General features: G+C 34.6%; 2 protein-coding genes and 1 long non-coding RNA gene across 12 annotated transcripts; 2 read left to right on the top strand and 1 right to left on the bottom strand.

Moving 5' to 3' along the window:
* Positions 1-9,629: 9,629 nt before the first annotated feature.
* Positions 9,630-50,006, top strand: LOC106050562 (uncharacterized). 8 transcript variants are annotated; one of them, XM_056010046.1, is made up of 24 exons: positions 9,630-9,757; positions 17,833-17,956; positions 21,192-21,373; positions 30,435-30,538; positions 31,030-31,199; positions 32,032-32,179; positions 33,865-34,001; positions 34,520-34,632; positions 34,889-34,997; positions 35,187-35,312; positions 35,467-35,629; positions 35,875-36,020; positions 36,552-36,602; positions 36,790-36,912; positions 37,908-38,035; positions 38,271-38,366; positions 38,505-38,682; positions 40,215-40,325; positions 40,945-41,602; positions 42,347-42,623; positions 45,256-45,378; positions 46,459-46,570; positions 48,321-48,417; positions 48,747-50,006. In XM_056010046.1, the coding sequence occupies exons 2-24, from the start codon at positions 17,932-17,934 to the stop codon at positions 48,922-48,924; spliced, it is 3,555 nt and encodes a 1,184-aa protein (XP_055866021.1). In that variant the 5' UTR covers positions 9,630-9,757; positions 17,833-17,931; the 3' UTR covers positions 48,925-50,006. The 8 variants fall into 8 exon arrangements, with proteins under 8 accessions (XP_055866021.1, XP_013060988.2, XP_013060991.2 ...); XM_013205534.2 differs by lacking the exon at positions 9,630-9,757 and adding an exon at positions 10,496-11,007; XM_013205537.2 differs by lacking the exon at positions 9,630-9,757 and adding an exon at positions 10,496-11,007 and having other exon boundaries at positions 17,862-17,956.
* LOC129922787 (uncharacterized) lies at positions 45,373-50,538 on the bottom strand. Its single transcript, XR_008774646.1, has 4 exons — positions 50,231-50,538; positions 47,628-47,804; positions 47,352-47,473; positions 45,373-46,030 (listed from the first exon to the last, which is right to left on the bottom strand). It is a non-coding gene; the product is annotated as an uncharacterized LOC129922787 (long non-coding RNA).
* A 3,892-nt stretch (positions 50,539-54,430) lies between these two features.
* On the top strand, positions 54,431-94,515 carry LOC106050560 (DNA polymerase epsilon catalytic subunit A-like). 3 transcript variants are annotated; one of them, XM_056010703.1, is made up of 55 exons: positions 54,431-54,537; positions 58,180-58,264; positions 58,356-58,485; positions 59,389-59,469; positions 61,307-61,444; positions 62,751-62,905; positions 63,328-63,402; positions 63,540-63,672; positions 63,756-63,863; positions 64,016-64,126; positions 64,281-64,366; positions 64,553-64,672; positions 65,045-65,105; positions 67,979-68,050; positions 68,260-68,373; positions 68,493-68,705; positions 71,430-71,537; positions 71,676-71,804; positions 71,957-72,059; positions 72,671-72,817; positions 72,926-73,060; positions 73,170-73,329; positions 73,702-73,794; positions 73,922-74,066; positions 74,438-74,638; positions 75,244-75,396; positions 75,519-75,644; positions 76,046-76,237; positions 76,504-76,584; positions 77,435-77,566; positions 77,781-77,996; positions 78,424-78,621; positions 78,924-79,056; positions 79,382-79,478; positions 80,231-80,369; positions 80,543-80,649; positions 80,783-80,911; positions 81,090-81,262; positions 81,490-81,650; positions 82,170-82,345; positions 83,078-83,192; positions 85,745-85,890; positions 86,066-86,155; positions 86,464-86,548; positions 86,893-87,096; positions 87,787-87,888; positions 88,061-88,132; positions 88,513-88,620; positions 88,910-88,995; positions 89,154-89,283; positions 89,417-89,551; positions 89,659-89,741; positions 90,331-90,460; positions 92,451-92,560; positions 92,989-94,515. In XM_056010703.1, the coding sequence occupies exons 2-55, from the start codon at positions 58,206-58,208 to the stop codon at positions 93,041-93,043; spliced, it is 6,741 nt and encodes a 2,246-aa protein (XP_055866678.1). In that variant the 5' UTR covers positions 54,431-54,537; positions 58,180-58,205; the 3' UTR covers positions 93,044-94,515. The 3 variants fall into 3 exon arrangements, with proteins under 3 accessions (XP_055866678.1, XP_055866677.1, XP_055866679.1); XM_056010702.1 differs by lacking the exon at positions 54,431-54,537 and adding an exon at positions 55,958-56,088; XM_056010704.1 differs by lacking the exon at positions 54,431-54,537 and adding an exon at positions 56,097-56,115.
* The last annotated feature ends 6,792 nt before the right edge of the window (positions 94,516-101,307 follow it).

The following is a 101,307-nucleotide window of genomic DNA, read 5'->3' on the forward strand; positions in this document are numbered from 1 at the left end:
CCCTCCAGCGGGGTTTGCAGCTAAAAACCTACTCTTCATTATAAAAAAAGCAAATTACACACTCAAAATTCTATAAGCGTAGCCAAATGGAGTTTTGAGTTTAACCGCCCCTCCAGCTGAGTTTAAATCTAAAACAATACCTCTTCAATATAAAAAATCAAATTATACACTCAGAATTCTATAAGCGTAGCCAAATGGCGTTTTGAGTTTAACCCCCCCCCCCCTTTGAGCGGGGTTTAAAGTTAAAAAATACCTCTTCAATAAAAAAAAAGCAAATTACACACTCAAAATTATATGAGTGTAGCCAATCCAATGGGGGTTTTGAGTTTCAACCCACCTCCTCCAGAGGGCTTTTTTTTTAGTTTAAAACCCCTCAGATGGTTTTGAGTTTCAAATCCCCCTACAGATAGTTTTGAGATTGAAAACCTCTCTCTTCAATATTATCCTAAAGCAAAATAAATTCACCAAAGTCTATGAGCGTAGCTAAGGGGGTTTTGAATTTGTTGAAAAAAAACTCAAGAGATGTTTTATTTTAAAACCCCCCAACAGAGGATTTTGACGATAAAACTTTCCTTTTCGATATAAAATCTAAAGCAAACTACTGTCACCTAATTCCTAGAGCGTAGCCAAAATAAAGGTTACAAATTTCTACCAGTGGCTGGGCTCCATTACTAAAGTGCAGTGAATAGTCATCTGCCGAAATTGAAAAAAGACTAAATGTGGCTCAACAAAGATGTCTAAGACTGATTTAAGGAGTCAGTTATAGAGATCGGGTCTCAATCATGGAAATCCTATGCCGAACAGGGAGTCGACCCCTTAGTAAGTTTGTGACAATGGGTCGCATGAGGTTTGCTCGACCTGTTCTCCGACAAAATGAATTACGCTTAAGAGTTGCGATGACATGTAGGCCATTACGAGGAAAGCGAAAACAGGGAAATCCTAGTATAACTTGGCGAAACACTTTCATGGAGGACCTCAGAGTAGGTGGAAATAGGCTTCAGACATTGCCAGGGACAAAATTTTGTGGAAGCTGCTTGCCGCCCAATGCGCCGAACATAGGTTTTTGAAACAAAACTTTTTAATAGTAGGATAATGCACTGTAGATACCTCAGAATATACATTTTGTTGGCTTTCAATACCGGAAATAGTGCTTGGCGGCGGGGCTCCCCCAGACCCCCTTGCTGGCAATAACGGGAGTCTAAAATTTTTCCATTTAATCCAGGAAGTACCTATTCTAGTGTACAATAAACGTCTTCCGAAAGAATGAAGGGTCAGAATGTAAAAAGATTAATTATGTACACGCACACACAGACACACACACATATATTTATATATCAATTAGGCGGGGGGTGGGGCAGCAAAAAAATCCCTCCAACCCCCCCCCTTACAAAAAAAAATCCTGGCTACGCCCATGATAATATAACATATCCATAAACACGATATAACCTATCCATAAACTCGATATAACCTATTCATAAACTCGATATAACCTATCCATAAACACGATATAACATATCCATAAACTCGATATAACCTATCCATAAACTCGATATAACCTATCCATAAACTCGATATAACCTATCCATAAACTCGATATAACCTATCCATAAACTCGATATAACCTATCCATAAACACGATATAACCTATCCATAAACTCAATATAACCTATCAAAAACTCAATATAACCAATCCATAAACTCATTATAACCTATCCATAAAAACGATATAACCTATTTGTAAACATATAAATATAGAAACTGGTGAATGAGATTTCTATTCGCTCATTTTATTATACTATCTGAATCGATAATGAAAAACACTTATGATGTCATATCGCTATATACTTTAAAAAAATGTGATCTTCCATAAAATGTATAGAGTAAGTTCTCCAGACTACCAAAATTCTGTCTCATAACAAATCAAATATAAAAATAAAACTCGCTTCTATTGAGTGAAATTTCTTTAATTATTTTGCCAAAGTTTCTTTGATGGATTTGCGACTTTAACGCGTCTGCTGTCTTGCATGTTGACAAGAGTGCCATTCGAGCTGGGGTGGGGGGGGGGAGGATAGTAGCGGCGTCACTAGAGGGGTGCGGGCGGTCCGGGGCGCACCGGCTGACATCTACTATGTGTTGACACCAAAGTGGAAAAAATACATTTTGTATGCACTTTTGTAGGAAACCTTTTTTAAACAAGTAAGTGGCTGTAACTAGAAGTAAGTGGCTGTAGCTAGAAGTAAGTGACTGCAGCTAGAAGTAAGTGACTGTAGCTAGAAGTAAGTGGCTGTAGCTAGAAGTAAGTGACTGTAGCTAGAAGTAAGTGGCTGTAGTTAGAAGTAAGTGGCTGTAGCTAGAAGTAAGTGACTGTAGCTAGAAGTAAGTGACTGTAGCTAGAAGTAAGTGACTGTAGCTAGAGTTAAGTGACTGTAGCTAGAAGTAAGTGACTGTAGCTAGAGGTAAGTGACTGTAGCTAGAAGTAAGTGGCTGTAGCTAGAAGTAAGTGACTGTAGCTAGAAATAAGTGACTGTAGCTAGAAGTAAGTGACTGTAGCTAGAAGTAAGTGGCTGTAGCTAGAGGTAAGTGGCTATAGCTAGAAGTAAGTGACTGTAGCTAGAGGTAAGTGGCTATAGCTAGAAGTAAGTGGCTGTAGCTAGAGGTAAGTGGCTATAGCTAGAAGTAAGTGGCTGTAGCTAGAGGTAAGTGACTGTAGCTAGAAGTAAGTGACTGTAGCTAGAAGTAAGTGGCTATAGCTAGAAGTAAGTGGCTATAGCTAGAAGTAAGTGACTGTAGCTAGAAGTAAGTGACTGTAGCTAGAGATCTAAACATATTTATGATCGTTTATAGATTAGTACTTTCGGCACAATTGTATCAAACAGGAGTGTGCAAATTTAAAAAAAAAGAATATCCCAACCATAAACTTTAAACAGGAAACTTTGCACAAAGCTGAATAAAATTTCACTATAATCCATGTAGGATAAGAATTGAAATAATCAGCATTGGAAGACTTACCCACAGGGAGTTCCGAAAAGTACTAGAATTATAACTAGAAGATATATAAACCAACCATCCCGATGGCTGAAATGTAAGTGCATGTTAAGTTCCTTTTAAACAAAGCTCTCCCATTTGTCAAGACAAGCCAGGAAAAAAGGATTTGTCATTTTCCTTTGTTGAAAGGCGAAACTATTTCTAATACTACTAATACTAATAATAAGGCCTCTCTTCGAGTTCAAAGATTAGTGAGGAATGCAGTATTTCCCGTGGGTGTGCAGCCCCAGCTGTGACCTACATATTTGCCTCATCCATCGCAGGCATGACCATTGTCCGCCGGTGGTCGATTTATATTTTCCTTTCGCCGTCTACGCCTGTCATCAGCAGCCGAGTTTCCCTTGGTCTCAATTGTGTATCCCGCGGCCCTTGTAAGTTAGAGAAACTATTTCTAGTGAAATGGTTAAAAGTACAAGACTTATTTAGATTCCTTAATTGTGGAATTTATATAAGTAATTATTAAGACGTCAAGAACCAGTTTTCAATACCATCAGCTCACCATTTAGCGCAGAAACTGATTCAGCTATAGAGGACTCCAAGCTAATTATGACCTGAAAGAGAAGTTCCAGTCATTTCTTCCGCGGGATGCCAGAAGCTGTATTTCCACACCTAAAAACTTTGCTGCTAGACTTTCACATTATTTGGGTACAAATACACATGTGAGCAAGTTCTGTTTGTGGAAACCAAGTGTAATCACAGGTCGATGCTGACTGACTAATTTAGCAGCAGTCACAAGGATAACAACTAGCAAGCTTGTTTCACTGTTCGGGAACGTTATGCACGAGTGTAAACAGTTCAATACCTCATATTATGTATAGCTATGCGTTTGTGGTTAAATGTGATGTAAAAAGACAATAGCAATTTGTTTAAATCGTAAATTTGGTTGTAATTATTCCTCAATTTGGAGTGTGAAAAAGGAAAAGTGAATGTAGGTTATAATACGGTATAAATATGAATTAAATACATCATACACAGTTAAAGTATTTTTCAAAGTTGTAAGTACATACATATATTTATATGCGGTCCCCCGTTCCCAAATGTGTCTTAATGCGCCCTCGATAGAAAAAGGTTGCCCACCCCTGGTATAAAATGATTACTAAAAAGGGGAGGGTGCGAATGTTTTTTTAAGGGCAAAAATCGGTTGTATTGTAATTACTCCATCTTTGAGTGTCCTGTTCATCCACTACAAACGAGAAACCAATGTGTCAGACATTCAATGGAATGACGTATTTACCTTTGAAACATCACTTTGTATTTATTTCGTGCCATTCCTCAGCAACAAAAACAATGAAGTAGAAATGTCACGCCAAGGCAGATCTAGAGTCTGACACTTTCTAACATCAGAATGGACACTATTTTTGTGTGTATACAATGGTATACAATGGTTCTAAAGACGTCTTTTGCGTGAACTGAACAGGCCCTCTACAAGAACACTTGATGAATAAGTCTATCAAACTCAATACAAACTTACACGCTCTTACTGTATCAAATGTCTCTCATAGTTCAGTATCAACCAGTACAAACACTTCATCATTTAATTCTATTTGACTTGCAATCTTCCTACTATGAGAAAAACAAATGCGTTGTAGACGTCAGAATAAAGATTGTTTGAAACGAAAAAATGCAGAAAAACGCTTAGCGCCAAGGACAACTCTGTGAGGGATTCCCCCAGAGCTCGTATCTAACTGGGTGACGAACAAAGCATTTATGGCTGTATTTCATTGTTGAGATAAGATAAGAATTATCACGTTCATTGTCACGTGGCGCAAATCAACGAGAACGGTTTTGATTTCTTTTCGGCACATACATACATATGTGAGCAGGTCAGGCAGGCGCGAGTGGGAGACCTATTCTTACTGCTCAACATTAAAATTTATCAACAGTAGGCAGATGTTTGCGCTACTTTGTGGGCTCAATCTGTGACACCTCAGTCTGCGACCAAGGGGCTAGAGTCGCCTAAGTAACCAGACATAGGCCTACTAACCTAAACTAAATGAAAGCAAAATTACGAAACTTTAGTTACATAAAAAATCAATAATAAAAAATATAATATATACACTAACCACTACAACTGATACTAACCCCCCTGCTACTAAACCTACACTACTACAAACACCAACAAACTAACCAAACCAACTATCTAACACAAACTGATCAAACCAACTATCTAACTAAACCACTACAACTACTACACTAGACCTAGATCTACACAAACACACTACAATAAACTAGTCTAGATCTACAATATTCTACTACTATAACCAACCCATAACTAAAACTAAAACAAGAACACCTTAGCCTTAGTACACTTACTATTAGTATTCACTAAGAACAGAAACAGACTATAACTAAGCCACTAAGGCAACACTACAGAAACAAAATAAATCTAGAGCTACAGCAGAGTAATAGCAGTTATAGCACAGCAGAGTAATAGCAGCATGTATTTCAGCAGTAATAACAGTTATAATCAGCAGTTAAAACAGCAGAATTATATTCAGCAGTAATAATAGCAGGCCGTCCCAGGTACAGAATAATAAGATAATTACACGACAGACAGATCTTCAGCTGTCACCCAGACAGAGATACTGTACTGACGTACACTGGTCAACTGTCCAAGACAGCATGTACACCACTTTTATACTATCCCGCACTAACCCATATAACAATAGGGGGAAGTACAAATAATAAATTTAGCACTAGCCTATAAAAAAAGAATACATAAAAATAGCTCTAGCCCAGGGGTGGGCAAATTACGACCCGCGGGCCACATGCGGCCCGCCGAAATGTTTTATGCGGCCCGAGAAACACTAAATAAATCAAGTATGCCCACACATTACACATATAAAAATGCAAATATATTAAAATAAATTATTGTAAATATCTATAAACATTATTGAAATTTTTTATTCTTATCACTTATAATATTGAAGAGGCTAAAGAAACATTGTCTCCAAAAGTCCTTCTATAAAGCATGAAGTAAACGAAGATTATATTTAATAGCAATATTTCGATAAATTCAGTAAAAGACATAAGCCCAGGCCAGTATTTATTCAATGCTATGAGGAACTGTGTTGAAAGAGTTGGGTTGGCTTGTACAAGATGGCAAGGGTAACAACTGATGGAGCTTTGACTGGAAAAAACATCCTTTTTAATAAAAATAAAGAAAATATCCCAACCATAAACTAGTAACTGGAAAAGTTACACAAAGATACATTAAATTTGTCACAATTGGGGAATGCATAACACATATATAATTCACGCACAGAGCCGTTCATAGGCATAATCAAAGCATGCAGTTGCCAAGGTCCATGAGTATTGGGGGCCCCGCACATTACATACACCCTGCTAGTTAAGAGAAGGAATAGCAAAACATGTACCCAAAGCCATTGTTCGAAGTACACTAAGTCTTTAATAAATTGCTTAATTTTAGTTTTTTTCCCTTTATTTTGTATTTTTTATTTTATTTGGGGCCACCAAATTGACTTCGCCTATGGCCTCCAATTATCCATGGCCGTCCCCGACTGGCAGTTCCGAAAAGTACTTGAAGATTTTGAATTAAAACATTCTGATGTTCGGTAGCACAGTAGCACTCACTGGCCAATCATTAGATTAACATGGAATCTCAAGGAAAAAATTGTAAGGTTCCTTGATAGACATATTTCTAATGAAGAGCTGAAGACAAGACTTCATGTTTATCATCGGAACCATTGCAATTTGTTGTTTGGACATGAAATGTACTTGCATCTTAAATCTTTTCAAACAAAGCTATTCCATTTCTTGAGGCCAGCAAGAGAAATAAAGGCTTTGTCATTTACATTAGCTGAAAGGTGAAATTATTTCTAGTGAAGACATTTGGATTGTGGAATTTTAAAGCAAATTTTAAGACGTCAAGAACTTAAAACCAGTTTTCAATAGCCTCAGCTCACCATTTGATGCAGAAGCTGACTCAGCTCCAGATGACATACCTCCAAGCAAATTATGAACTGATAGAGAAGTTCCAGTCAGTTCTTTCGCGGGAGTTTCATGGGTGCCAGAAGCTGCATCCACACTTTAAAAAACTTAAACTTTCACATTTTATGTAACCACATTCATCTTTGCACAAGCTTTTCTTTTTGTTTGAAAATTATCAAGTGTTAGAACAGGTCGATGCTTATTGAAGTTAATTTTACAGTAGTCACAAGAAAAACAACAACTAGTAAGCTAGTTCCATGGTTCCGGAACATTATGCACGAGAGTAAACAGTTATATACTTCATACATTCTTGTTGATGAAATGTTGGATGTAAATGGACAATAACATAATTAAAAAAAAAATCATTCGTAAAATTAGTATATATATATAATAATATATATATATATATATATATGTGGTGGGTTCAGCACAGAATATGACAACCAAAATGACGAAGCAAGTCAGGAGGCTTATTTCAAGTTTAATGTACACACAAAAAAACCTGCCAAAGGCAAATATACAACATAGTTACTAATGAGCATAAAATAAACATAATTATATGGTCTAAATGAACAGACCAATTTGTAAACACAACATCAGGTATAAATACTAGAAATAAACAAAAAAAAAAGAAATTCTTATAGTGTGAACCAATCATCTCTTTTATAAACACAAGAGAGATATGGAACACCAACAACATTATAAAAATAAATGACATAAAGTAATTTTCAAAAAATAAATAGTTCTATATAAAACTAACATACATTGAAGAGCTTCGATCTTACCTTTTCTTACAAAACTATGACAATTAAATAGAACAAATCTATACACGGTATCTTAACAGCCAGTATCTACAACTGGTTATAGGAATATATTTACAAGAGGGACAATTAATATGGTGAGCCTGACTCACAAACAAAAGATACAATGGGCTTGGCTCAGAAGATATGAGCTCGACTGACAAGAAAAACAAAATAGGAGCTGAGGTCCCCACATTATGTACAGAGTGGGCCTTCCTTCCAAAGGCATCTCAAAACTACAAAACAAAGGTAGTCTGACAATGAGAACAAAACCTGGGTAGCAATATGCTATATAAAAAATAAACAAGAATATATGATATACAAGAAACAGTAAAAATGTGTTTACCTGCAGCCTTGGTCAAAACAATGAACTTAGGACAAACACAGCAGGATCAGACAAGGTGGTATTGGGGTAGGTGCGTAGCAGCAAGTTTCAATGGAGGATGCCAGCAGGAAAAGGAATTCACATCTCAGCTACCGGGGCAGAGGTCAACTTGACCCTTTGCTGACCGGTGCTTGGTCAAGTTCAGCCGACCCGTATATCAGGTCCTCCCCACTATATATATATATATATATATATATGCGGCCCGCCTAGTCCCCAAATTTTATAAATGCGGCCCTCGATTGAAAAAAGTTGCCCACCCCTGCATTCTAGCCAATAAAAATACACACAAAAAATAGCTCTGGGAGCGCAAGCTCACATTCATCCCGCCTTAAAAATTTTGCGTCCTCGCAAAACAAAGTACTAACAAATTACTAAAAATATAATACACACATAGTGTTCATACCTTCCATCAATTGGAAAAAGGTACATTACACAAAATATTAGAGCTTCAATAATATGACAAAAAGTACTTAATAATAATGCATCATATTACATAGAAGTATAGCAGCATAAAAAAATAATTTACGAATACAAGAATCCATAAGGTGAGGAAACAAACTTCATTTCCTCCTCCCTTACATATCTGTATGTACTGCCATCTTCTGACTCGACCATGTACCATCCAGAGGCGTATTTTGTCACGGCAGTAATTATGTAATATGAGGGCTCGTATTGCATGAACTGTCTGCCCTGGCCTCTGACTCTTCGTTCGACTAGAATTCGGCATCCAATGTTCAGAAGATCATTTCTTTTCCTCTGCAACTCATGGGAAAGCATGGTGGATTCAGGTTGAACCGGATGTAACTGTAGGAAAGGATTTGTTTCCCTACCTCCTTCTGCATGATTACTGGAAGTGTCAGGTGAGGCAACTTCTGTATGAATCGACATCATTTCTGCCACTGCGGGTTGGCTTCTGCGAACCAACGAATCAGGTGCAGTGTTGGATCGCCTAGGATTCTGTGGCACCTCAACCAACAATTCTGTTGGCTTGGGGGCAGGTTGCAGTTGTACTGCCTGTGGTTGTTCCACTGAGGCAATCTGAACGTGATTCACTGCTGCAGTGACATTATGGCAAGCTCGGATGAAGTGGTCCTGTCTACCATAATTCGAGCTGTTGCTTCTAGAAGGGTGTGGTTGGTGAGCCCGGTTCCCTGGCTTCTTTCGCTGACCTTGGAACCTGTTCTGCAGCCTGCAATTTCTTGCCAGATGGCCAGGTTTGCCACATGTGTAGCATTTCCTGTTTTTCTTCATTGGCCTCCTCTGGCTAAAGGTGCGCTTTGGTTGCCTACCCGGTTGCGAGGTTATCGGTCCCACATTGCTGCTAATGTGATCGGGTTGATGGTTGTTGCAGTGGGGACAGCTATAGTTCTGTGGCCCCGAAAGTTGTAGGCGCACAATCTGGGCTGCAAGCCCCTCCACTTGGAGAGCGCAGCTAGCTGGCCTTCAATCTTCATCTCACTGCATGTGAGATTGACTTGCGGTGCGACATCCTCGTCATGAATGAATGTTTAACTGTTTACAAGTCCACCTTTTGTATAATGCATCTATATAAAAATAAGAATTTCCAAAGTATAAGGTAAGATTATTTTTTCTAGCAAAAAAAAAAAATAATATGTGTGTGCTTTTTATAGTTCTGTGATGTTCCATTATTCAGTACAGTTTGATTATGTCATCTTTTGATATTATGTTAGTATTTATTTAGGTTTCCTATATAAATACACTAACTGCATGGGTATCGAATTATACATATGGGCAAGCTAGCTGCGGTAATTATTAAGTAGCTCTTACTGTGATCACGATATAGAATCTAAATCTAACATGTGATTTGGCGACATTGCAAAGCTAGTGAGGCCGAAACTAGTCGTTTCGGTTGACTTGTTTCGACATAACTTTCTTGATAGTGTCATGTGATTATCCCCCCTCCCCATTGCCTCAGTTTTCTCATACACCTCCTTCAGTTGGGTGCACGTTAGGTTAGTGTCCTCGTTTAGACCAGTTTTTTTTAAAGCAGTTTTGTATTTGATCACAGTGTGCGTCATTCAGTAAGGTGTGCGTAGGTCAACTCTTTAGGTTACTCTGTAGTAATAGTATATTGTAGAAACTTTAAGGCTACCTAGGGTACTAGCCCAATTTATTAAAAGAACGGGGAGGGCGGGTTAAAATCCCTGTAAAGATTATGATGAGATGAGCGTCTAGTTGAAGTAACTCTTCAGTTTAGTGTCAAACCAATGTCTCCTTCCTGGCCACTGCACTGGGAGAAAACCTTTGATCAGGTGATTCAAGGGTTTAGCTCCGTTGGTGGACAGTTTTGGTAACTGGAAAGAATTCAAATAGAATTCAAATAGACAACCCTGTCATGGAATATCATAAGTGTGTGTGTGCGTGCTTGCGTGTGTGTGTGTGCGCGCATGTTTAATCGGGCATAATAATTACGTGAGCGAGAAATATTTTGGTTCTGAAACATACGTTTGTGGAAACTACAGTATCGTGGAAGAAACAGATTGAGGACCCTTGTTAGTGTGACTGTGTCAGACTGTATTTTGTTCAGTTCTACATTCTCTGGCATGGTGTTATGGCTTATGGATCACAAACTATTCATTACTGTCAAACTTTCTTTATTCAATACCGATCTTCAATGTCATGGGCAACACGTTGACTGGATCGATTCTGTTCATTGACAATCATGGACGTGACCAAATATATTTCCAGTAGTAAATATGGTGGCCGTGTTTACTTTTAAACTCTTATCGATATTTAAAGATGTTCCATCACAAACAGATATGCGTTAGGGTGTGTCAGATTTTGGGAGATCATTAGGCCTACAATGTAAGTGATTTTACGTAGATACTTATGTTTTTTTTTAAAACTATTTAGATTTTAAAAAGTAGAAATCAATGTCAGCACCCCCCCCCAACCTATAGCTATAGATCTAGCCTAGAATAACACTTCATGCATGTTAGTCATGCTTGGTGTCACTTTTAGAAGCTAATTTAACCTTCATAGTTCTAAATATTCGGCCATAAGTATAATTTTAATTCCAATTCTGCTGTTCAAAGCCATGGGCGTAGCCAGGATTTTTTTATCGGCTGGGGGTAAGAAAATGTCCCCCCTTTTTTTTGGTAAATGCAAAGACATTCATTACACACACATTATTTATTTATATTTAAATAATGTTCCTTCCAGCTAGTCCATAGTTTATATAGAGGTAATTCTTGTGTACTCCATATTAAGTTATTTCTGTGTTAGTAGGAAGTAGAATGACGGCATACACACCTCCCTTGCCAGATAAGGTGTTTGGGTCAGCGGTGCAAGTTTCCCCAGTTGGGAGCCCCTGCGGCAAGCGTTTTATTTTATTTTATTTTATTTTTTTTATTTATTCTGAGCTTCTTAGTTTTCTCAGACTGTTACTTGAATGTTCATTCATTAACGTTATAACTGGGAACCTAAGCAATTTGATTTGAAAGGGGCGTGAACCTAAATTCCCCTTCTCCTTGCTTCGCTCATGGACTTTGGTAACTGTCATTTTGTTTTAAGCTTTAAGGTTAAACCTCCTCTACCCTTCCACTGGATTTTGGTGACTTTAGTTTGCTTTAGTTTTCTGAGAATGTTGCTTGATTCTTGTAGATCTACTTTAATTTTGCCTAGTGACATTCATTAATGGCTTGTGTGTGTGGTTGAAACTTAATAACGTTTATGGTTGCGTTCATGGAACTTGTTACTGTAGCTTGCTTTTTTTGTCTTCATGATGTTGCTTGGTTGACTTGTATACTTTATTAATAATGGAGTCCAGTACTTGTAGGAAAACAAGATCAGTGTGTAAAATATTTCCAGAGGAAGGGACAATATTTTATTTCTGAGTTTGAATTTCGAAAACCTACCTGGCCACGCCATGTTGAAAACATATTTCATGTCTAATTTGTAGCTATACAAAACATATTTCATATCTACAGCTCTTCAAAACTTATTCCGTGTCTACAGCTTCTCAAAGCATGTATTGCCTTCAGCTGTTCAAAACATACTTTATGTCTTCAGCTGTTCAAAACATATTCTATGTCTTCAGCTGTTCAAAACATATTCTATGTCTTCAGCTGTTCAAAACATATTCTATGTCTTCAGCTGTTCAAAACATACTTTATGTCTTCAGCTGTTCAAAACATATTCTATGTCTTCAGCTGTTCAAAACATATTCTATGTCTTCAGCTGTTCAAAACATATTCTGTCTTCAGCTGTTCAAAACATACTTTATGTCTTCAGATGTTCAAAACATATTCTGTCTTCAGCTGTTCAAAACATACTTTATGTCTTCAGCTGTTCAAAACATATTCTATGTCTTCAGCTGTTCAAAACATACTTTATGTCTTCAGCTGTTCAAAACATATTCTATCTCTTCAGCTGTTCAAAACATATTCTATGTCTTCAGCTGTTCAAAACATATTCTGTCTTCAGCTGTTCAAAACATACTTTATGTCTTCAGCTGTTCAAAACATATTCTGTCTTCAGCTGTTCAAAACATACTTTATGTCTTCAGCTGTTCAAAACATATTCTATGTCTTCAGCTGTTCAAAACATATTCTATGACTACTACAATGACTACTATGTTCAAATCATATTTCATGTCTACATCTGTTCATGAACATATTACATATCTGCAGCTATTCAAAACACATTTACGTTGAGTGATGGCCATTTCATGTTTGTTTACAAGGCCTATATCAACTCACTCTGTCTGATACAAAGTTTATACACGTTTTTTGTCCCACACCCATTCTCGGGACAAGTTGAAACTTTTCACATCTATTTATGGCGTAGACACTACATGAATCAATAAAAAATTAACCAATTCGTTAATTAATTACTTGTAATTATAATTTTGTTTGATACCAACAAGGGAAATTAATCCTTGCGTATTTACAGATATGTTCAAATATGCTGGGTTTGTTCCCTTAAATAATTGTCTTTATATATAATTTTCTTCATGGCTCAACAGTTTGGACAAGACGCAAAGGAAATTTCACTATTTTATTTCTAAAAGTCGAACCAGTTTCCCACGTAAAAAAGAGGGGGGGGGGGAGATCAAGTAGTATTCACCTGTCACTAAATAGCAGGGCCGGACTTAATTATTGTGACCAAGAAGTCATGGAAAGAGAACAAGTAATCTACTCTGTATTCACCAGTCACTAAATAGCAGGGCCGGATTTAACCATTGAGGGCCCAATGCGAAACGGATTTCAAGTGAAAATTAAGAGTTTGTATTAGAAAATATATTCGTCTTTGTATTTTATTAATTCTTTACTACGCACAAAATTACTACACGAGCCTTGCGTGTAACGAAGTCATACAGTATATCATAAGAATTCTGTTTCCTACATAGATCAAGCACATTAGCAAGAAATACCAAATGTTTCAATGTATCTACGAGAATTGTTGACCTCAAGTAATTCTTCATTAGTTTGAGGCGCGAGAAGCTTCTTTCACTAGATTCCACAATTACGGGTATTGCCTAATGCCGTTTTTTTTTATCGGCGTTGGATTGGCGTTTTCCATATTGAAGACACCCTAAATGACAATTTGTGTCTATATATTTCAGGAGATTTGTATGAGTTTTCTCAAGATTTTAATAATTTCCGGATATTTCCAGGGCTTTTTAATATATTTTGCAATTTCAGAAGACTTCCAGGAGCTCCTGGTAAATCGACAGGAGGCCGCGGGAAATCTGTTATAAGTTATAAAATGGTTTAATTTAATAATTTATACATCTAGAATTAGCGCGGGTCCTATGGAAGTGCGAGGCCCACTGCAATTGCATAGGTTGCAGTGGCCTAAGGCCAGCCCTAAAAAATAGCGGCGTATTCTACTCGCCTGGCGACTAGTTAACGTTATTTTTTCAATACCCATTCTCGGATCAAGTTGAAACTGAAATCAATTATTTATTGCACCTTGAGCCAATTTAAAAGTAACCATTTAGTCAATTGAGTACTGGTAATTAATTATTTTGTTTGATATCAACTACTCAAAAAACTTCTACGTTATTGAGAAAGTGCGGAGTTCTTCCTCATATGGATAGATCCTTTATATTTTGTATGTTTCACATTTTAATTTAAAACATCACAAAGACCTAGACAGGTGCACAATGTCTTTCCTCTACCCGATCAAACTCTTCAGTAAAGGTTGAACTGAAAGTTGTAGGTGTGAACTATAAAAATGAATCGAGTATATTGTTTTACAAGTCTGAAATTATCACAAACAAATACATTTGATCAGTAAATTGCTTGATTATCAAGTTTCCTAATTCACATCACAAAATGATATCAAGGTTACCTCCCTTAGCTTGTTGCTAGACAAGACGTCACGCCTGGTTGACTTGTTACACACGACACTGTTGTGTATAGTCTAGAAATTGCAGCGATCTAATAGTGTGTCAACACAATGTATACGCAGATCAATGGACATAGTTTTATTACCAGCCTTTAGTAATGCATAAAGACAGCATTATTATAGGCCAGAGGTGGGTTAATTACGACGCACGGGCGATATGCGGCCCACGGACTCCTAAAGAAATCAGGTATGCCCACATTCTTCTCTGTAATTTGTCTTTGATAGAATTTAATTCTAATGTTCTTTCTGAAAATATTGATACCTGCCTTTTTACCTGCCTGGGTGGACCACTTCGGGGGCCGATTTTGAGTTTGTGTTCCACACAAACTGTCTTTGTAACCTTGTTTTAAATTATATCTATTTTAAATAACTAAATTAGTTACATTATACTTGCTAATAATGGGTTGGTAGACATATGACGCGACAATTTCTGCGTACTAAGCTGATTAGATTAGAAAAAAAATTATCAAAAAATCAAACAATGCATTAGGGTTTATTAAAAGAAACTTCTATAAATCAAAGAAGAACATAAAACTAAAATGTTATTTAACCTTGGTTAGGCCAATAATAGAATATGCATCCTCTGTTTGGCACCCCTCAACTCAAGAAAACATTAAGAAACTGGAACATACACAAGATAGAGCAGTGAGATTCATTACAGACGAATATTGACATTTGACTAGAGTAACATCTTTATAGTAAGATCACTAAATTTAGAAAGCCTTCAGGATAGAAGACTTAAAAGTAAAGTAGCAATTATGCATAAAACACTGAGCCATAATCTTCAAATACAAAATCTAATAAAATACTCAGAAAGACACAAAGATAAAGGCACATTCCTCACTACATATGCTAGGACAAATTTGTACAAATGCTCTTTCTTCCCTAGTGCTATTAGAGAATGGAATGGGTTGCCTGAGCTAGCCAGGAAAACCAGTGACTTGGCAGAATTTAGGTCATTCGTTAATATGCATGACTAAATGCATGATGTGTAGGACGTAATCATCTTCTTCTTTGAAGTAACATCTGTATTACATAAGATAAGATAAGAATCAAATTATGGTAGTGAAATAGTAATGAGCGAAATGAAGAATTCGTCTGGATATGCAAAAATAATTACGGAGGGAAAGAGTTAATTCAGAAAATCTCAAACAATAAATAACATTAATTGCAGATTTGTATAAGATGGAGGCACATCTATAAATAGATCCAGTATCCGTAGTACAGAATCTGGGAGCATTTAAAATTTCGAAAATTTTATAATGTGTGTATAGTTATTTAGCACAGTAGAACCAAATATTAAATTCATATATAAACAAATGGCATGTTACTGTGAGTTTAGTGTGAACATCCCCGACATACACATAAACTACAAAATGCATAAAGTACTAAGTGCATTTTTCATGTTTAAACCAATGATTACTCCACAAATGTAATACACCCGCCCCTTCTTCAGAAAGAGCCTTTACCGTCTCCACGTCTTTGTTGTCTGAATCCCTCAGTGACGTGAGCACCAGTTCAACTTTAGCTAGTTCTTGTCTCCCCTAAACCGCTAAATTGTAATAGCAGCTTCTTGAGTGTTATTATTATTAGATGAAAATAAATTACTCTAGCCGTCTGGACTAGGCCTCTAACTGCTTAAAACAAGCAAAGAAATTTTAAATCTTCTCAATATAGACATTCACCTCAGGCGTTGGCCCGATTATTCTTTCTTTTTTTTATTCACAGATCCGATGTCTGTTTCAATCGCCTCTTAGGATTTATACATCCGATAACATCAATCAAAGACGAACGTATTTACCTTTTTAAAAACAATAGCCCAGCCTTACGTTCACAGTTCTCGATCTTTTTGTTTCCTAGACTCTAACTTGGACAGGTGTATCCTAGTGTTCAGTGACTTCGGAATCAGTTTGCTTTGGTGTTATAGGCAATTGTTTTATTCGTACGATTGTGTAGTGGAGAGTTATTGGTCTTTATTTGGAGGTTTCTGGGTGTCTTTAAGTTAGTCAATCAGTTCAATTTCTTCATGTCATGATTACTAAGAAGCAGTCAAATCTTAGTTGAAATGAGACATAAGGCAAGCGATTTTATGAGGCCAATGGATTCGACAAAATAAAAGTGTTAGCCTACTTTTGAAATGTGTTTTTGTTAATAAAAGAGTTGAGTCAGGGTAAGTTGAATTGAAAACAAAAAGCAATGGAATTAAAAAAAATAAATAAACGACCTAGTTTGTAGTACATGTCACAAATAGTCTGTTAAAACATCTATCTACAAAATTACTGTTCTATTTGAAATGGTCTATCTTTAGTGACATTTTTTATACTGTCTCTACAACCCACTAATTCGATATTGACTGAAACTTGACTTAGTGTGACGTAAATGAAGGTTCAGGTATAAAATGATCGTACACGTGATCAAGTTTCTTACAACTCAGAAATCTTCTGTCTTAATGAAATGACTTTCTCTGGAATCATCAGAAATGATTTTAAAAATGTGTCTTTTGTATGTTGTTTACGTCGACCAATTAACACTGCCAGATTATTGTAAGATTATTGAAAGATTATTGAAAGATTAATTAACCATGTTTCTTTAGTTGGAAATCCCTTTCTATTTCCCATTTTCTGATAGTAACCTTGACTTTCTAGACGAAACTACATTGAACTTAGTGAAATAATATCTAGTGAAATAATATCTAGTGGAATAATATCTAGTGAAATAATATCTAGTGAAATAATATCTAGTGAAATAATATCTACTCAAATAATATCTAGTGAAATAATATCTGTTTTCATAAACAAGCAACTCTAGTGAGGTCACTGATTGCTATCCTTGGGACGCGCGATTCATTCTGTTGGAGTCCCACAGTACTCAAATCTCATGCGACGCTCGGCCATAACATCGCTCAGTGGTCGAGTGCCTATTGGGGCAAAAGATTTCTATATTCAAAGAAAAAGACTTAAATTTAAAACATCTTGCATGTTTTATAAAGATAATAAGCCGAATTTTTAGCTTTTAAAAAAAAATTGTTGAAACGAGGGATTCTGTTTATATTAAAGAATGCCTACACGCAAAGCCAACTATCTTTCTGTATAATAGTAAGAGACACTTATTGTTGGAGGTCTATTTATCAAGTTCTAAGACTTATGATGCACAAAGTAGGGTTTGAGTTGCAAGGTCTAGTCAATGTGTGTAGGCTATACACAAGCACACAAATATACTAATACATTAGGAGTAAAACGAGGTTGTTGTGAATATTTTCTTTCTTGTAACTTTCAGACACTCAAGAACTTAGGATTATGTTTCAGAGTGACAACAATGGTTTCTTGGACGAGAAAAATACACCATTAGAACTGAAATAAAGTGGTCATAGGACAAATGAGTAATTTTGGGACTATATCAGGTAAGTTAACATTTTAGTATCAAGAAAAGCAATAGGAAAGTTAGCAAAGTAAGTGGTATTACTTCTGAAAGTAATGGGATAAAGATTGGATTATCTCCATACTACGTGTTGTCTGCAGAGTCAAAGCATGGTGCCCATGGGCCTGGGTTCAAGACTAAGACAAACTTAAAGGTTGATTGTAATAAAAAAAAATCGAGTCCTCCTGTATGTATCAGTCCCTTTACAATAAAACATTCAAGGCTGTAACGAGTTCTTACATGATTCTCAATGAAGTCTTAACAATGCGTATAGCTTGTATTTCATCCTATAGTATCTTAAAGTAATAAAAAGCCACTGGTAGTCCACATAGAGCCACCATGGTTGTCAGTTTTGTCTTACCTGCTTCTTATAGGTACAAGCAATGCACTGGTCACACGGGAATCCTAAATGACCTTGGTAAGGATGTGTAAGGTTAATAGGGTAGGCTTAGAGAAATGTGAGCCTCCGGCAGGAACTGATTATTATTATTATTACCTTGTGGTTTGGGAGTGGGGGGTAACTCGTTTCGTTTAAGAAAATAGACTAAAAGTGAAAAAAAAACAACTGCACCATCACTTGATTGTTATAAAATTAAATCGTACCTCTTGATATTTACTTGTTATATAGATGTATATATGTTATATAATCAGAGAGAGAGGGAGAGAGAGTTTATAACCTTTACCGTCGAGTGTTGCAAATTGAAACTAAAGTGCTCCGACAGACACTTAGATGAAAACAAAAATTATTAATTCAAATGCTGAAATGAAAACTTTTTCTCCAAGGAAATCACTGATGCGGTACAAGTTTCAATTGACTTGCAACGAAAATTGTCCAATGTAAATTTACTAATAATCTAACCGACTAGATTTAACATTTGGATATTTGAAAGACTCAAATGTATTTTCAAATGTTTTGTAATATATAGGAAATGTAATTCCAGAGAACTAAGGATGAGTGCAGCAGTTCATGTGACCGTGCAGGCCCATCGTGACCAGCATATGTAGGCACATTTGATGCCGTTAAAGCCGTTATCCACCAGGGGTCTATTTAGGTCTTTTTTTTTTCGATGTCTGCGCCTGTCTTTAGCAAGGGCTTTTCGTTGGATCTCAAATGTGTGTCCCAAGTCCTTCGTGCATTCAATGCATTCAAGAAATGACGGAGAGCCTAGACAGAGAGGCACTCAAAATTTGCCTCCGCATAAACTTGGATAAGACTAAAATTATGCGAGTGGTATATAAGGCAAAGGGTGTCCCCGTCAGACTTGGCGAGTCAAAGCTTGAAGAGCTGGACAAGTTCACGTACCTTGGCAGCATCATAACAAATGATGGAGAGATGCTTACCATGATGTAGCATGCCGAATAGGAAAGGCAGGGAGCATTTTCCAAAGGCTGCAGCCTATTTGGACTAGCCAAGCCATTGGACTCGAGACAAAAATACACCTTCTCAACACAATCGTCATTCCAACTGCTACATATGCATGTGAGACGTGGAAGTCATCTGTCAAAATTGAGAAAAGACTAAATGTCTCTCAACAGAGATGGCTGAGACGGATTTTGGGAGTCAGTTACACAGACCGGATCTCAAACAAGGAAATCCTATGCCGAACTGGGAGTCGAACACTTAGTGAGGTTGTGACTGAGCGTCGCATGAGGTTTGCGGGACATGTTCTACGTCAAAATGAATTACGCACACCAAGAGTTGCGATAACATGGAAGCCAAAACGAGGAAAGCGCAAACAGGGACGTCCTCGTATTACCTGGCGACACACCTTCATGGAGGACCTCAGAACAGTGGACACCAGGTGGGAGGAGGCTTCAGACATTGCCAGTGACAGATCATTATGGAGGCAGCTTGCCGCCCAATGCGTCGAACGGCGCGGGAGGACCTAAGTCTAAGTCCTTCGTGTTGCTCTCCAGCTGTCACTTTTAGAGGCCAGCTGCTGCCAGCTGCTTACTTCTGTGCCAGTAAGGGCGACATGGGATTTGAGTAGATCTTAAAAACGTTTCCGCAGTGCACCTCTTTTACACCGTCCTCTTGTAAGCTCGCCAAAATATCAAATTTTCGCGTTTGGCATGCTAACATCCCCCATACGGAGAGGTATCCGACCCACCTCCACCCCAGCTTCCAACAAAACATGTTTATTTGCAAAGTAAGCTTGCCAGCGAATGCCCGTTATGGAGCGAATGTATCTATAATGGATGCGTTCGGGTAGCTTTAGATGTTCCCTGCAGAGCACCCAGGTCTCAGAGCCATACAAAAATGTGGTGAAAGCCACTGCTCTATAAAAATGATATTTTTTTGTTTGTAAGCGAAAAGACCTTTTCCGCCATACTCTCAATTTGAGGCGCCCAAAACGCTATTTTTATGGACATTGATGCCTCGTTGGACAGTGTTGTCCAGATACGTGAAGTAGTCAGCATTATTTAGAAGGTTGTCCTTCAGTTAGCTATTTTTGGAGCGTAGATCTTTTTTGAAAGACCAAACGAAGCAGCAGAAATTCATTGTCCTGCTCGGTTTGACCAAGAAGAAATCGTCTGCATAAAGAAGTTCAGTAACAAGAATCTTGGACATGTTAGTATTGGAGAGCAATACCGTAACGTTACACGCATTACCGGAAGTACGTTGCTTCATTTTATTTCGCATTTCTAAACAAAGAAAAACAAAATGCAGAAAGTGTTGGAATAAGCACACATGCCTGTTTTGCACCAGTCTGATGCTAGGGGTAATTTAATTTAACTAATGGAGACTTTTTTTTTTTTTGGGGGGGGGGGGTGGGATTGGGAGTTGATAAAAAGGTGATTCTAGAATTCACTGGTGAAAAGTATGTTAGTGTGAGGTAGCATTTTAAAGTGGGCTGTTCTGATTCAACGAAGCTGGTAATGTATTCATGGCCTATACGCATGTTGGGGGGGGGGGGTAGAGCGTTAAAATGCGGGTCATTTTATTGAGACTCAGAATACGATATTCATACATAAAGCTATACATCTAACACAGAGTAGTGATCCTTTATTGACTGTTGAGACACTTGTAAATATGACATACATCTAACAAAGAGAAGCGACGGTGTAATGAGAGACTCATATATAATACATACAACTTTTCCATTTTTCATTACGAGATAATTCTTTAAAAAGATCATTCTATATTTTTTTCTTCAATTAAAAATCATTATGCGTTATTTCTACTCAATGTAAATAGTTTTCTTTGTCACATTCAGCTATAGGAATTATTCTAGTGCACATTGTGATGAGAGATGGTGTCGCTGCAGTGTCCATAGATGTGAGTAACAACGACGTGTACCCTGGGAGTGACGTCACATTCACGTGCACTGTCAACCTCACTTTGGAGTATTACCAGAACACGATCAGTGTGAATTATGATTTGAGCGAGCTTCAAGAGGTAATCTGTGACGTAGTCTGCTTATAAATAGATATTTTAAGGATATTTATTTTCGTTCTGCAATCAAATTTGTAGGAAAGCAAAAAAGTTCCCCTTTTCGCATGTTATTCTAAACCACTCATCAACATTGAACCACGCATCAACAATCAAATTGAACCAGTTATCAACATTGAACCATTCTTCAAGATGTCGCCTTTTTAAAACTTTCATTTGATCATTTAATGTTCAGAGAATGTTTCTATTAGGCCTACTGACCACACATGGTCCGACTGTTTTCATTACTGATATAATCTTGTCAACCTAGATACATACAGATTACACAATACATACAACTTTTCCAGTACAAGAGAAATGAAGAGAAAGGGTTCAGATGGAACTCGGAAGAACAAACTAATTTAGAAATGGTGACTTCGAGTTGAATTCAATGACTAAGATCAGTTGACCCAAAACTTATTCCTGAAGTTCATGATAGTGCTTACAAACTTTTCCAAAAAGAAAATGTTGGCTGGTAGTAGGCCTAAAATTAAAAAAAAACAGTCGTAGAACTAATCACACATTGGTTTACAAACTCACTAAATGAATAATAATAATTATTATACTAATTATAGCTTTTATATAGCGCTACTTTCATGCTTATAGCATGCTCAGAGCGCTATGGTCCAATGTCAATTGTGGACCAGTAGGAGGGAGGGGGTGTCTGGGAGAAGGTTTTCCGTGCTGCCTTTAGGCGCTCAGTAAACACAACTCTGCTCGAGTTTGGTGTTGAACCTCGAGCTCCTTTCATAGGTAGCCAAGCCAAGCCAAGCCAAGCTTAAGCGTAATTAGCCTCTCGACCTTACTTCCCAAATTTAAAAAAATCACATTAACATAAAAAAACAACAGAAAATAGCTTGATGGACTTCTGATCCATGGACTTCTGATGCATGGGCTATTAAATCAAATTTGGTTAAATAGAACTCGATGGTAAGTCAGGATTTATGCGACATTCAGTATACCTTTAGTGACACCTCTTGGAACCTCTAGGACACTTCTTGGACACCTCTAAATGGTTAAGGTTTCCATTTAGAATAAAATCAGAGCGAGATAGTTATCAAAGTACAATACACGAAATGTGTCAATGTATTAAAGGTGGATATGTCATCATAGACATTCTAGTAGCTAGTAGAGATATTGAGCATCATGACCTCATTTTGAAACAAGTCATGCAAAGATCAACGGAGTACATACAATCTAAAGCTGAACTATGACAAGGCAAAACAGAGTATTTTATATGGGCGATATCTTGTCAGAGAAAGGTTTAGAACCAGATCTAGAAAAGAGAAAGTCAGTTATTGTCATGCCAGCTCCTCACAAAAATGAAAGCAGGAGAAGTCTAGGTTCAATTCAGTACATTTATCCCTAAAACGAGTCAAACAGATTTTTCACTACAAAATTTTTTGAAAGATGATGAAGAATTCCAAATGGAATCGTGAACAAAGTTTCCAAGAACGGACACAACTTTGAGAACGTTCGGATATTGGGGGGGGGGGGGGAGGGGAATAATTATTTGTGACGATTTGTTACAGGGTGTCTGTAAATATGTTACGTACCAACAAATATTTCAATGAAATAACACAACTTTTGTAGATCGGTTTTTAATTTGAACTCTTGTCTGTTATGTTCTCATTGCACCTTGAGCCTACATTATGTTTGTTAACAGCGCTTTAGACATTACATTATTATTATTAACAGGTGCAGTGGCCTCTTGTCTTTCGCGGGAGGGCTATACCTTGAATTTTAAAAACAAAAAATAAATGGGAAAAATACCCCGCGCATTAAAAAAAAAAACACTACTGGCTTTCCATCGGCCGCACCATGAATGTGGGGGGGGGGGGGAACTGAATACGTCGTCGAAGCTCCGACATAAGTCTATAGACTTATGGATGCCTTGATGAAAATTGTAATTTTGGAAAATGATAATTCATAAATTAGTCTTTTAAAATTCAAAGTTTCTTGTTTGTTGCTCTGCGGAGGGGGTGGAGTGGCATTTGTTACGATGTTACATAGGAGTGAGCAGGGAGTGAGATAAAAAAATGTGATATTTGGTGTGACCTAATATCTGAAAGTTCTCTTTGTCAAAAGTTTTAGCCTGTTGAACAAGAATGTGAAGAGATTGAATGGTATGCAGATAAAGAGCAGCACTACTCCAGGATAGTTGTGATTACCTCTCACAGACGCAGAAACAAGATATACTCAGATCGAGAAAGAAATACTTTTAAGTGTGTAGATTAGAAGCAACATATTTGGTATGGTAAGGATGTGACAGTTTATAATGATCATAAATCTCTTGAGCATATCTTCAAGAAACTATTGTCTGCACTAAGAGAATACAGAGGATACTTCTGAGGTTACATGATCTGTAAGTCTGTTACAGAAAAGACAAGAAAATGTCTTGCCAGACACTGATGTGAATTTACAGCTAATTCTGTGCATGAGATCTCTGTAGTCATTCCAGGAACAGCGAGACTATACAAGCAAAGAACTTTCAAATGGCGACACTGAAAGAACTATACAGACTGGAAAGAAACTGTGGAGGAAAAATGTGGGAGTCGATCTAAATCTATTACCTTCGAGTGAGAAAATGCTCACACCAGACTTTAAAGAGAGTTTGATGAGAGGAAATGAGCTAAGAAATATCTTCCATTACAAAACGAACTTAATTCTAAGTGTCAAGCAGGATGGAGTGTGCAATGTATTTATTACAAAACGAACTTAATTCTAAGTGTCAAGCAGGATGGAGTGTGCAATGTATTTATTACAAAACGAACTTAATTCTAAGTGTCAAGCAGGATGGAGTGTGCAATGTATTTATTACAAAACGAACTTAATTCTAAGTGTCAAGCAGGATGGAGTGTGCAATGTATTTATTACAAAACGAACTTAATTCTAAGTGTCAAGCAGGATGGAGTGTGCAATGTATTTATTACAAAACGAACTTAATTCTAAGTGTCAAGCAGGATGGAGTGTGCAATGTATTTATTACAAAAATTCATAATTCATTTTTACAACTTTCCATTCCTATTAAATGTCTTGTTCATGGCCAAAATATGCCATATTTGAATATGGGCTTGGTAACTAAGAAGTAGTAAAGGATGGAGTGTGCAATGTATTTATTACATAACGAACTTAATTCTAAGTGTCAAGCAGGATGGAGTGTGCAATGTATTTATTACAAAACGAACTTAATTCTAACTGTAAAGCAGGATGGAGTGTGCAATGTATTTATTACAAAACGAACTTAATTCTAACTGTAAAGCAGGATGGAGTTTGCAATGTATTTATTACAAAACGAACTTAATTCTAAGTGTCAAGCAGGATGGAGTGTGCAATGTATTTATTACAAAGAGAATCTCCATTAATATTCTGTATGTTTGGTTTAGATATAAATAAACTGATATGACAATCTGATCATTAATAAAAATAAACTCCATAGAATCCTAAATGCTGCTGGTAAAGTTATTGCTAAAAAACAAATCCCATTTGGGCAGATGTTTGAGACAAACATCCATAAAAAGCTAAAAAGATTCTAGAATTAAAAAATCACCATATGGTTCAGGATTTTGTGATTTTTACCATCAAAAAAGAGATACAAGACACCGATAGCAAAGACAAATAGACACGAACACTCTTTTGTTCCTTGGCAATCAAGTCATTAAATAGAAACAATTTGATATAAACCTTTCATATGTAAATTATGAGAGAATTAGGTGTGAATGTACATTTTGTTTTTTTATAGTTACAATATTTTGGTTGGTGTAATGCACAAATTCTAAGACAAATTTCCTTACGGACAATAAAGATTATTATCATTATTATTATTATTATGAGTATGACTCTTTTTTTTTAAGAGTCTTAATGTCAATTAAAAACCTGCACTTATCAAAGAAATCACAAAACAAAATATGAGTCGGCCTACATCCATAGACATAAATAAATATAGACTGGAAGTAGGAAGTTATTTTTATTTGGGGGGAGTCAATATGTTTTATGTACTATATCTATGTGAAAAAAAAATGGCGGCGATTGAGATATAAATTCTAGGACTAACATTTCAGCCAATATATACCTTTGATCTTTAGTTTTGAAAAGTACAAAACTGCCCAATTCCCAATATTTTGTCTTTGTTTTATAATCATAGACATAGGCAAATATATATAGGTTTGTGATGTGGATCTACACACTTATCTTTTCCCAAATATTTCCGATAATAATTTGTTCTTTATCGTCCAGTCTATATATATATGTCTATGCCTACATCATAATGAGCTAAACATAGAGTTGAAGCTAGGTGCTGAAACAAATGATACATACATATATTAAACATAAATGAATAACAGCACCAGGGACCAAGTTTTTAAGAGAGAAAGTAGTGAATTAGTGGTAATTTGCATACAGGCGAAATGACTCTGGATCAGAAGAATGTTTTTTTGGACATTCCGATGGTCTAGAGGCTAGTTTCGCTTGGTGCGTTATCGCTAGGCGGTGGTGTCGAATCCAGTGTCACAGGTTCGAGCCTCGGTCGGCGCAGTCCCTTATTTTCGTAGCATTTTAATTCACTACTTTCTCTCTTAAAAACTTGGTCCCTGGTGCTGTTATTCATTTATGTTTAATATATGTATGTATCATTTGTTTCAGCACCTAGCTTCAACTCTATGTTTACATTTACGATTACAGCATTATTGCTCGTACCCACTGAAGCTTCTATATGTAATGTGTTTATGTTGTCCACTTGTCTTTGTGAGAGATAAACAATTAGATAGAGCCATCGTTTGTCTAATACATGCCTAACGGCTGTCTGTGTCGGCTCTATCGAAGTTGTTAGTGAATGGATGCTGCGGGGGTGGGGGAGGGGCTAGCTGGAGCTTGTGACCTTTGACCACTGGTGTGGTAATTTGCATACAGGCGAAATGACTCTGGATCAGAAGAATGTTTTTTTGGACATTCCGATGGTCTAGAGGCTAGTTTCGCTTGGTGCGTTATCGCTAGGCGGTGGTGTCGAATCCAGTGTCACAGGTTCGAGCCTCGGTCGGCGCAGTCCCTTATTTTCGTAGCATTTTAATTCACTACTTTCTCTCTTAAAAACTTGGTCCCTGGTGCTGTTATTCATTTATGTTTAATATATGTATGTATCATTTGTTTCAGCACCTAGCTTCAACTCTATGTTTACATTTACGATTACAGCATTATTGCTCGTACCCACTGAAGCTTCTATATGTAATGTGTTTATGTTGTCCACTTGTCTTTGTGAGAGATAAACAATTAGATAGAGCCATCGTTTGTCTAATACATGCCTAACGGCTGTCTGTGTCGGCTCTATCGAAGTTGTTAGTGAATGGATGCTGCGGGGGTGGGGGAGGGGCTAGCTGGAGCTTGTGACCTTTGACCACTGGTGTGGTAATTTGCATACAGGCGAAATGACTCTGGATCAGAAGAATGTTTTTTTGGACATTCCGATGGTCTAGAGGCTAGTTTCGCTTGGTGCGTTATCGCTAGGCGGTGGTGTCGAATCCAGTGTCACAGGTTCGAGCCTCGGTCGGCGCAGTCCCTTATTTTCGTAGCATTTTAATTCACTACTTTCTCTCTTAAAAACTTGGTCCCTGGTGCTGTTATTCATTTATGTTTAATATATGTATGTATCATTTGTTTCAGCACCTAGCTTCAACTCTATGTTTACATTTACGATTACAGCATTATTGCTCGTACCCACTGAAGCTTCTATATGTAATGTGTTTATGTTGTCCACTTGTCTTTGTGAGAGATAAACAATTAGATAGAGCCATCGTTTGTCTAATACATGCCTAACGGCTGTCTGTGTCGGCTCTATCGAAGTTGTTAGTGAATGGATGCTGCGGGGGTGGGGGAGGGGCTAGCTGGAGCTTGTGACCTTTGACCACTGGTGTGGTAATTTGCATACAGGCGAAATGACTCTGGATCAGAAGAATGTTTTTTTGGACATTCCGATGGTCTAGAGGCTAGTTTCGCTTGGTGCGTTATCGCTAGGCGGTGGTGTCGAATCCAGTGTCACAGGTTCGAGCCTCGGTCGGCGCAGTCCCTTATTTTCGTAGCATTTTAATTCACTACTTTCTCTCTTAAAAACTTGGTCCCTGGTGCTGTTATTCATTTATGTTTAATATATGTATGTATCATTTGTTTCAGCACCTAGCTTCAACTCTATGTTTACATTTACGATTACAGCATTATTGCTCGTACCCACTGAAGCTTCTATATGTAATGTGTTTATGTTGTCCACTTGTCTTTGTGAGAGATAAACAATTAGATAGAGCCATCGTTTGTCTAATACATGCCTAACGGCTGTCTGTGTCGGCTCTATCGAAGTTGTTAGTGAATGGATGCTGCGGGGGTGGGGGAGGGGCTAGCTGGAGCTTGTGACCTTTGACCACTGGTGTGGTAATTTGCATACAGGCGAAATGACTCTGGATCAGAAGAATGTTTTTTTGGACATTCCGATGGTCTAGAGGCTAGTTTCGCTTGGTGCGTTATCGCTAGGCGGTGGTGTCGAATCCAGTGTCACAGGTTCGAGCCTCGGTCGGCGCAGTCCCTTATTTTCGTAGCATTTTAATTCACTACTTTCTCTCTTAAAAACTTGGTCCCTGGTGCTGTTATTCATTTATGTTTAATATATGTATGTATCATTTGTTTCAGCACCTAGCTTCAACTCTATGTTTACATTTACGATTACAGCATTATTGCTCGTACCCACTGAAGCTTCTATATGTAATGTGTTTATGTTGTCCACTTGTCTTTGTGAGAGATAAACAATTAGATAGAGCCATCGTTTGTCTAATACATGCCTAACGGCTGTCTGTGTCGGCTCTATCGAAGTTGTTAGTGAATGGATGCTGCGGGGGTGGGGGAGGGGCTAGCTGGAGCTTGTGACCTTTGACCACTGGTGTGGTAATTTGCATACAGGCGAAATGACTCTGGATCAGAAGAATGTTTTTTTGGACATTCCGATGGTCTAGAGGCTAGTTTCGCTTGGTGCGTTATCGCTAGGCGGTGGTGTCGAATCCAGTGTCACAGGTTCGAGCCTCGGTCGGCGCAGTCCCTTATTTTCGTAGCATTTTAATTCACTACTTTCTCTCTTAAAAACTTGGTCCCTGGTGCTGTTATTCATTTATGTTTAATATATGTATGTATCATTTGTTTCAGCACCTAGCTTCAACTCTATGTTTACATTTACGATTACAGCATTATTGCTCGTACCCACTGAAGCTTCTATATGTAATGTGTTTATGTTGTCCACTTGTCTTTGTGAGAGATAAACAATTAGATAGAGCCATCGTTTGTCTAATACATGCCTAACGGCTGTCTGTGTCGGCTCTATCGAAGTTGTTAGTGAATGGATGCTGCGGGGGTGGGGGAGGGGCTAGCTGGAGCTTGTGACCTTTGACCACTGGTGTGGTAATTTGCATACAGGCGAAATGACTCTGGATCAGAAGAATGTTTTTTTGGACATTCCGATGGTCTAGAGGCTAGTTTCGCTTGGTGCGTTATCGCTAGGCGGTGGTGTCGAATCCAGTGTCACAGGTTCGAGCCTCGGTCGGCGCAGTCCCTTATTTTCGTAGCATTTTAATTCACTACTTTCTCTCTTAAAAACTTGGTCCCTGGTGCTGTTATTCATTTATGTTTAATATATGTATGTATCATTTGTTTCAGCACCTAGCTTCAACTCTATGTTTACATTTACGATTACAGCATTATTGCTCGTACCCACTGAAGCTTCTATATGTAATGTGTTTATGTTGTCCACTTGTCTTTGTGAGAGATAAACAATTAGATAGAGCCATCGTTTGTCTAATACATGCCTAACGGCTGTCTGTGTCGGCTCTATCGAAGTTGTTAGTGAATGGATGCTGCGGGGGTGGGGGAGGGGCTAGCTGGAGCTTGTGACCTTTGACCACTGGTGTGGTAATTTGCATACAGGCGAAATGACTCTGGATCAGAAGAATGTTTTTTTGGACATTCCGATGGTCTAGAGGCTAGTTTCGCTTGGTGCGTTATCGCTAGGCGGTGGTGTCGAATCCAGTGTCACAGGTTCGAGCCTCGGTCGGCGCAGTCCCTTATTTTCGTAGCATTTTAATTCACTACTTTCTCTCTTAAAAACTTGGTCCCTGGTGCTGTTATTCATTTATGTTTAATATATGTATGTATCATAATGAGCTGCAATAAATCTAGAGATTATGTTCTATCCTGTGCATAAGATATGTGTCCACACTACATCATTAAATAAGTTTTTCAGAAGGTTGAGGGAAAAGCTTATGTGGTTGAATATTGTTCCATTTAGTGCACGCTCAAAAAATGTCCACCTGGACAACCCACATACATGACTTCTGAGATTAAACTCCTTCACCATATATATATATGGCTCCTTTTGTCTCGAAAGGCAATGGATGCGCCCAAATGAGTCACTGGTTTTGGCTTAATCTTGAGACGGGGCAGAATCTGGTGTGGCTAATCAAGCCAATTTTTGAACGGCAGACTTTGCCACAATTCGTTTTGCCAATGCTGTGGTAGCTTTTCCTATCCTTTTTGTCAGCACGATGTCTAAGTCTAGGTTACTGACAATTGTTGAACCCAAGTAGATAAATTCCTGCACCACTGAAAGGGTGTGGTTCCCAATTTGTATTATAGGTATTTCTGCGACGTCTTGTGCCAGGATTTCGGTCTTGGAGAGACTTATAGTAAGGCTAAACTCTTGACAAGCAGCTGCTAAGGCGTTCACTAGCTTCTGTAGACCTCCTTTTGAGTGAGATACGAGTGCCGCTTCATAGGCAAACAGCAGCTCCCTTATCAAGATACGACGCCTTTTCGTTTTGGCTTTAAGACGTGCCAGGTTAAAGAGCCTTCCATTTAAATCCCTGGAAGACGGAATATACATCCTTCACCATAGTGACTCACAATTCTCTCAATTCACCAATCCTTTACACTTTTTTTTTCTGTATCTAACTGTTGATATATAATATAGTTATGAATATATATTTTTTTTTCTTTTTCACTACAGAAACCAAGTATACATTTAATTCACCTAATACCAGGAGAAAACAGTCATCAAGCTCCAGTTGATATTGCCACTTTACCTATTGCTGAAGAAAAGGGAATTCAAAGGTCATTGAAAAATCTGTAGCTTTCATAATTCATTTTTACAACTTTCCATTCCTATTAAATGTCTTGCTCATGGCCAAAATATGCCATATTCGAATATGGGCTTGGTAACTAAGAAGTAGTAAAGGATTGCCAAAACAAGTGTCTTGAGTTTAAATCATGGAGGTAGTGCTGAAATTGTTATTCTAACCTAGAATATCCAGAAACTCCATCTAGCTACTCGAGATAGCTGACAATCATTTTGGGTAAAGTAAAAATTGATTGATTATTGATCTGGTTACATAAGGTACTTGTTGACAGTAACTAAATCTTAATTCTCCTTCTCTGTGAAATTCTGCTAACTAACTTTAGGAAAATTTATAATAATAATAAAGTACAAAAAAAACAAGAAATATGAATGGATTCATTTATTTCACAATATAAAATCAATTATCCAGTGATTCTTAAATGTGTTTTTGTATTGAAATTTATTGTAAATTGTTTTCTCTGGACAGGTATGAGAGCGATAGAGTAGTTGGCACAATCATTTCTGAAAATCCTTTCTATGAAGCCAATTTCACTTTAAACAATGTAACTGTGAATGACTTTGGCAACTATCAATGTAGTTTTGTCCAAAGTGACCTGGGCATAGTCAATGGAAACATTGTTTTGTTCAGAGTTAAAGGTAAAACTGTTTTAGCTCTTTGTGTTTGTACATTCAAAGTAGATCACACCAAGTAAACATTATGGAGATCTAGATCCATTTTCTTTATTATCTTGAAGATTTATTAACTATATTTTAGGAAGTAATTTAATATATTGTTATGATTCTCTATAAACCTTTGACAGAACAATAATAATTAATAATTCAATAATTCAAGAACCTGACAACTTGGGCTCCAAATTAATGAGACACTTTAATGAGTGTAATAAATAATGAAAAATAAACAATCAATATTTAGCAGTAGTCAATGTCTGAATATAACAGCTATACACAACTTGTACTTGAATCTCATTCTCTACCTTAACTCTCCTGGTCCGCTCCTGTGTCAGGCTGCCTTGACCCAATCCTGTCAAAACAACACACAGTCCATAGTAAGATAACCATAAGACTGTTGATCTACATTGGGATTGTTTACATCAGTCCTTTAGTACTTTATAAGCACACAGGCCTGTGTCACTTGTGTCAGACTGATCATACACAGGGCTACACTAACCAGCATACAGTTAAGTTACAACAATATCATTGCTATGCATCGATTGTGTAGAGGCCAGTAGCAAGGGTTTGAATGAGTTTGAAGAAGAAATTATACAAAAAATTATGACAATAGACTTAATGTAGTAAGATAATAGAGACAAAAAATCAAAAGGTGTTGATAACTAGTCATCATTGAAATTGGAAAAGTTTTTAAGTTTAAACAACTTTTCTCGGTGTTATTGTTATAATTCTTCCCTTTCGATGTAAAATTCAGACCTGAAATAAAAAAACAAACAACTATTATGTTTTATTTCCTCAGCTCCTCCATTGATAGTAAGAAGGGAGTTGGTCAGAAATCTTCAGCTTCAAGTTCCAGCTAGGCTAGATATAGTGTTTGCATCATTTCCTAAATATTCCAGCCTCAAGTGGACTCTGCCTGATGGAAATTTTACACAAGATTTTCAAATGTAATTTGAGACTTGAATCTTAGCTTGATGATTATCAAAGTTTAGGGAATGAGACTAAAAGTTATGTAAAAGTAAAATATTAGAATTTCTTTTCAGAAATACCTAGCGGGAAATAATTCTGATGGACAAGCCATATTTGTTATGTGTACTTTAAATGTTATAAGAATGGCAGATGAGATAGTGCATAAGTTATTTGTCTAGTAAATGATAAAAGGAAAGGTGTAACAAGTACACATCTTGCGTATTTTGTAAGCAAAGGGACACAAAAATACGCAAGGATGATTTATCATCTGAAATACACATTTCCCCTCTAAAGTAAAAAAAAAAAGTAAAAAAAAAATTAAATAATAAAAAAAACAACAACGGTTCTTGCTAATCGTATATATAGATCAGTGCATCAATGCCTGGTTATGGACTATTCTTATTAAATCTTCAATGACTAATGAGGATTATCTGCCTCAAAAACATTGTTAAAAATTTTGTTATTAGTGATGCGAAATCTTTCATTGCTAACTCTGCAAAGAATGGTCTGTAAAAAGAATTTTTTTTAATTCTTTCAAAATCTGATAAAATATTTTCAGTGTCTTGTAAAGAAATTGCATATAGACAAAACTACTTTATAGAATTAGATGTCACTAATCCAGCTAAGCAAACCATTTAATCTGGTTGAAGTCTAATTTCACTTGTAACAAAAATTCCCATTCTCTTGAATACATTTTCTGTTGCCGCTATTATGGAATGTGGAATACACTATAGGCATTATGATCATAAAATCATTGTCAAGTGACATAAATGGCATCATTCTAACATTTACTAGAAAAGTCTATGACAAATGTAAATATTTTGACAAATATACAAAATATCTTATAAAACTTTATGCTGTGTTAACTTTAGGATTGCTGCATTTCATGTACGTTAGGTGCTTGAATGATTTTAGTCTTTCCTGAGTATATTTGTTTATATTTAGGGAAATATACATTTGCCCTTCAAAATACACATGTTCAGGTTTGGGAATGCACATTTCCATTTTGGCATATATGTATCCCTGCAGCATTGTATCTTTGAGACTTATGTCCATTTCAGTGTGTGAGTGTGAATTCAGTGACATTGTTTTACTCAGAAGTTTAACTGTGCATTCTTTGAGAATGTAAAGTTTTGATATACAGTCATGGAGATCATAATCTTTCTAACATAATGCATCTCAGGTTTATATCAAGCTCATTCAATCTATAGAGTTTTTCTTGTATCTTGTTTTTTACCATCTTATTTTTTTTATCTTAAAAAATTGTTTAGCTGTCATCTGTAAGAATTGTCTAGTTTTTTTTAGTGTTTACTTCCTCTGTAAACATTGTCAGGCTCAACTCTAATAGTAATATTTGTTTAGCTTAACTCTATTAGTTGTTTAGCTCAACTGTAATAGTTGTTTAGCTCAACTCTATTAGTTGTTTAGCTCAGTTATTAGTGAGAAGTGTTAATAAGAACGTTTTCTGATATTTATTAAAAAAAACTATTGATATATATTTAAAATTAACTTTATATAAGTTGCAACCTTTTCATTTTGCTAATTAAATACAGCTCTCTAAGACTTTTCACTTTTATTATAGATATATTTCTTATTTGAAATATAAAAACTGCAAGACTATCTATTAGTTTATATTATAATGTTTTTTGTATTTTTATCACAGTGTTCCAATTGAAGAGGGTCAGTTCCTGTGGATAACCAGTATAGTTATTTTAAAAGTGACATCTGCTCATGCTGGTACATACAGTTGTGAAGTAACCAATGAATTAGGAAGTGATACTATTGAATTGATTGTCAGTGGTATGTACAAATTTTACTTCACACTATCAGTACATTGTGACTTTCTTTCTGCTCATTACAAATGTGATGACAGCTACAACTAATCTTTTTTAAATAACTGCTCTTCAAATATCAAAAGACATTTTTATTACGTTCCTTTTATAGAATTATGATTTAGGAATAATTAACATAAAAGTGTTATTATTCCAGAAGACAAGACTATTTGTTTTTGCACTTCTGGAACTTCACAAAAAACTTCACTTCACAAATGAAGATACAAAATACAAACACATGAATTCAACAATCATTGTTATACATTTCAAAGCAGTTATACAAGTTTGTTCTTTTCAATAATTTTGTTAAAAGTGAACATAAAAAGATTTTTATCAGTTCTTTAAGTTGGTGACATTTCTTCTTTGTAATGGTAAAAAGCATTAAATAAATCAAGACTTAGAAATGTTTGTTGAAATTTGTCAAAATACCTTATAGTAGTCATAAACTATTTTTCTGACTTTTAGTGGGTTTTTTTCTCTTTGCAGTGGGAACTTTTGTACACATTGAAGATGCTGTCAACCAAACTATTGTGTTGAAGACAGGGGAGAGAAAAAATATAGAATGTACTGGTGTAAATTTATCTCCAACAACAAAGAAGGTATGGTTGAATACTTAGAAGTAATCAGATTTACATTTACACCTTTGAGCAAATGGGTCATCATTACAGGTAAAAAAAAATCATTTAAGCTTAAATTTTTGAAAGGTATTATTAAATTAGCATATTAAATAATAATTAACTCATGAAAGCAATGAACGCATGTTTAGATAGTTTACACAAATTGTATATTCCTCATTTATTTATTTTTTTAATATCATGTTGTAGGTTCAATATTTTGTTTTTTATTACTTTGCAGCAAGATTTGTCATTTATTTGGCAATTAAAGGTTGGCTCAGAATTACATGTAATAGCTTTGAATGAGTCTTTAGGAGTTGATGTCAAATCTATATTCAACAACACAGAAGGTATGTCTGTTCAATATTTTAAAGTCATTTCAGCATCTGCAGTAAAAATTAAAAGTCAATGTAATTGAATAAATCTATATATAGTAAATGAAATGATTTTAATTTGTAAAAATTGTGGGCATTTTTAAAGAATATGCCAACACAAATTTTATATAAAAAGTTCAGCAAATTTCTTCTCATTGATTACAGGTATTATTTTAGCTGAGAGTATTTTGACTTTAGGACGTCCTATTTATTCTTGGCGTGGTCAATTGATGTGCATCATGACTGTTGGTAGTGTAAATTATACAGCTTCTGTTAAAATTGATGTTTCAGGTGAGAATCTTTCACTTTGTACATCACATTTTGCTAACAGCTCATACATTTAATCATTTTTGTAAGAAGAGTTTCTCTTTACATATAACCTTTTGTAACATTATTTTTTGTAAGAATATCACTAATGATCTGTCAATAACAATTACAAGTTCAGGTACACCAGAAGTAATTTCCTTCATTCATCGCTACTTTACATCACTGGAGTCCACAGCTATACTTACATGTCAAGTATCTGCTTTGGCACCACCTGACTATAAATGGAGATTTTCAAATAATTCAAGCCCACGGAAATTGTTTGATGTCTTGGATTATCAAAAGTAAGGAATAAATTTAAAACTACCTTTCTTTTTAAAAAACATAACAAAGGTTTAGCTATTGAAATCTAGAAATTGTACAACTTTATATAGTTTTCTTGAAGAATTTTTAGAGCTGGAGAAAAAAAATTCTTTGATTTTTTAGAATATGACTTATCAGAATGAACAGTGTATTAGTTTTTAGACTTCAATAAAGATAATGCAGATAATAAGCCACTATACATTTTGTCAAACATTTCTTTTATTAGAAAATCAGAGTTGCTAACTTTGGATTCTGTCAATGGAAAATATGTAACCAAGTTGTTTCTACTTAATGTGACTTACTCTGATTTTGGTTTCTATGAATGCAGTGCTGAAAATCAGTTTGGTTTCTCTAGAGACATAATAGAACTAGGTAAGTGTTTTAGTGGATATACAGAGACTTTGTATTTGGTATGTACTTGTATGTAAACTAAAAGAAGTCCATGAGCAATAGTATATCAGAACATATTGTTTTATATGTTTCGGATGTTCCTTCAGAGTTGAAGATAGTTTACTTCCTAGTCCAAACCTCCCGCAGGACGACGGGGGATGGGAGCGGGTAGGGTTTGAACCCGGGACCATCGATGAATCTGAACGACAGTCCAGCGTGCAAACCGATCGACCAGGCAGCCATCCTACTACTGTCATTATTTAATTAAATACGTTTGATTCATTTTAAATTTTCTTTTTTATTTCAAGGCCATCTGTATTACTTTATACTAAAGAAAAGAACATTTGCATTTATTTTTACCATCAAGTTTAGAGGCATTTTGATAAGGAAACAGCAATTCAAAATATTTATTGTTTTTTTTTTTACTATGAAAACATCCAGGCATCAATCACATATTTTAGAATACATTTTGCTTCTTTAATGTTTACAAAAGACTAATATTTATTTCTCTAGATCATTGTTTTGCTGGATACGTCCCATCAAGTAATGGACTATCATGTATTGGTAAGTAGCTTTTAAAATCAGTCATGATTTATTGTTTCTTAGTTCTTTCATTTACAGAATGCAATAACAAAATAAATTTTTCTATTAATCCCACACAGAAGAAATGTTTGTTCTTAAGTAACAACTGAATACTTTGTTCTTAGTGGCAGTTTATTATGCTTATTATGTTGTTTTTTATTAACTCTAGATATTGATGAATGCAAGCTTAAAACAGCAATTTGTGATTATGGATGTTTAAATTTAAATGGCAGCTACATATGTTCTTGTCCTGATGGAAGAAGTTTATCATCCGATGGCAAGTCTTGTGATGGTGAATATATTTTATTTAGTATTTTCCAGCATGTTTTGTATACAAGCTGAAGCATTTCATTACATGTATTATATTACTTATGCCTGTTTTATTATCTTTAGTGTGTTGTTAATATGAACATAGACTAAATTTAGAGCAGTAAATTTGTTTAAAGCATTATACTAATCACAATCATCATATTTGTATAAGATAAGATAAGATTAAATCTGAAAAATAATATTTTGCTATAGGTCTCTGTGAAGTTATGCTGATAGTGTACATCTTCTGTTGCAAGAATTATTTGTGTGCATCTTTGTACAAAATAACCAGTTTGAAAAACAAATGCATTAATTAATAAGTCCAAAAAGAATAATCCCATATCTTTAAATTACTTTACATCACATGTAATATAATTTTTAAAGCCAAACTAGTAGTATAAGTTAAACAATGCAACTCATTTAATAAACATGTAAACAGATAGCTTGCTTTCTTTTAAAAAGTATATTCAAGAGACACTAAATATTTCTCACCCTACAGTGCTTACAAATTATTGTGAGTCATAAATATACATTGCAAACCCTATTAAAAAAAAGTTGATAATTAAATGTTCAATTAAAACAAGAAATTTAACAATTTTCACATAGTTTGAGATTTTTAATTTATGACTAAGTTGTTTATATGTCCTTTAAGAGAAGTAACAAAGATGTTAAATGTTAAAACGTTTTGCAAAATTTTAAAAAATATTTTTTTTTCATTAAAAAAAATAAAATGTATAATTTCTTTTGCCAATTTACTAATCAATTTGTTTATGATATAATCAATGTATACTAAAGAATGTATAGGCCTACTATGAGAGGCAGTATAATATAATTGACCAAGGGTCTTAAACATATTAGGTAATTTTTTTTTTTAAATCTTGAATAGAAATAATGTAACTAGAAATATTAATTAGTCTAAAGAAAATTAAAAAGCATCTAAAAAAAAACAACAACCTAAGATTCCATTTTCTGAACTAGCTGTTGATTATGAAACTCTGCAAGCAAGAGTTGGACAAGGTATTGGTCTTGGTGCTGGTTCAGTAGTATGTGTAGTTTTAGTGCTCTTGCTAATCTATTGGTGCTACAGGAGGAGGAAACACAAAAAGGTATATTTAGGACCTACAGATTAAACAGTTAAGTTTAGCTTTATATTTCTTATTATATATAATGTTTATGGTTTGATAACTTGTATGACTTATATGTTGATAAATTTTCTTTTAATTAAGCCTTCTTGTTATCTCATATGGCTGGTTAAATTATGCCTACTAGTCAAAAGTTGCTTGTTGATTTATATCCAGTTTGATAATATTTGAACCTTGTTTCATGTGTTTGTTATTGCAGCATCGTGACAGTTTTATATCAATGGTGCATGAGAAAGCAAAAAGGACAAGATCACTCTTCATGTTAAAAATGTCACTCTCTGACTCTTATATAAAGGTAACAGTTGTCTTATGACTTATTTCATAATTTTTGTTATTATGTAACTTGAAATTCAAATTAATAAATAGTTCTTTGTTCACACTATAAAACAAAATTCTGAAATATTTTTGTTTCAATATTTTGTTTGTTTTGAAGAGCTTAGGTATTGAGAATAAGCAAGACAGTGGGATCAAAGGAGGCAATTTTCCCAGAGAAAGATTAAAATTACTAGATGTAATTGGAGAAGGTGAATTTGGTCGTGTATGTAGAGCTGAAGCATTGAACATTATTGGTACAGGAAAGTGGGAATTGGTAGCTGTGAAAATGTGTAGAGGTAACTTAACTATACCTAATTTATACATCTGTTCTGTGATATATAGCTTACCTATACACCCGATTTCAAAATTATTTTTTTTCTGCCTGGTAATACTCTTGTAGAAAATCTTTTGCTATACACCATTGTTCTATGTATATATATTTTAGGGTGCCCCTGCATCCATCCAACTCTAATGGATACCTAACTTTAGTTGGAGAAAGTAAAGATGGTTGGTCATTGTGCTGGCCACTTGACACCCTGCTTGTTAACCATTGGCCAAAGAAACAGATAACTTTAACATCTTCTGTCCTAGAGATTCCAAGGTGTGAAAGGGAAACTACTATATCTATTACCTGGCTTACAAAATGGAAGAACTCCTCAACACTGTGAAAAGACAAAGCTGAGCTGGTTTGATCATATAGGAAGACATGACTCACTATCAAAATTCATTCTTCAAGGTGGAGGGAGCATGAAGAAAGGGTCATTCAAAAAAAAGTTGGCTGGATAACATAAAAGTCAAATCAACCAAACTTACCTATCTCTTTTCCAAAGGCTGCTGCCTATTTGGACAAGCCAAGCTATTGAACTTGGGACAAAAATACACTTACTTATAAGAATCGTCACCACAATAGCAACATATGCAAGACATGTAAGTCATCAGCCAAAATGAAGAAAAGATTTAATGTGGCTCAAAAAAAATGGCTAAGACAGATTTTAGGAGTCAGTTATAGAGATGGGTGTCAAATGAGGAAATCTTATGCCGAACCACTTTATGAGGTTGGGACAGAGGTAAGGTTTGCTGGACATGTTCTTCAACAAAATGAATTATGCATACCAAGAGTTGTGATGACATGGAGGCCAATGCAAGGAAACTTCAAACAGGGATGCCCTTGTATAACTTTCATGGAGGACCTCTGAACAGTGGACACAAGGTGGGAAGAGGGTTCAGACATTGTCAGCATTAGATCTTTGTGTAGACAGCTTACCGCCCAATGCGCTGAATGGCATTAGAGGATCTAAGTCTAACTATGTCTATCTTAATATCTTGCTAAGAACAGCCACTGACTGTGAAAAGTGGAGGGATTTGGTTATGGGAACTGTCACAGCATCCCTACAATGAAAGTCAATGGACAGATGAGATATGCAACAAAATGGATAAAACATTTTTTCAAATTCTTTTTGATCACCCTTAGCTGATTCGAAATACCCCATAAGTTAAGAGTAAACTAGTCTTGTATAATTTGTTGTAGAGTTATAATATATGGAGTAAGAATGCAGAAGCAGAAGTTTTAGATGAAACATTTCATAACAAAATATCTGTGAATCAACAATTGTAATTACAAAGTATTGACAGACCTTTCAAATCAACACAAAAAAAATTATTTAAAGGCCAAAAAACTTTACATTTTACTGTTAGCTGCTGTTCTAAGTTAATATTTATAAATGATTTTACATAAATTTTTTTTCTATATTTTCATTTGTATTTTATCACATGTTTCCATGTATTCACAAAAAATGTTTCAACAAGATCAATCATTTTTTCTTTTCAGAAAATGCAACCAGTTCAGATAAACTGGAGTTTCTTAGAGAACTGAGTCTTGTTTCTCATATACCCCGCCATTTGAATGTGGTCAATTACTTGGGATGTTGTTCAATAAATGGTCAGTTTTTACTATTTGCAATTGACAAATAAAATATATATAAATATAAATATATATATATAAAAGATATGCCTAACTTTTGTAAGGATATCCTCTGACAACCAGTCAAATTCCTGGCCTTCACATGTGGCTCAGAATATTGGGTACAGTGAAACTGTTATCACTGAAAGGAAAAGGGGCAAAGGCAATTAATAAACTAGGGCCTCAATCATTTAGCTTTGGGCTGGAGGGACTCATTAGCCTATGCTGGCTATCCTCTTAAAAGAAGGAAAACTCTTAATTCAAACCTTTGATGTCTGTAGCTATACCTAAACATGGTAAAGGCTTTAGGATACAACTCTGAGAAAAAATCAGGAGCCCGTAACCCTTAAGCAGCTTGTAGCCCACAGTGTTACAACCTGGCATTGCCTCCAACACTGCTGATCCCAAACTGTGTTAGCACTTGCTGTTCTTTTAGACACATTAGCTGTATGGAGAAGAGACATCATTCCGACCATAGCTAATGGCCAGGCATTCATCTCATTTCTGTGAGATTATCCATAGTCACTTCAAATCTATTTTGTCATTTTATAAAATCTATTTACTATGTAAAAGTAACTATTACTTTCACTATTTGCAGACCCAGTAATGCTTATAATGGAATACATCAATGGTGGTGACCTACAGACATTTCTCAGACAGAAAAGAGCTTCTGTCCCTGATGCTGAAGTCAGTGATCCCATGCTTAGTAACAGCTTATTACTTTCTAAACGACCATCAACAGGCTATAGAAACTCTGCTTTTGTTAAAGATAATCATATGTCCACTGATCATAGTGAATTTAATCCAACTGAAACTATTAATACTTGTTCAGACTTAATGGAGTCAAGGCATCAAAACTTTAATTATTTTACTAATAAACATTCAAAAGTAATTAAGGCTTGCTCATTGAATGAAACGCTTCAAATTGGTGCTGATTCACTTACACATCAAATGCCTGAACAATTATACAGTATTCAGTTAAATTCTGTTAAGGATTCATCCACTTCTTCACAAATACCTAAATCACTTAAACCAAACACAATGTGTAGTCAGGAGTGTCAGATTTGTGAAGAAACTCAAGAAACACTTTACCATAAACCAAACTGTCTTTCATCAACCCATTGTTTCAAAGAAAAGTGTGTTCTAAATAGAAGTATATTAGATAGCTTGAATTTAGAAAATTCATCTAAAGAATTTAAAAAAATAACAAGTCAATCAGCAGACAACAGTCATCTTGTCCTGAGAGTCACTAAAAGGTATGTTTGGTAGATTTGACTTTTAAACTATGATTTTATCCCTTTGGATAACATTGAGCCTAATAAATAAATTTTACTTAAACTGTCTCATGATCCCAAGGCCCAAAATTAAGAGAAGTGGTTTCTCCAAGATGAACATGGAATAAGTTTAAATTTGCATTCCTAGACTGCTTCTATTTTCTCTCACTCATAGAGTAAATTAAGGTAAAAATTGAAAATGAGGCCACCTATAGCTATTTCCCTAACTGCCTAGTGTCATAGAAAATAATATGAAAACATTTTAAGAACATTTTCAGATGCATAGAAAACTAATAATTATTATTTGGATGTTTTGGTTGTCATTTGTACTAAGGAAAAGGCAATATATAGTCATGTATAAGATATTTTAAATATATATTTAGAGAATGTAATATTGATCGATCAGTGAAATTGGATATGGTAAAACTTACCATTTATATGTACTTCAGGGTAAAAATATTTTATAATATGAAAATTAAAGATTTATGCACCAGCATTAATTATTTGGTGATAAAGTATCAGCTGTTATTTGTTAGATGAAGCTGGAATGGCAAGGGTTTCACTCAATTCAATACAACAAAAATCACTAGTAATAATGAATTAAAATAATATTGTTTACACATAACAAATACCTATGGGTTTAGTTCATATAAATTATAGAATAAATATATATATTTATATAACCTAAAATATGTGGTGATTAAAATATTCTCTTTTTTTTAACAGTTGCCCAACCTCAGTTTTAAAAAGTACCTCTAGTGAGAAACCAAAAGTATCACCAAATCGTGCTGCTTATATAACTGCTGACACAATTTCACTTTCTGGTCAAATGGGCAGACATAAACCATTGTCCCGTAAAAGCAGTGGTTTAAGTCAATTTTCAGTGAGTGATGTCTACAGCAGGTTTTCTGCTATAGATGAAGACATGGAAATTAGTTCCAGTGATCTCTTTGCTTTTGCTTTACAGATTGCTAGAGGAATGAGACATCTCATACAAAATAATGTAAGTGTTTTAGTTTTCAGTAGTAAAAAATAATGTGCCATTTTAATAATAAAAGGATAATCAATAAAAAGAATAGCATTTTTATTGCTTTATTTAAAACACTATAGAATGGTTAAAAAAAAAAGAAAGCATATAACAGCAGCTTTGTAGACTTTGTAGCAGTACAAGTGCATGAATCAGTATCTGGCTAATATATAAAGGGGTCTTTTTTATAGAAACATTTACAACTGGATTAGAGTTTTTCTAGAACATATAATGAACATATATTAACTAAATATATTTCAAGGCGCAACTTTAAGTAAGAAAAGCCTAGATTTGAGGCTGTGTTCACATTACTTGGCTTCATCTCTGTTAAAAAGCTCCCTTATACAGATGACCTTTTTAATAGCACTACAGAGAAAGATCCATTGCTCAATAGTAGAGGAAAATAAAATTGAGCCCTTATTGTTACATTTAATGAGATAATGTCACAATGAGTTATTGTTTCCCACAGAATTTGAAACACATTCAAAAGAAGAGCTTACTGATTAACAAAGAACAAACTTAAAGTAGTGGCAACCTCCAATGGCTATTATCAACCACTATAGGATAATTGGAACCTCTGATGGCTATAGATAACTGGATTATTGGTATAATTTGGCACCTTCAATGTATATTGGAAGCTATTACAGGATCATTCAACATTTTTTCTGTCAACTTTAGATATCTGCCATAGTTAGTAGCCAACCTAAAACAGTTGTCTCATCAAAAGCTTGGTCTAGAAATGAGATCTAACTTCGCCTTTTACAATTAGGTAATGCTATGAAGCCTACTACTACAACTTGTCTTTGGGTCAAGATCAGTACAAACTTGTCATTTATAATGATCACTTTATCCACCACTGCCTAAATTATTTAGGCCTAAACATTGCCTAAATCTGTAGGCAATTACTGTATGTTATTACTTACATGTTTTTATTATAATCATCATAAAATAATGATTTTAAAGGTGTTTTTTTTAATCAGACTGCTATATGCCTACTATATCATCAAATCAAGATATAACCTACTACCGGTATACATCAAATTATCATTGATTTATTTCATTCATTCCTAGTTATCAAATATAGAAGTACAAGACTACTAGCAACTGGTTTACCATGGCAGCTGTCCATGGTGCTGTCAGTCATTTTTCAATCTTTTTATATATCTTACTTCAATTTCTAAAAACTAGAAAAATGGCATTAAGTCACTTAAATCATTGGAGTTTAATTGTTAACTGATTACCAGTTTACAGTTAAGACCATACCAGGAAAGATGAATGTCTTAGCATCCTTTAAGCATATTTAAATTGTATAAATATTATAATTTTCAATTTGTTACTATGAAATCCTTTTGATACACTATCAACAATCAAGGGAGATTATAATTGTCAAACAATGCATATTTTACTATGACATATTTTGGTATTGCAACGTATTTTTGCATACAGTAAATGAATTACTGCAATGTGATAGTAGAATATAAATTATATACACATTAAATATATTGTAGGTTACATAAATTATAATGTGTTGTAATATGCATATGCTTGAAGCATGTGTATATTACCCAATATCACAAACATCTTTTGGGTGGGGGAAGGATACCACATGTGTATGTAATATGTTACGCTTGCGAGCACACAATCAGCTGTCTTCCTTATTATTCAGGTCACATGTGCATGGGAAAATCGAATTGATTTTTCTGGACAACCTTGATTTGCATCAGCTATATATAGTTATAGGATTAGGATTAAGTTACACTGCATACATAATGTCTCTCCCTAACAATATCACCCAAAATGCACACACTTTCAGAAATAATTGTCTTCATGGACATTCAGCTCTTCAGACATTGATTTTAGAAGCACTTCTTTTAGCCAGAAAAATTGATTTCCCACCCTTTTGAACAGTCAAGCTTTTCCTTTTGAATGCCCTAAAGTATCCCAGTTCAGACAGATCACTACAATACCCAACTACATGTTTTTTCCACTTATTTTTATTTGTTTTCAAATGATTCAAATGTTGCTCCAGAATTGAACATTATTCCATCTAACCCAAACCTTCCAAAGGATGGCAGGGGATGGCGGAGGTTCAAATCTGGGACCATGTGGATAGTGAGAGATGTATATAGCTTGGTTAATGGAGTTTTTTTTTAGATAAAGAAAGTAGAACATTTGCAAAAAAAAATCTAGTTTTTCCAATTATAAATTTTACCACAAAGAATCATTCCTTGTCCATACAAAATATTCAACACTAAAGAATGTAATGTTTTGGAATTTAGCATCTTTTATTCTTAGTGACATCTCCTATATTAATGGAAATAAAATGTATTCCTTATATTTACCTTCTTTGTATGAAAAACAGTATCTCGATATTTTTTTTTATATTATGCATTAAAAATAAATAAATTTAAATTTAAATTTATCGAAAGTAAAAAATGTGACTTATAAAAGTCAAATATCATCAAGTCTTTAATGTTTTATTTTTGGATAGCCTATATAATGTTTTTAAATTAGATTTTTTTTTGCATTCCACCTGAGCATGTTTTGGCATTCCACCTGAGCTTGTTTTGGAAGCATGTTATACATCAAGATTTCTAATTATCAACAGATTATTCATCGTGACCTAGCTGCAAGGAATATTCTTGTAACAGACAGAGGTATTTGTAAAATAACAGATTTTGGCTTGGCTCGCTCTATTGAAGGTACAGACAACTATGAACGTATTTCAAAAGTAAGTTTTAAGCATATATTAAATGAAGATTTTTTTTTAAATATATTTTTCAATTCATTTAGAGCATTTTACATCTTAACATATTCCTGGAGCATATTATAATGGAAATTCTAGCAAGATTTACTCCTAGCTTGACCATAAATGAGCAGGCTATTTTCAATCTCAGGTTTGCAGATAATATAGAGCTCATCAGTGAAAATTGTTAACCAGGAACAAGATCTTACTTTAAAACTGTATGCTGCAGCTAGAACAGTTGGCATGGAAATTAGTGCAGAAAAAAAGCAAAATACTAGCTTGACTCAATTAAATAGGCCTACCTATGGTCAAGCAAAAGAAGAGATGGAGCATATATATATAAAAATACTGTTTAAGCTTGGCATTTGCTGTAATGAGTAAACTGGGAAATCCTCCATGGAATGTGATGGTTTTGGATTATGGAGTTTGTCTCCTTGTGGGCTTCGCTGAGCTGGTTAGGTCTTATTGTAAGTCATAACTCACTGTCAAAAGTCATCCTTCAAGCTACAGTGGAGGGAACAAAGTAAAGCTGGCTGGAAAACATAAAAAAATGAACTGGACTCTTTATATCCTGCTAAGAACAGCTACTGTCTGGGAACAGTAGAAGGATTTGATTACTTGAACAGTCACAGCAACCCTGCAATGAAAGTTAAGGGACAGATGAGATGAGAGAATTTAAATCAACATTTCACAAACTGCAATTCTAGGCATCCTAAACAATGCTTAGGCAATACTTGCCTGACTTGTTTTTAGGCATTCTGCAGAATGCCAGATTTTGCACTTTGCCAGTTATGTATATATATATATATATTGTTGCTCTTGGTAGTAATTAGCAGACAGTCTAGACATTTTTCATATAAACTTTGTAAATAATGATTTTAATAAAAGTTGTTGGTTTTGGACTTAGTGCAATGTGGAGTGTCTTAAGGAAAAACATTGTAGTGGAAATTGGAGAACAAAAAAAAAAGAGTTCACAACTGCCATGCTGTCTTGGAAGTTGTAAAAAACAAGAAACAACAATAAGCAATGTAGAAAGAAGGATATTACATTTATTTTTATAATTAGGGTCCTTTGCCTGTGAGATGGATGGCTCCTGAAGCACTAATAGACAGAATACATAGTCCCAAGTCTGATGTCTGGGCTTACGGAGTTGTGCTTTGGGAAATAGTGACACTTGGTAAGTAGATATCTTTTATAGTTAAAGTCTACTAATATTTCTTAAATAGGCTTTTAACAAATCAGAGGTGTAGTGGGGGGGGGGTAAGTTGGTGCATCATGCACTACTTATAGAGGAGTGCCAAAAGGTCTCTAAAAACAACAAAAATTGTGTTTTGAAAAATATAAAATATTTAATACCTGTTTTAAGTCAAAACATCTGATATTATTTATAAGTCTTGGCAAATTATAATTCAGTGAATAGTATGTGAGTAAAATTGTTATAACAGTGTTCAATCAAATCATTGAAGACATAGACAATATTTACATTTTATTCCTAGATCTATATTTTGTTGCTTACAGTTTAGAATAATGTATTCTCATTTTTTTTTGTTATTCAAAAAATATTTAAAACCATGGGGTTTTTCCTACTAGGATTGCACAACATGTTGATAAGGGGAGGGCAAAGTTGAAATATGTGCATCCTTAATTTGAGACAAAATAAATTCCGATCATATTTTATTTATAAACCGTATATCACAATGTCATCAATCAAATTTTTCTTTGATTAAAAACTTTTCGCTTGGTAATAGCAATTTTTAGGCTACATACCACAAAACATGTGCCATTTCAAAAACAAAAGTCAAATTTAAAAAAAGTCCCTAATATTTTTCTTTTGATGTGGCTTTTAACTGTGGATTTCAAGCAGATGATGAATAAATTCATTTTTAGATTGTGGCATGAGTCAGTTCTTGGTGTTTTCATGACATTTTAAGAATGATTTGCAAGTAGTCAATGGCTACCTGGATTGGATGGCTGCCTGATCATGTGGTCAGAGCTGTGGTTTTGGTAGGCTTGAGTTCAAATATTGCTTGCCCTACCTCCATCCAACAAAAGGTTTGAGCAGGGTTTTATTCTTCTTCAACTATGAAGGAACATCCAAAACAAAATAAGTTAACAAGGATCAAATGAACTACAATTTTTAAGTAAAGATATTTTTATACTTTAATACAGTCTTGAAGTTTTATATTTTAACATGAGCCTCCTTTTCTATACCTTATATACTTATACTTATATACCTTATAGCAGTTATGAAGTTAAGTTATTCATTACAATATAACTTGTCACACTTCTTTTTCAGATTGTAAAATGTGTACAATGATGCATTGATCCCAATTTTATTTAATTATTCTTCTTTTTGCCTTCCAATGATGTTGGATGTTTTTCATCGCTAATCAATTTTTCTCTCACCAAAGCTGTTCAAAATGAATATGAAATATAATGGAGCATCAGAACACAAGCAGTTAATGTAACTGCATACAAAATTAGAATTGGATAGTACTACCAAAAGTTCTTATTGTGTCCTTTTTGTTTAGCTTGAGAAACTATAGTATTTCATAGAAGTGAAATTAGCCTTTAGGTAATGACTGTTCATAATATGTTGTAGATGTTTTTAGTTATGTTATAAATTCTATTGTTATTTTTATTATAATCTTATTATTTGGTACATTGCATTTAGTATATTTCAGAAAGGGCAGGGAGGAGCATTTTCTTGCTCTGGGTGCCAATTCTGCTCACTGCACCTCTGTAATAAATTTGATATGAAAAATGTTAATTATCAGTGAAAACGTGTAATATAATAATATTAGGGTTAGAAAGAGAATTATTGTATTATTTATTTAAGGACTATATGTAATTATTAATTGTAAATTTATTATCTATAAATGTATTTAACTAAATGTTAAAAGTTACAATGTTTTGAAATTTTGCAGGTGCAAGTCCTTATCCTGGATTGTCTGCCCAAGAAGTTTTGAAATATGTTTCCATTGGGAAAAAAATGAATCGTCCTAATCACTGTACTAAAGAGATGTAAGGATATTATAATATTTGGGGAAAATATATCTAATTATTTTTACTGATTTCATAATTATACACTGTGTACTGGTAAAGGTATATCTTATAATATCTGCTTCTGACATATTGACATTCTCCATACCATACCAAAAGATGGCATAACAGAACTGCCCCTTCTCCTGAAGCACTATAAAAATTAACTTAGATGACTGTGTTGGGAATTTCATTTTTTAACATGTATTGTTCAAAACAGATGCAAGTTATTTGTTTACATGCAGGTACTATAGTTTGTAATTCTTGTAGAAGAAATCCTTTAGGATGCTTTTTTTTCCTTATCCTACCAGTTATGACATTATGAGTAGCTGCTGGTCCTTGTCTCCCTTGGAACGACCCAGTTTTGAAGAGCTTTGTAGCAAATTAGAGGAATTGTTGGAGCTGGAGGGAGACTACATCAACTTGGAATTGTTTCAAAGTGAGCAGTATTCCTGTCTGGACTCTCATGTCATTGATGAAAGACTATAACACACATTTTCTGCATGAAATCTTGACTTGAGCAGTATTCCTGTCTGGACTCTCATGTTATTGAAGAAAGACTGTAACACATATTTTCTGCATGAAATCTTGACTTGAGCAGTTTGTCTGGATACTCATGTCTTAAAAAGATTCACTATATTTGACTGCAACATCTATAATGTCGTACATGTTATTTGAACTATGGGTTTAAATGTTTTTTCTTTCAACATTGATTTTGTTTTAAAATGAAAATGGTTTGTTAGTTGAAAAGTCAATTTTTTTAATAGCATTTTGTATATTTTAACTGAAAATGATTTTCACATTTTTTGTTTTTAATAGGACAACGACTTTTTAAAATTTTAAATCATTTCTAAAGGTGTGATAATGGCAGTGTATATATATATAAATATACAAAGTAATTAGGTATTGTTGTAATAATTAGCATTTCAATTATTCATTTCATTAACAAAAAATAACATATTAAGCTAAAGTGTTAAAACAATAAGGCTGAACTAAACAGGAAATAGAGGAACAAGTAGACCATAATTATAGAGTAAATAAGTTAATAATTTAAAATGAAGAAAAAATGTTATCTGATTGGTAAATTTAGTTTAAGGTACATTTCATTGTTGTGGCTTGTTTAATTATTTCTTTACTTCTAGTTGGTGTTGCCTTGTTAGAGCTGCTTCTTTATTTTCCTTATGTTTTGTTTTTTCAATTATTGTCTTCTTTTGCTCCTCTCTCATGTTTACAAATATTTGACCTATTAATAATTATTAACACCAAAGTACACACAAAAAAAAAACAATTCCAATTACAAAAGTTTTTTTTTAAAGTCAAATTTTAAATATTGCAATCATTGACAGATACAGAAACGTTATATGTCATATATTGTATATAGTCTTTAATAATTTTTTGACTAAATTAATTTTTTTACAAGTCTACTAAAGTTTATTATATCTGTTTCCATTAAGTTTAAGTATTATTATAAACATGTTTCATGTGCCCACTTGTTGTAGTGAAAATAGGAGGCAGTTTATCATATATTATATTTATTCAAAAATTCAATTATATTTGATACTTGTACCAGAGTTTTTGTTCAGTTTTCTATTTTTAGATGGATCGTTTGCAAGAGATATTTAAGAATGCTTTTAAAAAAAATTGTGTCTGTTTGGTATTTTGAAAATGTATGAAGCAATTTTCAGATTTATTGTACAAACTACTCATGTATTTCAGTACTGAAAACTACATTATAATCATGACTAAGAATAGATAAAATAATAGGCTTACTTTAAATTACTGAAAAGAAACTTACTTTTTTATTTTAACAAATTTGAAAACGTTAAAAAATGCTTTACTCTAAAATTTGATGGGCTACAAATACAATGTACTTTTATTCAACAAAGTGGGATATAACAGTGAGATATACATGAGACATTCCGTTTCCTTAATATAGTGGGCTGATGTATGTGAATTATTATAGTTTCTGAAATCAACAGCCAAAAAAGGTTTCGCAAAGTTGCATACCATGTAAACCAGTGATAACAAAAATACGGCCCGCGATGTGTTTCCATCCGGCCGGCCAAAACGTCGTCACAAAGTGGAGAAAATCTCCCCCTCCAAAAAAAAAAAAAAGAAGCTGAAAAATGTATCTTCACCTACTTTAGTGCTCTCATATTTTCTCTGATGGATTGGTACAATGACCTTTAACATTTGTGCGTTTATGAACAGGGACTCTGAATGTAGAATCTACCAGGAGAAGTGGGCGGATCTTTACTTTTTTGTGGAACCTGATAATAAGCCAACATCTTTGTTTTATAAAGAAAGTGTGGCTGTTTAAAAAAAAAACAACTGTAACAGCATATATATCGGCATTATAAAATAAATATGGCGGCATCCTTGGTTAGAACCACAAATAAAAGATTGATTAACTACGCCTAGATATTGATGGGGATATTTACCAAAAAGAGACATGAAAATAAGTCGGTGGTAAAGATACACTGTTGCTAATATTGTAAGTAGAGAAATGAATCTATTTTCCGACGCGTAAAAAGAAAATATAATCATCAAATATCACATTAATTAATGTACTGGGGTTTCTAATAAAATAGTTTTAGAACAATTTCATTTCGTTTTTGTAACTTTTTGGTCATGTGGCCCGCGAGACGAGTGTTGGAAATTAAATGGCCCGCGGGTCGAATTAGGTTGAGCATCACTGATGTAAACAAAAACAGTGAAAAAAAATGCTATTTACATTTTCTAAAGAATCTTTTATTTACAACTGCGCGAGTAAACAACTGTATCGAAGAATGCAGGGCCCAAGCAAGTGCATATGATTCTTGGGCCAGGAGGCGTTCATCATCTACAAAAAACATTTAAGACAAAGTAAACCTTAAGTGAACTTATCTGTCCGACAGTGCTGGCTATTGATGCAGAAAAGAAATGAGCATTCGCTGAAATAAAAGTGCAGTCGAACTGAAATGAATGGGCTTAACTTTAAAAAACTGGTGAAAGGGTGCAATGCCTCGCTCAATCTTATTTTTGCTTATAATATGTGTGCTGGTTGTTGATTTTTCGCAGATGGATGGTATCTGACGTAAATTTAATTCTCAATCTGTAGATGCGGGTGTTACAATACCAATAGTTTCTCGTGAAAACCTTTTTTTTTAACACTACTGGCTGTGTTTGATTACTTTTACAGTTTTTTTAATTTTCTAACTAAACATTTTGTGGTGTCATATCACTAGCCTGTGGCAAAGAACAAAGCAGCAGCCCATTGAAGTAGACATCCTTCAGAGTCGCTTGGTCACTTGTCTGGCAAGCCTGCCTCCAACATAACAAAGCAAGCCCTAACCTAGAGCCCCAAAGGAAAGAGGAAGAGGGGACGCCCCAGGAAAACATGGCGCCGCGATTTGGAAGCAGATGCCAAGCAGATGGGCAAGACGTGGGGCTAGTTGGAGAGACCCTTCAGAACCGAGACGCCTGGATGAAGCTGGTTGATGGCCTATGCCCCAGAAAGGACCACAGGCAGAGATGAGATTATATCACTAGCCGGTCCTGAGATGAACTTTGATTGAGAACATAGCAGGAAGGACTAGTCGTCACATAGCAAGAAGATGTTCGGCTTAATGCCTTTTAGCCCCCACACAGATCGAGTGACTGCTGTCCAGACACGCCATCCCTTAACTCTTGGAGTAGGGGACGCTCGTACAAAATATGCGACACTGTTTCGACGCTCTCTCCACAGTAACGGCATTGGGAATCATAGATTTAGATCTATGTATCAGCCAATTTGTATATTAAGTCACCAACCCGGTATGTTGGCCGATTTGGTGTGTGTGTGTGGGATTATATCTTCTTCTTCTAGCCAGCTTTTTGCAGCTGAGCTGTGAGCTCTTTTGCAAACTGGAAAGGAAAACTAGTGTTGTTCAGCACTGCCGTACAGGGTGTTGGTTATGTTGGGCTGTAGAAGTTAGGGTCCCCCTAAGGTGGATTAGGAAGAGGCATTCAAAGACGATATGGTTTACGGTTTTATAAGGGTGGGCGCAGTGTCTACAAAGGGGGAGTTGCGTGGAATTTATTTTGATAAGATGGTTATTTGACAGAGGTGTATGACATGTTCTTAGTTGGAAGACTGTATATATTGCTCTTTGCGAAAGTTAACACTATCCAGTTTGTTAGGCATGGTTATTTCTTTGTACATGGCTCTGCCTGTGTTTCCTGATGCCCCATTGGTTGAGCCACTCCTCTTAGTGATTGTTGACTAACATTGACCTTAGGATGAGGTAGTTAACAAGTCTCTCTGGTTGTTCCATAGATGATCCTGCCTTTGATAGTTTATCGGCCTTTTCATTTGTCATGATGCCAATGTGTCCAGGGATCCACTGTAGTGTGATATTGATATTTAATTTTGACATCATCCGATAGATTATCACAATTAGTGTTGTCAACTCTCTTGGGCTGTTTGAAGTGCTGCTGTTAAGTGCTTGAGGAGTGGATTGGGAGTCTGTAAAGACAACAATATCTGATGGTGGCTGTAATCCTTCATATAATTTGTCTTCGACTGTTTGCAATGGTATGGTAATTACCTCAATTTCGGCTTGGAAGTTTGAGCAGTAATCACCACAGGGTGCACTTATTTCAAAGTGTTTATTTTTGGGGAAGACCAGGAAGGCACCAAGACCAGCATTGATGGTGGCTTTGAAGGCCGATCCGTCGCTATATAGATCTATATGGAAAGCTGTTTTTTTTTTTTTTTTAGCTTTCAATTGTTTCTTGCGTTAAAATTACTACTTTGAGCTCCAGTGGATTTTATTCTTTTGTTAGGGTATTATTTAACAAATGTGTTTTAATGGTTTTGTTGTTTATAGTTAAGTCCAGGAGTTATGTTTGAGAATCTGGTAATTTTTTCTCTGTTATTGGGTAGATGGCTTATTAAGGGCTAGTTCGTCAGTAAGTTGGATCAGAGTTCTTTGCTTTTTTTTGCTTGTTTTTCCTATTTCTCTGTAATAGTAGTTTATTAGGATGGTCGTCCTCCAACCTTCTGTATCTCTCAATAGCTTCTAATGTCTTCTGTTCTACTTGCATTCCCGAACAGGTTGTGCATGGTGGAATGAGCAAGTACTTTTATAACCACCAATAAAGTCGTTTATTAATATTTTTTTCTGCTATTTTGCCAATGATGGATGTTAAAAATATTCAGTGGCAGACTGGCTACATGGGTATTCGGGCAAATGCCCGGTGGGCCGGTACCTAGAGGGCACCGAAAAGGCCGCATGAATGCCAGTAAATTTTTAAAAGATTTTATAATATTCTCTTTAAATGCAACACTCTGAGCGTCATGATTAAAAAAAAATAATTTTACACTTTAAAATCTAATACTTATCTAAAGTATTGTCGTAAATACCCTACATTCGTAGGCTATATAGGGCTTGTAGTAGACGTCAACCTTATACACACTAAACGATAAACAAGAAACCTAAGACCATTATAGGTTGGTATAGATATATTTGGATGAATCTTTAAAGAGACCAACAACGTTCCAGGTCCTATAGATGACATGTCCAGTCACATACAAATTTTTATTGGTTTGGTTGAGTTGTCACATTATCTCAAGTAGCCGCTACAAAGTCACAAATCATAATTATTATCTTGAACAGTGTAGAAATGTGTTAATTGGAATCAAAATGCAACAGAATCGAGCTCAGCCCCGGACCCCAAAGCTTGCAAGGGAATTAAGGGTTTCTTTATGGGTGTTCCACTAACTCCAGAAAGAACCATTGTTAGGGTTAAAAAAAAAGAAAGAATGGAGGGACTGAATATTTAATCATATGTGTGTGTGTGATAACAAAAAATCCCCCAAACCCCCTTTAAAAAATACTGGCGACGCCCATGGTAGATTTTATTATAGCATATCTAAATCTAATTATTCTTTCGCCTTTTTCCACCCTCTTAGACCTATAGTATATCCGAGGAATTTTCTATACTGCTTTAAACTGCTCTTACAGTTCCCGCCAATTCTTGAAGATAATATAAACATTTACATTGTTTACATCTTCTAGACCTCTCTTGATCTAGATCTAGATTATTCTAGATCTAGATCTATATCTAGTATCTAGATAGGTATCTAGTTCTATAATTGTAATTACCATCTCTAGATCTAGGTCTACATCTTAGGACATCTAGATTCTATCTAGATTATCTAATACTAATTCTAAACCTTAGCTAGAAGTTCTACTAGAAGTAGAAGTATATAGAAGTAAAAAGAAGATATATGGTAGATTCTTATAACTGAACACCGACTTTCGGGAACTAGGTCAATTTTTTATTTTATATTTTTATTTGGTGAAGGTTTAACTTACAAAAAAACTGAAAGCAGATTCTTATTCTGCAACTAAAGGACTATAAAAATAGCTGTGTTCCTTTGTATTACCACCCATAGTCAAGATTTTATTTTAAAATAAATTAGGTCACTTCATGCTCCTATTTTGAATGCAGTTTTTGGGCTTTCTCCTTTAGTTGAACAGTGAGCACCGGTGTTGAACACCACTATGTAATTGCTAATAAATTATATCGGTGTTACTTAAAAATTATTTAGATTGTAGTAAAAGAAGTAGATTCAATTTTGCAATATGTATTTATAGTCTATTTCCTCATATACTCTCTCTATTTCTCTCTTTATATATATATATATATATATATATATATATATATATATATATATATATATATATATATATAATATCGTGTATAGTTTATTTATTTAAATACCTATATAATCTATGTGTAGAAACAGACAGAAATAAATTTATATAGATTATAGAGCTATAAATTAATTATTTTAATTTAATAAACATGATATTTTCTACTAGGCTACTTGTATTTTCTCTCTGTCTTTCTTTTAACTCCCATCCAAGGACCCTCTTCTTGTTTTCATAATTTGGATGTTCGTTTTGTGACACCTTAACATCCCCTCCCTCCCATTGATGCTTATAATTCTTTTCATGACTCTCTCCCCCTTCCCTCCACTGCCTGTTGGATAGTTTGTGACACTACTCGCTGAGTGTATACCTCTCCTTACCGCCAGCTTATCTTGCGTGATCACATGCAGTGGGCATGGTCTCTGGCTTCAAATTAGCAGCCCACACTTTTTCTTTCATTCGTAAGTTATATATTCTAGATATCTCTATCTAGGTCATGTTTATTCATTGAAAAAATCATAGATTTATTAATCCCAATAATATTTCTTAATACGATTTTGCTGTGTTCAAAAAGGAGAATGAGCTGAATTCATTATTATTTGTTTGGACACCCCCTTTTTTAATTTTATTTAACAGCTAACGGTATAAATGTGATTGGAATGTCTTTCTAAAGATGTTTGAAAGCTTATTTTGATATGCCCATCAGCCTACCATCAAACAGGCTCATGATATAGCCTTCATCCCTTATATGGGTATGAATTGCCGGGGGAGGTTAAAACAACAGCTTAACATACATGGTTACCAAGAATCTAAATAACTGCCATCTGCTTTAGAAAAACGGAACAAAATTACCAGAACTTATCTAAAATTGGACATGCTCAGTCCCGAATCGTCGATTTTTAGCTCCAAACATAAAAACAAATGAATTACAAACAAAAAAAAAGCGACCCGTTTAGAAAGGAGAATCCGATCTGTACTCCTATACTCATATAGTTATCTAGTAAAATCTAGATCTAGATCTAGATCTAGTTAATTAAGACTAGACTAATCATTCTAATGATTTTAAATTTTATTTTAATGATTATGATTAACATTAATTTTTTAATATGATACTTTAATTTTAATCACTTCAGTGCTTCAGACCAGAATTTAGAGAATTTTAATTTATTATTTAATCTAGCTAGTTCAATCAATTAATTTATTGAAGTTCTATATTATTAAGTTATAAATTTAAAATTAACTTTAGATTTTAGATGAATCATGAAGTAGTCACTAAGTCAGTAGGTCTAGACTCTAGACCTAGACACCTATCCTAGAATAGATCTTTTTTTTAAATAATTATATTTTTATAATTTATACGACTAGATCTAGATCTAGTATTAGTAGTAAAAAAGTTACTAAGTAATATTAAATTAACTTATTAAGTAGTATTACTAGACGCATAGCCCAGCCATTGCCCATAGCATAGGGCAGGGGGATAGGACATAATCTTCTTTTTTGAAGTAATGTCTGTATTATAATATTTATAAGTAATATAAATATAAATAAGATTTAAGGTCTAGAGATTAGGCTTAGCTATTAATAAAGTATTAAAGTATTACTAATTAAAAGATTCTAGATCCAACTGTTGTCACTATTGTCAATAGTATTGTAGTCATAGTCATGTCAATGTCTAATCTATTCTCTAGATTCTATCAGTATATCTAGTAGAGATATTTGAACTATTTGAAGCACATATATATTGTATTGTGACCCAAAGAAAAGAGTTAGTTACAAATCAGAGTTTACAACATTGCTCCCTCCTATTTCGGTGTCCTATATTAGTATTCGTCCTCGAACACTATCTGGAGTGGTGTAGGTTTATCATTTCAGGTGGAGGTCAATCAGTGGGGATGATAGATGAGGGGGGACTAATTGTATATATAATATTTAATATATGGTCATATAAATGGTAAATAACTAATAATTCAATTATGATATAAATGTACTAGTCAAATCTAGTGACATTCTAGTCAATCTACACTAGAATAATCACTAGATCAAATCTGGTCCAGTGTGGTTTAACTTTAGTTTTTAAAATTAAATTTTTAAGGTATATTCATGGTAGATCTACTTTATATTATCTAGACATTCTAGAACTAGAATATAGATCTAGATATATCTATTATATTCTATTATTTCTATTCTTAGCATCTGTATCTATATCGACTATAAACTACTATATAGTAGATCAGATATATATATATAATTTTTCTTTAAGAGCTGAGGCCCATGTTTTTTCACTTTCCATAGCTTTCTTGGTCACTATCTCTCTCCAACTAGTGCGGTCTAGTGCTTTGTCTTCCCAATGGACAGTATCAATGATCACTATTTTTAAACCTCGTTTTATTACATCCACGTAACGGAGGTGGAGGCGACCAGTTTTTCTTGAATCAGACGCAAGTACCTGTATAGAATGATTTTTTGGGATGCCTATGTCCTCCATCTGTCAAACATGTCTGAGTCAACACAGACGGCCGTATCTGAGGACTGTAAAGATGCTGGGAAGACCCCTTTGTGTGAAGATCTCAGTGTTGCACACTCTCTCTTGCCATGTGATTTTCAAGATCCTTCGGAGGCAGCGCAAGGGAATGAGTTTAGTTTTCTCTCTTGCTGTGTGTAGGTTGCCCACGACTCACTGCAGTACAGTATTGGGCTCAGAACACATGCCTTGTAGACCTCCTTAATATTTTAGTTTGTCTAAAGTTGAAAGCACATTTTTCCCTAGCTAGTTGTTATAGTTTAATAATAAAATTTTATTATTAGTTTCATTTTACATTTCAGCATTAAAATCAATAACATGATGTACATAGAAATACACAAAATTGTTTTGTAATTAATTTGTAATTATTTCTAAAGCTAATTAAAGATTAAAATTTTAAGCCTTTTATTCAAACACTCAAATGTACAAAACAGGGAATTATTATAAACTTAGAAAACATAATCTAAACATGCATAGCATACATAACAAAGACAAAGCTGTTGCAACAGTGTCTTTGAATAAAATCAATTTTTTTTTTTTCAGTAGCTTTATCTTGTAACCTCTCCACCATGGTACTACAGAATACTGGCAAATTTCAGGCTGAAAAAGATGCTAATGAAACTGGAGGGTAATTCTTTGATATAATCTTACTTATATAATAAATTAGCATTAAAAAAATATTCAGCTACTTTATTTTTAATAACTTTTTTCCTTTTCAGTTCACGTGAAGATTCAACAGAAAAACGTTTAAAGCGAGCCATTCTTAATGATGAAATTGATACACGATTTGGTTATGAGCGCTACAAAGACACAACTGAAAAGACAGGATGGTTAATTAATATGCACCCAGTATGTTTTTTTTAAATAATTTTTTGTATTCACAAGATAAGATAATAATGAACTTTTAAAAAAAAATCACGTTGTAAATTTTATTTATAGGGCAGTGTTTATCATTTAAACTTTGCAAAAAATATATAAAGCAGTGCAGAAACTTTATTTGTTTAAATATTGAATGTATGAATTTTATTTAGTGACATTCTATTTTTTTGAATTCCTTAAAAATTTAGTTACTCATTAGAAAAGAGGATTATTTTTTTTTAAGTTGAGCGAGTTTGATTAAATCTACTTTAAAAAAAAAAGACTTTTTAAAAAATGTAATATATATCTTTTTTTTTTAAGCAAAAGGTTCTTTTTTTTTTTTAAAACATGATTTAGGGGAATATTACATTTTTTTATTTTTCACGGAAAAGAAGATGGGGTGATAGGGACATAAGTGTTAACCACAAAAAATGAACAGTAAACAAGTTTCGTTTCTTTTTTTTTTTCCCCCCCAATGTTTGATGACTGTTATTGGCTACCTATGAATGGGGGTTCAAGGTTTGACACCCAACTCGAACAGAGTTGTGTTAACTGAGTGCCTTAAGGCAGCATGGAAAACTTTCTCCACCCACTGGTCCACAAATGAGATTGGACCATATCGCTCTGAGCATGCTATAAGCATGAAAGTAGCACTATAGGCTATATAAAAGACAAGCTATAATAAAAAAAAAAACTTGAATTTATTGTTGTATTGTGAAATTTATTGATTGTTGGACAATAATACTTTGAGATGTGGATTTCTCACAGATGGATATGGTGGACCTACTTTTTAAATCTGTTTTCTGCCTTAATGTAAAATTAAAATTGTTAATTTTATATTTCAAGTATTTATTACTGAATATGTTTTTAATTTGAGCAATAATTTTTATCTAGACAGACATTCTTGATGCAGACAAAAGACTTGTAAGTGCTGTAGATTATTACTTTTTACAGGAAGATGGTGGGAGATTTAAGGTAAATCAATTATAAAACATTCAAATTCTTTTGATTTGTATTATGCATCATCATCATTCCATTGTACAGCCAGCTTTTCTTTGGACGTCTTTTTCTTCTTGCTCTCTCCAAAGTTCCTTGAAGAAAACTGTGAGCTATGTCTTACAATATGACAGCACCATCTCAATTTTCATCTCTTCTCAATATTGAGGAATTTCTCCTTTTTGTTGACTTGTACAAAGACAAACTCATTTGTCTTCTTTTCCTGGTATATGATATCCATATATGATATCCATCAATTCTGTAAAATTTACTCTCAAAGGCGTTCAGTCTCAACATTCAGGGTCCAACTTTCACAACTATATAGGTCTAAAGAGATCACTACCAAAGAAAACAGTTTTAATTTTACTGTGAAGCTGATGTTCCAGATTGATCACAGTTTGCTCATCGCAGTGGATGCCGAGCTTAAATGGGTTTTTATCTCTTATTGATCTTCCATCTCGTTTTATGTTTGATCCTAGATAATGGAATGAGTCCATTGTAAACTGTTCCGCTTCTGGTCTGTTGCTGTCTTCATGACCCAATGAGTGGCTAGTAGAAACAAGAAGGAAGAGCCTTCTCTCACTCCTGATTAGACTTGGTTTACAATGGACGCTGTGGAAACAGCTAGATGACCTTGACTTTGCAGATGACTTGGCTCTTCTTTCTCACACACAACAGCAGATGCAGGAAAAAATAAGCGTTGTTGCTGACAATTCAGCTAGAATGGGTCTTACCATAAACAGAGGGAAGAGCAAGGTGTTCAAGATAAAGACGTCCAACAAGACACCCATTACAGTCCAAGGTGAGGCGCTGGAAGAGGTGGAAACTTCACCTATCTCTGCAGTTTCCTAGAACAGATGCAGATGTCAGAACCGGCATTGGTAATGCTCGAGCAGCCTTCCATCAGCTGAAGAACACATGGGATCTAAGGTAATAAGCACCACCACCAATATCAGGCTCTTAAACATTATTGTTAAACCAATACTACTATATGGAGCAGAAACCTGGAGAACCACCATCACCACCATGAAAAAAATCCAGGTATTCATCAATACCTGCCTGAGGAGGATACTTATGATCCGCTGGCCAGACAAGATCTCGATTGAGGAACTGTGGCAAAGAACAAAGAAGCAGCCCATTGAAGTAGATATCCTTCAGAGACGCTGAAGATGGATAGGTCACACCCTTCGCAAGCATGCATCCAACATAACAAGGCAAACCCTAACCTGGAACCCCCAAGGAAAGAGGAAGAGGGGACAACCCAGGAATACACAGCGCCATGATTTGGAAGCAGATGGGAAAGACATGGGGACAGTTGGAGAGACTCGCCCAGAACCGAGATGCCTGGAGGAAGCTGGTTGGTGGCCTATTCCCCAGAAGGGACCACATGCAGAGATGATGATTTAAATGAGTCAACGCCTTCTATTGTTTGACTTCCTTTTTTTCTGCACTGCGCTGCACTGGGATTTATCTTGAAGTTATACAGATCTTTGCAATATTTTTAATGTTTCTTTCTTTTTTTTTTTTTTTTTTTTTTTTTTTGGTTATTGTCAACTTTCAAGCCACTATCAATTATAGTGCGCTGGTCACTAATCCATTTTTGTTTTGCTGACTTCATTTTCGTGCATATTTATTTACAGTTCAACCTTCATGCATAATGAAGCTAGTATAAAGATTTAGCAGTTAAGATTTATAATTGATAATACTTTTTTTATAACTTGCAAAATGATATTGAGTATTTTTAAAAATTGATTTAAAAAACACAACAATCTATATTTCATAAAATAATAAGGGTATATTCTACTTTCTCTGCAAGGCTACTCTCCCATTTCGGCCATATTTTTATATATTAGCAAAAGCTGAATGTGAACGAGAAGTGGCCAGCTTTATTAACAGAAAATATTCTGGAAAGATAGCTGCACTAGAAACTGTTTATAAAGAAGATCTGGATTTAGTAAGTAAACATAGTGTGTAATATTGTGAATGAATGATTGTTTAAATCTAATAACTATTAACAAAACAAATTCTTAAAATGAAAAAGGTCAAAATTTAGCTTTTTACAAATTTTCGAATAGCTTATTAAAAACTGTGTGTCGCGTATCAATTTGAAATAGTCATGTATCAATTTGAAATAAACCCAAGTCTAGGTTATTTAAGTTATATATCTATGTCTGTAAAGTGAAGATCAAGCACTGAATTTCCTATGATGTAAGCAGACACCTGTCTACTATTACTCGAATGACACTTGACAGGAAATTATTTGATTGGTTGTAGGAGAAAATTTCATTGGCTAAAGCCAAGTGTCTAAGTAGAGATCAAAGGAGACGCGGGAGCAAGAATAAAGAAAAAACTTCAGTCGTGTCGAGATTCTCCTAGAGATAAAACATATTTGAGTTTTGAGTTAGAATTGGTAGAGATCAGTCTTGTATATTTGTTATTTTATTTTGATACAGTTTACTATTGTAAATACTGTACATTGCAGTGATTCCTAGTTTTTGAATTAAAGTTCTGTATTTGATTTAAAAGGATCTTCACTTATTCAATCTCTAAGTTAGTATTTAGAACTAGAGATATAGAATCCCCGGCATGTCACAGTAACTTTTTGTAACATCTGACATCTCAAGAAAGAGTCTACAACTTTGTAACATCTGACATCTCAAGAAAGAGTCTACAACTTTAGCACTATCTCAAACAAGAGCACCTATATCAACAAGAAGAACTCGTGACACTGTGATTATTTTAATTCAACTAATAATGGACAACCTTTATACAACTCCAGATAATTCTTAAGAAAAAAGAATAAGCTTAAACTATTTAATATTGTCTTGTCCATTGACATGGCTTCAATTATACAGATAAACCAAAAACTACAACTTAAGGCTGAAGATTAATGTGGAATGCAGTATTACATTTGATTATGTAAACCCAACCATGACCATTAAATTTGTTATATTCACATTAAGAGATAAACATTTTGACCTTTCAAGGCTGAGGGGGCTTGAGTTCCAATACCAACTTGAGAAGAGTTTGTGTTTGCTAAGTGTTTAGAGGTAGCATGGAAACCAGATACCCCTTCCCCCCACTGGTCTACTAAAGAAATTGGACCATTGCCCACAAGTCTACTAAAGAGATTGGACCATTGCCCAATAGTCTACTAAAGAGATTGGACCATTGCCCACTAGGTATGCTAGCATGAAAGATGTGCTATTCAAAGCAATTTTTACCTATATGTTTTTTAGTTATTGTTTATATTTAAACAGCCTAATCATCTTGTTGGGTTGAAACGATCATATATCAAGCTGTCTTTTTTTAACACTGATGACCTTGTCAAAGTGAGAAAAGATATTTCTCCTGCTGTCAGAAAAAATAAAGAGAGAGAGAAAAATTTGGATGAATATACAACTATGCTGACCAGGTTTGTTGAGTGTCTGTTATCTTTTAAACTGGACACTTCTTGTGGCAAATTTTTTTTTTTCAAAAGAAAAATATACAATGAATGTGCTTTAATAAGCATGTACTACCTACCGATATACTTTTCTAGGATATTAAAAAAAACCCCACAATATTTGTCTTTTGAGTAAAATATGTATACAGAAAAAATTGGAATGATTATCATCTCAAACTTTTTTTGAACAGTAGAACATGTGACCATTTTAATTTTTCCTTTTTACATTCTATAAATAATCTTAAAAAAAAATAATTTAAAAATGAAAATTTATAAATTGTTAATACAAATTAGTCTTTAGAACTAAGCTAGTAATTCCTGAAACATTTTTCTTGTGAAGTAAATCATTTGTTCTCGTGACATGTAATAGTATTTTGTTTTCCACTCTCCAGTCATTATGCAGGTGAAGATGCTTTAGGAGTTTCTAAAAAAATATCTGATCAGATGGAAAACATCATCGACATTAGGTTTGCTTGATTATCTCTTCCTTCCATCCACCTTAGTTTCTTTTGTTAATTTTATAAATTAAACTTTTTTGTAAAATCAAATTGAAGTTTCAATTAGATATATGTATATATATGCGAATTTATAATATTTTATCTAGAGAGTATGATGTCCCCTACCATGTGCGTGTCTCAATAGACCTTAAGATATTTGTTGGACATTGGTATTCAGTGAAAGGACGTGGATCTCATGAATTGGACATAAGACTTCGGGAGGACTTGGTTTCATGGCCTGTAAGTTCTGCAATTATTGTACATGCTTGCTTTATTCCCAAATGTATAAAATTGACTTAAATACTTTCATGTGTTATCAACAGGATCCTGTAGTGTTAGCCTTTGACATAGAAACAACAAAGTTGCCACTCAAATTTCCTGATGCTCAAACTGACCATGTTATGATGATCTCATACATGATTGATGGCCAGGTACTCACAGCAATGGATTCTTTGAAATAGATTTAATCACATCAGTATCCAAGAAATTAGCTTGAATTTATTGTTATTTAAGTAATATTTTCCAAATAAACTTATGTTATCATTTTAATTAATGCAAGTACAATGAATATTGTATTGTACAGGGATATTTAATTTGCAACAGTGAAATTGTTTCTCAACAAGTTGAAGACTTTGAATATACACCCCGACCAGAATTTGAAGGACCATTTACCGTTTTCAATATGCCCGATGAGGTGGGTCATCTTTGTATGATTTATTTTTCCCATATGTAATAGTGGTAATTTTATGTCCAGATAGCCTTAATTTTTTTATAATGAAATGTACTTATAAAGTAACATTTCTTTTTGTAATGCTTTATGTTTTACTATTTTTAATTATGATTTTTAGAAAAGTCTACTCCAGAAGTTTTTTGAACATATTCAGGAAGTCAAGCCTCACGTAATTGCAACTTACAACGGAGATTTTTTTGACTGGTATTTATTAATTTTTTGCCTTTTTTTAACTTAAATTTATTTTTGAAAATTTGTTCTTTATTATGTAAGAATAAAGAACTAATGAGAACATAAATACAATTTGACATATTTATTCATCTGCATCTTATAAATTAAGATAATTACGTATAATTAGTTTTTATAATTATATTATTATTATAACTAAAGGCCTTTTGTTGAAACTCGAGCTGCTATTCATGACATGGATATGTTTAGAGAAATTGGTTTCCAGAAAGATTCCCAGGGAGAATATAAAAGTCGACCTACAACACACATGGATTGCTTTAGGTACATTAGGCTCTTCAATTTAAAACTGTTTTTGTGAGCCCTACATGTTTACATAGTTTATTTATATATTTATTTATTTGTAAGACTTAAAAATTAAAGAAGTCTTTGAAGATTATAGAAGAGTGCACTATTGCATGTTGATATGGAAACCCAGCTGTTAAAGATATTTTTTTAACATCTAATGTTGACAAAGTTACTTTCTGCTAGGGGTTGACCTTAGTTCCCTCTGTGCCTGTCTTTATAACTTTCCTTTGTGTGTCCCTCAGCTTTTTAATTGTTCTTATGCTGCTTCTTTTAAAAATGAAGGTAAATAAAATTAATTACTAAAAATTAAATATTATAGAATACTTGACTGTTATCTTAATTTCCCAGGTGGGTAAAACGTGATAGCTACCTTCCAATGGGAAGCCAAAATTTGAAAGCTGTTGCTAAGGTATTTATGTACAGTGATTTAAAAAATAATGATTAGTAAATAATTTTTAGTATTAGAAATCATTTCTATTGATTATTTAAAATTAACTTAAAATTGTGCTTGTAATAAAAATGTAAAGGTTTTATTTAAACAAAAACATTTTGTTGTTGGCTGAAGAAACAATAATTTTTTAAAGACTAAGACTGATTTATTGATTCTAATTTTTAATGTGTTAGGATTACTTGGGCTCTTTTTTTTTTCTATTAAAACAACAACAAAAACTTTCCACATAAGAGAACAGACACAACACACAAAGATGTTTATTGAGTGACTACACACAGGCATCTTGATCTTTTCTTATTGGAGTAGTGCTGAAATAGTCTCACAGAGTTATAAACAAATGAGTTTCTTTCTCTTTCAGTGGGTTCTTGCCTTTATGGACAGAAGTTGCCCACTTTGCAATGACTTGGCATAATTATGATGGAGTGGGTGGCAGTTGTTTTCTAAACCTTTTTCCTACTTCACTGAAACATCTTTGTTTAAAAATATTATTCTAGTAGGAAGATATGTGTGTGGTTTTTGATGCTCTTTTAATAACTGTCTGAGCAGTAGTAACAGTTTGGATGACATATTGCCTTACAAGATATTCTTTTTTATTTTAAAATTGTTCCATTTCTACACACAAAAAAGTAGCCAGGTTTTCAAGATGGTTTTCTCATGAAAGCCTGTTATCTGCAATGATTCCCAGATATCTGTATGAATTAACTTTTTTATATATTTATCTGGAGTTCATGTATTAATGGCTTTATTTTTTTTTCTTCTAAACGTCTATGATGAGTTCTTTAGTTTTTATGACATTCAGTTCTAAAAAAGTTGCCAGTGTACCAGTTTGTAAAATCTTTTATCAAACTTTTATATTGAATCTTGTCTCTTGAAATAGGATTGACTATGGCAGTATCATCATGTGAATTTAACAAATTTAACTGAGACATGAAGCTTCAAAATTGTAAAGAGTGTACAGTACCAGAGAACATATGCCACCTTTAATTTGTATTGTGCTGTTAACTAACATAATGTAGGCTCAAGGCACTATGAGAACATAACAAACTTAAACACAAGAATTAAGATGGAAAACTAATCTAAATAAATTATGAACTGTTGGGTCTTAATGTTTTTCTTGAATGGAGTGAAGCATATGGTTTGTCAATAGTCAATGGTGAATTACAGACCTTGGTCCAAGCACTGATAAAGCTAACCATAATAACTTTTCAAGGAGACAATACAACTGTAAGCTTTAAGTCAATGGAGTACAAGACAATCTTGAAGATATAAGGAGTACAGGGCCCTCTGAGAGACAATGGAGTGCAGGGCCCTGTGAGAGACATGGAGTACAAGCCCTACTGAGAGACATGGAATGATCAGTTCACTGAAGTATGAAGACATTTCTTTGTTGTAGATGCACTGAATACAGAATGTTGCCACTTCGTAGTGGATTCTTGCATTCACTGGGAATCAATGGAATGTACGCAGTAAGCACTAGTGGAATTGTGTCTTGTTTTGCATAGAACTATCATTGCAATGTTTTGAATTTGTTGCAGTTTAGCAATTTGGTAATCAGGTAGTAGCACTGACTGCTCAGACACATCACCCCTTAGCTCTTGGAGCTGGGGACACTTGTACAAGATATGCAGCACTGTTTCGATGCTCTCCCCACAGTGACTGCATTTTCGTAGTTCAGATGGAACCAGGCAAAGTATGCCCCAACAGGACAATGTTTCATCCTACACTGTGCAATGATTGCTTGTTCTGACCTCCTCAACCGCCACCACAAATTGTTGCGATCTGGGTGACACATATGCTGCCAGAGACCATATGGTCTGTCAGATTCCTTCCAGGACTTTAACCACTTCTCATAAATGAGTGCTTGGATTTCTGCTGTAGCTTGTAAAAACATGCTTGGTACTTTGAGGTGAGTGGCTGCCAAAGCTCCCTCTCATGTGAGGGCGCCCACTGCATGAAAACAACAGCTCTAATAGCTCGGATGTTATCTGCGGCACCGACTGCTTCTATTACTGGCTACCCGCCGTCACCCACAGCTAGGAGACTAGAGCGAGAGTCGGTTACCAGCACAACTATATTGCACTGGTTTCATTCTGGGTCATTCGGGCTCTAATAGCCCGAATGCCCGAGTTATCCCTGTTAGTTTGGCGTCCATGGACCATGCGGCAAAGCCGCTTGGTCCAGAGAGCTGGTCTGGTTCTGGCCTGTCTGGGTAGACTATAAGGGTCTCATATCCAGATCTATCGGGGTCCCTCAATATCGACCCAAATGGCATCTGATGGGTAGGACTTTAGTGTATCTGATGCCAAATTTTGCAGTATGGCAGATGTTAGTGGCCTCTTGGTGGCTCCCTCATGCCCTATAACGGACAGGTTAATTTGTGGGGCAAGTACTTATCCTTTTAATGGGAATTCAGTTAGTGGAGACTCAGATCTGGCCTAATTTGTACAGCTGCAGATAGAGACTCTTACAGAGCTGACTTTTGTGTGGGTCAAAAGAAAGAATTGAACACAAGAAAACTCCAAAGCTGGGAACTACATAGATAAAGAGAACTCTGTATTTTAAGATTAAGCTTGGGGATACTGTCCTTTGACGATGTTACTTTAGTTGCATTAAATCAGGTAGTATCAAAGACACTTTGAGAGGATTCCTGAGAAAACAAAAGTAGTACTTGAGCTGATGATTTGATGTTTTTAAATTTATAACAATAGTGTCTTTTTCATAACATTGACAATAATTTTTTTTATTAGTGACCAAGCTTTTTGTAACTATAATTTTAAATTTAATTTTAAATTCCTCATATCACTGTAAGAAAAGATTTTTTTCTATGGCAGGCTAAACTTCGTTATGATCCAGTGGAATTGGATCCAGAAGATATGTGTCGATTGGCAAGTGAACAGCCTCAGGTGAAATATTTTACTCCATACTTTAAATTTCTATAAAGTTTAGAAATAAATAGTCCTAAATTTCAACTTATTGTTTGTAATAATCATTGAAACTAGACCTAAATCTTTAGCTTCAACATTCTGTTTAAATGACCATTGTAACTAGATCTTTAGCTTTAATATGTAATTTGTTCAGTCATTAAGAAAAATGAATGTAATCATTTCTTTAGGTATTGGCTAATTACTCAGTCTCTGATGCAGTGGCCACATATTATCTGTATATGAAGTATGTCCATCCTTTTATCTTTGCTCTCTGCACCATTATTCCAATGGAACCTGATGAGGTGAGAGACCATTGTCAATTAGCTATTTCAAATATCAAAATTTAGGCATGTTTTAATTAAATAAACTATAGTTAATGTGATTGGAGATTCAAATTATTGTGGTACTATTTTGTCACCAGGTTTTAAGAAAAGGTTCTGGTACTTTGTGTGAGGTGTTGCTAATGGTCCAGGCCTTCCATGCTAATATCATCTATCCCAACAAGCAGGAGTCCATTCTCAATAAAATGACCACAGATGGACACGTACTTGACTCAGAAACATATGTTGGAGGACATGTGGAAGCTTTAGAATCAGGAGTATTTCGTGCTGACCTCCCTTGTCGATTTCGTATGGTAAATGACGTAATTTTATATTTGACTTGATAAACATACATGTCTTGCAGACATAAAAGGAACACAATTTCTCTCAGAAGAATGAAAATTGGTTTGAGTACTAGAGGATATCCAGACCTGAACTTGATATTATAGCCTAGTGCTTCATGGGCTATTGTCCTGTTGATTCCTGTTACTTAAGGTTTAAGATAAACTTTGATTTACAATGCTCCCACTGGAGGAAAGAAGACAAAACAATGTCTCTTATTTATGTTTGTCACAGATTTTTTTCAAATTTTAATTCAAGGGGTTTGGTGAAGCTACTTGCTCTTGCACTGTATTGAAGAAACATATATTCACAGCCACAGGATTTGATCTTCTCTAATGATGATGGGTTATATTTAATAAATATTATGTATTATAAAACAAGGAGGATTTGATCTTCTCAAATGATGATGGGTTATATTTAATAAATATTATATAACAAGGAGGATTTGATCTTCTCAAATGATGATGGGTTATTTTAATAGCACTACATATAGCAAGATTTCTTCCTCCAATAAATGATGCTTATTTATCTGCTGGACTTACTTCCAAGCCCACGCTTCTGTAACTGTAACTGTCTAAAATGACAAGGGATACATCTCAACAGAAAAGTTTTACATTTTTCTATAAATATGTTCAACACCATCCAGACTTCTACTATGTGTTTGTCAATTTCAAGAAAGTCTTTGACACTGCATGTAGCATTGATTAGAAAATTCAGCATTAATGAAATCATAACTAAAGTGGCCCTGTAGGACAAAGCTAAAAAGGCAGTATACAGATACAACAATGGAAAATGGCTGAGAATGAGAACTTTATAAAAGCTTTCTCTTATCCTATTCAATGTCTTTAGAATTGAAGATGATCTGGAAGACTTTAAAAAAACTGCAAGCAGTGACAAAATATATATATATTGAAGTTATTGTCTGAGAACTCCTACTAGAATATTCCAAATCACTGTATCACTCATTAAGCTCAAGACCATTTGGGGTGGCAACTATGAGGCTGATATACCTTCATTCCTTGGTTAGAACCTAATTCATAGACATTCATATATTATGTTCTATTACTACAGAGAAATAAATTATTGTAGAAATTAAACATAAGAATTCATTAACAGAGACATCTTTTATATAGAGTAGACATTGAAAGCCATCATATTATTTCACATCCTTTCAAGTAGTTTTCACAAAACATTCACAACAAATAATGATGTAATATAAACATATTTATACATACATATATTCAAGTTTTTTTTGTTTTTTTTTTAATTTACACCATGGAGATGAGATATTTTTAGCTATCTCTCAGAAGTCATCATTTACAAAATTGATAAAGCCATTTAACCTTCATGATCACTTTCAAATTTTTGTTGACAGATGCACTCACATAGTATTTTCATGTCACAAGATCCTCTAAACTTAAGACTTTTCTGCAAGGTACAGCTCCAAATAAAAAATGTGATGCTAGTATAGGAAATGATTGGAATTAAACATGGTTTACTTGACCCCCAACAACATGGTCTACTTGACCCCCAACAACATGGTCTGCTTGACCCCCCAACAACATGGTCTACTTGACCCCCAACATCATGGTCTACTTGACTTCCAACAACATGGTTTACTTGACTTCCAACAACATGGTCTACTTGACCCACAACAACATGGTTTACTTGACCCACAACAACATGGTCTACTTGACCCCCCAACAACATGGTCTACTTGACCCCCAACAACATGGTTTACTTGACCCCCCAACAACATGGTCTGCTTGACCCCCCAACAACATGGTCTACTTGACCCCCAACAACATGGTCTGCTTGACCCCCCAACAACATGGTCTACTTGACCCCCAACAACATGGTCTGCTTGACCCCCCAACAACATGGTCTACTTGACCCCCAACATCATGGTCTACTTGACTTCCAACAACATGGTTTACTTGACCCCCCAACAACATGGTCTACTTGACCCACAACAACATGGTTTACTTGACCCCCAACAACATGGTCTACTTGACACCCAACAACATGGTCTTCTTGACCCCCAACAACATGGTTTACTTGACCCCCCAACAACATGGTCTACTTGACCCCCCAACACTATGGTCTGCTTGACCCCCAACAACATGGTCTACTTGACCCCCAACAACATGGTCTGCTTGACCCCAACAACATGGTCTACTTGACCCCCAACAACATGGTCTACTTGACCCCCAACAACATGGTCTTCATGCTCTGCTTGACCCCCAACAACATGGTCTACTTGACCCCCCAACAACATGGTCTACTTGACCCCCAACAACATGGTCTACTTGACCCCCAACAACATGGTCTGCTTGACCCCCAACAACATGGTCTACTTGACCCCCAACAACATGGTCTACTTGACCCCCCAACAACATGGTCTGCTTGACCCCCAACAACATGGTCTACTTGACCCCCAACAACATGGTCTGCTTGACCCCAACAACATGGTCTGCTTGGCCCCCAATATGCTACAGATTTCATGACAAAGTAAAAAAAATAAAATAAAAACATTGTAAATTTCAGTGAAAAGTTGTTAAATACCATTTAAAGGTTTTAAGAAAGGTTCTGGTAAGTACATTTTATTTTCTTCTTGATGTGCATCTACAAAAAGCTATTCATAAATAAGCTATTCATGTTCGTTTAGGAATAATATCTAATTCTTTGTTGTCTAGGTTCCAGCAGCTTTTCAAACTCTCCTTGATGCTGTTGACAGAACACTTAAATTTGCCCTTGAAGAGGAAGAAAAAGTTCCATTATCTGCTGTGGTGAATTTTAATGAGGTCAGTCAGAGTGCATTTTGTGTGGATATCTTTGGCTGAAGTAATTAACAACAATAGATTTTTTAAAAATATTATTTCTTGAAGAATAAATTCAATTTTTTATTTTAAATTAAGTTTTATTTGTATTAATTTGTTCAGATCAGTGCAGACATCAAAGAAAAGCTGGCTCAGTTGCGTGACTGCCCAAACAGATTAGAAAATCCTATTATCTATCACTTGGATGTTGGTGCCATGTATCCCAACATCATCTTAACCAACAGATTGCAGGTTGTTTTTCATAGCTAATTATAGATAGGTCAATTCTCACAAGGTATTATTTAATTTTATTGTCTTCACTTTATGAAATGCATAAAATATGAACCAAACCATCACATGCTAATTGTGACAGCTGTCTTATATTGTCTTATTTTTTGTCCCAGCCTCCAGCAATAGTGAATGAAGAAACCTGTGCTGCTTGTGACTTTAATAAACCAGGAGCAAGATGTCAGAGAAACATGCCATGGATGTGGAGGGGAGAGTTCAGTAAGTCAACTTTCTTTCTTTGAACCATCAGGGGGATCAGTAGTAACATGTTATACAGCAAAGTGTAAAGAAAACAAAAATTCTGGTTGTATTGTTAGTTACAAGATGTTTTTATTAGAGTATAAAAATAAGCATTGTATTAGTTTATTATGTTAGTTCAAATTAAGTGAATTTGATGATTGTTCTACTGATTACACATATTCTTACACCTGTTGATTTGACCTGACTTATCTCAACCAATCTTCTTTCTTTAATCCTATTCTGTTCTTAGTATTTCACTCTGGGTGACATCTGCATTAAGTTGTTTTCCCAACTTTTTGCATGTTTTTTTTTTGTGGTCATTTTACCTTCCTAGAGATCCCCAAAGACAGCTATAACATAGAGACAGAGAAGAGCTAAATGAAAACAGAGCTGCCCCTGTACATGATTGTACATTCTAAAACCATGGGCACCAGGTGGGAAGAGGCTATGGACATCACTAGTGACCAATCTTTGTGAGGGCTAATAAAAAAATGTTTCTCAAAGAGAATCACATTGACTTGTTTCCACCTTTGCCTAGTTTACTTATTTATAGCTTATCTTAAAAAATGCATTGGTTTGTTGACACTCAGTGCCAGCTACTAGGAATGAGTTCTACAGAATCCAACAACAACTTGAGAATGAAAAGTTTCCACCTCAATATCCTGATGGTCCACTTAGAGCATTCCATGAACTGTCTAAAGAAGAACAAGCTGCTATAGAGAAAAAAAGATTAGCAGGTAGAAGAAGTTTTTTTTTTTTTAAGTTGACAGTGAAAAATGAAGTCTTATTTTGGTTTCAGCAATTAAATACAATTGAGCTTATTTGAACATTTCTCATTCTTTTAGATTACTGCAGAAAAGCCTACAAAAAGGTTCATACAACTAGAATGGAGGAACGAACTGCTACTATTTGCCAAAGAGAAAATAGCTTTTATGTGGACACAGTAAGAGCTTTTAGAGACAGACGATACGAGTTTAAAGGTAATTTCATGGACTTTGAAATAGTATTCTATTAGCCATATTTACCTGTCTCACACAAAAAATTAATATTCAGAATATTATTAATTATTTTATATTGTTTTTCTAACAGACCTTACAAAAGTTTGGAAAAACAAACTAACAGATGCAGAGAAGAAAAATGATGCAGCTGAAATCAAACGAGCCAATGGATTGTTGGTCTTGTACGACTCATTGCAGTTGGCGCATAAATGCATTTTGAATTCTTTCTATGGATATGTCATGAGGAAAGGGTAAATATGCTAATTAGTATTGGGTTGCATGACCTTTGTGGGAGGTTTATAGTGTTTGTTTGCTGTAACTGACTTTGATAACTAGTCAGATGTCTATTTCTATTACTTTAGCTTTGACGGTGCATAGAATAATGGTTATTAACATTTGTAATTTTTTAACAGACCTCTTCCTTTATTATTCGTTTCTGTATGGAATAGTTAGAGGTTTATAAAATGCATTTTTACTCCATCTACCGTCTCTCTGGTTAATGTTTCAGCTTTAGTTACATTAAAGAACTGATGACTAATAGTAAAAAGTTTGACTTTTTTTTTTTTAGCTTGTTTTTTTATGTTTAAAATTATATACAGATTGTGTTTTATCAATCTATACAGAGCTCGCTGGTACAGTATGGAAATGGCTGGTATTGTTTGCTATACTGGAGCTAACATCATTACAAAAGCAAGAGAGATTGTTGAACAAATTGGGTGAGTAATTATTACTAAAAAATAAATAATTTACATTACTTGAAATTCATTATAAATTATTATAAGATCTGCCAAACTTTTATATTATTGCTAATATTTATTATTACTAAATGAGTTTTTTTTTCAGACGACCTTTAGAACTAGACACTGATGGAATTTGGTGTGTACTTCCTGCTAGTTTTCCTGAAAACTATACATTCAAAACAACAAATCCCAAGAAACCAAAAGTAACTATTTCCTATGCGGGGGCCATGTTGAATGTAATGGTTAAAGTGAGTACTTTTTACTCCTTGAGGCAAAATAAGAACAATATTTTTAAAAATTATACAATGATGTACATATGAGGGTCTAGTAATAAAAAAGTAAAGTTTCCCTTTCATATCTTGTCTAGTAAGGTTCAATTAACATTGAATGTGGAATATTAGCAGATTTAACTTAAATGTTTATTAAGTCCAAAAATCTATCAGATATACTGTGGGAAATTCTAATGTTATTCAAAGAGATAGTGAAACAGTTTTGAAAAATATTTAATTTTAAGATAGCTTACCCTAATTATTAAAGAAAACTCTGGTTTGTTATTACATTAGAACATTTAGATATTTACTAAACAAAATTAAAATGAACACTTTATTTTCTTTGTTAGGATTTTTTCACAAATGACCAATATCAGGAGTTAACTGATCCAGCAACACTGACATATACAACTAGATCTGAGAACTCAATATTTTTTGAAGTAGATGGTCCTTACTTGGCTATGATTTTACCAGCTTCTAAAGAAGAAGGCAAGAAACTAAAGAAAAGATATGCTGTCTTCAATTTTGATGGATCTTTAGCAGAATTAAAGGTTAAAGAAATAACATTTGGCTTAAGATTATATTTACTTTGCGATGTTTTTTTTTTTTTAAACCACTTTGTAATAATTAGGCTTTAATCACAATTGTGTGGATATTTCTACTTTATGCTTACTATTTTATCCTTTATTTTGTCTTGAAATTTTCTACACTTATCTCCCCTGTATATTAATCTCCTGCATGTTATTCCTCATTGAATATAAGTGTTGTTAGTTCCTAGTTATATGGTACTCATTATAAGTATTGTGATCTATTTTTTAAATGATTTTTGCCGCTATATTGGATTCGTTGTTGTTTGAGTGTTTGCTGAACTAAATCTCAAATTATTTGGATAGAAGAAAAAAGCAGAGATCTTTACCTCTATTTATCATCTCATGGAATTAATGACTCATTATTTGCCATAATAATCAATAGTTCATCTCTCCCTATTTTCTTAAATTCTAACATCATATAAACTCATTCAAACATCATAAACATTGCTTAAATTCTCAAACTGTATTTAAGTTCAGTCTAAGCTTGACATTTAAGCAATTTAATATTAATTTCTTTATGTTGTATTTTGTGTTTTTTTAGAACATATTTTTTTTAACATTTTTAGGGTTTTGAAGTGAAACGTCGTGGTGAACTGGAGCTCATCAAAATATTCCAGTCCTCTGTGTTTGAAGCTTTTCTGAAAGGAAAAACACTTGATGAATGTTATGCTGCAGTAGCAAAAGTAGCAGACTATTGGCTGGATGTTCTTTATAGCAAGGTCAACTGAAAGTCTTAATAACATTTAGTTTTTCATTTAATCAAAAAATATTTTGTCATTTAAATGTTTGTCAGGACTTTATCTTGATGAATATCTCACACTTCTATTTGTATTACAACCAGGCTGCCAATATGCCTGATTCTGAATTATTTGAACTGATTGCTGAGAATCGCAGTATGTCTCGAAAACTTGAAGATTATGGAAGTCAGAAATCTACTTCTATTAGTACAGCTAAGAGATTAGCAGAGGTGAAGTGAGACACTAGTATTTAAACATTTTATTTTTAAATTAGTGCTTAGGTCCTCCTATCATTTTTTAAAACATATATTAGTCAATAATTCTTTAGTAGAGCATAGATCAAATTGTTTTTATATTGTAACTGTTATAATTATCATCATTGTCTTTGAGATTGATAATCTTTTATATATAGCTCATGCAAGTGTCTGCATTTTTTGCAGTGTAAGAGAATTTAAATGAATTTATTTAAATGGCACTTTTTGTTATCCTTTAAAAGATATGACAATCTAATGAATAAATCTACCATTATTTTTTTTAATTTATTAAAATTGAGAAAAGACTGTCTTAGGAGAATTTATATATTCTTTTAAGCCTTTTATTTATTGACTTTCAATGTCATTTTTTTATACAGTTTCTTGGAGATCAAATGGTCAAGGACACTGGTCTTGCCTGCAGATTTGTTATTTCTAAAAAACCAGAAGGATCACCAGTTACAGAGAGAGCTATTCCATTGGCTATATTCCAAGCAGAGCCTACCATCAAAAGACATTATCTCAAAAAGTGGCTCAAAATTTCTGATGCTACAAATTTAGACATAAGAGATGTAAGATGTTTATATTTTCTTCTGAGAGGAAAACAAAATCATTTTTAGTGACTAGTTTTTGCTAGCAATGCTTAAAAAATTGTTTGTGGTATTTAAAAATATTGAAACAAAAAGTACATTTGAATATGAACACATTTGCAAACTTACATGTTCATAAATTATCGGGGTATTAATTAAAACTGTTCCTTTTTTCCCCTTTTTTTAATAGGTTGATTTCTTTAGTTCATTTACAAAATGTTTGATTAGTAACTTTATTTGTATTTAAGATTTTGGATTGGGAATACTATGTAGAAAGACTTGGTGGATGTATTCAGAAAATTATAACCATTCCAGCAGCTCTTCAATCTGTAAGTACCATAGAGTAAGAGTTAAGAAACATTTCTGTAGATTAATATAGTAACAAAATGGATACAACATGTCTGGGGACTGCCAGATACTTATTCTAATTACAATGCAGTTAGATAAGTATTTGTATTTTTTTTTAAATATTTTTTCCTCTATCTAGTTTAAAGCATTAAAAATTGAAAAATTGTTTTATGTTAAAAGCTGAAAGCTATATTAAAGTCACTTGAATTTTTTAAAACTAAATTTTCGCATCCATTATTTAACATTTATTATTGTAGATTTTTGGAAATAAAAAAAAATATATGATTTTTTCAAGTTTCTGTTTAACATTGGTATTTTAGGGAATTTATAGAAATTGTAAGATTATCACTTTTAACATTTCTTAATTTTAAAAGGTTTAAAATCCTATGGTATAATGCACTCTTTTTTGTTTCACCAAGATGAATTATCAAACAAAAGAAAGGATAATCAGCTAAAATTATTAACAAGGAAAATTATTTGTCATATATTTGTCTAGCTAATCCAAAATAATATGAACGATTTTAGTATTGATAAACAAACAGAAGAGATCTACCAACAGGAAAAAAAATAGAAAAGTTTTGCAGTTCACAAAATGTTCTGTTTTTTTATGATTTTTATGTCATAATTTGTGTGGTGTATGTGCATCCCAAGTAAATATTACTTTGTTTTAAAAATGTCCACCTAAATTTAACAAATTGTAAATATTACTTTGTTTTAAAAATGTCCACCTAAATTTAACAAGTTGTAAATATTACTTTTAAAAAAAATGTCCACTTAAATTTGATATTATATATATATCTAATTTTTTGGTTACCTGATTGTATTCAAAAGGTTTCAAACCCAGTTCCCAGAATTCCTCACCCAGACTGGCTTAGAAAGAAACTGCTAGACAGAAACGATGTTTTTAAGCAGAAAAAAATCAGTGACATTTTTGCTCCCTCTGCACAACGTGCTTCATCAAAGGTCTGCACAAGTCTTTGTATTTTATTGGATTTAGTTGTGTCTTTTCTAAATACAGTCACATAGTAACTGAAAAGTGTAAAGATTAATTATCATACCCTTTTTTTTAAATTTCTAAACATTATTAACAATGTAATTTTTTTTTAATGAAATGTAAAAACCTAATGTAAACCAAACTTCCTGCCTATTTGGCTTATTGTTTTGTGTTCAATTACAGAACAATGCAAAGCATAATATAGAAGAGGTAGAATCAGGACCAGTGGCTGACATTGAGGATATTGCAGGCACCAGTCAATCAGTTCCTGCACAGTGTAAGGTGCCTGTGTCCAACAAAAGGAAAAGAGATCAAAGTCATGACGAGGCCAACACACATGATGGACCACAAGACTGGAGGACAGAATTAGGACCAATGCCTCCATTTGGGAAAACTAAAGTTAGAATTTTTTAAATAAAGCTAGTGTCTTTGTGTTGCTGAAATACATCTTGAAAATCACTAAGTCTTTTCATTTGACAAAAACAGCTGGAATGTGTCTTTGAAACTTTTTGATCTTCCACAAACCCCTTAGTTTTGTTGACTAGATGATCTTCTGTTTCTCTAAATCTATGCTTCTTGACAATTGTTTAAAATTTGGTTTGGCATTGTATATTTGGCATTTAAAAAAAAAAAAAAAAAAAAGAATTATTTTCAACTTTTGATTTTTATCAGTACATGAATAGGCTTGATTCCTTTAAAGTTTTTTGAATGAGTGTTTTCAAAAGTTATAAAATAGTTTGTGACTTTAAAATATATTTTGTAAAAAAAAAAAAATGAAATTTGAAAACAACCTTTCCATGATTGATCTACTTCTTAAATCAATTAGGAGGAACGAAAGATTTGGGTTGAATACCAGAAAAAGAAATGGGCTATCCAGCGTCAGATTAGGCAAGAAAACAAAAAAAGACGAATGGATGATGACAATTTCAACTTTGATGTTAGAAACAGACCATCAAGAGATTTGACAGGGTTTTTGAGAAAAACTGCTCGATCAATGATGGACATGCCATGGCAGATTGTTCAGGTTCTATCAGATGTTTTAAAATATAAGATAAAAAAAAAGTAGAATTCTGAATTGTTAGAAGATAACCTCTTTTGATGAACACACAATATCATTGTCTTTATAATTATGTTTAAAGATATAAAGAAAATTTTGTAGATGTCAGATAGAATAGTCCTTTTTTTACAAATGAAACCTTTTTGTTACGAATAACACTAATAAATGTCTACTGTAAATTAATAAATTGAAAAGATGTTTAATTATTACTATTTAATGTGATGTTTGCCATGTCTGAGAACTGTCTTAACCATATCTTACTTACACAGATAATAGAAACCTCTCATCCTGGCCAGTTCAAGTTATGGGCCTTGATTGGCTCAGATCTACACTGTATAAAGCTCAATGTCCTCAGGACATTTTATGTTAACCAGAAGACTCCTAAGGAAGGAGAAGGAACTAGTAAGACTTTAATATTTTTGTTTGTTTGTTTGTTTAAGAATAAAAGCTGGGTGTGAATTCTATAAAATGATAAACAACATTTTAAGGTCACCTCAAATGAATCAAGTCAGAGTTATTGTTCTTGCAATTGATAAAATCTCATTTTTGATGTACAAAATATTCCATACACCTTTGACACTCATAATACTGGTACCCCCTAATGTTGTGATATATGTTCTAATTACCAGTATTTATGAACTTATAAAATAATATAATTATGTTACTTGTCTATGTAACATTTTATGCATTCATTGATCATCATTTTTTTTTCTTTAAATTCCTTTAGCATGGAAAAAAGTGCATCGCACTTTGCCTAGATCTCATCCAGTGTTTCATTTGTATCAATATGATGTTCCAGAACATATCTATATCAAACACATAAAGTAAGTCTTCTTCCTAACTTACTTAATCCTGTGTATTCCTAGGGGAGCATAGGGCCGCAACCACACCTCTCCACCGAACTCGGTTCTGAGCAGCTTTCTTCATCTGCTCCCATGTCATTCCAGTACCCTTAGCTTCACTGATGACTGACCTCTTCCAGGTTTGCTTGGGTCTGCCCACTTTCCTCTTTCCTTGTGGGTTCCAGTCAAGTGCCTGCCTTGCAACATTGGTAGCTGGTTTTCGCGGGGTGTGTCCTATCCAGCTCCATTTTCATTTTGTGATGTCTTGGGCTATGGGCTTTTGTCTAGTTCTCTCCCACAAATCGATAGTAGTTATCTTTTCTGGCCACCTAATTCCTAATATCCGGCATAGGCATCTTCTTCCTAAACCTATTTGATATTTTGGGTTTGTATCAAATACATCATGAAAGTCTTGTTAGAAGCTTGCAATATTAATAGATTTTTTGTTTGACTAACTATGAAAAAGATAAAACTAAATAATTTCTTGACAAGTTTATGTCACTCTGATCTTTACTACAACATGAGCATCATTGTGCTTTAAGCATTAGCTGAAGAGAAATTATTTTAAAATGTACATTTTTATTTTCTATTTAAGATTATTAACAAAATTTTTACTGGACATTGCACTTAATACTTTGGTATGTTATGTGCAAACAATTGTTTGATTTTTTAAAACAACTTACAGTTTCAACACAAAATGTGCATTTATAATTGAACATTATTTTGTTTAACAGTGATATCACTGCTGACCTGTCATCTCCGGACATAGAAGGTGTTTATGAAACACAAGTCCCTTTAGAGTTCCGAGCCATTATGAAGCTGGGCTGCTTGGCCACTGTCAATCGGGAGTTTGCCAGATCAATGGAAGGAAGAGTGAGTTACATTGTTCTGCTATTATTACTAGAATGTCCCATGTTTTAGCATTATCATTATTTATTATTTATTGATTTTCTTTCTGCAAGGGCCCAATCTTTAGACATTTAAATTTTGCTAGCAACATTAAATAAATTGATTAGTATTTTACTGATGGAAGATATTTTTTTAAGGAAACAGACACATTTGATGTCAACAATCTAAACTTCCGCAGTGTGGCTCAGTTTCCATATTTGAATCCTGGGTCTATGAAGCACTTGTTCCTATACCATCATAAGTGGTAAGTGCATTTCTTTAGTAATTATTGTGTGGAGTTTTTGCATATTATAAATATAACCTTTTGTTGAAACTTGACTCCTATATTTAGATTGGTTCAGCATTATGGTGTCTTAATTATTTATCTCCTTTTTTAGTGGTAATAAAGCTTTCTTTGGCCTTTTCAACCCTGCTGGGAAGGCAGCATCCATTTTTGTTTTTGATACTGCGATAGGAGACCAGATGCCAAGCTTGGGGCCAATGTACAATGCTGAAAGAAATTCAAAGTAAGATTTGTAATGAAAAAAATTGATACAGAAATGTTTTCTTCCAGAAGGCTTATGTCAAAATTTTTTCATATCATTTTTGTTGATATATATATTATTTTTTTGTTGATGTTCTTGATTTATTATTATTCTAAAATCATAATTTACTATACCATTGTAAGTATTCTTTGTCTGACAGACTTGCTCAAGGGACTGCTGAAGATATGCTGCCTCCTGCTGGTTTAAATTTTAATGTTAATTTAAGTAAAACTGTGAATGAGAAACAAAAGTTTAATCAACTTCAGAGGCTGCTGGTGGATTACAAGAGAGAGAAGAGAGGACCAACCTTCATTGCTGTACAAAGTGCTTATGGTATCTAGACAGTTTAAATACAAAATAGTTTTACTACAACTCTTTTTAGTCGACAAGCTTATCACAAATCAAAAACAGATTTCTCTAAGTATATTTACAGCTTAAATAGATTTTGTTTTGCCTGAATATTTGAGACTTTATCTAATGATTTACAGGACATCAGTTATTTTTTGAAGATAAAGTTGAGAAATTGTGTTTGAGTTAACAATCTTGTCTTTTACTTGCAGATTTGAATCACTTAATAACTCTGTTACCTGAACTGGGAAACTTTCCTTTAGTTCCTATTCACATTTCTGATAGCACATCACTTTACAATGTACTGGACTGGCAGCGAGTTGGCTCCAAGAGAATGTTACAACATTATGTCAATAGTAACTTGTACATTCAGGTAATGGCCAATATGTACACAGTTATTTTGAAAGGCAATGTTCTGTCCTTAAAAGAAAAAATACATTTGATTGTATTACTATTGATCACTTCTTTTTTAAATCATCTTTTGGCTAAATAAAAGAATATTAAAATTGTCAGTGTATGAAAAATGTGTCATAAGGGTCAGCTGGTCAATTCTGGATGTTTTGTTTTTTTATGACTCATATTAATAATTAAATCTAAACGGGACTCTGAGGTTTTCCACCATGCATGAAGGAGAAGAAATTGTGATTTTTTTGTCAGTTGCACAGACAGCAACAGGACCTTAAGGAAAGTAAATGAAAGATAATTTTATTTTTAGTATAAAAGGTGATTAAGGTTCAAGGATGATTTTGAATGTTGATGACATACTGGAACTGAAGAGTTTTCAAGCTCCCTCTTAAGCTTCTTGTGAAAGAAATTACCACACCAATCATAAAAGCTTTTAGATCTCCAACTTTTCATAGATAGTTTATTACAAATATGATGTTTCTTTCAGACATTGTTGGAGCAGGCCCGATATCTTCATGTTCCACTTGGAAATATTCCTCAAGATTTTACACTTTATGGCTGTGATCTTTTTTTGGCTCGGTTAGCTATGAAACATAACCACATACTTTGGGCATCCCCTACAAGTCGTCCTGATTTAGGTGGCAAAGAGGCAGATGACAATAGGTGATTACATTTTATGATGAATCTTTAGTTTGTTATTATAAGTTAAGAAAGTGTCAAATAACTTATTGTCTCAAAACATTTTATCTGTCTTAAGTGTAAATAAAGTAAATTAAGTATAAGAACAGTTTAACTTAGGTTCTTAAAGAGACCCTTGTCCTGTTTTTACAAAGCTTATACCAACTCACTCTGTCCTATGTGGTAAAAAGTTTGTACACATTATTTCTCTCACACCCAACCTAGTTGTAATTTGAACAATTATTTTTTGTTCCTGACAAAACAAGAATCAATTAAAACAACAAAAAAAAAACATTATTCAATTAACTATTCCAAATTAATTATTTTTTTGTTTGGTATTGAACAAGGAAAAGAAATTCTACTTAACACATGTGGTGGTATAAGTTGAATTGAAATTTTTTTTTATGCAAAGTGATCATACTAATATTCATCCAGATACCCCCTTCTATCCACCCTTTCCTTTCCCAATCAGTCCAGATAAGTGTTAGGATCTTAGCACATTTGAGACAGCTCAAAGCACAAAATTTCGCTTTAACAAAAACAATTGGTAAAAATATTTCTAATCGCACAAATTTAATTACATGACTGATCCAAACTAATTGATACAATTACACTTAATATAAGCATCATTTTTATTTAAATAGAAAAGTATTTTTTTGTTTTTCTTGTTAAAATATTTGTTACTATTTGAGACTAATTCCCTATTTCTCTATGTAGACTTTGTATGGAGCTAGAAGAAAGTAGTGTTGTAGAAATCAACAATCCTGGTGCTTACAGTTCTGTCTGTGTGGATGTAGAGCTCACCAGTCTGGCTGTCAATACTATTGTGGAGGTAAGGGCTATATTTTATGATGCAAGATTCCACCTGTTTATGATTCGCCTCAAACCACCCTACATTTTGCGTTTTTGAGGTTCAACGAGCTTTAAATTGCATAACTTAGTTTCTCCCATCTGGAAGAGATATTTACTTTGTCACTTATTGAGGGTATTAATCTGTTTAGTAACTCCTCAAAGAGTGCCGATATCTCTGGATCACCTACATGGCTGACATTTTATTTGCTTAGTCATGGGTTGGCTGGAAGTATTATTGTTTGAAATAGTTTGACCTTCCTTATCACTAGTGAAAGGTCAGAGTTGCAATCTGCACTTCGATATGTGTGGCTGTGATTGACACTTTTCAGTTCCATCCTTCAAGTGATGCAGAGGTTAAGCTGGTGCCATCTTTTTTAGCAACATTCCTTGCCAGAGAAATATGCATTTGTTATGCACAGTTCGTGAGAGCTACAGAACTCAAGTAACCTTTGCTATTTATCTTGCCAACACCATGAGGTTCCAGGCATTTTGACCAGACTTCGTTATCATCAACTCAGGCATTAAAATCTCCATTAATATAGAGGTGCTTGGTCTAATATGTTTTTAATTACCTCTTTCAAAGCTTGGAAGAATTTGTCTTTGTCATCTTCTGATGCAGCAAGGGTTGCTGAGTAGGTACTTTACTTTACTTTGCTGAGTAGGCACTTTACTTTACTTTGCTGAGTAGGTACTTTACTTTACTTTGCTGAGTAGGTACTTTACTTTACTTTGCTGAGTAGGTACTTTACTTTACTTTGCTGAGAAGCAAGTTTCATGTGTACTTCCTTTTCATTGCCTATGGGAACATGGCAATGCAGGAAATAAGGTTGTTTCTTATTCTAAAGCCAACGCCATGCATTCTGGGGCTTCGTTCTGGTTTATCTTGCCAGTAGAATGTATAATTACTTTCTGTAAGAGATCCACTCTCTGCCAGTCTGGTTTCTTGCGGACTAGCTACATCAACATTTAGCTTGTTACATTCTCTTTTAATAATGGCAGATTGACGCATATCACTATTGATGTCTGTATCAGTATTAAAGCCAGGACACATTGTCTGTATATATTCCAGGCTGTTTCCAGCTAGCAAATCGCAGTGTTGAGGGCTTTCTTTTGATTGTATTGGCAGCTGCAGGTGAGCAGCTTGCTTTTTGATTTTGTTTTAGCACCAAACACCCAATGGTGCCGCAAGCTGTGGCGGTAAAGCACTTTATTGTCCAAGAACTTCTCAGCTTAAGTCAGGAAGTGGTCCCTTGCATTCCAGCTTACGCAATTCATCTAGGAACTTTTCACTGCCAACTTCAACTCTCCATGTTTTTTTTCAAAGACATTTCTGTCAGAGACGGAGTGACTTCTCTATTACTGGAGGAAAGACTGGACGGAAAATTTGCAGTTGCTGTCCACACATCAACACTCATGCCTCTCTTCCATTCTGACTGGATCCTAAGGGATGGAACACCACCGCTATTTTGGGGTCAGGTGGATGCTGGAGGTAGCCAGAAAGCAGTGGTCTTAACACTGTACCCCTGCCTACAGGGCTCCAAAACTGGAATTTCTGTTAGGGATTACTCTCTTGGCCTTAGACCTTACAGGGGCTCACACAAGGCAGTGCGGCTATTAGCCTATAGCTAGGGGTTTGAAATGTGGGCCCAGGGCGTTTCTGCATGCCAAAGGGCCATGACTCCTCTGAGGTGGTGCTGTATAGGACAGACTTGCTGTAGAGAGGCTATGTACTGGCAAGGGAGACTTCCTAATTGCTCCTCATTCACAGATGCTAGTGTCAAAAAGATCACACTAGACACTTCACAAAGCCTTTGGACATATGTATATGTTGCTACTATCTATCTATAGCATCAGTCTACTGAAGTAGATATCCTTCAGAGACGCTGGAGATGGATATGTCACACCCTTCTTAAGCCTGCATCAAACATAACAAGGTAAGCCCTAACCTGGAACCCCAAGGAAAGAGGAATCGGGGACGGCTTAGGAATACATGGTGCTGCAATTTGGAAACTGATGCCAAGCAGATGGGCAAGATGTGGGGGCAGTTGGAGAGACTCGCCCAGAACAAAGACACCTGGTGGAAGATGGTTGGTGGCCTGTGCCCCAGAAGGGACCACAGATGAGATATGTAGTTACAAATTAGAATTAAACCCTTGACTACAAAATAAATATTGTAAAATTTTGTGGTAATGGAATGTGTTAATAGAATTCATTCATGAATCAGGCTTATGATGTTATCATTGCTTATTTGTGATATCTAGCTTATTATAACTAACATAGAATTCCAGGCTGATATAGATGATTTTAAACTCAAATCTTTGCTAACTAAATGTGCTACTACAAATTGCTGAAATAAACATTAAGTATTAAACATTAAACATTTTCTAAGCCACATGTATTTCAGAATTTGATTCTAATGTAATAGACTTGGGTTCACACATTACTTTCTTAGTTCATAATTATAAAGTTGTATGAGAAAATGATTTTTTTTTAACAATGTCTTTTTTCTCTATATCTAAATGTTTGTTGCAGTCTGGACATATTAATGAGCTAGAAGGAGCTAGTGGTGTCAGTTTTGATGCTCCCCAAGTCTCTCTAGAAGAAATGATTCAAGGTCAAGGTGCTGCCACAATGCTTGCTAGTTATGATGAAACAGCTTTGTGTGCCACAACTTTCAGGTTTTTTTTTTGTTTTTTTTTAATAATTAAAATTAGTTTAAAAAAAAAATATTTTTTTGGTCAACATTTTATATTAGTTAAATATATGCTTTGCAATAAAAACTTTATTATTGAATAAAAGTTATCTACACTTAACAAATAAATGACAAATCTTAATAAGTTTGTTTCTGTGCAGAATATTGAAGATGATGGTACAGGGTTGGTTGAAAGATGTCATGTCGCATCAGAATCATCATGCTGACAACCAGCTCATTCACTTTTACAGGTAGGTTTCTTGCAGCTTCATTTAACCATCAAATTGTTCAGAGGTGGTGACAACAAAATTATTTAATAAAGAGTATTCGTTAATTTAAATAGTTTGATAATATAGGAAAATGAATTTAACATAAATTAAGCATTAACAGAGATACCTCTTTTTGTAACCTCCAGTACTAAGCTTGCATTGGAGTTACCTAAACATTTTTAAGGCTTTAAAGAAAGGGCTGCTATTTAATAATTATATGTTTTTAGGTTCATTATCAGTGGCATAACTTATTATTGAGCTGTTGTAACTATTAAGTGTGTTTCTATCAGATGGATCCGGTCACCAAATGCCCTATTATATGACCCAGCTTTGAGAAGAACGTTACACAATTTGATGAAGAAGGTTTTCATGCAGGTAATACGATTGTTTACACTTTAATAAAAAAAAAAAATAATATTGTCATAAAAATATGATCCAATCAAAGATGTTTATAATTTGTCTAATTGAATAAGGAAGCTGTAAGGACTGATGGTATGGTTAGTATTTGTAACTGCAGACATAACAACTATACTATAAAGCTGTATCAGTTGTTTTTTTTATAAAGGAAGTAGGAAAATACTAAGATATTTAGAATTGCCTTCTGGTTTAGTGACTTGTGCAGAAACCTCTTTCTTTAATTAATTTTTGAATTTGATAATTCTGGTAAAAATGTTTGTATAAATATATCTTATAATGAATTAGCGTTTTTTTCTTTGTAGTTAATTGCTGAGTTCAAGAGACTTGGATCTGTGGTTGTGCATGCCAACTTCAACCGTTTGATTGTCTGCACCAAGAAGCGCAACATTAATGATGCTATAGCATATATAGAATACATCACAACATCCATCAGGAGCAGAGAACTCTTTCAGATGATTGGTATTGACTTTGATAAGTGCTGGGAGTTTTTGATCTGGATGGATCCTGTGAGTATAATTTTATTCAAATCAAATACATTTTACAAATATTTTCTGTTATAAACCTGTTGTTGTTTTTTTTTAAATCTGAAGATTTGTAAGTTTTCTGTAGACATTTAATACAGAAACTATTAAAAACTGTTTATTGTGAAGTTGAGTAGGATTTCGGCTAAGAGGGGCTTGTTAGCCTTAGCTGGCTACCTACCTTTGAAACCAAACCTTCACTGCCTTGCAGCTATACCTAAAAATGGGAAAGGTTTTGGGAGTTAACCCTAAAGAAAAATCAGAAGTTGGTGACCCTTAAGCTGCTTGCAGCACACAGTGCAACATCTTGGCAGAACTGGCGATACTACCATTTCTTAAGACACATCAGCTTTGTGGAGATGGGGTATAGTTGCTTGGACAATACTGTTCTGACCTCAGCTAATGTCAGACTTCCATTTCATTACAATGAACTATAGTCATTCTACGATTGAAGAAGGCCTACTGAGTAGCAAAAACTGTTGACTGTTTAACTTTTGTTACTCAGTTCATATCCTGATGTAGGCTAGAATTTTTTTTATTCAATTCAGTTTTTTTTTTATTGCATGTTAGCACAGAATCTTCTCCCAAATATTCACCAACTGGATCTGACCAGAGTTTATTGATTATTGAATCAAATAATTTTTTCATATTTAATATAAGTTCAACCTTTTGCAGGCCAACAGAGGAGGAGTGTTTGGTAAGACTGAGTCCAAAGAAGCTACAGAAAGTCAAGAAGATGAATCAGATGAAGAGAAAGATGAAGATGAAGACATTCAAGTAAGCGGATAAGAAAAGATGTTGAGATCAGTTGTCCCCAGTTTAGTATTATTTCATGAGTAAAATTTACTTTATGTTAATAATTGCTTATACTTTATGTACATCAAACATTTGACTACAATTTAAAGCATAATTCTTTAATTGATGCATTTTAAATTGTTTTTTTCTGTAGTCTAGGACAGACATGCATTGGAATATTGCCAGTTTTTTACCAGAATCAGGAGCATGCCAAACCAATTTCAATGTAAGCCAATGAAATATTTTGTTCCATTCAAACAGAATGACACTGTAAGTGTTAAAAGTCTTAATGTTAGTTTAGAGCTGATGAAGTGGATATGTTTCTTTGCTAAAGCCAACTAAAGAGGCATAAGCAGTATCAAAAAATGGATAGATGTGAAAAAATTGACTAAAATAATTTTTTTTTTAGTCACCATAAACATTTTTTTTACCATCATGTTGTAATACTTTATTATCAGCCCTTAGTTTAAAAGAGAACAATTTGGTATTTGTTTTTAAAAAAAATTCCCATTTGTATGGAACATTGTAGACTTAAATAGCAAATGAAGGCATTCTTTTTGTTTTTGTTTGTTAAATTTGTCTTGTCTACATTTCTTCATTCAACAGATGTTAATAGCTGGCTATATTCTAGCTGTATATAAACAAATTCATGAAGATTCCAAACTAACACCTGGCAGTACACCTGTGAAGAGAAAATCAAACAGCCAGTCTCAGGTCAGTTATTTGTAACTTAAGGCTTCAATTGGCAAGTTCTTTTGATATTAGGTACAGAGTTTCAATCTTACTTTCATTTTCAATGTAACTGAAGACTTCATTAAGTCACTATTTAGAAAATTTTAAAATGCTTTTAGGTTTTATAAACCAAATCAATTACTACAAAAGTTTTATTTGACTTTTTAAAAAATGGAGAATGCATTCTTTGAATCTACAATATAAACAGAGCTAAGTATGATCATTTTATTATTTTGTCCATGCTTTTATATTTAAATTTTGTAATCCACAGAAAGCTGTAGATGTTACAACACTGCCATCTTTAGTTTCTTTTTCTCAGAATTTAATTCAAGAAGAGTTCTCTCAACATATGTTTGCGTAAGTCAGTGTCTAATTGTTTTTCTCTTTATAAAACAAAATGTACTTTTAAAAAACCTGTTACTTCTATATATATTAGTGTTAAATTGCTATTATTATCATTGTGTCGGTACATGTTACATTCATAATTTGTTTCCTTACAAATATTTTGATTTTAGATTGACACAAAAAATCAAGAAAAAACTCCCAAGCTCCCATGTTGGTGCTACTGATGTTTTCCCTCATCCTCCAGGCTCACACTTGAAATTAACTAATCCAGCACTTGAGTTTATCAAGTATATCTGTGAGGTTTGTTGGCCTTTGCCTCTGGCAACAACATAGATGTTTACTTTGAATACAATAGGCTTAGTATATCATAGAAAATGAAATGTAGCAGTCAAAGAAAGCTAATTGTAATATTGCTTTACTTTTGATTGCTTAGATTCTGGCTCTTGACAGTAACATAACTCTTCAAGTGAAGAAATTAAAAAGAGATTTGCTGAAACTGATTGGTGTTGGAGAGTTTTCTCCTGAAGCAGAGTTTGTCAATCCATGTCTGTCTTTTGTCTTACCTGAGGTATATGGGAGAAAACTTACTTTACTTTAAAGGGAGATATTTTTTTACCTCGTATATAAACAAACAAAAATAATATATAAAATCTTCTTTTTTATTAATACATACAGATGATCTGTAAAAGCTGTAGTCTAATACATGATCTAGATCTATGTCGTGACATCAGTGTAGAGAAAGGAGCAGATACTCCAAAGTAAGTTTTTTGTCATCCATTAAAGTATTTTTTTATTTTCCATTTAAATCAAATTAATAATTTTGTTTGATCTCCTTTAAGAAAACAAATGTCTTTGATTTTATTTTTGTACCCTTAACTATGAACATGATAGTTCTGTATAAAGCCATTATGCTCACTTTGTGCAGTGTGACTGAGGTGAACTCTGATTAGTCAGTTGGTGGTGTGAATGAGCTGTGTGCAGTGTGACTGAGGTGAACTCTGATTAGTCAGTTGGTGGTGTGAATGAGCTGTGTGCAGTGTGACTGAGGTGAACTCTGATTAGTCAGTTGGTGTGAATGAGCTGTGTGCAGTGTGACTGGGGTGAACTCTGATTAGTCAGTTGGTGGTGTGAATGAGCTGTGTGAAGTGTGACTGAGGTGAACTCTGATTAGTCAGTTGGTGGTGTGAATGAGCTGTGTGAAGTGTGACTGAGGTGAACTCTGATTAGTCAGTTGGTGGTGTGAATGAGCTGACTCCTGTTGGTTATGTTTTAATAATCTATGTTGAAGTTATTTTTTAAGTAATCTTTTCTAAGTTATGTTTGAATAATCTGTTCTACACATTGCAGTTCCTGGGTGTGTCCACAATGTCATACTGAATATGATTCTTTGGAAATAGAACAAATTTTAGTTGATGTGGTCCAGAGAAAGTCAATGGCCTATGTTCTTCAAGATCTGACTTGCTGCAAGTGTAAAGAGGTAACTTCATTTAAACTCTAAAACAAAATTTACAGTTGCAATACAATGAACTGGAATGTCATTATTTTTAATTATTTACATTTATGCTTACTACCAATATTTCTAGATAGTTATAATAAAAGTACATTATAGTAAAATTATACAATCTCTTTAAAAAAATTTATATCTCAGTTTGTGTCCCATTTTTAGCGGCCCCCAAAAGGGGAAAAGACGCTATTAGTTTTGTGCGAAATGTCTGTCCGTCCGTCCCGTTTAGATCTCGTAAACTAGACAAGATATTGAAAATCCGACATCACAATATTGTTACAAATCTCACTATCCAGGCTCTCTGCAAACTGCACCTTACACCACCAACATAAAGAACTTCACAACTCAGGGCTCCAAAGTAACTAACACTTTAATAGTTGAATAAATAACAGCCAATACTGTACAATTGGCAGCACGTAACACAAGACTGTACAAATATCTCTCTGATTACACCGTACCGCTGTATCAACTCTTGCACTGGCCTCTCCGTCTCGTTCCGGGCTTGCACTGGGTTCAACAGTTCAGGACTGACTTCACACAAGGCTCGTTGTGTCGGACTCGATCGCAGGCCAAGATCAAGACGCCAGTCGTCTCAACTGTACTTGACAGTACTCCGCACTGAACCGTCGTAATGCTCCGTACAGAAACACACCGTTGAACTGTGCTGTAGTCGACCGTGTTCTGAGCTCTGTCGTAAACCTTCTCTCGTGAACCTTGCTGTATTGAGCCCCTTTTCTCAACCGCCTTGACTGCGACACCTCCGCTTTTTATATAGGGTTCCTACTGGCCTTCTAGAACCGGGCAGAACGCCGCTCGACGTTTCTGGATGGTCAGATGACTACAACTCTCATGAGGCTCCTGAGCTCTGTTCACGACGCCGATCCTACTGGAACCTTCATGTTGACACTCGTCTCGGCTGACCGTCGTAGCTCGTCACGGTTAACCGCTCGTCTAGCTTTGGCCTGGGGCCATTTGCATCGGCTGACTACACACACACTACTACCCCCATCTGTGCCACCACCAGGTTTATAACAATATTTTAGACCATTCAAAGTTCTGATGCAACGGGTACTTTTTTTTTTCTGAAAGCGAAAAATCTAATTTTTAAAATCAGTTATGCAAGCAGTTTTTTAAAGAGAAAAAGCTAATTAGTATGCATTATAAGTTAGACCTAAATTAAAACGAATAGTAATCTTGTAAACTTCATTTTGGTGAACTTTTTTTTTATGTTAGGAATGTTTTTTTTTTTTTTTGTTTTTTTTTTGAGCATTCGAATAAGAGATTGTGCCTTTTCAAAACAATTACATCAATTATAAGACTTGAGTTAGGCCAGGAAAGGCGCTGTAGCTGAGCGGTAAAGCGCTTGGCTTCCGAACGGGGGGCCCCGGGTTCGAATCCTGGTGAAGACTGGGATTTTCAACTTCGGAATCCTTAGGCGCCCCTGAGTCCACCCAGCTCCAATGGGTACCTGATATTAGTTGGGGAAAAGTATTGGTGGTTGGTCGTTGAGCTGGCTACATGAACCCTCGTTAACCGTAGGCCACAAAAACAGATGAACTTTACATCATTTGCCCTATAGACCACAAGGTCTGAAAGGTGAACTAGTTAGGCCAGGTTCACATCTAACTTTGCATTCACTTGCACCTATCCTTTGATCTGCTGTACATTTGGGGCACTACACAAGATCTGTCAACCTTCTTTCTCCATTCTTATCTCTCATTTGTCTTTGATATAATTTCATTTGGATGTTCTTTCTGAAAATATTGAAGCCTGCCTGGGTGGACCACTTCGGGGGCCGATTTTGAGTTTGTTTCCACACAAACTGTCTTTGTAATCTTGTTTTATATTAAAAACATAATTCCATATAAATGTTCATCTTGTTATACATAATCATACATGTTGGAGTAACTTAGACCATTTGAAAACAAACTTATTTACTTAAATGTTTGTTTCCACTATTTAGGTGAAAGATACCAACATGGTGCTTCACTGTAAATGTGCTGGAGACTTCAAGACCACTTATGATCTTAGTGAATTGAAGAAACATTTGTTAACATTACAAGATATTGCCAGGTTGGTTTTGGAAATATTCTTTAAAAAAAAACATTAATACTTAATTTACAATAAAACCCAATTCACTTTTTGTTTTAAATTCAAACATGAAGGTCTTTAATCTTGTTCAAAGAACTACAGAAGGAATCCTTTGTTAGTTGAAGCACAATAAATATAAATAGATTTTTCTTTGAGAACCTAATTATCATTTACAATAATGTCAAAACAAAAAGACATCTCTTTGATAATTATGTTGATTATTAATAAAACATATACGGTATTGAGTGTATGTTTAACATTTTTGTAAAATTTAATTTATACCAAACTACAAAGTTTCTTTTTTTGGATTTGTTTACTGGTACATTTTTTATTCTGTTTAAAAAAAAAATCATGTTTGATTTCCTGAATTTGTTTTATATATACACACACATATATTTTTGTCATTTCAGACATTATAAAATGACATTGTTGGAAGAAATGATTGACTGGATGATACGGATGTGAACTTGAAAATAGACTTGACACATTCTTACTTTCTAGTACAAGGGCAACTTGTAACTTATGTTTTTGTAATATAATGTTTTAACAAATATTTTCATGATTGTCAAATATTAACATTGATGTGAAAGATATTATGGATGTATGTATTATGTGACTTGAATAAATCAATTAATGTTAATTTATGACATTTTTAAACCAATGTAATACATTTTATGCTCAAATCTGTAACAGAAATAATCTCCATTTAGTCAACATGACTTATTGTACCTAAGATATTTCAAACATTTTGAAGTGCTGATACTAATAATAAAATTACCTTTAAAATTGGAGAGAATGTACTATATAATTTTGAAGTACAAAAAAAAAATGACTGTTAGCTTGATATTTTTAATGTTAAAATGTGTGTACCTTTGAACTTTTACTAAATGAAGAAACTATGTAACTGCCTTACACCTGAAAGGTTCACATCCTACCTTTTAATAGCCCTGGATGGTTAAATAAAGAAATGTTTCAACCAATAATTAAAGATGATTTAAACAAACAGAAATAAGTTCTTGGAACACATTCACAACTACTTCTTACATAAAGAGAAAATTGTCACTGAAACATTTCTCTCTTTTGTCCACTGTTTTTCGATAATCTTTCAACATTAGAGAATGCAAATAAATATCTAGATCTTGAGGAGCTCTGAGTAAAAGGTTTCTTTTTAAATGATGTGAATATATGTAAATAAAAACAATTAATTAAAGTTCCCCTTTCAGACCTAGTGATCTATGGGGCAGATGATGTTAAGGCCATCTGTTTCTGTAACCCACAATTAACGAGAGTGTCATGTGGCCAGCACAACGACCAACCGACATTACTTTTTCCCAACTAATGTCAGGTACCCATTAAAGCTGGGTAGACTCGGAGGCACCCTGAAGATCCCAAATGTAAAAATCCCAGTGTTCATACCTGGAACCCCAGTTTGGGAGCCAATCGCTTTACCACTCAGCCACTGGGCCAGGTATGTGAATACCTATTCATAAAGGAGCAAGTAAAAAATAAACAAAACATCTTTCTGCTATTTATGACTTAGATGAAAGATTGAATTCGATTGAGTCAAAATTTGCAACTGCAACATAATTAGTTACTGGCTTATTGGGCTGAGGTCACTCATGTAGGTGTGTATTCTTTAGTCAAGCCTTCTAATTGAGATTAATCTCCTAGTAAGCTAAGTCAGCACACCTGGCTTGTAGTCCAGCTGCTTAATTAAGATTTTTTGCAAATTAAGCAACTCATCACCCAGTTGTGACGAGATGTTAATTAGTTAATATTTGGCTTGTTTGTTTAGGTCTAGGGGAAATTTGATTAATTTTATCCCGCTCACATATAAGATTTTGTACAGGCACACCGCAACTAACAGTAAGAACAGACCAATATTATAAGTTTATAAATAAATATAATTTAATGAATGAAAGCTTACAAAAGAAAAATGGTCAAATAAAATTATAATTAGGTAATGAAATGAAGATACTAATATCTAAAATAACTGCTCATCATGGATTGCTAATTATTGAGTGATTGGAGGAGAAGAATGTTCCTATGTCTGCTACTTATTTTTCTTAGCTGCTAGCCCTTGGGTCGTCTTCTGGCGGTCGTAGGACTGGCACTCAGAAGGATGAGTCATCCGGCTCTGTCTTAGGACGTCGGCTCGGGATATTCTCTATGCGGTAGGCAAGCTGGCTCTAGGGTGAGGCCGCTGCCTGTTTAGCAGTAGAGAGGGTTGGTGCTGTAGACTAAGTTGGACGATCTCTCAGCTGTGATCTCTAGCTCGTAGAGAGCCGCGCTAACTCAACACCAGTTTATCTTCTGCTGCGAAGGTTGCTCTAATCTGTCGGCATTAGGCAATAACTATTGGGCCGGGTACTGGGCAGTATAGGGCACTGTGGACACTGGGCAATATGTTAGGGCCAAGGACAGTAGGCAATGCCTTCTTGCTAACAGGTATGTAATTGGGGGGGGGGGGGTGTATCTGGTGTGGTCTGCCTCGGTTACAGCTTTCTATGGAGATCTGGTAGTTGTAGCAATCGTGTGTAGCAACCAGGCTGGGGATAAGACAGACAATTAGGAACCTCCTAAAGGCATTGAGTAGGGATTCCCATATGCCTTGCAATCATTCAGATGTAGGCATTGGTATCAATCCCAATAAGGCATTTAAGACAATCATGTATAAAATCTTAAAGCATGCGTATAACTCAATAGCAAACAAAATACAGGTAAGATAACTACAGTAAATGTGTCATCATATAATGTAGGATGATACTAGCTAAGATTCATCCATTAAATGAGATTACGGCAATAAGTAATCAGTTACAGTAAAATGGGGAATGAGCATATTATATACTAAAGGATAAGATGAAAATAAAATACTAGGGATCGAGATACAGTATAAGTGTTTGATATAGTTAATCAAAATTACACTCATCCAAGGAACTATAAGTTCACAAGGGTGGGAGACATAATAACATGCATGAGGGATATACAATAGAAATGTGAAATAACTAATTTCACATGGGCTCTGTGAGTTTAGAGCACTGTGATCTAAGTTCTTAGACAGTACTTAGATTCACTAAAGGGTATTGTTTACATCCATCACTAAAATACAGGAATGGATGAAACATAACAAATTAAATATAATAACTATAGTTTCAAATGGAGATAACCATAGCGGCATTGATAATACTATGTTAAGATATAGCATTGACATAAAATAGTACAAGATACATACATAATAAAGTCATAATGTAATGACGGGGAACGTGGTTGTGTACTAATGTGTACTCACACATTCCTATAAAAATAAGCATAGTAAAATGTTTACACTTACCCGTTTGTCCCTAATGAAACCTCACAACTAAACTTCCTAACAGAGGAGACTGTATGAATCCTAGCGGGCCTAACTTAGAATGTTTGGGTCTCTCTCTATATATAGATGGGACTTTTCGTTTAACGGGTGGGGAAGAAAGCTAGCTGATTTTCTCACATGTATCGATGTACCGGAGATGTCAGGCGTCAGGTCAGATTTATGGTCAATATTCGTTGCCTACCGTGAGAGTAAAGTCTTAAGCGAATATGTATCTGTCCAGCCCGAGTGCAATGCTATTCTTAGAGCGATGCGTATCCTGCGGGGGGGGGGGGGGGGATAGGTGTGAAAAGTTATTAGGCCGCGGAGCGACTTGTTGTGTGCTGGTCACCTGTCCAGCGGTCAATAATTAAAAGTTAGCCCTGGAGAGGCTAGTTAATGTTTTACGTCGAGATTCGTCCCGTGAGAAATGTGCGAGGGGGGATAAATCCTACAATAAATTAGTTATGGGTGGACAAGAAAATAATTGTTTAAGTTAAAAATTAAAGTTTCTCACGGTTTGCTGGGAAAAACTAAAATGAACTTATGTATGCAAGTTTCGTATCGTCACACCAGTTACCCGTACATGTCAATAAACTCAATGTGAAGGACTAAACAAACAAAAAGGGGGTGGGAGTTATACCCGCACAGCTGGACAGACGTCTGGTCAGCGTGATGTAGTCAAGTAATTTAACATCTTAACATGTTAACTAACCCACTCAACAGTCATGAAAAATTGTACCAGCCATTGGTGCTCTGTATGTAAAGCGCATTTATAATGTTAAGTTTCATTTCTAATTATATTAACACGCCTTGGCTTTATAATAAAAGGTGTTTGGTGAATATTCATATATTTTAAATCAAATTATTATGTTTTACATATAAACGTGAATAAATTCCATAAGAGACATTAATGGAACTGTGTCCACTTTATACATAGTAAAATATACAAGTGGTACTTTTTACTATCTGGCCAACTATCCTGCAGTGATATTCGGCCTGAGCTGAATATAGCCGGAAAGTGAAAAATGGCCGAATATTCGGCAGGAGTCGGAGCTACTATCCGGTACACCTCTAGTTGCTAGTGACCTAGGAAATCTTTTTGATACAGAATTATTAAACGTTAACGAAAATCTTATAGCTTATCTTATTTTATAAAATACAGACGCCACTTCAAAAAAGATTAATTCCTACGCGTCATGCATTTAATCATGACTTAAATTTCGTCAAGTCGTTGGTTTTCCTGGCTGGCTCAGGCAACCCATTCCATTCTCTTATAGCACTAGGGAAGAAGAAGCATTTGTACAAATTTGTCCTAGCATATGGAACTAGGAATGTGCCTATTTTTCTTCTTCTAGCCAGCTTTTTGCTGCTGAGCTGTGAGCTCTTTTGCAGACTGTGCTTAGGAAAAATAGTGTGCTGTTTTTTTCAGTTGTTCAGCAGTGCCGTGATAGTAGGGTCTGCCTAAGGTGGATTAGGAAGAGGCATTCAAAGACGATATGGTTTACGATTTCATAAGAGTGGGCGCAGTGTCTACAAAGGGGGAGTTGTGTGGAGTTTATTTTGTTCAGATGGTAATTTAACAGAGGTGTGTCATGTGGCCAGCACAACGACAGTATTAAAAGAATTGGTATGTATACATTAAATATACTTTGTCTGGAATGGAAATAAAAAGGGTTAGGGTGTAAGAGAAGGATGTATTTGGTACTGTAACCTAGCGTCCTAGCCTGTATTGAACCAGTTGATATGCTTGTACAATTATTTCGGCCAATCTGCTTCCTGAAAGTTTGGCGATAACGTATTAAGTTGTATTTTCCAATCCCTGTCATCGTGTTAAAAAAAAACCGCGAAAGTATTTTTTTTTTAATTAATTTTTTGAAAACCCGTGGTATAGTCTTTCTGCAAAAGTCGGGTCTGCAAAAGTGTATGGACCACTGTAGCTCTTTTAGCACACTTTGTTCTTATAGAACGTCCAATTGGTCAATGTTCAGTGTGTTTTTTTCCTTTTTATTTGCTTGTGTTACTGGAGAACAATTACAATACAGTATAGAATGTACTTAAGCTGACAATAGTAGGCAAACAGTGTTCTATGTTCTGTAGCAAATATAAGGCCCACAGCTTAGAGGCCGACATACTGCATTGTTATTGTTACATCGTTAGAAACGGATAAGCCTGTTAGCAGGATGTGGTACGGTATATATACCCTAACTTTACGGCTAAGGGCCCCGCACAGGACGCTCTCCCAGGGTCCCGCGCACTGCTAAGGCCGCCCCTGATATATGGATAGCTGTTTTTAGATAGATTTCAATTGTTTCGAGCGTGCCTACTTTGAGCTCCAGTGGATTTGATTCTTTTGTTAGTGTATTATTTAATAAATGTGTTTTAATGGTTGGTTGTTTGTAGTTTTGCCAGAAAGTTATGTTTGAAAATCTCGTATTTTTTCTCTGGTATTGGGTAGATGATGCTTTAGGGCTAGTTCGTCAGTAAGTTGGATCATTGTTCTTTGCTTTTTTTTTTTGGTTGTTTTTCCTATTTCTCTGTGTTAGTAATTTATTAGGATGATCGTCCTCCAACCTTTTGTATCTCTCAATAGCTTCTAATGCTGCTCTGTTGAGCCTTAAGAGGTTCAACATTGGAGTCAATTTCACAGGCTGCTGTGGGAGTAGTTCTCATACCTCCACTAATTAGCCGCAAGGCTTGGTTTTAGATTGTGTCTAATGATGATTGATAGGTTTTGTTGGCAGCTACTTGTATGGAGAGATAGTTATCCATTACAGATCTGACGTATCCAGTGTATAACTGTCTTAAGGTTTTCTTTTCAGCTCCCCAGGATGTTCCTGCTAGGTCTTTTATTATGTTTAATCTTTGTGATGCCTTTTCTTTTAAATCTACCATAAAGTGTTTTAGAGACAGTCTTTGATCTAATTTTACACCAAGATATGTTGACAATTTCTTCTTTTTTATTGGTTGTGAGTCTATTTTTAGGATGTAGTTTCTTTTTGCTGTTTTGTTGCTGTGGCTAAAGATTGAATAAACTGACTTTTCTTTGTTTATTTTCATTTTCCATAATTTTGAATATGTGGAGATAGTTGTGAGGGCTCTATTTAGTTTGGATCTAGTCAGCACTGGATATTTCTCTGTAGTCCAAATTAAAAGGTCGTCAGCATAAAGTGCCTTATTGACCGAAATGAGGTCTGGGAGGTCATTCATGAAGATTAGAAAGAGAGTGCAGCTTAGGGCCGAACCTTGTGGTAGTCCTTCTTCCAAACTTCTTTTTTTTTTTTACTAGAGATGGCACCTTCGAATCGGGTTTGGATGGTTCTGTTTTTTAAGAATGCCCTGATCCAGCTGTACATTTTCCCATGGATGCCCATTTTGTTCATCTTCAAAAATAGACCTATAACATAAGTGTGTGTGTGTGTTTTTTTATTAGTACGCGCTAAAAATCTTTTTATAACAAAAATTTGAGAATGGGCAAAATGAAGTAAATATGTATAAAAATGCTTCAAACCTCACACACACAACTTTCCTTAAAAAGTTAAAATGACATCACAAACATTATTTCTTTGATCTCCACGAAACAAATAAATGGCAAAATTAAATGTAACGAGGGAAAACAGTCATTCAACTTACAATAAACATTTTTCTTAATCCATTTGACCATTCTTCTACCTGCTTCGTCCACTAGTTTTAGCTATTGGAGTGGGGGGAAACAAAACAGCGCTATATAATTACTAAATATCAATGTGTCGAAAATTTACAGTAATTAGCAATTTCTCCACACACACACACTTTTTTCTATATCTTCTATTTTCAATAGTTTCCATTGGTGGAGTGATAAAGTGTCTGTATTTCTACTATAGTTCTTTTAGATGATGGAGCTGAGTGTTTAGTTTGTAGGTTTTGCCTATAGTTTTAGCTAATGTTTCGTCGTGTTCTGAATTAGTATTAATACTTAATGTACAATTAATGCACATTTAGTGCTATGATTAAACAGCAATCTTGGATATACACATCATGGGCGTAGCCAGGGGGCGGGGGTCTTGGGGTTCAACCCCCCCCCCCCGAAATGAAATCCCCCCCTCCGGGGGGATCGGTACTTAGTGACTGATTTTTTGCTTTGATTTTGTTTATTTTAGGTGAGATTTTAATACTAAACTATCACTTGCCCCAGCACAGCAAAGGAGGTTTTGAGTTTAAAACCCTCTACCAGGGTTTTTTTAGTTTAAAACCCCTGTCAATGGAGTTTTGAGTTTAAAACCCCTTACCAGGGGGGTTCGAGTTTAAAAACCCCTATCAGTGGGGTTCGAGTTTAAAACCCCTGTCAGTGGGGTTCGAGTTTAAAACCCCCTATCAGTGGGGTTCGAGTTTAAAAACCCCTACCAGGGGGGTTTGAGTTTAAAACCCCCCATACCAGGGGTTTTTGCATTTAAATTCCCCTCTTCTATCAAACAAAACAAAAAAAAAATGCAAACGACAATACCCCAAATTTCACGAGCACAGTTAATGAAGATTTTAATTTTTACACTCCCTCCAAAATTTATGATAAACCCCCTCTTCAATATGAAAAAAGAAAATTACTCACTCAAAATTCTATGAGCGTAGCCAAGGGGGTTTTGAGTTAACCCCCACCCCCTCTTCAGTAGGGTTTTAAGCTAAAAAATACCTCTTCAATACCCGGTATAAAAAAACGCAAATTACGCACTGAAAATGTTATGAGCGTAGCTAAATGGGTTTTGACTCAGTTTTGAATTTAAACCCCCCTTCAGCGGGGTTTGAAGGTAAAAAATACCTCTTTAATATTAAAAACAAAGCAAATTATAGGCCTACACTCAACATGTTATGAGTATATTCAAAGGTGTTTTGAGTTTAAATTCCCCTCCAGTGGAGTTAAAGTGGAGTGAAGCTAAAAATTACATCTTCAATATAAAAAAAAAGAAAATACACACTCAGAAATCTAAGGAGTTTTGAGTTTAAACCCCCCTTCAGACTGGTTTGATGCTAAAAAAATACCTCCTAAACATAAAAAAAACAACAAATTACACACTAAAATTATTTGAGCGTAGTCAAGACAATTTGGGGGTTTTGAGTTTAAATCTCTCTCCTACAGATGGCTTTTTTTAAAGTTTAAAACCCCTCCAGATGGTTTTGAGTTTAAAGTACCCCTACAGAATGTTTTGAGGTGGAAAACCTCTCTTTTCAATATTATTCTAAAGCAAACTACAGATACTAAATTCTATGACCGTAGCTAAATGGGGTTTTGAATTAAAAAAAAAACAACAACTCCAGAGTTTTTTTAGTTTAAACCCCCCAACAGATGATTTTGACGATAAAACTTCCCCTTCTTTATAAAATCTAAAGCAAACTATAATCACTTAATTCC

Source organism: Biomphalaria glabrata, chromosome 14 (genome assembly GCF_947242115.1).
Source record: "Biomphalaria glabrata chromosome 14, xgBioGlab47.1, whole genome shotgun sequence".
NCBI lineage: Eukaryota > Metazoa > Mollusca > Gastropoda > Planorbidae > Biomphalaria > Biomphalaria glabrata.

Bases quoted from the DNA above. Each gene is read 5' to 3' on its own strand.
- LOC106050562 (XM_056010046.1), top strand. From the start codon at position 17,932: ATGAGTAATTTTGGGACTATATCAG. The intron at 17,957-21,191 runs GTAAGTTAACAT...TGTCACATTCAG, and splicing joins TAATTTTGGGACTATATCAG to CTATAGGAATTATTCTAGTG. The intron at 45,379-46,458 runs GTAAGTTTTAAG...TTTTATAATTAG, and splicing joins ACTATGAACGTATTTCAAAA to GGTCCTTTGCCTGTGAGATG.
- LOC106050560 (XM_056010702.1), top strand. From the start codon at position 56,037: ATGAATTACAAACAAAAAAAAAGCGACCCGTTTAGAAAGGAGAATCCG. The intron at 82,346-83,077 runs GTGATTACATTT...TTCTCTATGTAG, and splicing joins AAAGAGGCAGATGACAATAG to ACTTTGTATGGAGCTAGAAG. The intron at 88,621-88,909 runs GTCAGTTATTTG...TGTAATCCACAG, and splicing joins AATCAAACAGCCAGTCTCAG to AAAGCTGTAGATGTTACAAC.